Source organism: Phodopus roborovskii, unplaced genomic scaffold, assembly GCF_943737965.1.
Source record: "Phodopus roborovskii unplaced genomic scaffold, PHOROB, whole genome shotgun sequence".
Classification (NCBI taxonomy): domain Eukaryota; kingdom Metazoa; phylum Chordata; class Mammalia; order Rodentia; family Cricetidae; genus Phodopus; species Phodopus roborovskii.
The window spans coordinates 25,185-169,363 of NW_026125575.1; the positions used below are offsets into that span (position 1 = coordinate 25,185).

General features: G+C 36.8%; 2 protein-coding genes across 6 annotated transcripts; both read right to left on the reverse strand.

The window, feature by feature from the left end:
• Positions 1 to 32,592: 32,592 nt before the first annotated feature.
• On the reverse strand, positions 32,593 to 40,291 carry LOC127216959 (zinc finger protein 120-like). The gene is given in 4 exon segments (XM_051177839.1): positions 32,593 to 32,649; positions 33,796 to 33,851; positions 33,907 to 34,322; positions 40,032 to 40,291. Coding segments are annotated over 4 exon segments (789 nt in total).
• An 8,029-nt stretch (positions 40,292 to 48,320) lies between these two features.
• Tmem196 (transmembrane protein 196) lies at positions 48,321 to 93,961 on the reverse strand. 5 transcript variants are annotated; one of them, XM_051177818.1, is made up of 5 exons: positions 93,929 to 93,961; positions 56,761 to 56,817; positions 52,074 to 52,328; positions 50,868 to 50,941; positions 48,321 to 48,480 (listed from the first exon to the last, which is right to left on the reverse strand). In XM_051177818.1, the coding sequence occupies exons 3-5, from the start codon at positions 52,326 to 52,328 to the stop codon at positions 48,474 to 48,476; spliced, it is 336 nt and encodes a 111-aa protein (XP_051033775.1). In that variant the 5' UTR covers positions 56,761 to 56,817; positions 93,929 to 93,961; the 3' UTR covers positions 48,321 to 48,473. The 5 variants fall into 5 exon arrangements, with proteins under 5 accessions (XP_051033775.1, XP_051033771.1, XP_051033774.1 ...); XM_051177814.1 differs by lacking the exon at positions 93,929 to 93,961 and adding an exon at positions 93,164 to 93,673; XM_051177816.1 differs by lacking the exon at positions 93,929 to 93,961 and adding an exon at positions 93,182 to 93,673 and having other exon boundaries at positions 48,322 to 48,480.
• Positions 93,962 to 144,179: the final 50,218 nt, after the last annotated feature.

A 144,179-nucleotide genomic window follows, 5' to 3' on the forward strand; every position in this document is an offset into this window, starting at 1 on the left:
TGGCAGTTACTTTTAACATGAGGAGACCCGTAGAGCAGGATATGGCATAGTGTCAGATACCAGGGTGGTGGGGGCACAGGCACTCCCTGTCCATACTACTAACCAGCAGGCTGAATTAATAGCCCTCATCCGTGCCTTCCAATTATCACAGGGACAAACCCTCAATGTTTACACAAACTCCAAATATGCCTTTCATATCCTTCTGTCCCATGCTGCTATCTGGAAAGAGTGGGGGCTGCTTACTACAAAAGGAGAATCCATAACTAACTAAGGTCATATTATGGCCATGTTAAAAGCCTCCCACCTCCCCAAAGCTATAGGGATAATTCACTGCCGGTATCATCAGACCGACAGCTCCATTATCTCTAAGGAAAACAACCAGGCTGATGAAGCAGCTAAAGATGCAGCCCTCAGAAACCCACACTGACCACACCCACCACAGGGAGTTCATACACTACAACCCACATCCAAAAAGTCACCTCCTGACACTCGACAAATCCTGTCCTATTTACACCAGCTCTTACATCCTAACAGCAACGGTCTGTCTCATTTTATCAAGGCTCACCTCTAGACCTCTAGCCCACTCCTGAGAACTTACATTTCTTACAAAAATATCACTGCCTCTTGTAAAATCTGCCATAGGTCAGACCCTAACTCCAGGTATCATAGCTTCTCTTTTCCTACCCACCAGGACAGGGGCTCTCTCCCAGGGACTGATTGGCAACTTGACTTTACCCACATGCCCAGAGTCAGAAGGGTAAAATATCTGCTGGTATTGGTTGATACCTTCTCAGTCTGGGTAGAAGCTGTTCCAACTACTGACAAGAAAGCTCAGACAGTCTGACACCCTTCTCAGGGAAATCATTCCACGGTTTGAAATTCCAGCTTCTCTTCAGCCAGACAATGGTCCTGAGTTCAGCTCTCAGATCTCACAAATCTTATCTAAAGCTCTCAACATCCCTTGGTGTTTACATATGCCCTGTCACCCCCAGTCCTTGGGAAGGTAGAATGAAATAACTATTCTTTAAAAAAGGTTATGGTTAAAATATCACAGGAACTTCACCTTCACTGGGTAAAGCTCTAGCCTCTGGCTCTATTCAGGCTTAGGGCCCTCCACAAAAGACCCCTTCTCATCTCACCCTTTGAACTTATGAACAGGCAGTCAGCTCTAACACCCGGTCTCTCACCCGAACTGTCACCTCTCCCTCACCACCTGCTTACACCTTACTTCATCATCTCCATTCCCTCCTATGGAACTTTACTGAGTACTCCCTGCCTCAACCATGTGCCAACCCCTATACACCCACAATTAACATCAGGGACCAGGTCGGCTCCCGGTAAGAAGACCACATGGAAATACATAGATTAACACAAATGGGTTAATATTTAAGACAGAGCTAGCCGATAAGAAAGTAGTAACTGGCCAACAGTATAATACAGAGTCTCTGTGTGTTATTTGGGGCTGGCGCGGTGGCAGGACAAGACCAGGCAGCGGAGGAAAAACAGTACTGGTTACAGATGGTGCCCACATGGCTAATAAAACTTCCACTTAAAATTTAACAAAAGCTTAAAAAAGGGTTTTACAAACAAAACAACAAAGACAAGCAAGGTTTCTTGGTACCAGCATTTTTCTCGGTTGGAATCTGCTTTGCGAGAAACAAGCAGATATTTGCGTGGCTCCTTTAAGGGAAGGTTCTTGACTCAGTATAGGGGCAAAAAACCGCACTGCTTTAAAAAAAAAAAAAAAAAACACTGCTAACAATTTATTGGTGTGTATGAGAGATGGCGATGGCAGTGACCACATCTCCAAGCTGGCAGCATGCCTGCTGGACGGCGGCGTTGACCAGGGCAGTGACCACAGCTTTCATTGCTGGCGGTAAAAGTACCCGCCACCATCTTTGATAACCGCGGCAGAGACAAAGACTTTCATTTTAACAATGTTGTTGTTTAACAGATAAAGACTCATGGCCAGAAAAAGATAAATATTTACAGTAAAGACAGATTCACATTAAGAAAAGGTGCTAAAAGTTTACAGTGTGTTTTAAAAAAATACGTAGGGGCTTAGAATAAAAAGATGAAAAGCTCAGAGAGAATCTGGTTACTGTATGCTATTGTGTTGTCTCTACATTGTTTGACTGCTGAGAAAATAACAACTGATAAAGGAAATGATGCTGGATTAATTCAATTTATATATTTTAAAAATGCTTTGACTCCAACATTTAAGTTCAAGGACAAGTTACTGGGGAAAAGGATTTCTATTTTGTTTCCACAGAAAATAAAAAGCTATGGATTCCTTCCAGACTAATGTGGTTTGAGCAAGCCAGACCCCCTGAAACAGAGTTCCTGATGATCCAACATTCAAAACAGCTTGAACAAGGCAGACTTGCAGACTACAGCCAGGATTTCTGTATCTTCTTAGGATCCCCATGACAGCGCCCCCTATCAGCAGGAAGTAGTTTGGAAAATATGACGCCCAAATTCCCAAATATTGTTTATAAATGTTTGGTTTCATTTAAATGGACTTGGTTATAAATGGGTAATGATCGCAGCCAATTATTTTTAAAGGTAAAAAGGGAATTATGGTATTGATAAGATTACTTTGTTTTGGAATGGATTTTCATTTATTGATACAATTTTAAGGTCAATTTTGTGATGTGTATATTCTCCTTTTGTTTAGGTACTGTGTTTATATAGTTCATTCAGAAATGTATTGTATAATGTAGTACAGATTATAGATAATTACCTATGATAGTCAAAGCTTAGAGTTAAGTTAGCTAGGTTTTCAAGATACACAGAGATGTATTTGAGATAGATAGGCATTCTTCAAACCTTTCAAAGACCTACAGAATATGGCATTTAAAATGGTTTAGGGTTTTTCTTGACAGTGAGACATAACTGCTCCTGGCAACACCACCTATGTCAGAAAGGACAATGGACATCGAAGAAACACTTATGGAGTTTGCTTCCAGTATGACAAGACTAGCCATTTGGGCAAGTTACTGCTCGTCTTGACTGTTTGATGTTATGCTGTATAAACTGGACATGCAGCACCCACAGAAAAGTGACTGCTGATTCAAGATGGACATTGCTACAGAGTTCCTGCTTCATGGAAGAGTCTGCCAGACAGTCTGCAGGACACAGAGAAAAGTGACTGACAAACTGCCAATACAAGAAGACAGTTTAAAGTTTCCTGCTTTGCTGAAGGGTCTGCCAGACACACTATGGCCTATGGTCCATCGCAGTCCAAGCAGTTCAGATTCTGATAGCTCAGCCAACATGCTCTTTCTGATCTGGGGACTGCGGCCCCAAACTCAACATGGCATGGCTTATGGTCTTTCTTATAGCTTCCCAATGCAGCAAAGAGGAGAATCTGGAAAGAACCTGTAAGCTACCTCCCATTGGTGCTCCTGAAGGCTAACCCTTCACAAAGCTGTTCATTGGTTAAGATGTCCTTGCAATTACCCTACTGGGTGGGTGAGCAGAGATCAAATGACACAGCCCACACAGGCCCTCCCAGCTTTGTCCTTCTGCACTACAGTCAGATAGGGTCCTTATCTGGAAAATTTATACTTCAGAAAAATCCTCCAATCTCCCAGAGCATTTTCTGTTTCTCTCCCAAGGCACAGGGTCCTATGTGTGCACATTGAATTACACACTCAATGTACAGCACAGCCTTCCCTTTGATTCATAACTGGAAGGTCCTGTAACCAAACACAGGTCACATTCTAACAGTCTCTGTTGTTAAACAAAAAGAGGCCATGGATGAGAACACAAGGAAGGGGCTATGGGAGGCCTTAGGGCAGGAAAGAGACAGTGGAAATAATGTAATTATAATTACAAAAATTATGTTTAAAAGTTGAAACAGGCTTTATGGCCATGTGCTACACAGACTAGGAATTTGTATTAGAGCATAACAAATACTACTCACACTATTTCTCTCGGGGCTACCATCTTAAACCTGGAAAACACAGTCATGTTAGGCACAGCAACACCATTGTATCCAGTTCTCATATTAATGTAGAAATGGTGCAACTACAGTAATTTTGTTTCATGGTAAGTTCTGTTCTTTCTCTAGATTCTTGATTGCCTGATCAGCTCTACTAAGAAATGGCCAGTCAGGACATTTATGGAATATCTAAAGTTGATTACCTGACACCACATGATTAATGTGAAGTAGTGTCACAGCATGAAAAGGAAATCTTTCTTACCTTCTTGCCACTTACTTTCTTGCCGACTACCTCTGCTTTACATTTGGTGAATGAAATTCTTACACAAGTTCCCACTTCATTTGTAAATTCACAAAGAAATCTAGAGAACTTGGAGGACATTCATTTACTGGTTATTTTTCCTTCCCAGAGGAAAGTCAAGGCCCAGCCTGGACAGCAGAAGCAGAAGTACTTATTAAAAGAAATTCTCAATTACATAGTGTGAGGCAAGCCTGAGTGGTTCTCAACCTTCCGAATACTGTGGCTCTTTAATAAAGCTACTCATGACGTGGTGATCCCCAACTATAAAATTATTTTCAGGCTACTCCATAATATAACATAATATAATATAATATAATATAATATAATATACCTAAACATTGTGTTTTACAGTGGTCTTAGGCCATTCCTGTGATAGGGTCATTGATTCCCACAAAAGAAGCTGTGACCACACAGGTTAAGAGTTACTGCTCTAAACTGATACATATAAATCAATAAATAAATAAAATTAAGAAAAAAGGGACAGAAATTCTTAAACCAGGAAACAATGGAAAACAGACACAAAGGGATTACGCCAGTGATGCATTTAAAGAAAATGAAATTTAAAAGATGTTATCAATAGTTGATTTTTTAAAAGAGGTAAGAACTGAAAGATCCCTTAGCTATACTGACTTTGAAACAGAGTAGACACATCCTGGTAGGAAAAATACCATTAATAAAACACTGTATGACTTTGTCCCATGGGAAATGTTAGCTTCTGAGTGCTGTAAGCTGACACATGGAGTTACAGCCAATGGCCTGTGTCTCAAACCTCTGCGCTAACTTAACTGTGTAAACCAGGATTGCACATATCAGCATAGCAGAGTTGGCTAATTGGAAAATGAATATTTAGTAGTTCAAGCTATCCTCCCTAAACTCTCCACCCACCAGTTCTGTCTGGCTTCATAAACATGGAAGGAATTAATGAAGGAAAATTACAGTCACTCACCCTGCCCTATCAGGCATTTCTTTATGATGGAGACCCCTCCTGCAGCTCACTGCCTTAGACTTCAGTCTGTGCTATACCCACTGTCTACTGTTTTTCCCCTGCAGTGTACACAGGACCCTGTATTGTCTACTCTGTTTCCTCTGAAGTGTACCAAGCACACTGTTCCTCCTCTTCTTGTCTGAAGGAAGAAGCCATGCTCCACACACAAATCCTTTTCCTGTTACTGCACTAGACAGCCCACAATTTGACTCCAAACTGGAAGTTGTGGAACTCTGTGGTAATGCAGACCTGTAATGCAAGAATTTAGGGTGTTTAGTCAGGAGGAAAACAAGGGCAATGCACTGTGGGTATACAGACAGGGTTTAAGTCCACCTCAATTAATATAGGAGACTTTTCTTAAAACCACATTTAAAAAAGAAGGGAGAAGCCACTGTTGTAGAATATAACTTTATGGCACACTGGCATTTAATATTGGTTGTGACCCTGCAATGTCCCATTGAGCAGCATGTTAGAGGCCTTTGATGGGGAGGTGGACATTATGGGTGTTTTTAAGTCAGGGTTGTCTCTTTTGTTAAGAGAATGTAAAGGCTGATTAATCCTGGTGAACAAACATTTACATCTTATCACACTAATCTCTAGCAGGTGTGGTAACCATGCTTATCATTGGGTTATTTGAGATACAACCCTCTCACCTAAATTCTACTTTGTGTGACTTAAGGTCTCCTAAGAAGTGGTAAATCCTTACTTATACCATCAATTATACTCCTCTACATCACAAGTTACTATGGCACAATACTCTACACAGGAGATTGTTGTGCTAATTCTAATTGGTCTTAATAATAAAAACCTGGAGTAAGATATAGGAGCTAATGGTGAAAGATCAGAGAAGCTGAGCATCCAGCCCCTAGTTCTATCCTCTACTGAACCCTCAAATCAAAGAGGAGATCCTTTCCCTGTGAATCTTCAGAATGAACACAATGAGGTTCCATTTCATCCTGCCTCATATTTCTCTCTCCAACCAGAAATATTACTCCTGTCTCCACCTCCATAGCACTGGGATAAAGGTTTGAACCACCACCACCTGTCTCTGTTTCATAAAGGTGGCCTTGAACTCAAGAGATCCACCTGCTTCTGCCTCCCAAGGGTTGGGATTAAAGGTGTGCACCACCACAGCTTTATCTTCAGATAACTACTCCCTAGCTCCACACTCTGACATTCAGGCAACTTTGTTTTTGTTTTGTTTTGTTTTTGGTAGTTTGGTTTTTTGAGACAGGGTTTCTTTGTGTAGCTTTGCAGCCTGACCTAAAGCTGTATAGAAGTCAGATACCCACCTGCCTCTGCCTCTCAAGTGCTGTGATTAAAGACACGTGCAACCTTTAAAGCACAAAAAACCACCACACTTGAATATTTCTAAACACAGTCCAGGTCCCAACCGTCTGGGCAGATACTTCCCGGGGAACCATGCTGGACAAAGCAGGACCAGACAGGAATGTGGTGAGCGGTTCCCACCCAGCCAAGGGAGAACCAAACACACTGGCTTCTGAGCCTCAGCCGGACACTCCACCAATTCTGGGGACAGCGCCCCCACTCAGCATGAGCAGCCACTCACCCCCACATGTGGAGAGAAGCCCACGTCACTGTGACTGGACACACCGCCAAGCATGGAGACAGCAGTCCTCACTATAGCCAGCCACGCTCCCCACATGGGGGCAGCGGCCACTCTCACCTCAGCCCGCCGCTCACCTGTGAAGGGCAGTGGCCTGTCAGGAACCTCTGCCACCGCTCCTCCCGGTCTGTGAAGAGCAGCCCCTCACTCATTTAAGTGCAGCGCTCCTCCTCTGTGAAGGGCGGCCACTCGCTCAGCTTGGAGAGGCTGCAGAGCTGACCAGCACTCTTCACAGAAGCAAAGGAACAACTGACTTCCTCAGGTGAAGCTGAGGTGAAAGCCTGTCTCCCGGAAGAACCCTCCCATCTGACTGGCGGGTCAGATAGGGGCTCTGATTGGCTAATGAAGCCTGAGAGACAGGTCCAGGTGAGCAGGAGGGGCGGGCCCTCCCCTGGATTCGCCTCCACTTAGACTCCACCCTTAAAAGACCCGCCAATTGAGGCTCCGCCCCCAGGGGGCTAAAAGCCACCAATTCCAGATACACCTTCTGATTTCCTGTTCTCATTAGGTAACCAAGGAATGCTTTGCTCAGATTAAACATGGATTTATTAATTCAGTCTAATTAAATTGCCGCATCACCAAACATTGGTTTCCATTAACCTTCCCACTAATGGGATTTTTAAATATAATATGGAGGATTTGCTCTTGGTTTTCTACAGCCACTTTTGGTACCTGTTCATCATCTCCATACCTGTGGTACGGGGAGGACATGACAGCAGGGCCAGGACAATCCAAAGCAAACAGATCATGTGCAAGGAGCTAGGTAGGTGGGAAAGGGAAAAGGGAATGTGGCACCTCAAGGCTCTCAGGAGCGCGCACGTGCGCACACACTAGTGCGCACGCGCGCACGCACGCACGCACGCACACACAGTCACTCTCTCTCTCTCAGGAGAAACACACACACACATGCTATCTCCATGGCTGCGCAGATGTAGAAGGCAATGAAAATCCCAGCCCAGGACGTGCACACAGGGAGGCTCTGAACTACAGGTCCCAGCATTCACCCCTGTAGGAGCTGCAAGCCCCAGCCCAGGACATGCACACAGGAAGGGAGCTCTGAACTACAGGTCCCATCATTCACCCCTGTAAAGCTTTGTGGTACTGTAAGGTAGCCCGCCTAAAACACAGCTAGGATGGCTACAGGTGCTGGTGCTGTCCTGTGCTCACAAATATAGCCAATAATCTGACAATTTATCCCATGCCGAGAATTCAGCTGTGAGAACATCAGCCCACCTAAGGTTGCCATGCACAGCTGAAGATGAGTAGACATAGGCAATAGATCCCAAACATCTCCAGGTGCACCTGCCCACAAACAATGTTCTATTTTCCCTCACCTCTACCCAGAGCCATCTCTCCTGCTGGATGGAAATGAGATGAAGAAATGAGTGGGGATCCCCACACACACACACACACACACACACACACACACACACACCCAGCACATGATTCCTGTTGCTCCCTGAACTCAGTTAAGCATGAGTGAGTTTCGCTTTTAAAGCAAGCACTGCACAACCCCACTGGCTGTGTCTCTCTTGCATTTGGTTGGCCACCAGCTATACCCCTTTGTCTTCGCTCCACCAATAAACTCCACATGGGCGAAATGGTGTTTGTACTTCATTGGAGACAGCTGCAGCAAGAGAACAACATTTTGGTGCCACAGCAAGAGAACAACATTTTGGTGCCACAGAACTCAGTCAGGCACTCCTCTAGGACTCGGCGGCTGTCTGCTGGTGGATGGCCAGCCAGAAGGAGACTCTGATTCTGAACCAGTAGTCCACTTCCATCCACCTGTTTGCTGGAAAGACCATCTCACACTGGCTACAACACGTTTCCTTAGGATCTGGTGCATTTACACAGGTGAGTTAAAATATGGCCCTCTCTGGGAATTATTTCAGATACTTGATTCAAGCCTTCCAGCCTTCGGACTGCTGAGTCCTCAATTGCCTCAAATGGCCACTGCAATTTTTTTGAGCTGACAAGCATCGAATAACACTCTGCCATCCTCCCTTATTGTGCACATTGCTCTTGGCCACATGCTTGAGCTGACAAGTTACTAGACTGACTGACCGGCCAGTTTTGCTTAACCTATGGGAAATAAACCAACCAAGGAAATACTCCCATCCATACCACTGGGATGCCCACTAGAAAATTTAAAACCCTTTCACTTAATGTTACTTGTTAAGGCACCCAGAACCATTTAACTTTGTACTGAGAAATGGCCTAGATATCACCTAGAAAATAAGTCAAATTGGCTGCATAATGGCTATCATGAACAATCCTGATATCTTAAGAGATCTTTCACATTACTGCTAACAAAAAGATAGATGGAAGAAGTTAACATATATCCAGGCTTTCCTCTATCTAAATGCTAAACACTCTCTTTCCAAGTCTGGGACACCAAAAACATTTCTGTGGCTAGACATTGTGATTCAGTTATAGAACCCCTAGAGGTACATCAGTCAAACCCAGTACCCTCTCTCCCACCACAGAGCCTTAGAGGACTTAAGCCTATCATCTCTGACCTCCTGAGGAAAAAGTTACTCCACGCTACATCCTCTCAATTTAACACCCCTATACTGGGTGTTAAAAAAAACCTAATGGGACTTATCGTCTGGTTCAAGACCTCAGACTCATTAATTATGCAGTGGCACCCCTCCATCCTGTGGTACTTAATCCTTACATACTTCTTTCTACTATCCACTCAGGGGCTTCCCATTTCTCAGTTTGGGATCTTAAAGATGCCATTTTCTCTATCCCTCTTGATACTAAGTCTCAAAATATATTTGCTTTCACCTGGACTTACCCTCACAACTCACCTAGACTGTCTTACCTCAGGGATTCTGGGAAAGCCCACACCTATTTGGCCAAGCTCTGGCTTCTGACCTGCTCTCTCTGTCTCTCCCCAAATCTAAACTCATACAGTGTGTAAAAGATATCCTACTTTGCAATCCTTTAGAAGTTAGCCAGACTAACACCTCTGCTCTTCTAAATTTCCTGTCCAACAGGGATTATAGAGTCTCACCTTCCAAGGTCCAACTGTCTAATCCCCAGGTCACCTACTTGGGACTAAACATAACCAAAAATAACAAAGCTATTAACTTACAAAGAAAAAAAAAAAAACCTAATCCAGTCTCTTACAATTCCTTCTACTAAAGAGGAAATTTTTTTATCTTTTCTAGGAATCGCTGGTTTCTTACACTCCTGGATTCCCTATTATTCTCTCCTTACTCGCCCTCTGTCTGAGGCAGCTCTTGGCTCTCTTTATGAACCTCTCCTTAAGCCTGTTACTAAGCCCTTCCAGAAACTCAAACAGGCTCTTCTCCAGGCCCCAGTTCTTCATCTTCCAGACCTAACTTGACCTTTCTCCCTCTATGTAGCAAAAAAGGAGGGATATGCCCTTGGAGTTCTAGGCCACCACCTAGGACCTTCCTTTGCACCTGTAGCATATTTGTGAAAAAAACTAGACTTAACTGCCCAAGGATGGGCACCCTGCATACATGATTTAGCAGCTGCTGAGCTCCTCATTCATGAGTCAAAGAAACTAACCTTTCGATCACCCATCATTGTCTTCTCCCACCATAACCTGCCCCATCTCTTAACTTATAGAGGCTTACAAACTCTACCTTCTTCCCAAGTTCTTTCCCTCCAGGTGGAACTAATAGAAGATGCCACATGTACTTTCCAATCCTGACCACCTTTTAATATCTCAAATCTCCTACCTCAACCTAATGCTAACTATTCCCCATCTCATTCCTGCATTGAAGGCCTAGAGGAATTATTGCCCCATCTTTCACACATATGGGAGGGCACACTACCTCAGACCACCTATACCTGGTGCACAGATGGCAGTTACTTTTAACATGAGGAGACCGATAGAGCAGGATATGGCATAGTGTCAGATACCAGGATGGTGGGAGCACAGGCACTCCCTGTCCATACTACTAACCAGCAGGCTGAATTAATAGCCCTTACCCATGCCTTCCAACTAGCACAGGGACAAACCCTCAATGTTTACACAGACTCCAAATACGCCTTTCACATTCTTCTGTCCCATGCTGCTATCTGGAAAGAGTGGGGGCTGCTTACTACAAAAGGAGAATCCATAACTAACTAAGGTCATATTATGGCCATGTCAAAGGCCTCCCACCTCCCCAAAGCTATAGGGATTATTCACTGCCGGTCTCATCAGACCGACAGCTCCAATATCTCTACCAGGCTGAAGCAGCTAAAGATACAGCCCTCAGAAACCCACACTGACCACACCCACCACAGGGAGTTCATATACTACAACCCACATCCAAAAAGTCACCTCCTGACACTCGACAAATCCTGTCCTATTTACACCAGCTCTTACATCCTAACAGCAACGGTCTGTCTCATTTTATCCAGGCTCACCTCTAGACCTCTAGCCCACTCCTGAGAACTTACATTTCTTACAAAAATATCACTGCCTCTTGTAAAATCTGCCATAGGTCAGACCCTAACTCCAGGTATCGTAGCTTCCCTTTTCCTACCCACCAGGCCAGGGGCTCTCTCCCAGGGACTGACTTGCAACTTGACTTTACCCACATGCCCACGCACGCACGCACACACAGTCACTCTCTCTCAGGAGAAACACACACACACACATGCTATCTCCATGGCTGCGCAGATGTAGAAGGCACTGCAAGCCCCAGCCCAGGACATGCACACAGGGAGACTCTGAACTACACGTCCCAGCATTCACTCCTGTAGGAGCTGCAAGCCCCAGCCCAGGACATGCACACAGGGAGGATCTGAACTACAGGTCCCAGCATTCACCCCTGTAAAGCTTGGTGATACTGCAAGGTAGTCCACCTAAACCGCAGCTAGGATGGCTACTGGTGCTGTCCTTTGCCCACAAATATAGCCAAAAATCTGACAATTTATCCCATGCAGAGAATTCAGCTGTGAGAACATCAGCCCACCTAAGGTTGCCAAGCACAGCTGAAGATGAATAGACATAGGCAATAGATCCCAAACATCTCCAGGTGCACTTGCCCCAAAACAATGTTTTATTTCCCCTCACCTCTACCCAGAGCCATCTCTCCTGCTGGATTGAAATGAGATGATGAAATGAGTGGGGATCCCCACACACACACCCAGCACATGATTCCTGTTGCTCTTGACCTCTCCATTTCACTCAATTCAAAAGAGTCCAGCCCTTCAGATCCCGGAGAGGTATTCCCCTTGTGTTGTGTTTTCTGATGATTTTCTCACTTCCCTCTACCAGCCACCCTGAACCTGAACCCAAACCTGACCCTCTCCCAGAAACTGAACCTGAAACCTCAACCTGAACATGAACCCAACCCCGACCCTAACCCTGAACCTAACTTTAACCCAACCCTAAACCTAACCTAACCCTGAACCTTACCCTAACTCTAACCCCTTACCTAAATACTAGCCCTAATCATGAATCCTAAACTCTAACCATAAAAACTAAACCCTAACCCTTACCCAACTCTAAACACTAATCCTGAATAATGAACTCTAACCCTAACATCTAATCCTGACCCTGAACCCTAAACCCTTACCCCTACCCCTAATCCCTAACCCATAACCCCAACCCTAACTTTAACCCAGAGTCTAACCATGACCCTTAAAAACAAACAAACAAAAAAAAATGAGTCTAATTCTAACCCTAAGTGTTGGAAACCAGCATTCTGCTGCCCCTGCACCCCTAACAATGGGAGGGACACCCATGGCCATGTCAACGCTATGTCACTCATTAAGGGGATAAGTAGGGGACTCGGTTATGCATGAGTGAGTTTCGCTTTTAAAGCAAGCACTGCACAACCCCACTGGCTGTCTCTCTAGCATTCAGTTGGCCACCAGCTATACCCCTTTCTCTTTGCTCCTCCAATAAACTCCACGTGGGCATACTGGATCTCGTGTTTGTACTTCATTGGAGACAGCTGCAGCAAGAGAACAACATTTTGGTGCCACAGAACTCAGTCAGGCACTCCTCAAGGACTCGGCAGCCGTCTGCTGGTGGAGGCCAGTCAGAAGGGGACCCTGATTCTGAACCAGTAGTCCACTTCCATCCACCTGTTTGCTGGAAAGACCATCTCACACCGGCTACAACTCATTTCCTTAGGGTCTGGTGCATTTACACAGGTGAGTTAAAATATGGCCCTCTCTGGGAATTATTTCAGATACTTGATTCAAGCCTTCCAGCCTTCAGACTGCTGAGTCCTCAACTGCCTCAGATGGCCCCCACAATTTTTTTGAGGTGACAAGCATCGAATAACACTCTGCCATCCTCCCTTATCGGGCACATTGCTCTTGGCCACATTCTTGAGCTGACAAGTTCCAAGACTGACTAACCAGCCAGTTTTGCTTAACCTATGGGAAATAAACCAACCAAGGAAATACTCCCATCCACTCCACTGGGATGCCTACTAGAAAATTTAAAACCCTTTCACTTAATGTCACTTGTTAAGGCACCCAGACTCATTTACCTTTGTACTAAGAAATGGCCTAGATATCACCTAGAAAATCAGTCAAGTTGGCTGCATAATGGCTATCATGAACAATCCTGATATCTTAAGAGATCTTTCACATTATTGCCAACAAAAAGATAGATGGAAGAAGTTAACATATATCCAGACTTTCCTCTATCTAAATGCTAAACACTCTCTTTCCTCTCAACCTCTCAATATCATGTCCTTCTAGCCATGAACCTGAAGAAACCTCCACTAACTTAGACCCTGCTAACAAATCTCCATAGCTCCATCATCAACATCCAACTACCTCTTCTGCTTCTTCTCCCTCTTCAACTCCTTCCTCTCCAATGCCAGGCTGTTCTAAAGGCCTACTTACACACCCCTGTTACCCATTCTCGTGCACTCATGTTCTCAACCCCCCAAAGCCAACCCAGCTACAGTTCTCCCCTTCAGAGAAGTGGCCGGAGTGGATGGTCTGTTTAAAGTACATGTCCCCTTTTCGAAATCAGAACTTTCTCAAATATAACAGACTGGCTTCCTATACCTCTGACCCTACTGCCTTTATAAAAATTTTCAATATATCACACAATCCTATAGTCTCATTTCTCATTATATATATATATATAATCTTAACCAACAACCTACTACCTGAGGAATGCAGACGAGTTTGGGAGCAGGCCAAAGCCTACGCAAATGAAACTCAACAGAATCTTTCAGCTCACCATGCTGGGTCAGAGGCTGCTCCAGACCAGGAGCATAATTGGGACTTCAATACCAAGGGGGAATTCTAGCTGGAGACCAGTATACAACCTGCCTCATGGTGGGTCACCATAAGTCTGCCTTAAAGCCAATAAACTATCAAAAGTCTAGACGTAGTTCAGGACAAAACAGATAATCCCTCATTTCCTAGAACACCTTACATAGACATTCTTACAGTATTCTAACATAGACCCTGAGACATCAGAGGGGAGGCAACTCTTTAGGAGTTATTTTTTTTTTTTTTTTAATCATAGCTACCCTGACATTAGGGCTAAACTTAAAAGTTTGGAGCTGGGACCCATAACCTCACAGGCAGAAACTTTAAAAGTGGCCTATAAGGTACACCATGGGAGAGATGACAAAGCCCTTAAATCAATTACTAGATGATGGCCAAGGCATTCACACTGGCCTCAGAGCCAGGCCAGACCCCTTGCCCTCCGGGGCTCCAGGACCACAGTGTCCATGATTTAAGTGTGGTCAGAAAGTACATTGGGCTCGAACTTGCCCTAATCCCTGTGTGCATGTCCACATGCCAAGAAGAGGGTCACTAGTCAACAGACTGCCCACTGACACTTGTAGCAAGAAGAGATATAAGGACCGCCCTCTAGCTGACTTCCTAGCCGTGGCCATGGACGATGATGAGTGGAGGGGCTGGGCTCTCTTGGCCCGACCACTGTCCTCTCTGGCAGAGAGCTCAAGATGGAAATTAAAGTATCTGGGGGATCATTCTCCTTCCTTTTTGACACTGGTGCCACATACTCAGTCCTGAGGGAATTATGGGACCCACTTCTTCTCGTCTCACTATTGGCAGGGTATAGAGAGCCTTACCTACCTCATCAGATCCCACCACCACTCAGTTGCATTTTCTAGGGAATTCATCTCACTGTAATGTGTACAGTGTTTCTGCCCGCTGCCTGGTCTTGACCCGCTGCCTCACCAGCCACAAATAACGCACACCGAGAATCTGTATTTGATATAATCTGTTGGCCCATTACTAGTTTCTTATCGGCTAGCTCTGTCTTAATTATTAACCCATTTCTGCTGATCTATGTATTTCTCTTACCGTGGAGCCGGCCAGCATACTGCTTTCTCCAGACTCTCCATCTTGATTCTCCTTACTACTTCCTCTTTCCTCCTTGTCTCCTAGTCCCTCCTATCTTGCTTTCCTATTGGCCAACAGTGCGTCATTCATTAACCAGTATGAGAAACATTTACAGAATGACATCTCCCATCACCTCACTCATTCATTTCTGGTTATACCTACCTGTCCTGTGCCCTTACTGGAAAGGGATATTTTAGCCAAGGTAGGAGCTTCCATTTCTTTTGCCACACACCCTACTGGATTAATATGTCATTTCCTCTGCCAGCGTCTGAGGTAGACACCGAAGTCTGGGACACCAAAAACCCTTCTGTGGCTAGACATTGTGATTCAGTTACAGAACCCCTCAAGGTACATCACTCAAACCCAGTACCCATTCCGACTACAAAGCCTTAGGGGACTTAAGCCTATCATCTCTACCTCCTAAGGAAAAAGTTACTCCATGCTACATCCTCTGAATTTAACAACCCTATACTGGCAGTTAAAAAAAACCTAATGGGACTTATTGTCTGGTTCAAGACCTCAGAATCATTAATTATGCAGTGGTCCTTCTCCATCCTGTGGTACTTAATCCTTACATACTTCTTTCTACTATCCCCTCAGGGACTTCCCATTTGTCAGTTTGGGATCTTAAAGATGCCATTTTCTCTATCCCTCTTGATACTAAGCCTCAAAATATATTTGCTTTCACCTAGACTTACCCTGATAACTACACAGCTCACCTGGACTGTCCTACCTCAGTGATTCTGGGACAGCCCACACCTATTTGGCCAAGCTCTGGCTTCTGACCTGCTCTCTCTGTCTCTCCCCAAATCTAAACTCATACAATATGTAAAAGATATCCTACTTGGCAATCCTTTAGAAGTTAGCCAGACTAACACCTCTGCTCTTCTAAATTTCCTATATAACTGGGATTATAGAGTCTCACCTTCTAAGGTCCAAATGTCTAATCCCCATGTCACCTACTTGGGACTAAACATAACCCCAAATAACAAAGCTATTAACTTAAAAAGAAAAAAAAATAATCCAGTCTCTTACAATTCCTTCTACTAAAGAGGAAATTTTTTCATCTTTTCTAGGAATCTCACACACACACACACACCAGACATGTTTTTTAAAAAATAAATTTGTCTTCACATTACCTGACATCTCTAGATAATTCCTTTGGGAGGCAATGCTTCAAGGTGAGTACAAAATGGATAAAACTGTAACATTGAAAAAAAAGGATTGTTAATAACATATACATATCAATAATAAAACAAAGTATGTTATGAGATACACAGTTCATTAATGATTATTCTATTTTATTATATCTCTAACAGACAGATGTAAATGCTGTTTTGGATAAATACATGAAGTATTTAATGTGTCCTATATTCTCTTCTATTAAGCATTTTAATATTAACATTGTTAAAACAGGCTAACAAAGGAGCACACATCAGGGTACATCAACTATCCTTGGTCTTGAACTAAGAAGGCTGAAACTTGAGATTTATGAGTTCAAATGTATGCCTGAATTATTACTGACATCCAAGACAGGATGGATAACAAACAACATCATCTGAAGGGAATTTGTGACAATATGAAAACAAAACCAGGACCAAGAACCCACCACTGTTTCCCAGATACTTTTATGTGAAAAGTATGATAGCAATACCTAATATTTAAGTAAACAATGCACCGATTTCATAATGGGCAACCCAAAAAAACAAAACTGCCTATCACCAAGTGAAAGCAAACAAAAGATGAACAGAATTCAAAGAAGGAATGTAGCAGACAGCAAATGAACCTCAGTTAGTGATATCAACCATCATACTTGAATGAATATAGTAAACAATATACTTGCTTCAAGGCAATAATGAAAGAGATAAAACAGATATTTTTCACTGAAAATGAAGTAAACTGTAATATGTAAAATCTTTACCATATTGTATATATGAATAGGATTTTTTCTCATTCTCCTCTATTTCCTAATGTCAAGATGACATATAAAGGTTTACAACACTATAGGGCTGGAGATATAGACAAGCAGTTAAAACTTCATTCCCAAAACGAAGGTCAGTTTTTGACAACTTCTCACTACAAAGGATCCAACGGTCTAAAGTACTGAGAGGGATAAAGACGGGGCTGATCAGTTAAGACAAGCTCCTGCCCAGAATCCAGGCGAGGTTTTTGACAACATTCTGTAATTTCTGTTAGAAATAAATACATGGAGACTAAAGGGTTTACCGTTCTAAGCACATGCAGATCTCTAAAGACACACTGCTATAACAAAATAAAAATTAACAAAAATCATTCAAAATTTTCAATCATGACTATTTTTCTTTTGTAAGCATTCATTCCTGTAACCCAGGTGTTGAGGCATATAAAGGCTTACCTACATTTTTCCAGTATCATGAACTGCATCTTTTAACAGAAAGCAAGAGTGTAGGCTTGAAGTCAGAGAAATCAATACTTTATAGTTGGTGGTATCATCTAGGACATACACATTTCGTGTATGCATGGGGCAGGCTTTTATGAAGTGTGAATTGGTTGATATATTTCCAGTGAAGCTGGAAAAGCAATTACTTGTAAACTTGTTTCACATTCAACAAATCTATTCAAAGTGGGGGGCTGCTACATATCTTCTAATTGTTATAAGAGATAGAGGGGTATGTTTATTCTTTTGACATTCTTATGTTCATATGATATACCTAATAAAGGAAGAATAACAGATAAACATGGTTTAACTTTCTGTTCCTCATAGACATATGACATACAGAATAAGGTTTCCCGACAACAGTCACCCTTGGCTCTTGACTACCCCTCCTCTCACTAACCTTAGCAAAGTCACAAGTATATGAATGCCACAAGCTTTTCTATGAACTATTTGCTTAATAGAAAGTTTTGAATGTGTATTAATCACTTATTCAATGTGCATACCTTTTGTAATATAAGTAGTATAAACTAAATGGATTGCTGGTTCTATAGCAGAGCTATAATGGGGCTGTGATTGAAATGGTGATATTGTTAGGCATTGTTTACTTGTCTACTCTCTTAAAATAATGCCTTGTAAATGCAATTCACCTAATTGACACTGTGATATATGGTTTTGTGAGAATTTAATAATCATAAATGCACTTTAAACACTTTAATTGAATTGTTGCAGTCTTTAAAACTTACAAACACCTTAAAATGTCTTGAGGCATATTTGTATTACCTTGCACATCAAAATTACCCTCTGTGTAGCATAAAATATAGTAGCAGAAAATATCAGACATATTATTGGAAATTGTGCAAAATTTAAGTTATAACCTTCAGTAAACCTTAGAACCATGACTGATTTACTCACATCATCCCTCTTCAGTTTCAGTTTAATTACAGAGGATCATCAATAAACAAGAAACAGTTGCCCCCTTATTTTAAATTGTGATGAAAAATTCATAGTCTTACCTATAGCAGTGAGGTTCCTGTAGTTTCCAGCATCACATCTATATAGAGATTCTTCTGGGAAGGATCAAGCAGAACCTACTTTTTCCTAGTGAAGTCAACATGCACATCGTCATAGGTCAATGTATTCTAAAATATAACGTAAATGTATGAAAACTGATATTGACAACACTATAAATGTACACTTCTTTGAAAATTTAATTATCATGCTTCCCACACTTATCCCATGACACAGAAAATCTATAGTAAGCACCAAGTCACTTAAGAAGAAAACTGAATAGGAGGGTCACCTCTGTCATTTATGAAATGCCTAGTAACAAACATAAAGAGAAGCAAACAGATCAATAGTACTCTGTGCATATCAGAGACAACTACTAACTACAAGAAAGATGGCAAAAATGGGTATACTAGCTCATGCCTTTAACTAGTTCAGGAAACAGTGAAAACTCTGGTACCTGATGAATCAAGAATTTGCAGTTGGCATCATATTTTTGGAAGCATCATTCAAGTTGTTCTGAGCATATGTTAATCAACTCATTGAACTGTAAATATTGAGAAAAACAAAATGCCAAGGGCACAGAGAAAGCACTTCAGTCCACTGAAGCTGGAGACCACTTCAACAGTGAAAGGCTAAATTAATTATTAAAATGGTATCTGAGCCTTCTTTCCACAGACCCGTATGAACTCACACCCCAGCATAAACATCCACAAAAGACTACTATGACATCATATGGAATAAACCAACTATGCATGATTCTCAAAAACAAATCTGTGCAAACTGTGAAAGAAGGAACTTCTTCAGGAATTGTTTTGTCTCTATGATGACACATCAGGTCAGGAATATTGTATTCCTGATTCTTGGTTTGGGCCCATTTAATTACCATTTCAGCCATAACAGAGGGTATATATATATACTGGTCATAAAACAGAGATGGATGGCTCTAGAGATTCAACAGAGTCCCTGATGCTTTATATTTACCATTTGTCTGTTCATAATATAAACATAAAAAAAAAACCAGTAAGAAACAACATTGGAACATTGGATGCTAATTATAAAGATTACTATCAGCAGTTCTTTTCATTAATAAAAGAAGAAAAACCTCTCCCATGGCCAAGAACCACATTCTCCTATTTGATACTGACCAGGTTAGGATGATGCTATACAATGATTGTCTTACCTCAGAGTCCTACAGCTCCAAACCTACTATGATCCCCTTTACAACGTTTTAGTTTGAAAGTGTAGCATTTCCTTTTATTTCTAAATGTATTTTCAACTTGGTGTATAACAAACCTGGAGAAAATATAAATATCATGTGATCTATATTGTTACAACCATTTTGCTTAATAACTGGACGCTTTAGTGCCTGAGATTTATTTTCCTGCATTTATTTATTATTAATTTGAATATATTTTCTATGCTTTTTCCTTGTTGTTGAAAACTGCTATTTGTATGTAGGACTCATTGGCACTGTGTATCCCTCAAGGACTAGGGAACTGCCATCAACTTTTCCTCCATCTCCTTAAAGAAAAGGGCAGGCCTCTCCCATGGGAGTCAACAAAGCATGGCATCAAGTTGAGGCAGGTCCAAACTCCTCCTGCATAAAGGCTGGAGGAGGCAAACCAGCATGGTTCCTGATCCCAATGCATGAAGCCCCACAAACAGACCAAGCTACACAACTGTCTGTCACACACACGCACAGGGCATAGGTCTGTCCCATGCAGGCTCCCTAGCTCTCAGTACACAGTCCATGAGCTCCCATGAGCTCAGGTCAGCTGTCTCTATGGGTTAGCCTACTGCTTATGAATTAGAAGACTTACATATTATACATAGCATTTACTACATTGATTATATTCATAGGGCTTCTCTCTAGTATAGGTTCTTTTATGAAATTGGCATTCTTGTGAAAAGATTTTCCCACATTGATTATATTCACAGGGTTTCACTCAACTATGGGCTATTTTATGAATTAGGAGATCAGTCTGTTGTGAAATGGCTTTCTCACATTCATTACATTCATAAGGTTTCTCTCCAGTGTGGGTTATTTTATACCTTAGAAGATTACTATGATATACAAAGGCTTTACCACATTGATTACATTCATAGGGCTTCTCTCTAGTATGTGTTAGGAGACTACTGTCCTGTGAACAGGTTTTACAACATTGATTACATTTATAGGGTTTCTCTCTGGTGTGGGGTTTTTTTTTTTTTTAAATAAACATAGAGATGACTGTTGTGAAAACACTTTACCACACTAATTACATTCATAGAGTTTCTCTCCAGGACGAATTTGGACACTACTGCTCTGTATAAATTCTTTACCAAATTGATTACATTCATAGGGTTTCTCTCCAGTATAGATTCTTTCATGTCTGCAATGATAATTGGCATAGTTAAAAACATATCCATAACACCATTGAATATATCTGTGTGAATTAATTTTACAATTTTGTCTAAGTGTAAAGAAGAATCAGATCTTAAGATTTTATCACTGTTTACACTCATGTTGTCCCCTTCGTTAAGGGTGGTTTTGGATCTTTGAATACAGCTGTGATGGTTAACATTTATAGTATCTTCTTTCTGTATGACATTTTTCTCATATTTGAAGAGAACTAGAAAAACATAAATTTTACTATAGTCTCTGTCATAATATATTTGTAAAATGAACCAGGACAAACAGAAGTACATACACATTTCAGGTATACATGGGGCTTTTCTCAAGTGCGAGTTGGTTCATATATTTCCAGTAAAGCTGGAAAAGCAATTACATGTAAACTTGTATCTCATTCAACAAATATTCTAAGTGGGGGCTGCTACATATCTTCTAATTGTTCTGAGAGATAGAGGGGTAAGTTGCTTCTTTTGATAGCCTTATGTTCATATGGCTTGTATTAAGAGTGACATATGATAAAAGGTGTCCGTCCACATTGCATAACCATGATTTAACTTTCTGTTCCTTATAGACATATGGTATAGAGACTAAGGTTTCTTGACAACAGTCTCCCTTGCTTCTTGACTCTAACTACCCCTCCTCTCACTAAACTTAGCAAAGTCACAAGTATATGAATAACACAACTACCTGCTTATTAGAAAGTTTTCAATGTGTATTAATCACTTATTCAATGTGCATACCTTTTGTAATATAAGTGGTATAAACTGAATGGATTGCTGGCCCTACACCAGAACTATCATGGGGCTGTGAAATGGTGATGTCCTTGTCTATTCTCTTAAAATAATGCCTTGCAAACAAAATTCACAGAGAAAGCATTTTAGTCCACTGAGGCTGGAGACACCTGCAGCTGTGAAAGGCTAAATTATTAAAAGTGTATCTGAGTCTTCTTTCCACAGGTTCAAGTGAACTCACACCCAAGCATAAACATCCACAAAAGACTACAATGACACCATGTGAATAAAGCAACTATGCATGATCTTAAAGATACATCTGTGTAAACTGTGAAAGAAGAAACTTCTTCAGGAATTGTTTTGTCTCTATGATGACACCTCAGGTCAGGAATATTGTATTCCTGATCCTGGGTTTGGCCCCATTTGATTACCATTTCAACCATAACAGAGGGTGTATATATGCTGGTCATAAACCAGACATGGATGTCTCTAGAGATTCAACAGAGTCCCTGTTGCTTTTTATTTCTCATTTGTCTGTTCATAATATTAACATTTAAAAAAAAACTTAGAAAAAACATCTGATGCTAATTATTGAGATTACTGGACTCTCAGTTCTTTTCATTAGTAATAATAAAAAAAAAAATCAACACACACACACACACACAAAAAAAAAACAACCTCTACCATGGCCCAGAACATTCTCCTACTTGATGCTGACCAGGTTAGGATGATGCTATACAATGATTGTCCTAACTCAGAGTCCTACAGATACAAAACTACTATGACCCTCTTTACAACATTTTTATTTGAAAGTGATAACATTTCCTTTTATTTGTAAATGTATTTTCAACTCAGTAAATACAAAACCTGGAGAAAATATAAATATCCTGTGATCTATATTGTTACAACCATTTAGATTATTAATTATATGTTTCAGTGCCTGAGGTTTATTTTCCTGCTTTCTCCTTTTCTTGTTGTTGAAAATTGCTGCTAAATTATTAATAATTCTTATATGTGGTCCTCATTGGCACTATGTATGACTCAAGGACTAGGGGACCTTCCCCCAATAAAACTTCCCCTAAGCATTATCTGCATGGAGTGTTTGTCCCTCAGCTGCCATAGTTTGGGACCACTTGCCGAGGTACCTCTCACACAGTATTATAACTTAGGTGCATTTATAGTTTGTTCTTTAATTTTTATTAAATCAATTCATTTATTTTATATGCTGACCAGTTTCCCCTACCTCCTCTCCTCCTGTTCCCCCCCTTCACCTCCCATCTCCTTAAAGGGGCAGGGCTCCCATGGGAGTTAGCCAATCATGGCATCAAGTTGAGGCAGGCTGAAACTCCTCCCCCTGCATCAAAGCTGGAGGAGCCAAACCAGCATGGTTCCTGATCCCACTGCATGGAGCCCCCACAAACAGATCAAGCTACACAATTGTCACACACATGCAGGCTCCCTACCTCTCAGTCCGGAGTCCAGGAACTCCCATGAGCTCAGGGCAGCTGTCTCTATGGGTTCCCCAGTTGGGACCTTGATTCCTCTGACTCCTGCATGTCTTCAACTGGACTCACAGAGCTCAACCCAGTGCTTGGCTGTGTATCTCAGCATCTGCTTTAATCAGTTACTGAACAAAGGCTCTCTGATGACAACCAGGGTAGTCACCAATCTGATTATAGGAGATAGATGTCTTAGCTAGGGTAATCCTTGTGGACTCCTGGGAATTTTCCTGGCACCAGGTTCCTCCCTAACCCAAAAAATGGCCCCCATTAAGATATTTTAATTATTCTGCGCTTACTTCCATCTCCAACCAGATCTCCTTGTTCTAATCTTCCCCAACTAACCCCACATCCACCAATTAACCCAGAAAATCTCTTCTACTACACCCAGCAAAACTTTTGATAACCATAGAAAGAGAAAACAAGGTATTTCATGACAAAACCAGATTTAAACAATACCTATCCACAAATCCAGCCATACAGAAAGTACTAGAAGAACTTCCAAACCAAGGAAGTTAGCTGCACCCACAAAAACACAGGCAATATATAATCTCACACCAACAAAACACAAAGGAAACACACAAACACACACACTACCACCACACACACTATGTCACCTTCACCACCAAAACCAAAAACAGCAAGAATTAATAGTAGCTTATGATCAATCTCTTAATATCAATTCACCAATAAAAAGACAAAAGAGAGCAGAATGGATATGAAAACAAGATCCATCCTTCTGTAGCATACAAGAAACTCACATGAACTTGAAAGACAGACATTAACTCAAAATAAAGAGTCAGAAAAAGATTTTCCAAACAAATGGACCTGAGAAGCAAGCCAGTGTAGCCACCTTAATATCTAACAAAATATGCTTCAAACTAAAACTAAGCAAAAGAGATGGAGGACATTTCATATTCAAATGAAAAAATCAATATGAAGTCTCAATTCTTAACATTTATGCCCCAAATACAAGGGCACCCACATTTTTAAAAGAAAAATTAATAAAGATTAAATTACAAATCAAACCCCACACATTAATAGTGAGAAACTTCAACATCTAACTCTCACCAGTGGACGGGTCTGCTAGACAGAAAATTAACAGAGAAATAAGAGAAATAATGGATGCTATGACTCAGATTTAACAAATATCTACAGAACATTTCATCAAAAAATAAAAGAGCATACGTTCTTCTCAGGACATCATGGAACCTTCTTTAAACTGACCACATACTAGGTCACAAAGCAATTCTCAACAGATACAAAAAAATTAGAATTGCACCATTAACCTTACAATATCAACATGAGTAAAAGTTAGGGTTCAAAAACGACACAAACTACAGAAAACCTACAATCACATGGAAAATGGACAACTATCAACTAAATTACCACTGGGTTGAAGAAGAAATAAAGATAGAAATTAAAGAATTGCTAAAATTTAATGAAATGCAGCCATAGCATATCCAAACTTAAGGGACACTATGAAAGCAGTGCTAAGAGGAAAGTTCATAGCACTAAGTGCTTAGATAAAGAACTTGAAGAAATCTCACACTAGCAACCTAACAGCATAACAGAATACCTAAGAGCTCTAGGGAAAAAAAAGAAGCAAACTCACCCAGGAGTAGACAACAGGAAATAGTCAAGCTCAAGGCTGAAATCAGTAAAATAGAAACAAAGACCAGTAACAAGAATCAGTGATATCAACAAGCTATCCAAATTATCAAAATCAGAAATAAAAAGGGGGACCTAACAATAGACACTGTGGAAATTCAGCCAATCTTTAGGTCATACTTCAAAAGCCTGTACTCCACAAAATTGGAAAATCTAGAAGAAATGAAGAAATGGACAATTATCTTGGTAGGTAACTCATACCAAAATTAAATCAAGACAAGATTTTAAAAAAGAAAGAAAAATGGCAAACCAAATCCAAAAACACATGCATTAAAACAAAAAAAAAAAAAAAAAAAAAAAAAAGCATCCACAAAGTAGGCTTCATCCCAAAGACACAGGAATGGTCCAACATAGGAAAATCTGTTATTGTATAATTTTTGTCCCATGTGCAATGTTAGCTTCTGAGTGCTGTAAGCTGACACACGGAGTTACAGCCAATGGCCTGTGTCTCAAACCTCTGAGCTGACCTAACTATGTCAACCAAAATTGGACACATCAGCATAGGAGTGTTGGCTAATTGGAAAATGAGTATTTACTAGTTCAAGCTATCCTCCCTAAATTGTCCACCCACGAATTCTGTCTGTCTTCATAAACATGGAAGGAATTAATGAATGAAGGAAAATTATAGTCACTCACCCTGCCCTATCAGGCACTTCTTTATGATGAAGACCCCTAGCAGCTCACTGCCTTAGACTTCAGTCTGTAATCTACCCATTGTCTACTCTGTTTCCCTCTGCACTGTACACAGTATACTATATTGTCTACTCTGTTTCCCCTGCAGTGTACCAAGCACACTGTTCCTCCTCTTCTCGTCTGAAGGAAGAAGCCAGGCTCCACACGCAAATTTTTTTGCTGTTACTGCAATGGACAGCCCACTATGTGACTCAAACTGGAAGTTTTAGAACTCTGTGGTGCTCCAGACCTGTAATGCAAGAACTTAGGGTGTTTAGTCAGGAAGATAACAAGGGCAATGCACTGTGGGACTAAAGACAGGGTTCAAGTCCACCTCAATTAATATAGGAGACATTTTCTCAAAACCATGTTTCAAAAAGACTAGAGAAGCCACTGTGGTAGAATTAATATAACTTTATGGCACACCGGGACTTAATGTTGGTTGTGACCCTGCAATGTCCCATTGAGCAGCACCTTAGAGGCTTTTGATGGGGAGGTGGACCTTATGGGTGTTTTTAAGTCAGGGTTGTCTCTTGTTATGGGAATATAAAGGCTGATTAATCCTGGTGAACAAACATTTACATCTTATCACACTAATCTCTATCAGGTGTGGGGTGTGGTAACCATGCTTATCGTTGGGGTATTTGAGATACAACCCTCTCTTACCTAAATTCTACTTTCTGTGACTTAATGTCTCCTAAGAAGTGGTAAATCCTTACTTATACTATCAATTCTACTCATCTACATCATAGTTTAGCTATAAAACACTACTCTACACAGGAGATTTGTTGTGCTAATTCTAATTGGTCTTAATAATAAAAATCTGGAGTAAGATATGGGGTTAATGGTGAAAGATCAGAGAAGCTGAGCAGCCAGCCCCTAGTTCTATCCTCTACTGAACCCTCAACATCCTTTCCCTGTGAATCTTCAGAATGAACACAATGAGCTTCTCCTCACACCTTAAATTTTCTCTCCGCCCAGAAATTACTCCTTTCTCCACCTCCAAAGTATTGGGATAAAGGTTTGAGCCACCACCACCTGTCTCAGTCTCTCTTTTAGACTGGATCTGGTGTAGCTCAGGGTGGCCTTGAACTCACAGATATCCACCTGCTTCTGCCTCCCAAGAGTTGGGATTAAAGGTGTGCATCACCACAGCTTTATCTTCAGATAACTACTCCCTAGCTCCACACTCTGACCTTCAGGCAACATTTTGTTTGTTTTTGTTTTGTTTTGTTCTTTACCTGCCTCTGCCTCTCAAGTGAAGACATGTGCTACCTTTAAAGCACAAACAAAATGCCACCAGACTTGAATATTTCTAAAAACAGTTACGCTGCCAAACCTCTGTATACACACTGCCCCGGGGGGTGAAGTTACTCGGACGCTTCCATCCTGGCAACACTAAGCTACACAGAACCATGCTGGACAAGGCAGGACCAGGCCGGAATATGGTGAGCGGCTCCCACCCAGCCAAGGGAGAACCAAACACACTGGCTTCTGAGCCTCAGCCGGACACTCCACCTATTCTGGGGACAGCGCCCCCACTCACCATGAGCAGCCACTCGCCCCCACATGTGGAGAGAAGCCCACGGTCACTGTGACTGGACACGCCGCCAAGCATGGAGAAAGCAGTCCTCACTATAGCCAGCCACTCTCCCCACATGGGGGCAGCGGCCACTCTCACCTCAGGCCGCCGCTCACCTGTGAAGGGCAGCAGCACGGCTGCCACTGCTCCTCCCGGTCTGTGAAGAGCAGCCCCTCGCTCATTTAAGTACAGCGCTCCTCCTCTGTGAAGAGAATCCCCTCTCTCAGCTTGGTGAGGCTGCTGAGCTGACCAGAGTTCTCTAAAGAAGCAAAGGTACAACTTCACCTGACTTCCTCACGTGAAGCACTGAGGTGAAATCCTGGCTCCCAGAAGAGCCCTCCCTTTTGACTGGCAGGTCAGATAGGGGCTCTGATTGGCTAGTGAAGCCTGAGAGACAGCACCAGGTGAGCAGAAGCTACGGGCCCACCCCTGGATCCACCTCAATTCAGACTCCACCCTTAAAAAGCCCGCCATTTGAGGCTCCACCTCCAGGGGCTCTAAAAGCCCCCACTTCTGAATACACCTGATTCCTAGTTTCCTGTTCTCATTGGGTCACACAGGAATACTTTGCTCAGATTAAACATGGATTCATTAATTCAGTCTAATTAAATTGCTGCATCACAAACCATGGGTTTCCTACACTATTTCACTAACCGGGATTTTTAAACAAAATAGGGAAACTGCAGTCACTTTAGGTACCTGCAGCTGTGGTATGGGGAGGACAGGAAGGCAGCGCCAGGAAAAGCAAGGAGCTGGGCAGGCGGGAAAGGGGAAAGGGCTTGTGGTGCCTCACTGCACTCAGGATGCACCTCCCCCCACCCCCACTGGTCTCTGCTGCACAGGCGCAAAAGGCACTGCAAGCCGCAGCCCTGGTCGTGCACACAGGGAGGGAGGCTCTGAACTACAGGTCCCAGCATTCACCCCTGTAAAGCCTGGTTGCACTGCAAGGTGGTGCTGAGACTTCAGCTGTGAGAACATGAGTTCATTTAAGGTTCCCATGCGCAGCTGAAGATCAGTAGACATAGGCAATAGATCCCAAACGCCTCCAGTTGCACCTGCCCCCAAACCTCACCCCTACCCAGAGCCATCTCTCCTGCTGGATTGAAATGAGATGATGAAATGATTGGGGCTCCCCCCCCCACACACACACACACAGCACATAATAATACCTGTTGCTCCCTGGACTCCTTGACCTCTCCATTTCATTACATTCAAAAGAGACCAGCCCTTCAGCTCTGGGAAAGGTATTCCCCTTGTGTTGTGGTTTCTGATGATTTTCCCACTTCCCTCTACAGCCACCCAACCTCTCCTGCCCTAAAAAGCAAACCAATCCAGAGGTGCGTCCTCTCTCCAATTCTTTTCCACCAGTTCTTTCTGGAGCGCACTCCCAGCCACTGCTCTGATGCACTTTATCAAAGTCCTCCTTGATCTTGGAATGAGCAGCTGGATCCAATGATAGGTTTCAGTGCTCATATCTCTCAGTTAGCAATAGGAGACACAGCTGATTGCCTCTGGAGTGACACAGTGTATGCAGCCTCTTCTACCACAGTAGTTACTGCTGTCACCAATTTTGCATGCACTTTAGCCTTTGACTTGGGATTATTTACACCTCGGAAAGATTAATCCCTAATTTTCTTTATTATAGATGCAATAGCTTAGTAGCCAATAATTAACGGAGTAGACATCACTGAATTTAAGCATTGGAAGAAAGCTGTAAAATGGATTTATGAAGTTAGCATGTCTATAGTGCAACATATTTCTCTTATTTATCTGCGTCTGTCAAAATGCAATTGCGAGTAAAAGAAGGATGTGGGGGTTCAGCTCTTTGCCTGACTGACATCTAAACTGCTTACCAAAACTTTTAATTTTTTTTTTAGTTCTTGTGATGATACCATGGCTGGTCTGGAAACTCCTGTTTATAAGGTAGCATGTGGTAGCTGAAGTTGCTGGATCATGGTTACAGGTACCCCACTACCCAATTTTAAAGTGAACTTGTAAAGAAAGGATGATACTTGTTATATAATTATTAGGGTTAGGGATTGATTTTTTTCCAAACATTTTAGAGGTTTTCCCTGTGTACTAGTGTGTATGTATCTTATATCTGCTTTTGATGCTGTTTAAAGTTGCCTTTGCAACTTTTTTGACAGTCCAAAAATATTTCCAAAATTGAAATATTTTAAAATCTTTTAGGTTATTGCTTGCTAAGCTTTGTTGACTAAGTGTAGATATCAAAGATGATAAGGTTTTGATTTGTTATATTTTGGTGTGTAGTTTTTGTGTATGTCTGTTGGCTCCTTCCTTCCTTCCACAAGATTTCATTTCTGCTCTCACCAACATCTTGCCAGGCCTCAAAAAGATGCCAGAGTTCCTGATACAGTCAGGAGTGCGATGAAACAACCATCTACCAGGATGTGGCAGCACCCCAGCTTTCTCAGATCCCCCAAAGATGATCAACGCACCAAGTCAGCAGGAAGCAGTCTTGAGAATTCAACATCCTTATTCCCTATCCCTCCATAATCAATCCCCAATCTTTTTAATAACAATAAGAGGTGGGAATGTTGGAAACTGGCATTCTGCTGACCAAGCCCCCTAAGGATGGGTAGAACATGCATGGCCATGTCATCTCTAGATCAATGATTACAGGGCTTGCATAGAGGACTCAGTTATGCATGCACAAGTTTCTCTTTTAAAGCTAGCGCCAAACAACCCCACTCGCTCTCCTGCTTTCTGGTGGCCATCAGCAACCCCCCTTTCTCTTCTCTCCACCAATAAACTCCTCATGGGCACACTGAGTTTCATGTTTGTGTTTCATTGGCGATAGCTGCAGCAAAAGAACAAGGCTGAGTCTAAACCTGAATCTAACCCTGAGTCTAAACCTGAGGCTAACCCTGACCCTGAGGCTAACCCTGAATATAACCATGATTCAAGCCTTGATTCTAATCCTAACACTAGTTTCTCAAAGTGAAAATTCCATTTGTCTTACCTTGCCATTTTGTCATCATTTCTCCTCTTCAAGGCTGAGATCTTCAAAGGGATTACTGCAGAGGAAAGGTTCAGGGCACTGTCCTTGTCTTCCATCCAATGTTCCTTGTGTGGTCTTCTGGTTTAACACTCACAAGTCAGGTATTTCCCTCCTTCAGTGCCTTAGCATGTGTTCTACAAAGAAATGAAATTACAAAACTGAACAGAAATGATATGCACAGGCGGCAGGCCAAGCCCCTCTTTGACATCCTGAGCATGACTTTATTTAACGTATCAGGTAGAACAAGTTGTGTACTAGCTGCTGTTGCACTAGCATGCCCAGGTTTGGGAAGACAGCAGAGGTGAAAAACTGAGATCCATGTTCACTGATCAAATGCACCTGAGCAGAGGACTAGGAAGGGAAGAGCATGAGGAGGGGGAGGAGGCAGGCCATAGACAAGGGACCAGAGGGAAGAGAGGAGCCAGGGAAAGCCTAGGAGGAAAGCAGACAGACAGGAAAAGGGAGTTGGGGGAGAGAAGGCAGGAGGAGTAAAGAAAGAGTGCCTGGTAGGTAAAGGCAGAAAGTTGAGAATAGGATAAGGCAAATTATCCACAAAAGGGCATCAGTACATATTAGTCCTACATACGAACAATAAATGCCAGAAAGACAGCCAATTAAGAATTACCTGGCACAGACAACTTCATCTTTCAAATTAACTTAATGCTACAAACATACACCAAAAAGCGCTGCTGAACCTCTGAGGAACAAGATCAGCCTGGGGTGGCTGGAGAACCTCTCAGCCCCCTTTAACCCTGAGTACATATGGCCTTGGTTCAGCACAGAGTACTCACCATCCCAGGAAGGGCAAGGAACAAAAAGCTGACTCCTGTCCCTTCTGACCATGGGGACCGTGGATGGTCAGCCTCTGGGGAAATAAATGAAGTCAAAATCTTTTCCACACCCCAAGAGAGGTGGCAGGCACCAGCACATCTCCTCACTATAGCTGCTGAAGCCTTGGTTTCAATGAAGACCCTCTCTGTCACTCCATCAGCATTTCAGTGGGGAAAGGTGGAAATGTGACACCAAGCTCCTATCAAAAAGATTTCAGAGGTGAAGTGAGAGCTGGATCCTTAAAGATCCCCATATCCAACAACAGCGACCAAGGAAACAAGTAATCCTCTCAGGCACTCCCCACCTACAATGGAAACAGCAGATGTGGTGGCTCATTGCATCATGCCTTGACTTGGCATTTCATCTCCCTGGCTCCTGGTGTATCAGTGCTGGGATCACAAGTGTTCAGTCCTCAAGAATACACTAACAAAATGCCAAGAAGATGGCTGTATAACTATATATCGTGTTGCTCTTTTCTTCAATGATAACACACACACACCAGATATGTTTTTAAAAAATTAAATTTGTCTTTACCTGGTATCTCTAGATAATTCCTTTGGGAGGCAATACTTCAAGGTGAGTACCAAATGAATAAAACTGGAACATGGAAAAAAAGCAGGAATGTAAAAAAGTATATACATATCCATAATAAAAACAAACTAGGTTATGAAATACACAGTTGATTAATGATTATCCTATTTTATTATATCTCTAACAGACAGATATAAATGTTGTTTTGGATACACACATGAAGTATTTTATCTTTCTTATATTCTCTTCTATTAAGCATTTTTTAATACTAACATTATTAAAACAGGTGACAAAGGAGCACACATCAACTATCCTTAGTCTTAAACTCAGAAGGCTGAAACAGGAGTTCAAATGTAGCTATGAATAATCACTGACATCCAAGACAGGATGGATAACAAACACCATCGTCTGAAGGGAATTTCTGATAATATGAAAAACAAAACCAGGACCAAGAACCCACCACCCTCTCCCAGATACCTTTATGTGAAAAATATAACAATGCCTAATATTTAACTAAACAATAAACCAATCACCTAATGGGCAACCAATTCTATACATTTCAGCAGGAAAAAAAAGGGGGGGGCTATTACCAAGTGAAAGTTCAACAGAAGAGGAACAGAATTCAAAGAAGGAATGTATGAGCCAGCAAATACACTGATGGAATATATGAACTTCAGTAAGTGGATTTGCCACATATAGAGAACACTTCCAAATCAAACAACACTGATCTCAACTGTCATACTTGAATGGATATGGTAAACAATGTACTTGCTTCAAGACACTAATGAGAGAGATGAACATATTTTCCATTGAAACTGAAGTAAACTGTAATATGTAAAGTCTTTACCATATTGTATACATGGATAGGATTTTTCTCATTCTTCCCTATTTCCTAATGTCAAGTTGAAATATAAAGGTTTACAATACTATAGGGCTAGAGATATTGCCAAGCAGTTAAAACTTCATTCCCAAGACGAATGTCAGTTTTTGACAATTATTAAAGAGGATCCAATGGTATAAAATATTGAGAGGGATAAAGACAGGACTAATCAGTTAAGACAAGTCCCTGCCCAGAATCCAGTTGAGGATTTTGACAACATTCTGTAATTCCTGTTAGAAATAAATACAGGAAGACTAAAGGGTTTACCGTTCTAAGCACATGCAGATATCTAAAGACACAGACATAACAAAATAAATATTAAACAAAAATCATTAAACATTTTCAATAAAGACTATTTTTCTTTTGTAAGCATTTATTCCTGTAACCCAGATGTTGAGGCATATAAAGGCTTACCTATTTTTCAGTATCATGAACTACTTCGTATAACATAAAGCAAGCATGTAGGCAAGAAGTCAGAGAAATCAATACTTCACAGTTGGTGGTATCATTTGGGATGATTTAGGAAATGATGCCCTGCTAGAGAAAATGTGTCACTGGGAGTATGCTTTCATGATAAATCATGGCACACCATTTCCAGTTCCCGCACTCTGGTTCATGCTGCAGGTTTGAGGATGTGAGATCTTAGCATCCTGCTATAGCAGCCATGTCTGACACCTGTTGCCATGCCTCTTTCATGGTGATCCTGTATCCCTCTGGTACCCAGAGTCAAATTAAACTCTTTCATGAGTTGATGTAGACATTGTTTTATCACAACAGAAAAGACACAAATAAACATCCATCAGGTTTTATAACTGATTTATTTCATGTCATTGAAGAGGAAAATTAAAATGGTTACTTTATCATTAAATTTGTGGGGCTTTGTCTATGAGTTTGCAAATGCAAACAAAATAAAGACTGGCATTTGTTGACGACATCACAGGTTATTTTCTCTGGAATACTCTTGTATAACTAAAATGTGTTGACTAAAGATCTTATGAAATCCTTTATAGCCAGACTTTCTTCTGTATGAGGTCTTTTCAGGTCATCAAAAACTGTTATGATATGAGCATGCTTTAAAAAGATTGATCAAACACTAAAAGTTTTACTCTTGTATAAAGACTACCACAAAGTGAAAAACCTTACCACACTGACTACATTTATAGTTTCTCTGCAGCATGAGTTTTTTTCTCATAATTTGAGACTACAAATATGTCCAAATGCTAACCAGATTAGTTTCATATTTGTTCTCCAACATGTGTTCTTTTATGCATTAAAATATTACTGTGGCTTTACCACATTAACTACATTCATAGGGTTTCTTTCTCTCATGCATATATTCTTTTTTTGGAGACTGTCCTGTGAAATAACTTACCACATTGATTACATTCATAGGGCTTATCTCTAGTATGGGTTCTTTTATGAATTTGGAGGACTCTTGTGAAAATGTTTTCCCATATAGGTTTTATTTGTAGGATTATTTTATGCACTAGTATATGCATATACTTTACCACATTGATTACATTCATAGGGGTTCTTGTCAGTGTGGGTTATTTTATGCATTAGAAGACTTACATTATATACACAGGCTTTACTACATTGATTATGTTCATAAGGCTTCTCTCTAGTATGGGTTTTTTTATGAAATTGGAGTTCTTGTCAAAAGGCTTTACCACATTGATTATATTCATAGGGTTTCTCTCCAGTGTGGACTATTTTATGAATTTGGAGATCAGTCTGTTGTGAAATGGCTTTCTCACATTCATTACATTCATAAGGTTTCTCTCCAGTGTGGGTTATTTTATACCTTAGAAGATTACCATGATATACAAAGGCTTTACCACATTGATAACATTCATAGGGTTTCTCTCTAGTATGTGTCCTTTTATGTGTTAGGACTACTGTACTGTGAAAAGGTTTTACAACATTGATTACATTTATACAGTTTCTCTCTGGTGTGGGTTCTTTTATGAATTTGGAGATGACAGCTGTGAAAACTCTTTACCACACTAATTACAGTCATAGGGTTTGTCTCCAGAATGTGTTTGGACATTACTGCTCTGTATAAATTCTTTACCACATTGATTATATTCATAGGGTTTCTCTCCAGTATGCATTCTTTCATGTCTGCAATGATAATTGGCATAGTTAAAAATTTTAACACATTCATAACACCAGTGAATATATCTGTATGAATTAATTTTATAATTTTGTATAATTGTAAAGAAAAATCAGATCTTAAGATTTTATCACTGTTTACACTCATGTTGTTCCACTTCACTAAGGGTTGTTTTGGATCTTTGAATACAGCTGTGATGGTTAACATTTATAGCATCTTTTTTCTATATAAAATTTTTCTCATATTTGAAGAGAACTAGAAAATCTCATAAATTTTCCTATATTCTTTGTCATAATACATTGGTAAAATGAACCAGGACAAACAGAAGTACATACACATTTCGAGTACACATGGGGCTTTTCTGAGTGTGAATTGGTTGATATATTTCCAGTGAAGCTGGAAAAGCAATTACTTGTAAACTTGTATCTCATTCAACAAATATTTTCAAAGTGGGGGATGCTACATATCTTTTAATTGTTCTGAGAGATAGAGGGGTATGTTGCTTCTTTTGATATCCTCATCATATGGCTTGTATTAAAAGTGACATACGATAAAAAGTATCCACATTGCATAACCATGATTTAACTTTATGTTCCTCATAGATATATGATGTAGAGACTAAGGTTTCTCGACAACAGTCACCCTTGGTTCTTGACTCTAACTACACCTCCTCTCACTAAACTTAGCAAAGTCACAAGTATATGAATAACACAAGCTTTATTATGAACTACTTGCTTATTAGAAAGTGTTGAACATGTATTTATCACTTATTCAATGTGCATACCTTTTGTAATATAACTGGTATAAACTAAATAGATTGCTGGTTCTACAGCAGTGCTATCATGGGGCTATGATTGAAATGGTGATATCTGTTAAGGCATTGTTTCCTTGTCTACTCGCTTAAAATAATGTCTTGCAAAAAAAAAAATCACCTAATTGACACTGTGATATATGGTTTTCTAAGAATTTAATAATCATCAATGCACTTTAAGCACTTTAATTACATTGTTGCTGTCTTTAAAACTTACAGACACCTTAAAGTTTCTTGAGGCATATTTGTATTAGCTTGCACATCAAAATTACCTTCTGTGTAGCCTAAAATATAGTACCAGAAAATGCCTGATATATTATTGGAAATTGTGCAAAATTTAAGTTATTACCTTCATAAACCTTAGAACCATGCCTGATTTATTCACATCATTCTTGCTCAGTTTCAGTTGTAATTACAGAGGAGCATCAATAACCAAGAAACAGTTGCCGTCTTATTTTAAATTGTGAAGAAAAATTCATAGTCTTACCTATAGCAGTGAGGTTCCTGTAGTCTCCAGCATCACATCTTTACAGAGATTCTTCTGGGAAGGATCCAGCAGAGCCTACTCTTTCCTAGTGAAGTCAACATGCCCATTGTCATAGATCAATGCATTCTAAAATATAACATAAATGTATAAAAAGTGACACTAACAACACTGAAAATGTATACTTCTTTGAAAATTTAATTATCACGCTTCCCACACTTATTCCATGACACAGAAGTTCTAATGTAAGCACCAAGTCACTTAAGAAGAAAACTGAATAGAGGGTCACCTCTGTCATTTCTGAAATGCCTATTAACAAACAGAGAGAGAAGCAAACAGATCAATAGTACTCAGTGCACATCAGAGACATTGCATGAACAATTACTAACTGTAATAAAGATAGGCAAACTGGGTATACTAGCTCATGCCTCTAACTGGTTCAAGAAACAGTGAAAACTCTGGTATCTGATGAATGAAGAATTTGCAGTTGGCATCATATTTTCGGAAGCCTCATTCTTGTTCTGAGCATATGGTAATCAACTCATTAAACTGTAAATATTGAGAACAACAAAATGCCCTGGGCATAGAGAAAGCATTTCAGTCCACTGAGGCTGGAGACACCTGCAGCTGTGAAAAGCTAAATTCATTATTAAAAGTATATCTGCATCTTCTTTACACAGACCTGAGTGAACTCACACCCCAGCCTCAACATCCACAAAAGACTACTATGACACCATATGGAATAAATGCATGATTCTTAAAGACATATCTGTGCAAACTTTGAAAGAAGAAACTTCAGGAATTGTTTCATCTCCATGATGACACCTCAGGTCAGAAATATTGTATTCCTGATTCTTGGTGTGGCCCCATTTGATTACCATTTCAACCATAACAGAGGGTGTATATATGCTGGTCATAAACCAAACATAGATGGCTCTAGAGATTCAACAGAGTCCCTGTTGCTTTATATTTCTCATTTGTCTGTTCATAACTTTAACATACAAAAAAAAAAAAAAAAAAAAAAACCCTCTCCCATCGCCCAGAACCAGAACCACATTCTCCTACTTGATGCTGACCAGGTTAGGATGATGCTATACAATGATTATCCTAGCTCAGAGTCCTACAGTTACAAACCTACTATGACCCTCTTTACAACATTTTTATTTGAAAGTGATAGCATTTCCTTTTATTTCTAAATGTATTTTCAACTCAGTGCATACCAAACCTGGAGAAAATATAAATATCCTGTGATCTATATTACAACCATTTTGATTAATAATTATATGTGTTAGTTCCTGAGATTTATTTTTCTGCTTTCTGCTTTTCTTGTTGTTGAAAATTGCTGTTACATTGTTATTAATTCTTATATGTGGTCCTCATTGGCACTATGTATGACTCAAGGACTAGGGGACCTTCCCACAATAATACTTCCCCTAACCACTGTCTGCATGGAGTGTTTGTCCCTCACCTTCCATGGTTTGGAGACACTTGCCGAGGTACCTCTCTCACAGTATTATAACTTAGGTGCATTTGTGTTTTGTTCTTTAATTTTTATTAAATCGATTCATTTATTTTACATGCTGACCAGTTTCCCCTACCTCCTCTCCTCCTGTTCCCTCCCTTCACTTCCCATGTAGCCCCCATCCACTCTTCCTCCATCTCCTTAAAGAAAGAGACAGGTATCCCATGGGAGTCAACAAAGCATGACATCAAGTTGAGGCAGGTCCAAATTCCTCCTGGATCAAGGCTGGAGGAGGCAAACCAGCATGGTTCCTGATCCCAATGCATGGAACCCCCCACAAACAGACCAAGCTACACACCTGTCTATCACACACATGCAGAGGGCATAGGTCTGTGTCATGCAGGCTCCCTAGCTCTCAGACCATGGTCCAGGAGCTCCAATGAGCTCATGTCAGCTGTCTCTGTGGGTTCCACTGTTGGGACTTTGATTCTCCTGACTCTTCCATGTCTTCAACTGGACACACAGAGCTAAACCCAGTGCTTGGCTGTGGATCTCAGCATCTGCTTCCATCAGTTATTGAATAAAGGATCTCTGATAACAACTAGAGTAGTCACCAATTTGATTATAGGAGATGGCCAGTCTTAACTGGGGTAATCCTTGTGGATTCCTGTTTTGGTCTTAAGGAAGAAGCAATGATCCACATTTGAATCCTTTTACTGTAACTCCATTAGATAGTTGACTACATGACTCAATAGATGATTTTACAATTCTAAGGTGGTACGATCATTTAATTTAGGAAGCAAGGCCATTGAGAATACAAGACTGGAATCAAGGTCACCAGATCAACATAAGAGAACTTGTCTTAGAAACATTTTTCTAGAATGTTAGAAATGCAGCTGTTCCAGAATTAATATACCTTCACACACTTAGGATATTAACAAAGAATAATCTCTATAATGATAGTATACACAGATCTTTGGCTAATGCTCAAAGAGGAGACAGCCTATAGACATTTTGTATACCACATATACTGTCAATCTTAAGGTTCATGTTCCAGGTTACACTGAACAATTTAAATAGAGACAGACAACTTGCAAGTCTAGCCACTTAGAAAGATGGGATAGTTACACAGCAAAAATATTTTCACAATTATCTCTTAAGTACATTAGTGAGCTGAAATAGCAAGTTCTTATTCAATGACAGGATCAGGAAGTGAAAGTGCTAGAGAAATGAGAAAGATAGAAAGAGCAGAAGATAGAAAAGACAAAAGCTGGGTTGGGGAGAACTAGCACAAATTATTTCCCATGCCAAGTTATCTTAAGAAAAATAGCATTTTAGCCATGTGGTGATAGCACACACCCTTAATACCAGCACTCAGGAGGCAGAGGCAGTCAGATCACTGAATTTGAGGCCAGCATAGTCTACAGAGTGAGTTACAGGGCAGACTCTAAAGCTACATAGAGAAACCCTGTGTGGAAAAGGGGGGGGGGGGAAGGAAGGAAGGAAGGAAGGAAGGAAGGAAGGAAGGAAGGAAGGAAGAAAATAGTATCTTGTATACTACTTCAAGGGATAAAAGGAAGGAACTTCTATGAAGTTAGCAGAAAGTATCATGCAATGGTACAAACTCAGGGAAGAGGCTAATCAAAACAAGAACACAGTGTATCTCAAGATCATTACTGACTACACCCATAGCTCCATGTAGTGAAAAGAGTTGGATTCTCAGGATTTGAAGAAACCCTTCCACAAAGGCCCTGGCCCAAGGCAATGGTTTGAGAGAATTCCTGGTTTGAGAGAAGGAACTCTGTTTTATTGTCAATTCATCAGGTCCTTAGGGAAAGCTTCCAAGGCCTAGGCCCCAAGCTGTTAATAGTTCTCCCAAGAATGTTCCTCCTCCCTGCCTGAGGGCACAAATGATAGTCTTCCTTGATGGAGCAAGTCCTTAACAGAACAGGATTTTACTTTTCAAATAGTTATCACCTGGTGTCATATTGACCATCAGACAGAAATATGCTTTTCTCAAGAAGAAAACTGGAACTTTATGGCACACCAGGTCTTAAGGTTGGTTGTGACCCTCTAATGACTCCTTCAGCATCTTGTTACAGGCCTTTTCATTGATAAAGGTTTGGGACTAGAAGCTGGTTATAAATCAGGGGTGGCTCCTTTGTAATGGTTTGGAGCAAAATGTCTTAACAATCCTGGTGAACAAATGTAATCTTTAAAGGCCTAGTTAGCATATACTTACCTTTAGGTTGTCTTACAGGCAGCCCTCCCTCAGCTATTTCTACTTTATGAAACTATCTCCTAAGCATTGGTAAATCCTTTATATCACCAATTCTAATCTTCCACCATCACGGCATAGTAATGCCATGCTACACATACACAGCACATGAGATGCCTTTTACAACCTCCACGAAATTTACTATAAATGAATCTTGTGCTGATGATATAGAAGATACTGGAGAAAATAGGTCTCTCCAAGTTTGGCCACCAACCTGCTTTTCATGAGTGCACCAAAAGCATGTTGAAATTGACTACAGAGATCTTCCTACACACAGTTCCCTGTTTCCTGTGCAGATTTAGACCATAGACCAAAGTTATTCATAGACCTGCCACATGGGACCTCACAGGACAGAAAATCTGGCTGCAGGTTTCCACCCAGATTCGGGGAGGACACACCACACCAGCTCCCACACCTCAGCATCTGCTCCTCCCCATTAGGGATCAGCAGCCCTTGCTCACCATGTTGTGGTTTCCCAGCTCGCCCAAGCTCTCTGTTCAGCTCCCTGTAGCAGCAATGGCAGCACAGCACACAGAAATGCTGCCTCTAGCTTGTCTAGCTTGTCTAGACAGTCCTGAAGCTGAGAGCAGGAAGGGCCCTGCACCACCTCTGATTGGCAGGTAGTCTGGAGGGTCTGATTGGTTAATGAGGCATGAGTGAAAAAAGCACCTCCTTTAGGATACACTGTGCTTAAAGACACAGCACAATGTTTACTGGCCATACCTTCCCCCAGACACCTTTTCCAGATCTGCAGAGGTAGGCATTTCAATAACACTTGACCCTAGATCCAATAACAGACCCTGCTATCTTCATGCTCTCCATAGGCACTTCCCCTTCTTCTTCCTGGACACAGTGTGGCTAGCTTACAGAACCCATAGCTCAATGTAGAGTGGATGGATGACCAGAATATTAAAAATTAAAGAGAGCTTTTAGGACACAAATAATATTTGTTCTGTGACTTCATGGTGAGGTCATGTAAACCACATGTAAATTTTTTTTCTGAATATCACAAAAGTTTATTTAGCAAAACGTTTCTTTTGAAAATGTACACAACCCAGTTCTACTCCCCAGTCAAATAGTTCTTTGAAGGAAGGATGGGAAGTCCTTTGCTGAGCAGCTATTCTTTATACTCTTTCTAAGGGTTCTACATGATGATGCTGTTTCCTCGTATGACCACCATGCATTCTGTTGCTCATAGTTGCCATCTCCACACACTTCATAAAGGCATTAAAGCCCTGTAGTATTCCTTGTACATGTCTGCCACCATTTAACTTCAGTGATAACTTCTTGTCCATAAATTTCTTCCGTTTGGGAAGATGGACCTTGCTTATGGTGACCCTTCAGCAGACTCCACGGAAGGCTGAGCAAGGTATCCCAACATAAGGAATGGGCTCCACAAAGCCAGTTCATGCATCCAGGATGCATCCTGCTCCCACTGCCAGGGGCTTCCCCAACAGATCAAACTACATAACTGTCACTCACATTCAGAGGGCTTAGTTCAGTCCTATGCAGGTTACCCAATTGTCAGTCCATAGTCCACAAACTCCCACTAGCTGTCTGTGGTTTTCCAGATCATGATCTTGACACAACCCACCCTGTTCATATGATCCATCCTCCCTCTCTTCTACTGAACTTCAGGAGATCAGCCCAGTGCTTGGCTGTGTATCACTGCATCTGCGTCTATTAGGTATTGGACAATTAGGGTAGTCACTAATCTGATTACAGGGGAAAGCCAATCCAGTCATAATCTCTGCTACTGCTAGGAATCCTTGCAGATTCCTGGGAATTTCCCTAGCAGCAAGTTTCTCTCTAACCCCACAATAGCTCTCTCTATCAAGATATCTTTTTCATTGTTCTCTGTCTTTGTCCCTCCCCCAACTTGGCCTTCTTGATCCCTCATTTTCCAATCCTGCATCCCGTACATTCTACCCCCTCCCAGTTTACCAGGAGATATTAACTATGTCCCCTTCCTGGGGCCTTCGATGTGTGTCCCTTTTAAGGTCCTCTTTTAAACATAGCTTTTCTCAGATTGTAGATTGTAGCCTAGTTATCTTTTACTTTATGTCTAATATCCACTTATAAGTGAGAACATACTGTCTTTATCTTTCTGGGTCTGGGTAGCTCACTCAGGATATATAATTTTTTCATATATATATATAATTTTTCTTATTTTATATATCAATCCCAGTTCCATCTCCCTGCCTCCCTCCCATACCCCCCTCCCACCTCCCATCCCACCCCTCTACTCCACAGGGAGGGTAATGCCTCCCCTGAGGGATCATCAAAATCTGTCAAGCATTTGGAATAGGGACTAGACCCTCCCTCCTGCCTCTAGGCTAAGGGAGTATCCCTTCATAGGGGATGTGCTCCCAAAGTCCTTTTGTGTACCAGGGATACATCCTGGTTCCACTGTCAGAGGTCCCTTAGGCTGCCTAGACCCATGTTCAGGGGTTATGCGTAGGTACAATGCTGGTTTCCTAGCTACATATAATTTTTAACCGAATTGTCACAGGGACTTCAGAAAACCATAACAGAAAAGCAGGGAACAAATCACTAGTAGGATGATAGGTCTTTCTCACTCCATAAGGCTGGATGATGGTTCCATTACTTTAGGCATTTTATTCCTGAAACTGAGATAAATTTCTTGAATAATGAATAATAGTAAAAAGTATACTCTTAATGGTAAATTGAATAATTACAAGAAATGGAGCAAGGAAGAATGCAGGTAAAAAACTAAAGAAAAACCAACAAAAATATAGCAGTATTGGTAAAGATTCTCTACTGAACACAACTATAGAGTTAATCTATGTATGTAGATAGTTTATTACAATGTCTCACAGGCTGTCTCACAGCTCAAATAATGACTATTTAACATGGAAAGCTGAAGAATTTAGTATTTCTTCAGTCCAAGAGGCTGGTATCTCATCTGATATTCAGTATACACCAGAATTATGAAGAAGAGGCTTTAATGTATTAAGGAATGAACTTGGTAACCAGAGCTAGGGCAAGCAGACAAAGAGTGTGAGAGCTTCCTTCTTCAATATCCTTTTTTATATGGAGGCTGACAACAGAAGGTGTAATCCAGATTAAACACTGCTCTTTTTGTTTGCTTGACTGATTTTGGGTTTTGGGTTTTTCAAGACAGGGATTATCTGTGTGGGTTTATCTGTGTATTCTGTAGACTAAGTTGGCCTTAACTGTGAAACCTGTCGATCATGATGTATTATATAAAAAATAGTTTTATCAATACCAGGATTTTCACAAATACAAAGAACAGAGAACACAATTTAAGAAAACATCAAGGAAAAGTCACGTATCAGCACTGGGGTTGCTGCTCTAGTTGGATAGCTCTGCTGAGATATTATAACTCCAGAACAAGGCAGCTTTTACCTATGGCCACAGCTGCTTATATGCAAGACCAGAAGTTTATTTTAACTAACATGGTTGTCTGTTTCAGGTTTGTGACATCTCTGTAGAGCATTCTATTTTTTTTTCTTTTTTTAAACTGTTGTGGACTATTAGATGAATTGTTAGATTTGTTTATGCTGTGTAATATTTGTTTAAAGTTGCAAAGATGTGTTGCATTCTTTTATAATGTATTTATTTAACTGTCTGCCTAGTTTAATGGCTATTTATCTTTTTATTAAACCAATAAGAAGGCACGTTGGCAATAACACATCTTTACAGTATACCAAAAGATTATTTTACAACAGGACATGGAGCCTTGATTTTACTTGCTAAGGGATTTATATAAAAGGACTTACTAAAGTACTCTATAAGCAGAAAGGACTGGCTAATGGGCTCTGCCCATTCCCCCATGGAGAGGTGTTCTCTCAGCCTATGCCATGCCCCAAATGATGTGACAGACTTTGAGGATCCCCCATGGAAGGCCTCACCCTCCCTGGGGAGTGGATGGGGTGTGGACTGGAGGAGGGGGATGAGGGGTTGGGAGGATGGGAGAAGTAAGATTGTTTCTAATTTAAATTTAAACAAATAAAATAAGAATATTTAAAAAAACAAAAGAAATATGGGGTCTGGACATCTATACATCTTTCTAAACAGGGCTTATAGGCTATGTAATGTTATGGTCAGTGGAGTTGTGTGTGTGTGGGGGTGTATTGCTATGATAAAAACACTATAACTAAAATAAACATGGAAAATAAAGGGTTTTCTTTGTTTACAGGTTACAATCATTCATCAGGGGAAGTCCAGAAACCAGAGGAAGGCACCTGGGAGCAGCCACTGAAGCAGAAACTGTGGAAGAATGCTACTTTCTGGTTTGCTCCCAATGGATTGCTCAGCCTGCTTTAAGTTTTATATCACCCAAGACAACCTGTGAAGGGTTGGCAATATCCCGTATGAAGTGGGTACTTTTCCACTAATAATTAATTTAAAAATATGTCCTACAAGTTTGCCTGGAGGAAATCTAATGGAGGCATTTTCTCAATTACAATTGCTTTTCCCAGGTAACTCTAGGTTGTGCCAAACTGACAAAAATCTAAACTAGGGAAGATGTTTTCTCACGCTAAACTTATTTATAGTCCAGAATGAGGGTAAGTATAAGCCAGTAGAGCTATCCAAAATAAAAGGCAATCCAAAATAAAAGTCCTTCAGGCGATTCTTACTCAGGATGCTATGAACTGATGCTTGAAAACCAGTATTCTGGTATGCTGGAGGAACAAAGAGCAAGGAGTGGTCACACATGCTGATTTCTGATAGTTAACAAAATGTTTTTGATGGCATTTTAGACTTTTCTGTGAAATTCTAAAGATGTTTTGGAAATTCTCAGTAGCAAAACATGCCAAAATTTGGGTAAGGGCTTGCAATGCACTGGGTGAAGGGGAAGTGAATCCTTTAGCTACAAATGAAGTACAACTTTTAAATCAATATTATTTAGTTGACATAAAAAAAGAATAAAGATGGCCCTTCATCCTCTAAGAATTGCAATTGTACAAAGGTGTGATGCTTGAAATTAATTTGTCTACTTTTAGTATAATTGGATAATAAACATGATATTAAACTGCCATAATCTCAAGATAGTTTTCATCATTTTAACAACACATTGGAAAATAAATTTCTGGCAGAGACATATATCCAATGTATAGCATTCTCCTGGCAAGAGGAGTGGAAAAAGTCACTCTGTATACTGCTGTTAAGTATCCAATCTGATTGGCTTCCTCTGTAATGAATAACTGACAACTTGTGATTTATGGATTTAGAGTAATTGAATTTCTTGGCTGTTATGCACTTTGAGCGAGAAATATTACATATGTTTTGAGAAAGATTACTTAGAAAAGAAAAGAATGAAGTGATGCTATGTTCTGAAATTTTATTTGGAAACAGTGATCTAACCAAATGTAACTTAAGTTATTCTCCCTAAGTTTCTGAAACATGTTTTCTAAATAATCTTTGAAAATGTAGTTTGAGACATAAGGTTAAACTTCTCCAGGAGAAGGAGTGCCACAACAACTCATTTTGCCTGTCAAACATTGACAGTTACTGAGTTAGTGTAATCTTTCTGCAGGCAGATATTTAAAGGTAGAAAAAAAAATATTGATCTCTAAAGCCAGTTCTCAGCTTTACTGTAGGCAGCTCTACTGACACATTCACTAGCTTGTACTAGTTCTGACGAGTCTGTGGATGTGTTTGATCCATGTAGAATTTTTAGTGACTGTGGAAGAACTTGCAGAAGGACTGAGGAAGACATTGAACACTTAAATCATAATACTTTAGAATGGTGAATGTGTCATTTAACCATGTCAGTTATGCATTTGTGGACACCATTAAAATTGGCTGCACAAAATTGTGTTCAAGGGTTTTCTAAACATTTCTAAATTGGGTATTATTACCCCAACTAGAAAAGCATAAATATGTGTGAGATACTGTTTGGTTGTTAGAATAAGTGATTCATTTTTATGGCACTTAGAGCACACAAAATGAAAAATAATTGACTTGAAATAAATGACAGTCTTTGAAATAAGTCTTTGCCACACTAAATGCTGATGGCAACTGACAAACAAATGCAAGTAGGACATCAGATATCTCTTAAATATGAAATTGGTAAACTCAGTCTTGCTTATAGTTACTTTATTATAATAATTTTATTGTTTCCTCTATCTTCAATATCCTCAACCTCTCTGCATTAGGAGGTCTCATCTTTTCTATGTCAAATAATCACCTTTCTGAATTCCATTATTCTATGGCTCTGAATCCCTTCTTCCTCATTCACAGGAACCTGACAAGATAGTAGTTTATTTGCATATTTATTGGAAGAGACCATTTTTGTACTACAAAAAAAATGCATAGGCTCTTTAGTTTCAAAGCATACAGTTTTATTACATAAACATCTGGAGTCATCATACAATGTTTCACATCAAAACAGTGGTGTGTATATTGAACACATATACATATACAAATATATTTTTAAATTTCCAGTAAAGTACAACTTCTTCTTTTTGTATGTAAGGCATACTCCACACAAGTTTCACTTATGTTTTCTAATTTAGTATCACATTATATTTCCTCAAGGGTAGGTATGTACTAAAACTATAATTTTTATTTCTTGTCATTTTGGGGGGAGTGAGGATTAAAATTTCAATCACTATCACTTTCATGTTTTAACTTCCCCCACTTAACTCAAGAACCACCTAATAACCCAAGTAAATAACTCCAATTTGAGTAAAGAAAACCCAGGTTTGGAATCATTACAGATAATGATGTGTCTAGAATCAATCACACACGCAGTGGAATATTTAGGTAACTGAAGTGTTTGCATCTCTTTTTAATTGTGTTTCTAAGTAGTGATAGCCTACTTTAATCTTTTAATATGTGATTTTAAAAATAATGCCAAAGGCATTAAATATGGTGATGTATTTTGATGCTGTATTTTACAACATGTCTACAGAGAAATGCTACCAAAATTAGAGTCAATGATTCCGTCTTTAAAAATGAAGCTACCTCATGTATCTATTAGTTAGAACCATAATATACACAAGATTTTTACAGTTTACAGTTTAGATATTTAGTGACAAATATGCCCATGTGTGGCATAAAATGAATAGTGATATTACTCATTATTGAGATTGAATCTATGGACACTATTTGTAATATAACAGACAATAAAGTATCTAAACAAGTGAGGAAGAGTCAAAACTATACCAAAAACAAGTAGGGACCAGCTATTTCTGTTAAGCCATAATTTTCTAAGGAGTTTATCTCAAAAGGGTGAATGATGACTTTGTCAAAGGCTCATGGTACCCTTAGACCAAATTATTGCTGTTTTGTTAGCACAATGAAAACTCGTGTCTTGCTTAAGATTATAATTTATTATAATACTGAGCACTAAAGAAATTGAATAACTCATAAAAATGAGTTGAAATTTGTTTAATTTGGGGAAGTAATAAAAATATATAATGCATTGTTACTTATTTAAAAATATTACTTTATATGTTGTCACATTAATTTTCAGAATTATCTCAAAGTCCATGCTATTTACTCATTTATACACATTGCTAGTTGCTTTTTTAATATTCCATTGTGGAAGAGAAGGATTGAGTCTAGCTATATGAATGTCAGTTTATCTTTCGATTTTCTTATACTGAAACACCTTCAGATACTTTGAGTATGTGCTTCTCCAAACATGACCAGTCTGTATTATTTAATATTAATCATCAAAGGACACAAGACACTTAAATAAAATATAGCAAACCTAGTGGTAACTTCACTTAGAATGATAAATCATTTTTCCTTCTATATAGTTTAATCGGGCTGAAAATTATTTGAAAGAAACATATCAGAAATAATCCTAAGTAATAATTTTTGTTTATAAACAAAGTTATATGATTGATATATATATTTAAACATCAATATTAATAATTACTTTTACATAAACACCATAATCACTGTAAAATACCTAACAAAAAAGTAATTATATTTATGCTTCAATATTCAAGTCACTCAGCTCCATACATGTAAGCCACAATTCTATCTACCCACAATATATTTAAGAAAAAGAAGGAAATAGAGTAAAAATTATGTATGTAAACTTAGAAACCTTTGAGCATTGGGCTTCCTTTAACTGGTAGAATACCCTCATACCATCACAATTTCTTTCCTATTACCTTTTTACATTCATGTAGCTATAAACAGATGCTGTGTGTATTTTCTCTATTTACAGTATATATACACCTATTTATAAACACATGCTTTATTCTTAGCTTCTTTCATGAACATTCAGATCAATCTGCAAAGCATAATGAATTTATTTTCCTTATATTATATTTTCACTTGTTCAAAAGTGCAAAAATATCATACAGATTAATATTCCTTAACTAAAAAATTACATTTATGCTGTACTTTTTGTAATTTACAAGTAAACTATGAAATGTAATTCACTCACAAATTGAAATTAATTACAATGTTGTTACAACAAGGCATTATTGAGGTTCTGATTTTTAGTAAACTTGAAGTCATTTGTCTTTCAAAACAAAGACATCAGTTATTATTTTTAGTTCTTGATTAGAATATGCAATTACAATTTTAAAGCTCATGCTAGTCAAATGCTGCTTATATATGGCATTTATCAATGCTGTTCCACTTATTGTTCTGGAAGAATCTTCTTCAGAACAACTGGTCAGTCTGCTGAAAAGACTAAGCCACATTTCTGGGAAGTTTTCACCCTATAGAAAAGGCTGCAGGGTAAGTGAGGCAAACTTGAGAAGGAATAATTTTAGTAGATGCTCAAGAGAAATAACAGAAAATGCAAGAAATCTTTTAATTGCAGCTCCCAGGCCTTCAGACTCTCCTGATTCATGAACAACCTGAAAAATGTTCAGCTCTTTAAAACATTGATTGTACTCTTCCATTAAATATCAGTTGTGGTCCTCCATTGCTCATGTTGTCTGTCATTTCCTGTTAGCAAAATAATATGAGTGAATTAAAACTCAATTTCATAGTCAGATATTGATATGCTTAATAGAAAAACAGAGATTACAATCTACTGAAGAGCATTTTGGGTGGGGGAAGGACAATGATTGATACTGTTGCTGTGATTTAGGAAATGAAATTTCATAGCATCTTCAATCATATGAAAATGTTGAAGTGGCAGCCAAACTTATATACACAAATCAGTTCACTCTCTTTCCACATGCTCAAGTTTCTTCCCTTTTCAACTCATTTTGGAAGGGACTAACCTATAATGAAGATGCCTAAGTGATCAGATTTTGCCAATACACAGCTCCTGCCAACCACATCAACAAAATGCCAACATATCCTACAGGTGTTTGTACAAAAATGAAAATGTGGCTCCTTTTGTTTATGAGCTGAAATACATTCACAGTGAGAATGACATTTGTTTTTGAAAAGGATTTAGAAATGTAACCTGGACTGAAATAGAACTTCAGTGCACAGTTGCTTAGAACTTGCTATCCTTTTGCCTCAGTCTTCTGAGTATTAAGATTCTAGTTGTAAACCATCATTCCTATCCAGGAAAATTTTTTATAATGACACTATCATTTATACACTATAAAACAACTTGGGCAATGAAAACTTGGGACATGTTTTTAATGTAATAATTACTAAAAAAGTAACAGGGAATTATCCTTGTGAAGAAATGAATATATAGACATGAAAAATAAAGTAGCATAAAGAGTTTCATTTGCAATTATAGCAAATATTTAAATGAATTTTAGATTATTTGAACTCTTATAGTTTATAGATTTTGTTTGTTTGTTTGTTTGTTAGGTTGGTTGGCTGATTATTGAGACTAGATCTCATGCAGCACAGGCTTGATACACATTACTATGTACCTGGGGTTGGCCTTTAATTTACAATCATCTTGTTTTCACCTTAAACCCAGGCATGTATCACATTCCTGGTCTTCAAGATGCTAGAGATGCTAGGCAGCCACTCTACCAACTGGGCCACATTCCCAGGCTCTGTTTGTTAACTGGTAAGCCTTTCATTACAAGAAGTCATGAGATCAAAGCCCATTCACATTTATCATAATATATATATTATATATTATCTATATATATAATATATATAGATAATATATTAGCATACAATATAGATATTATGTATTAGCAAAATTCTCTATTATCCAAGACTGACAATTCTTATACTTCAAGTTGACTTTCCAAATAGCAGCAAAAACATTTCAAGTGAAAACTACTGTTTTCATATTATCCTGCTTGTTACCCATTTCTAATTTGTTTCTGTTGTTTCTAAGGATGAGCACAGTTAAAGCAGTTCTGGAAATGTAGGGGTCATTGGGCTGGTGTTAAGGTTATAGTAATAAAAACTGAGTAATAGCATGATTAACCAAACCCAATTCCCAAAATTATTATTATAAAATTTAATGAAGCAGATTTTCTCATTTATTCTACTAAAAAAGAAATAAAACTTCTTAGTAGGTGCATAGAAATAAAAATTTCAGCTGCCTTTTCCATTCCCTAAAAAGACTGCAACTGAAAAAAAATCAACAAAAATTGCCTAAATAACATAAAACTAGAGTATCAATCTTTTAGTGTAAGATTTTAAGAAAAATGTTTTCTAAAATCTTATAAAGTCAAAAATATTCTTAACTAAAGACACTCAAACTCAGACACAGTAAAATTACTGATAGAAAATAATAGTGAATGTTAATTTTAAATGGATGAATCTCATTTGAAAATTTATATTTCTGTAAGACCATATTCCTTATTTAGGCAAGAGCAGACTTAAATACTTATAAGTAAATATATTTCCTTCAAATGGGGTGCAAATGTAACTTCCTGTATTTCCAGTTAGGCTCTTTGGCCAAACAAGAGCCTTGACTATTGTTAACAACTGGAAATATGGGAAATGTTGTATATCAGATAGTTTTACAAATAGAAACATTACACACATTTTACTATATTAATGTTAAACTTTGGTTATCTGTTCATTCAATATTGTCATGACAGAAATACAGTTTGTCTTTATTCAGACTCATCTATAATTAAAAACAAAGGTGTCATCTGTGAATGAGTCAAAAATGTGATGCAGCAAAGAATAAAGGGAATTATGAATCATCCAAGCAAACTGTGCTTGGATGTTTAGGGGCAGGCTGAATATTTGAAATACTAAACCACCTTTGAAGTTGTTAGATTCTGCCATGTAGATAATGTCTGATCCTCAGAGTAGGCCTTCTAAAAGGGCTACTTTGAGGATCATACAGCATCAGTCCAGACTGATCCGCTGACGTCATGGCTTTCTAATACAGGCAGTGCTTCCTGTAGCAACATTACAACATGGTGACTCCCTAGAAGTCAGCGTACCTTGTAGGTAACTCTGGTGTCGGGGGCACCACCGGGCAGCTGGGCAAGTCGGTTATTTCAATAGCCCTCAATCTCTAATGTAAATATAACAATTATACAATAAATATTGAACAGATATATACAAGGAAAAACTAAATAATACTAGCATACAAATACAGCATAAAGGAGCCACTATCACAATATGCAATTATCTTCTAATTTAGTTACCTATTTTAAAAATAAGAGTTTTTTCTAATATAATCTCAATTTTTTTATTTTAAATGACATGTACAAAAATGTCCACAATTACTTTCTTGAGACAGTTAATGAAAATCTCTTCTCCTTATGTATATTTAGTATATGCAGATGAACTACAAAATAAATATTTGCTAACTTTAAAATAACATCATAAAGAAATATGCATAACTCGATACTATTTCTTTTAGCTATGACTGTAAAATTTTATTTTCAAGAAATAATTTGAAATATAATTATCTTAGTTGATTTTTACAGATGTTTATTTTTTCTTCAATAGATGAAGTAACAGGAAGTGAATTTAGAAATGTATAGCAAATGTAATTGAAACACACAGAGCTCTTCCTTTACTAAATATTTCTTAATGCAGCTAATACAACTTTCTGTTTGAATAGGCTTCATAAAACAATTATGCAAGCAACATTGTATAGAATACAGACAAAGCAATCCAAATATGCATGAAGTGTAGATGAGAATTCAATGAAGCTATATACGTGTTGTAATATCTGCACTGACAGACAATGATTTTGTCTCCTTACTAAAGACCCTCTTTTATGCTTGAGGACCCAATTTACATAATCAAGCACATTTACTTTATAAGCACAAAGGATGCATTGAAGAAGAGAATTCATGTGATTTCTAAAGATGGCATTATTAAGTGGAGGCTGTATTTAGTTTATGTTTTTTCTCAGAATAGTACATGAAATCCATATTTATAAGGTGCTTAATATTTTATGAAATGCAATTTCAGGAGCTACAGTTTTGAATAGACAGAGGCTACAAAATTTTGGTGCAAATGACTGTGCTTGTGAATTGCAGAGAGAAACTAATTTTAAAAAACTCTTCTTAATCTGATAGGGTCAAACTTACAAGATGTGATTCCCAAATTGCGATCTAAGATTGTACATTGATTCACCTAGATTGTAGTGTTCATCACATGGCAGCGGTGTGAGGCAAAATGACAAAACTCACTTTCTCAGCCATTTCATGAGAGTGATGCAGGGAATGTTCCCGTTCTGAGAACATTCTCCTTTGCTCATAGCTGGCTAGACGACAAGTGAGCCAGGAGGACAGAGTGCAGCCCCCAATCCCAATACACGCCAAAGACATGGAAGCAAGGTGAAGTGGGTACAGAGATGAGGTCTTCTTTGTGACTGCCCGAAGAAACTGAAAATTCAGGATGCCTCCAATGAGTCCACAGATACAGCAGGCTGAAAAGAGTATCATCTGAGAAGAAGAAGAAGAAAGAAGGTATTAACACATAGCCTCGTGATGCTGCAGGCCAGGGATGGTAAGCATACAAAGAAGAGGGTGTGTTATCTTTTATTATAAGGAGGTACAACAGGTGTGCTTGTCAGTGGCGACCCCATTCAGACTCACTGCAGAAGAAGTGCATCATAGAACTCCTAAAATGGAACCAGTGATATACATATATATGTGTGTGTGTGTGTGTGTGTGTGTGTGTGTGTGTGTGTGTGTGTATCTCGTATGAAACTCTGAAAGAAATACATTTAGCTTTTGGCTAGATCCCGATAAAAATAATACCCACCTCTGATATGCATGCTTTTTGTGGGAGGAACAGACATCACCTTCCTGATCCCTCCCAGAGGTCCTCTGCAAGAAGCACTAATATAATTTGGAAGAATGGATGATGATCAGGTCAGATTCTTGGACTTAAATTCAGTTTCATTCTGTCATCTTCTCTAAGTATCTAAGTATTCATAACTTTCTACCTAGGTGAACTTGGGAGATTTACCTCAGTCTTTTTTTTTCTCATTACTTTTGCGTATGTTTCCCAAGATGGGCATCTTAGGGACTTTCCATAACCTGGACCAGCATCAGTCAAATCTTTTGTTGCCCTGTGACACCGCAGTTAATATTATGCAGTAGCTGTTTTCAAAAGTGTTGTTTGATTGTTTTGAAGGAACAGAGTGTGGCTTTTATTGTTGACCTTACTACTGCCTTCATATGGGTCTCTATTCATAAGGATAAGATGTTAAATGAATCTGAAGAGGACCCTTGGCAATAGTAAGTAATATACTTTCTGTATATGAAATACTCTGTGAATACTTAATAAATATAGTTGACTCATAATAACATTATTTGCTTTAAGCAACTGGTCTATTTTACCCTATGGTACTTAATGAATATTTTGTAGGGTATTACTAACTAATTATCCATTCATATTTCCATTTTCTGGAGTACAGTAGCCAATTACACTCCTCTCCCCAGCTCTTAGGACCAAGCAAGACCACTCATACACTAGGCAAACACTCTACAACTGTGCTATACCATTAACAAAACTTTCTTGTCCATTGATATGACACACACACTTCATAACAAGGACATTTACAGTGTCTTGATAATAATTTTGCATTTTCCTTGGATACCTAGTAGGAAAAATAGTCATAACTTTTTCAAAAGACCTTCCTGGACATTATTGATCTCATCTGTTGTGTTAATTGTTTAGGACAAACAGCTTTATAACTTACTTAGCATTTTTTACAATATAATATGTTGTTTGCTGTCAACAGTTATCAGAATTCAACAAGTAATTTTTGAGTACTGGCCCTAAGTGAGATAGCTTTTGGCATTAGAAAGAATTGTGCTTTAATACCTTTGAGTGTATTAAGGTTTAACATATTAAGCATGGCAGGGCCAATATCAAATGAGGTTCAGAGAGAGAGAGAGAGAGAGAGAGAGAGAGAGAGAGAGAGAGAGAGAGAGAGAGAGAGAGAGAGAGAGAGAATAGGTTGATTTAGGAGTAGAGAGAGGAAAAATTTATCAAGTAGTATTGAAAGCAAATTCCTTGAAGAGGGCCAGGCCATGAATTTATGAAACAGAACTAAGAAAAGGTTGACAGGCAAAGATTTCTACTAGTCCAGTCATTTGCTTCATTTCTCCAACTTAAATCTGCCTTACTTATTGTGCTTATGTCAAGATACTTATCATCAGGACTGAAAACCTAATGATAAAACAATAAAATCTCTGTATATGTGATTGAATATAATGTTGAAAATTGACTACTAAATCACAAAATTGTTCCATTTAGTGGCAATGTATATTTTAAAACTTAAGTAGAATCAACAATCTGCATCCTATTTTAAATGATACTCACTTGCCTTGCAGTTTCTTCAGTATAGCATATATTTTGATGTTTACTCATCAAATACAGACAATATTAAATGATCATACATTCTAGCCTTCGACTAGTGAATGAATGCTAATTTTTAAAATAGATGAAATATTTATTTTTCTGGGAACACCTATGTGTCTGCTAACATTATTCTCATTGTCTTTAATAGTTAATAATACTGTATTGATATGCACTGCAAAAAAATGTTCCCTATGAATTAAAGTATTAGAATTAGTGCCTAGGTTCTTTTTTGTGATTTTTGTTTTACTATTTTCTTTTTATTACTCTTTTTCTTATTTTACATATGGATCCCAATTCCCTCACCCTCTCATCCTTCCATGCCCTCCCATCCCATTTCCCACCCACTACAGACGGAGAGAACTGCCCAGGCCTTGAGACCCATGTTCAGGGGATCTGAGTTGGTCCAATGCTGATTTCCCACTTATCAGTCTGGGGTCCATGAGCTCCCCCTTGTTCAGGTCAGCTGTCTCTGTGGGTTTCTGTAGCCCAGTCTTGACCCCTTTGCTCATCACTCCTCCCTCTATACAACTGGATTCAAGGAGTTCGGCTCAGTTTTTAGCTGTGGGTGTCTGCTTTTGTTTCCATCAGCTACTAGATGAAGGCTCTAGGATGGCATATAAGTTAGTTATCAATCTCATTATAAGGGAAGGGCATTTAAGGTAGCTTCTCCACTATTGCTCAGATTCTTAGTTGGGGTCATCTCTCAACATTTCTCTAGTGTCAGTTTTCTCTTCAAACCTATAGAGGCTCCCTCTATTATGGTATCTTTCTTGCTCTCATCTATTCATTCCCCGACTAGTGTCCAGGCTCTTAATAATATGATATTTAAAACCCCATTAGGCAAGGGATTCTATACTGAAGAGACATTAGTAAAGAAGACATGCTGTGAAACATTTACCATACAACTGGAAATCCTTGGGAATACCTGCCACTTATGGATTTCAGAAAATACAGGAAGATAATGCACTGTTTAATGGTAACATAGTTACATGGAAACTTTGCAAAAAAGTTACCTTTATAACTTATAAGAGAGCTGAGCAGTGGTGGTACATGTCTTTAGTCCCAGCACTCGGGAGGCAGAGGCAGGCAGGTCTCTGTGAGTTTGAGACCAGCCTGGTCTACAGAGCTAGTTCCAGGACAGGCTCCAAATAATACAGAGAAACCTTGTCTCAAAAAACAAACAAACAAATAAATAAATGAAAATAAATAACTTGTAAGAAAATTAGAAAGACAGTGAAGACAGCTCCTTAAAAATTAAATCATCCACTTTCCTCCTTCCATGCCTTTCATTCATTTTTGTCATCTTTTAATATTTTTGTCATCTTTTAATTTATTCTCCAAGCAAGTTGTTCCAATACAACCATAACAGAGATTGATAATAAAAAAAGTATATAAAGAATAAAGGCCACACCTAAAGAATGATGGAAGAATTATAGATGCCAACTAGAAATATAAACATATTTTCCTAAATGTTCTCATTACTTTCAAATATTTAACTCTTATTTTGCACATGACTGTCATAGTGACTGCTTTATCTGTCTTTCATAAATAGATACCATCACAAAGAAAGACATTAAAGAAAGATGGAAAATGAACAAGACTAGGAGGACCCTCACTTACTGCTCTGATCCCATACCTGAATTGTCATTGGAAAACATTTTTTGAGGTCAAAGAACATTCTCTGGTGTCCTTGTGTAATTAAAGTTACTAATTAGCAAAAGTGTATGTCTTTTTCTTCCTTTCCATTTCAAAATGTCACAAGGGCAGAAAGGAGTCCACACCTCAGTATATAGGGCCTCTTTACAGACAATATCAGAGTTAATAAGGAGCATGCTGCCTATCCCAGAATCCTTTGATAGTACAATAAAAAAATCTGAAAATGATTATATATGTATTCACAGTAATGAAAATGAATTAAATAAATCTTTAAAATGAATTGACTGCAACCATAGCACCACAGCTTTCTTTGTGCTTTGCAAAATTAGCTTTACAGAAAAAAAAAAGTAAGCAATCCTTAGGCTCAGAACTATATTTAAACAGTTCAATTTCCCACAGAATAATTTTTATGTTTATTAGTTGCCTGAAGGAGCCAGATGATAGCCTGGGAGTCTCTAAGTGGAAAAATGTAAAGAGTCTTTTGCATAGCAAATATTAAAGTTTGAATATTCAAGTATTTAAGGAGTGTGTAAAAGCTTTTTAGGGACTTTGATATATTTTATTATCTCTAATGTTATTGATAGTTTTCTTTGAAACAATAAGCTCAAAATTTGCTTCTTAGTTTCTCTCAGAAATGGCTCAGAGGTTAACACTGACTGCTCTTTCTGAGGTCCTGAGTTCAATTCCCAGCAATCACATGGTGGATACAACCATCTATAATGAGATTTGGTGCCCTCCTCTGGTGTGCAAGTGCACATACAGGCATAACACTGTATACATAATAAGTAAATAAATAAACAAAAAAATCTTTTAAAAATATAGGATACAACAAGGAAAAAAACTTACAACAAGTCCTGACTTTTTTTTGGCGCACAGTATTCCACATATGCCACAAAGAAGAAACTGCAAAAGAAAACAGAATTATAGTATTTACATAGAGAGGAGAAGATTAGTTTTTTTTTTTTTTTTAACTCGTTATAATCCATTCATGACACTTGCTCCCAGGAAGCTTACATGTTTCAGATTCCCATCAACCCTCCTCCCCCAATTACCTTGTTGTAGAATATCAAAGGCTAAAATTTATTTATTTATTCATTATTTATTGTAAAAGCTAAGTGTGAGACTTAAGCAAAACTTAAATCATTTTACCACCAGGAAGAAAAAGTGAAGTAAACAAACTAGAATTTTGTTACTATTGATTCATTTAACTGTTATTTCCTTATCTAATTTCTCAGAGACAATGTGTTATACTACATTCATTCATAGTAAGCACTTAGACCTCAATAAGTTATTATGTGGACAGGGAAAATAACCTAGATAAAAATATTAGACATCAAACAAGGAGACCATCCTCCATATAGACATTATTCATATTTCTCTTTTTGATACAATGACTACATCATTCTGACAGAAAGATTGTCTCCTTGGACATGTTCAAATAACCCAAACAGTAGAATCAATTAATGGCATACAATTTTACATACATAAGAAACTGGCTACAAAGATGTTTTGTAAAATCAATTACATTAAATCATTTACCCATGATAAAGATATTTTGTGTGATAAAATAATCAAGAGTTTAATTTATATAGAAATATTTAGGGCTGTTTGAATACAAATTTGTTCCTATTTGAGTTGGCCTAACCATGTAGTAAAATAATTAATAATTAATAAGAAAATTAATGTTTTTAAATTTTCTAAGAAACTCTCTTCCACTTGATTTTTATTTTTTTTTGTTGTTTTGTTTTTATACAGTGAGTAAGGTTCTTATAATCAAGCATAACAACCTGAGTTCAATTCCTGTGATTCACATAGTGGAAAGAAACAATTCCTTCAGGTTGTTTTCTGATGCTCATATGTGTAAATACACACACACACAAACACACAAACATACACACAAATTACATAAATAAATGTAATATAAATGTCAAAATTTCTCAAGTCATAGCTAATAATGTAAGTAGTTTCAAATAAGTATTTTGTATCTGGATATATTTTTACAAAATACATACCAAAATCTTCTAATTCTTCCCTGAAATAATATGCATATGAGAAATATATTGAAAAACAATGGGCATGGGAAAGGGACTCTCCCATATGAGAAAAAGGGTGTTATAAACCAGGTAGTATGTAGCAAGAGAAGTTAGTGAGCACAAGATACATAAAAACTGGATAAAGATCTTAGATATAACGAAGATTATAAGGATCATTAATTTCACCAAATAAGTTAAATAATCTTTCCAAATATCTTATAGAAAAATTAACATGGAGTACTTTTAATGTTTATATGTACATTTCTTTTTTTTTCAAATCATAAAGGAGAAAACAACTTAGTATAAATTCAGAGAACTAAGAAATATTTTCTGAGTACAAAACCAATGTCATGAACAAAAATATACCTTGGCCTTTTGTACTGTTTTTACCCCACAAGCTACAAGATTATGCTCAAGCAATTCTAGTTTAGACAAATTATTTTTACTTTAGTTCATCAAGCTTTAGCTCAAAGTCTAAGCTTATCCTTCTTTTCAAATTTCACTAACTAGTCTGTTAATCAACCTGGAATTCTTCAAATAATTTGGTAGCAGCACAGTTTTGTGTTCCTTGGTTTGTCTTGAAATCTATATATACTGCCATTATTTCTTTACAGCAAAGCTTAAAGGTCCAGAAAAGCATAAGCAGAACTTTCTATTCCAGGCACTTGGTTAGGACATCAAAATCTAAGGAAATTTCTCCTTCCTATCTTGCCACTTAACTTGGATGGAGTTAAGGACCTTCAGTTGAGTATTTAAAATACCTTCTGTAATAGCTATTTTAGTTATGGTATCTAAAATAATGGAAATTTGAAGTACAGTTGAAGAGCTCCTGTCTTAAACTTAGAGTGTGGTTCTCTTCTTTTCTAAACCCAAGCATGCTTGATAAAGCAAAATCCAAGATCTCTGTCTCATGTCAGCAGAGTCACCTAATACAAGACAGAAGAAAAGCCAATATTTAAGGACTATTTATTGCCACAAATCTCACAATCCTTTGGTTCATAATATTATCTCAAAAAATTAAGATATATATATATATATATATATATGTGTGTGTGTGTGTGTGTGTGTTTGTGTGTGTGTGTGTGTGTGTGTGTGTGTGTATTTTAAAGTTTTTGTCATGATATTAGTGGTCATGCAGAGTAGTAACCAATTCTAGAAAAAAGTTTGACTATCTACCAATTTTCTGCAGTGAACGATGATGACACCTAACAGTGACCTTTGAAATCTCCAAAAGGAAGATGGTGCCCCACAACAACAATTCCACCAGGACAATGGTAACACTATAAGCTGACAAACACCAACTAAAGATAAGCTTTGGACTATGCTCAAAACAATTTTGAGGTGGCTAGCTGAGATGGTCCAGCTTCACAGACTGCTCTAAGCAGGACTTGAGACAAGCCTTGCATTTTCCAACTACACAGGGACTAGACAACAAATTATATAGCTACCTCTTCAAGGACTTGACAATTAACCAGAATCTCCTAAAGATGTAATGCCCCAGACAGCAGGAAGTAACTTTAAGAACATGATATACATATTCCCAAGAGTTGGGGTGGGTAGCTTTTAGCCATTCAGTGGGTTATTAGATATTTGTCATTGTTTAGGCTGTTTAGGTTACAAGTTGTTATTAGTAAAGGTCATGAAAAAAAGTTAAACAAAAGATAAATCAGGCACTGGGGAAATGTTCAGAAATATACAAGGATGACCTCAACTAACAATCTAAGTAATAGTGGTGAGGCTACCTTAAATACCCTTCCCCATAGAGGAATACTTAGCCTAGAGACATGGAGAGGGCCTTGACAGATTTTGATGATCCCTCATGGAAGGCCTCTGGTAGTGTATCAGTATTTATCCCAAGTATACAAATGGACTTTGGGAGCCCATTCCACATAGAGGGATATTCTTTCATCCTAGACACATGGGGGATGGCCTAGGCCCTGATTCAAATGATATGACAGACTTTGAAGATTCCCCCATGGAAGGCCTCACCCTTCCTTTGGAGCACATAGGGCACAGGATGGAGTTTGGGAGGGGGATGGGGAGGAGGGAGGGTAAGGGAACTGGGATTTACATGTAAAACAAGCTTGTTGCAAATATAAATTTGAAAAGAAAAGAAAGTGCCTTGCTTGTAGTTTCCTAAAGGAAAAGACATATATAAAATAAATATATATATATATTTATATGCATAGAATATATATATATATTCTATGCATATAAAAGTTATTTCAAAGAACAACAAAGTGGGGTGAGAGTAAGCTTCTCAAATGGGAAAGGGGACATTTCAAAGAATACAATAGGGAATTACAAAACTGAAAAGAGATTAAAATTTCTTTTAAGAAATACAATTTTCTCACTGCTACAAAAGTTCTAAATAAAACAGGATCTTACAAAAACATGATCCAAGCTGTTCTAGTTAGCAGATTTTGGGAAAGAAATCTGGAGAGTGAGGTTTATGAACAGGATTCTGTAAGAAAATGGTTTAACTGAAGCAAAGTTAAGGATGCAGTAAGGATGCTAAATTTCTGAGCTGTTTCAGAATAGCTCTGAATGGTGGTTTCTGAGCCTCGTTGAACTATGTCATTAAGTGCTTGCTTTTAACTCCCTCTGGATGAAGAACATTGAAAAATCTGAACTTTTCTTACAGCCTTTCACTAGGGCCCTTCTTCATGACTCAGCAATTTTGTCATTCTAGTGAAGTTATAGAAGACTATACATTTGTCACTCAGCAGTATTATGAGAAGATACTTCAGTCAGTCAAAAATAGCTCACAGGGGAAACAAGCCAGATAATAGGTGCTGGCTCACAACCCCCAAAACGATTTAGCTTGACAGGTTTCCTATTTCCTGGAGTTGAGTTGTGCATTTACTGAAAAACCCACAAAGGTTGCAGGAAGAAATAATAATGTGGTAATCTATTTAAATTGGGTTGTAATAAAGAATGTGGCTATGGCTTTGGAAAGAAAACTAAACACTGCCTTCTATATCACTATCCTTTAGCTATTATTAGCTTTGCAGAAAGAAAATTTGCAAGATATCTCAGAAGATGGACCTTTACCCTCATCATCCAGTAATTTTGTTTTTCCTGTTAAAACATCCCAAAAGGTAATAGTTTTGATTCTATAAATAAATTCTCCATTTTCTATATTTTGGGTTTTCAAAGTTTGCAACACTAATTATCTGAGTTCTCCTGAAAACAACTATAGAAAAACTACATAAGCATATTTTACTATTTTTATGTTGTGGGTAGAGAAATGAAGATGTCAAAAATCACATAGCAACCCACTGTCAAACATATAATGAAGTTGAGATTCCCATATTATTACCCACTGTACTCTTTTTCTGTTTCATGTTACCTCTGAAAAATCCAAAGGTAACAATACAATGATCTTGTCAAAAGATATTCCTTGATAAAATACATAATGTTCATTTTCTTGAAAGCTTGAAGGGGCATTTGTTTTGTGGTAAGGGCTGATATAAGTATGCCTATCACCTTGGTGTTAACTATTTCCTGGAAAGTGTTTCTCTTCACCCCTTACATTCAAAATCATATTCTGGCTTCCTGCTGTATCTGTTGGCTATTTATGTATGAACTGAACATTAACTAAGCACCTTTCCATTGATTCCTTAATAATTTATTTTAAAAGGAATATTATTAGAAAAAAAGTGGAGTCAAAAAAATCAAATCTGTATAAAAAATCAGAATGGAATGCAAAAGAGTCATCCTTGTGCTTAAAAAAAAAAAGATGATACAAAATCAAAAATAAGAGATTGAAAGAGCTAACTCCTTCCGGATACACATTCATCTAATATTCAACTTCTGCTCCCACCCCACATCCTGCCAGAGGGACCCAGTGTGGAGGATCCCACATGACATGGAATCGAATACTATGAGATATACTGAAATTCTATTTGTTAGTAATTTGCTCCATGGATGGATGCTCAATTTTCAAAGAATTAGAGTTCAGAAAGCTACATGTGGTACTGTGTGTATGATTGTATAATTTATATCTACACATAGATTTTTATATTTTAAACTCTATCCCACAAATATTAATTGATGTACTTTATAATATTTCAAAAACAAAATGTAGGCTCAATTACCTTACTGGGAACTTATCAGAAAGAAGTCTTAGTCACCCAACATAGACTTAGAACCTAAATATTTAAGTTCTGTTTGCCCACTGTGCATTTATTTTTGGGACTATGAAAATCAAAAAATACCCTTCTTACTATGGTTTATATGAGAAATGTCCCTCAAAATCTCAAATATTTAAACATTTGGTCTCATGTTGGTGGGGCTTTCTAGAAGAGATAATGGGATATATTACTAGACGTGGACCTTGAAGTTTTATATCCTCAAGCCTACATCCACTTCTCATTCTCTGTTTTCTGTATTTGGTTGACATATGGTTTTGCAGATTTTCCCTGTGGTTGATTGCTGCCATAATGAACGTTTAGCCCTCTGGGACTTTAAGTCAAAATAGACTATCCCTTAAGTTGCTGTTGGTGAAGGCATTTTATCACAACAAAAGAAAAATAACTAATACACCTGTCATAACTGAGTTTATGTTATATAAGTTTTTAATCTCTTTTTAATTAGATGGATATATCAGCAATAATTATAATGAAAACAAGTTCTTAATTGAATGAAATAAATAGAAATACATTGAAATAAGCATCAAAATAATAAAAGACTAGGCTTACTTCTACTGAGAACCTCCAGGCTCTTGCTAACTCTTATACACATATTATCTAACTTCTCCAAATTTTAACTGAGGAGTGTAAGTCTCTGATATTTTTTGTTCACATTATCAAACAAGAATGTGACAGTGCTGCGTATTCACACCAGTCATTTGAAGTCTTTGGCTAAAGTAATTTAGAATTTTATGGTTTTGTCAATATTCAATGCATTGTACCCTTTACTTTTGTATTAGAGGACTCAACTGGGAAAGACATTGACAGCCTTATTTGTAGCAGAATTTGAAGGTTGTGTGGTTTTAGAAACCAGATACTTTAATATTTTGTGAAGACCATATCTTGGGTGTTTATGGTCCAATGGGATAGGAAAGACAAAACACAGCTCCATCCATTTTCTTCTAAAGCCTATTGGGTTCATCTCTGAAGAAGAATTTTGCTAACACTTGGTGGCAGTAGCTACCAACTAATTTATAACACTGAGTCTCAATTTAAAACCAAAATATTGGTCTTTTTCTCTAGCTGGGAATGACTTTTCAGTAAGTGGATTTGTTAAATTAATGATTGAGCACTATTTTCAGAAAATTCAGGTTTATGTGAATATAGATCATAATTACTTACAACCTATTATTGTCTGGAGCATCAATGTCTTCCTAGAAACCATCAGTGTCCTACCCTTCTCAATATACTTACATTTGCCTTTATAATTAAAACCTTACATGAAATTTATTTTATTAATCCTTCTATATTTGGAGATGTTCATCACACGAGTAAAGACAAAAGCAATGTAGTGATGTAGATTGGAAAGAATGAGAGTTTCTGAAACTAGACTTGGATGGCAACTTGTAATCAAACATGAAATTGTTACTGTGAGTTTACATCAATCAAAGAACAACAATGTCTTGAGTCCATGAAATTAGTCCATACGTTAGAGGAAGAAACAGGTACAAAAAAACTTAAGAAATTTTGGTTTGAAGTAAGTTGGAAAATTTGTTTAGATAATGCATGTCAGAATCAGGATTTGAATCAAGGACTATATATATGGCTTAAGGCCCTATAAGTACCCTATACTATCTCATGCTACCTGTATGAAAATGGTTATTACTTTGCTTGAAGAGTTATACTTCTAGGAAATAATTCTAATCTCCCTGTTTTATGGGGCTAAAAATGGTAAAGGTTGTTTACTGTATGGTATAGAAATAAGTAGAAAGAATGGATTTGTAAGGAATATGATATGTTTTGTTTAGCTTTTAAGACAAATGGATAGTTGGAGTTTTCTAAAACCAGCTAAGAAAAACATTTTTTTTAAATTTTTAAATGGGGTATAGATGATACTTATCTTAATTGGAACCATCTGAAAGCAGACTAAATAATTACTAAAATGAAGTATTAACAATTACATTTTCTAATGTTCAGCCACAGTGAAATGCTCATGAGACTATTTTCAAAAGCCGAAAATATTGGCAGGTGAGTGAGATTCCTTAGTAACCTTTATAACAGACAAGAACCCAGGTTATAGTCCATATCCATAGTGCCTAGTTTTAGTGTACTAGTTAGAAAAGATGCATTGACAAAGGCAGAAAGAAAAAGTTGTCCCATCATCCGTCCCTTATCAGACCAATCAATAAAAATGGAGAGAACCACCTCCTACTTGGCATAGACAAAATTTAACTCACAGCTTTAGATTTGAAACCCAGTGTCAGACCAACCATAGCAAAACCCAGAATTAAGTAGAGCCCCAAATATCTTGCCAACAGGCAGGTATCAAGCACCAAAACTTTATAAGTTCATTAGTCTTGCAGCTAAGTGACTGAATCTACACAGTCTGTCTCCCAACCTCAGGGAGCAGAAGAAGGAATGAGGTTCTTACTGCTGGGAACAGGTCACCAAAGCTACCATAGATTTTTGCCCTGAAGTTTGCTGTCAAGCTCACTACACTAACACTCAGCAACAAGAAAAAGTAGTAAAGAAACAAAACTATATACAGGCCTAGTTTCATAGGCAGAGTCTTTGGGCAATCTGTGGATATAGGCAAATGTCCTGGTAAGATGGATCTATGATTTTGCATATATCATCTCTAGTTCCTCTATGCTGCTCAGTACCTAACTGCACTGTGAAATTTCACTGGTTATAACATTGCAAATCTCAAATGTTGCCGAACTTAATTTAGTCTCAGTGGGCAAGGAGCTCCCTTCTCCACTAAACCATCCTTGGACAGCACAATATGTAGCAAGGTTCCATTTTTTAAGGGATCAGACAGGGTGATAAACATAGGTGTTGATATGAAACTCACTGCAGGGTTACTCTTGGAAACAGACAGATCCCAACAACTGGTAATTCCAGATCAATGTCCATGTACAGGGCCTCAAGGTCTGGAGGTATGCAGTCTCAAGAAATTGTACTTGTATTTTGTCAACATCATTTGTGGCTAGCTATACCAATTGTGGGCCTTAAGACACAAGTCCCACAATAGAGAAAACCCATGGCTGTGTGGGACTGCAGGTCTAGGATATTATAAAATATTTTAACACTGGTGTTAACAAGTGGAGCTTGGAACCTGATGATTATTCCTGTGGAATGATTCATCCCAGAGCTAGGGAAATTCTATAATTTACAACCAAAGAATGGTGTTTTGGATGTGATCTTTGGGCTATTCCCAGTTCCAGGGACAGTTGTGGGTATAAATACTATCTAAAATACTTCCCCAGAGAATGTTGAACAGCACACCAATGGTAGATTTGGGACAGACCTGAACTTGGTTGGCCTTCTAGTGTTGAAATATTAGCAGTTCACCAATAGGGACCTTGTGGCAAACATGGACTGATAATGCTATCTAGTGCTGATAATACAAGTGATTCCAGGTAGAGGAAGAATTGATAGGTTGTTTGTAATTTCTGAGAAGACAAAATTAAATTGAACTATGGCAACTGGAATTTGGATTTAGTTTTTTAGTGACATATCAAATTATTTACCAGTAATGTGGAGAAGTTTTAGAAACATGACATTATCTAACAGTCAAAATAAGTTAATAGACACTGAACATAAAGTAATATGGGAAAATCTTGGATGAAGAATTTAAGTTTTTAATTAATTTTTTTAGATTTATTTATTTTATTTTACGTGTAGGAATGTTCTGCCTGCATGTATATGTGCGCACCACATGTGAATCTAGAGCCTACAGAGGTTGGGAGAGTATCAGATCCCCTGGGGAATTGGAGTTACTGTTGGTTGTGAACTAACGTGTGTTGGAAACCAAATTTGGTTCTACAAAAAAACAACATAAGCTCTCAATAACTTAACCTTTTCTCCAGTCCCTTCAAATACTTATTTTAAGGAAACTCAATGACCTTCAGGAAAATACAGAGAAATTATTCAATATAATAGGGAAACTAAATGGAGAGGCAGAAGCTATTTAAAAGATAAAACAAAATTTCAAAATAAATATATAGTAGCTAAAATTGAAATATGATAGATGCCATCAATATAAGGACAGATCAAATAGAAGGGAAATTAGTGGGCTAGAAGACAGATTTTTGGAAAATACACATTTAGTAGATGTATTATCATCTTTCTTGTTGCCATGCAAAAACTCCTACAAAAACAGTCTTTGTTAGGAAGTAAAGGTTTATTTTGACTCAAAGTTCATGATGGTGGGCAGGCAAGTGACAGAAGTATGATAGCTGGTACACTGTGGCTGAGACCTGAAAGCAGAGAGGTGAATGCTGATGTTCATGTGTGGTGATATTTTGTTTATGATCTAACAAATAAAGCTTGCCTGAAGATCAGAGTGCAAAGCTAGCCATGCTAGCCAGGCAGTGGTGGCACACACCTTTAATCCTGACCACCACACCTTTAATCCCAGCACAAGAGAGAAATATAAGGTGGGTAAAGACAGGAATGCAATGCATTCAGTCTGCAGTCACACTGAGGACAGGATTGCCCTTTTTATTCTAAGCTTTGTTAGAAGTAAGAACTCTCTAGTGATGGCTGCTTTGCTTTTCTTATCCTCAGCTTGAGCCCCAATAACTGTCTCTAGGTTTTTATTATTTGTGCTACATTCAGGCTTGCCCCTCCCTGCTTTTACTCAGTCTCAAATCTAGTCCCTTGGATGACACTTTCCACAGCCAGGGTGTACAGTTCCCAATTTAGTTAAATCACTCTGGCAATAAGTTCACAAACACACTGTGAGACTTATCTAAGAGGGTTATTTAAATTCCATATATATGGGCAAGCAATGTGTTAAATACCACAAAGAAGAAAACAACAAAAATTGAACAGAAATGAAGCAAGCTATGAATCCTTTGAGATGGCATTAAAAAGAAAAGGAAATGTTTATGTTATTGAGGTTCATGGTGAATTTGAGTATGCTAAATGGGTAGAAAAGTTATTCAACTAGAACATAATAGATAACTTTCCAAACCTAGAAAAGACACAAATACATAACTATGGGGAGGACGCCAGCCCTAGTTAGGGTTCCAGGACCAAAGCTATTCAGTTCCAGTAAACTAAGTTTACCTCAAGCCCTCACAGTATATAATTCTCCAAGAAATAACAATCAAAAGAAGAATATTCATGTTGAAAGTGAAAATAAACTATATATATATATATATATATATATATATATATATAGAGAGAGAGAGAGAGAGAGAGAGAGGTGTTGTAATTAATATTATAGCAAACATCTCAGCAGAAACTTTAAATGACAGTAGAAAAAACACAGAATTTATATGAGCACCAAAGGAGACAAAGTAGATAAGCAACAACAAAGAATTCTCTCAACCAGGAATATATTCAGCAAAGCTATTTTGCAAGGGCAAAATGAAAGCAACATAATAACATTCACAAACAAAAGCTAAGAGAATGTCTTCATTATGTCTATCCTATAAGAAATCATACAGCAAGTCCTTCAGCCATTAAGAAGGAAACATAAATGAGTACAAAAAAATCATGGGAAGGTATAAAACATACCAATTAGATTAAAATCAAAATAATCTAGTATTGTATGCGGGGTATGTAAACCACTCACACTGCTAAAATGAAGAAAGAACAATTGTAACAATGATGGATATGTTGAGAGAGAGGGAGAGAGAGCACGTGAACATAAAAGATATAAAATGGGACATCGGAGATTCAAAATGAGAGAAGAAATGGAGTTCAAGTACTAATTTTTAACTATTAATATATTTTCTTTCCCCATCTCCTCTTCCTTTTTTTCCCCTTTGTTTTGTGTTTTTGAGACATGTAGCTCAGACTATGATCTTGAACCCCTGAATCATCCTGTTTCTACCCTTCCCAATGCTAGGATCCCATGCATGCACCATTCTATCCAGTTTTGGACTTTTTTTTTATTTTGTTTCTTGCCATTATGTATTGGGACCATAAAGATGGATTTGCTTTGCCTCAAGATCAGAGAGTTCAAAACTGTCTTTAGATCTACAGGTCTAAATGCTTGGCCATGGCTGGATGTTTCGACCTTGGTAGAGGATGTTTTATCTAAACAGCAACAGACTTGGGCTCAGGAGTGTTTACACTTGACTCTGAAGGCCAGAAAGCAGGTGTGACAATGAAATACCTGGAGGATTAAGGGATGATTACTAGTCTGTTTGTTCCTTATACATGATAATAGAAGTCTTCTGCCACATCCCCCCTTTTGGTTGGGTATTTGAGAAGGTTGAAGAATAAACTTGGGGCATTCAGTATTCTCTGGATTTGCCCTCCTGACTCTATCCTGTATCTTGTCTTTCTCTTAATATCTTTACCTACCCCTTCTCAATCCACACTCCCCCTCTCAAGTACAAATGGAGCAAGTCTTCTGGCTCTGACTGAAGCCCTGCAAACACAGCCTCCCACAATTATGACCATGATATGTTGTTATCATTTCTAAAATGCTTCTTATATTAAAATAACTGAGAACTTCATGGCATGCAAAGAAAACTCTTATAACAGAAAAACCAGAAATAATAACTGAGGAATGAAAATGTACTATTAAATTAAACCATTTAGTAGCTGACTGGTCCATCAGTCTCTTTTTGCTTAATATATAGCCACAGGAAATTAGTAAGTTAGAGAAACATCTGAATTCCCATGTTTATTCACAGAATCAAGAGATTAAAAAAATCTAAATATCAACTAATGGATGGTAAAGAAATAGTAGTATATTCAGAAAATGGAATGTGATTCAGCCATTGTAACAGAGTGAAATCTCATCATTTGAAAAAGCATGGATAGACTTGGATAAGGTTGCATTACATGAAATAGGACAGGCACAGAAAAACAAGCATTAAACAACCTCACCTCTATGTATAACATAAAATAGTCACATAGAAGTTGAAAGATTGTGGGTATCAGGGGCTGATCAAGAGCACTAAGTTACAGTTAAATGTAAGAAATTGTGTTACTGAACACCAAGAGACTCTACACAGGAATTGTATCCTATATATCAAACAGCTAGAGGAAATTATTTTATAATGTTTCCTCATCAAGAAATAACAAGTGTTTGAGTGGAGATATTTTGATCTAATTTAAACATTATATAACATATATATGTGCCTAAATGTCACCTGGTAACCAATTATTATGCATAATTTTTACAGTTTTATGTATCAGTTAAAATACATGCAAAAGAACTAATTTAACAAAATATCAGAATGTAAGAATTTATGCATTGTGTTCTTGCATTACAAAAGATTATTTTCATATTTATCAAGCTAAAATAAGCTAATGTTGCACAGCCTCCAACAAATCATTTACAATCTGACCTATAACTTGTGTGGGATTTATATGGAGAAAACTCCATTATGTTACTTTATATGCATGTCAGCAACTCTTGATGGAGGTCCAAAGCTGTGCCCAATGTACTGGAGAGCTCTCTTTTATTATTCCTTTCTATAAAAACATATTTAATTGTGCATATTTAACATACACAAAATGACATATAGAATACATAATGTCTTAGTTACATTTTTATTGTTGGGATAAAGTACCAGGACCAAGGCAACTTATAAAGCATTTCATTTGTGGTGTATGGTTTCATAAGTTGATAGTCCATGACCATCATGGCTAGGAGCATGGCAGCAGGCAGGCATACATGGAGCTAGAACAGTAGCTGAGAGCTTACATCTTGAGACAACCACAAGGCAGCAAGAGAGACCCAGAGTCATTTGAATCTTCAAAGTCTGCACCCAGTTATATACTCCTCCATAAAGGTCACAAATCTTAGACCTTTCCAAACTGTTCTACTAACTGGAGAAGAATTACTCAAATATATGGGTCTGTGGGGTTGTTTTAATTGAAATAATCTATAGTAAAATGATTACTATAATAAAACAAATTAACGTACTCCTCACTCCTTCCCATAGAAAGGAAGGTTAAGGATTTTTTGCATTAATATTCATTAACAATCCCTCTATATTTTGCTATTCTAACTTACCTCCTCTCTCTACTGTGCTCAAGTGTTATTCCAAGTAAGTGGAATTTGGAATAATAACTAACAATGAATTATGCTTACTTGAGCTAAGCTCAATCTGTTAGAGTGGGAACCAGGATGCTAATACATCATGGAAGCAATAGTACCTTAACACCATTGTTGTATTTGTGTGTCTTGCCTAACAAGAATATTTTTCCAGTTTACATTCAATAGCTTAGATTCACAGAAATGGACATTTTGATCTTTTAGCAAGTCTAATCATCAATGTCATTTATTTTGTGAAGTTTGAAGCATTTATCCCTGTTATATCTATTCATTGTCTACAAGTTAAGGCAAGCACATGAGTTATCCAATATTTTCTATAGATGAAATGTGGTCCAGTTTCCCAGACAGTCTCATGGCAATGATCTCCTGAATGCCTTATGGTTCTTTTTTTCCTTCTTTCATTTTAAGAAGCTTTTCCTTCTATCATTTAAAGAAGTTTGGCAATCTTTCTCCTTCTCTCTTTAAGTGTAAATCTCAAATATTTTCACCACAAAACAAATGTTAGGCATTTAATTTAGCTTAATTTAATCATCTTCCAAATGTGAGTGTATTAAAACGTTGCATTGTATCATATAAATATATACAATACTATTTTTCCACGAAACATAAACATTTACAGAGAGTTAATGGGAATGCTTGAAAATCACAAATGTTCTTACTTGAGCAGGAAAGGTCTTCTTTTCAGAAAATTTCTGGATATTTGAGGTCTCCAATAATATTTTTTTTCTTATTTACAGAACTCTGATACATGTTTGCATCTCAGAATAACTTGTTAACAAATATGTTTTCATGCAGTAGAAAATTGTTTTTCAGCTGTGGGTAGCTCAAATAGCTACTTTCTGGTGTTCTTTGTTTATTAAGAGCACTTGCATCAAACAAGAAATAGATCACAATAAATGATGTCTACAATTCTCATAAGTATATAGGTAGACACTGTCATGTATCAAATTCTGCAGTAAAATATCACTAACATCACAGTTAATGGTATACAATCTAAAGCAAAATATATATTTTCAGAATCTCAGAAGGCAAGACAATCATTTGTGTGCCTTTTCATTTTTTTCTTAAAGGTTTTAATTTATCAGTGCTCATTTGCTTCAACTGTGATAATTGAGTTAAAAGAAATGGTTAAAAATGGAATACAATTCAGCTCCTCATTTTCAGGAGAAGGATCAGTAGGAAGAACATCTATGTCATGAAACTATTTTATGATTATTTTTGATTTATTTCCAGGCATTTATGATGTACTTTCCTGTTGAAACAATGTTTTGTAAGCACTCTGATAAAGTATAAGTTGATGGGTGCTTTATGCCAACATCTAGGATAGAACCAACAGTGCTCTTTAGAACCAAAAGTTAGAAGAAATGGACAGAGTGTAGCACAATGAATACATTCTTCAACTCATTCAGGGATGGACATTACATTTGAATGTTTTACATATGAGTGGGACTAATAACTTCAGTTCTCTGGATCATATCTTTAAAATATATATTCTACTAAGGCATGCTAATATTTATTTCACAATTCTGTTTAAAATAAAATAAAATGTGTTTTGTTAAAATTTCTAATATCCAATAATCCACACATAAATGGAGCTGCCCAGTAATAATTATTAAAATTATGTGATATTTTGAACATGATGGCTACAGAAGAGTATCTGAATTCTTGACAGAATTATAAGAAATATTTGATCTATTCTTGGCTTCTTTTTCTCATTTACAGAATCTTGTCTATGCCAAATCCAAGAGTATCTTTATTTCTCTATTCTTTCATCCTCCAATAAGTTAGTTTTCTAAGCATGCATCTGGGAGTCAACCTATGACTCCAGTATTCTAAGCTATAGTGAGCAAGACTTCATGACTGAGTAAACTACCTTTAAGAAAATAATAAACTCTACAAATTTGTCTTTGAAGCATTGAAAGTGTCTAAATGTTGTCAATGATTCTTACCTCTGAATATAAATTTTCAAATCAAATGTCAAATTTAAAATATGTCTATGGTTCAAGAGACAGGGGAATAACAGAGAATGCTGGTAACTGTGACAGCTTCATCAATTTTTACTTTAGCCTACAATCATTTTGTAGTTCATTGTGTGCACAGCCAGATGTAAGGCAATCAATGAAACAGATCCAGCATGGATATTTTCAGATTTAAAATCTCTCAAAATGAGTCCCAATTATATTCCTACTCAATTCTTTCCTATGCTCATCACTCTAATGTTTTCTGTCAAAATTTGGAGACGATGTTTCCTCTTCTTCTCATATCATTTCCATTGAATTAGGTACCATGTGTCATTCATTCCACATATACAAATCCTCATTTTATTCAGTGGCTTATTGGCCCTTACCTAGATTGTCTAGGAACCCACAAAAGGGTTTCATTTTTTTTTACATTTGTCAAATAGCATTCTAATTTTATTTTAAGTATACGTTTCAGCATCTGGACCTTTCACTCTGCCTTTTTTTTTTTTTTTTTTTTTTTTTTTTTTTTTTTTGCAATGGCTTTCTTGACATCCTGGACTGCCAGTAGGACTCAGCTTTATCCCCTCTCAGTTTGCCAAAGGGTCCCCTGAAGCTTACCTTCTATTGTCAGACTGAATTTAAGTAATCCCATGCACACTGGAATGTATCATCTTTGCTCATTTGTTTTCTGTAATTGCAAAATTTTATTCACATTCTTACTTTGTTCTGGTTGGTTTTTGCCAATGTGACATAAACTTAGACAAATCTGGGAAGAGGAAAACAAGTCTTTGGAATATTTTCTTGATTAATTACTGATATGGTAGGGCACAGACCATTGTGGGCATTACTATCCATAAACAGGTGGTTCTAAGATGTAAGGAAAAGCAGGCTGGGCAAGTCTAAGAAGCCACCCAATAAGCTGTATTATTCCATGGACTCTGCTTCTATCCCTGTCTACAGGTTCTTACATTGAGTTCCTGCCCAGACTTCCCTCAGTAATGGAGTAAGATGAAATAAACCCTTTCCTCCCCAAGTTGGGGTCATGAGATTTTGTTACAGCAATATAAATCCTAACACATACCTATTCTTCAGGGTGCACTTCAAATTCTCTCATCAGATTTGATACCATCTATTTTTTTTTTCTTTATTCTCCAAGTACCTCTTTGAGGGTAGTATTATATTTGACTCATTCGTTTAGTATCCATATCAATAGAGCTGGAGTTTTTTAAGGAAAAAACATGATTAGTTTATCTTCACAATTACCATCATCCCAGTACTCCCTTTTGGAATATTCTGTTTTCACTAGTTTAGAGCAAGCACTTGCTAAAATTATGTATTGTAAAGGTAAGTCTTTGGTTATATTTCTTAGCTATTCTTAGCTCCTCAATGCTTATTTGCTAAGTGATAGTTTTAATTACCATTTTCACTAAAACTATACTTTTAAAGATGATTAATGACCTTTTTTTCCTTTCCTGCTTTCCTTGGTCTCCATTACCAGACTCTTCCCTCTGCTCACTCTTTTTGATTTTGTAGTCTGAGAACTCTTCTTCTTACTACAGCTTCACTTATTACTTCTCTCTCAATAACCTTTCACATCTATGTATCAAGCACTGTCCTTCTTTGAACACAGGCACAGAGTTCCATCTGTGTCTTCCAGTGCAAGGCATGTGCTTTAATTATACATTTAAAAAAATCTTTGCTATATACGTTAATGTGTATAGTGACAGAAAACTGCTATTTTGTTTTGCTCCCAATTTACTTATCAGTCCTTTGGTAATTATGATTTATTTTTGTGCTGAAGAAGTCATGTAGCCCTTACTATTGATTGTATGCTTTCCATCTCCCACAGCTATGTGAGCCAGGGCTAAATTCATTATGATAGTTTATCTTTGATCTTAGTAATTTCTTCAAGTACACAACAAAGTAAGATAAGAGGAAAAGAGAATGGATATTAGAAATTTTGTTTCCTTAGTAAGTTTTTGCTGGCCCGTGATATGATAGTGACATCAGACCAACTAGTGGACATGACAAGGAAAGTACGGATAAAATCAAGGCACTGAGCTGACTCAAAAACATTCTTTAGCAGTGACCCAACTGCTATCATTTTCCTACTGGAAATCTTCTCTTCTAGTGTTCCTTACTTGTGGGAATAACACAGAGATCTATTCTGTTCTCATTCCAATGCCTATATCCTTAGCAATATTTCCTTCATACTCTCATGTAATATATTCAGTGAAACTCATGGCATAGCTCCTATGATCTTTAGAAAACTCTTAGTTCCTATGATCTCCAGGAATTTTCCAAAATCTTTATACATGTCTCCACTTCATTGTTTCAGCATGAGTCCTATGAACCAGTATTTCTCACTAGTGTTACAGAGAAGGTTTAAAGCTAGTATTTCATTGTTTTTATTAAATCAATTTTCCTTTGTAAATTTTACTTCCTTTGTAAAATATATTTCAAAGATATCTTAAATATTTATATGGTTTACAATATACATCATAATATACCTTTTCTCTAGCCTTATCCTTACAGACTTTTCCTGTAGTTTTTTTCAAACTTACCAAATTTTTCCTCCTACACAGACCTTAAATAAATGTTTAATTTTCTTGAAATATTCTTATTCTTTTCTATTTGGATGATGATCATTCATGACTCAGCTTTCTGCTTGAATACTGGTTGTTGCTTCGTGGAAGTCCTCAGCAACTTTCTGAAGTGAGTCATGGTATCCTCACTTTTTTTAATGCATTGTAACTAAATGATTAATACTAATATACTTCCATAAAATAAACGTCTGGAAAAAGTAGAGGTGTTGCTTTATTGTGGCCTTGAGGTTTCTCAAAGGAGTCATTTTTTTTACTGCCATTCTTACTGGTATTTTCTCTATTCTGGTTGTTAATTTTACTATTAAATGTGTGGGTAACATCTTTGGTTTTAATTCTTCACATTTACTTGGTGGTTACTCATAGAACACATTAATCATGTCAATTTCATTCTCAGAAACTTTAAACTACTTTAATACCAATTTCTTACTGAAACATATATAATTCAAATATCATCATATGGATACAGTTATCAGGGTTGGAACAAGAATACTCTTGATTTTCTGTGTATTATATGCTACAGCACTAACTTCTCTTTGCTATTCTCAGATTTTTATGGGCTATGCCTTCACTAACCTGACATGACATACCTTCCTCATCTTTCTTGCAACATCTGGTGCTTGCTGGCAGAAGCACAGTCTTTCTTTTTCATATTATTTCATGTATCTGATTCGCATGCACTTCATTTATCACCAAACTTTACTTATTTGTGTTTAGTAGGAGGTAGTCTAATTTAGTGGTTAAAACTGATTTTGCTGGAGGTAGATTGGGAGGTTTGAATCATGTCCATGTAGCTTTGAAAAGTTATTTAAATTGTTTTCTCAATTTATCCCTTAATAAGATTCATGAGTGTATAACTTGTATAATTATTTAAAGAACTAAATAAAATATAAATCATCAATCATTTAGATGGGCCCCAGTGCTGAATACTCATCTTTTTTTTGCATGAATGTTTTCACCACCAGTCTATATGCAGAGTCCAGTATGCTATCTTCAAGTTTTCAACAAAGTACTTTGGTACTTGTCAAATTGATTTTTTCCTAGAGAATTACAATGCCCTGCATGTATTAAAGCTTCGTGTGTGTGTGTATGTGTGTGTGTGTGTGTGTGTGTGTGTGTGTGTGTGTTTCTTTTTCTCTGTGTAGCCTTGGCTGTCCTAGATCTAGCACTGTAGACCAGGTTTGCCTCAAACTCACAGAGATACACCTGCCTCTACCTCCTGAGTGCTAGTTAAAGGTATGTGCCACCCCATGGCTTTTAACACTTTGTTAAATGAAAAGCTACTTTTATAATATATGTCTTGTTAAAAAGAACAAGCAAGAAAGAAAAGAAAGGGGTGGTAAATGGTATGAATTTCAAAATGGGAGAAATTATCTGATTGGACTGAACCAACCCTCCTGAATGTGGATATCAGTTAGTAGGCCTGGGCAGTCTATGGGACCTCTGACAGTAGAACCACTATTAATACTTAGTGCACAAATGAACTTTGAGAGCTCATTCCTCTTGAAGGGCTACTCTCTCAGCCTAGATACACAGAGGAGGGCCTAGACCCTGTCCCAAATGATGTGACAGACTTTGATGATCTCCATGGAAGGCTTCACACTCCCTGGGGAGTGGATGGGGGTGATGGGGGGCAGTTGAGAGGCATGGGAGGATGGGAGGGAGGGAACTGGGATTGATATATAAAATAAGGTTGTTTCTAAATTTAATAAAAATGGGAAAACTATAACTGTACTTTCCATCTCTAATACAACAAAGGAATTTTGTACAAGTGAGATGAAATTTACTATAAAACAAGACTAGGTATTGAAGGGTTTTGTTATCAAAACAACAGTTTTTGATGGAATTGTTTTCAGTAGTCACAGGCTTGACAATAACTTTCTGTGGTTATGCACTACAGACAAATAATTCTACAATGGAGACAAGAATGCCTGAGCTTATAAAAAATTATGTATATATTTATATTATGCAAGACAATGGATTTTTTGAGTCTCATCTTTGGAAAAAGGAATGAGGGTTAAATGGAAATGTAAGTTTCTTCCAGTCTTGACAGTCTCTTATCATTAATTTATATGGTTTTATTTTTATCATTCATTTAAGCAGATATTTTTCCTCTATCTACTATGATAAAAGCTACAGCTTTCCAACACTAAGTATGTAATTTATAAATAAATTGCAATATCCTTTATCTTTATAAAAATAATATCACATTGTTATGGGTTAAAGGATAAACTCATGTGTGAAGTCCATAAATGTGATATTCAACTGTATGCACAATATATAAATATCATCTTTATTTGTTCTTTTTCTCTTTTTTTGAAAATTCCTTAAATACACAGTTGATATTTGAACTCACTTTAATCAGATATCATTTTGAATACCAAATAAAGAATTTAAGTGACTATTTGTTGAAATATGAGGAAGTGAATGCATTTCTGGTTAGGAAAAATTGGCAGAACTCCCTTCCCCCCATATCCCTGCCTCACCAACGTGCTACTTCCCAGATGCCACTTGAAATCACTCTGATAAAAATGTTACACAGAGACTTTGATTTTACCACAGTGTCTTCACCCTACTAAATGTAGAAAGGATTGTGTCAGGACAGCAGGACACTTAGATGTCCACTTGGGGGAATATGTTGTGACACATAGCTGTCCCTGGTCTCTTTCACTAAGTTTGTTATCTCCTTTGATAGAACTCAAGTTGTCTTAAAATAATTTTTAGTTAACATTGTCTTTTATCACTTATTGTTTACCTATTAGCAAAATAAAGTGGGAAGAGTTTGTTGACAAGCTATATACTTGGTAAAAACAGTAAATAAAAAACTATATGCAATAGCAATTTAATGTACCTGAAAGCAACCTAGATACCCCTCAACTGAAGAATGGATAAAGAAAATGTGACACATTTACACAATGGTGCAGCAGAAGAAAACAATGGAATCTTGAAATTCACAGGCAAATGGATAGAACTAGAAGAAAACATCTTGAGTGAGATAACCCAGTCTGAAAAAGACAAACATGGTATGTACTCGCTCATATATGGATTTCAGACATAGAGCAAAGGGTCACCAGCCTACATTCCAAACTGCCAGAGAACCTAGGAAACAAGGAGGACCCTAAGAGAGACATACACAGTTCCCTACAGAAAGGAAAAGGGACAAGATCTCCCAAACAAATTGGAAGCATGAGTGGATGGGAGATGGAGTTAGAGAAAGAGAAGGGGAGAAGAGGAGGGGAGAGGAGAAAATGAGGGGTAAGGAAGATTGAGTCAGGAGTAGAATAGAGGAGAACAAGAAAAGAGATACAATAATAGAGGAAACCATTATAGGTTTAAGGATAAATCTACCACTATGGAAATGTCCAGAGATCCACAAGGATGACGCCAACTAACAATCTAAGCAATAGTGAAGAGGCTACCTTAAATGACCTTCCTTGATAATGAGGTTGATGACTAACTTATATGCCATCCTAGAGCCTTCATTCAGTAGCTGATGGAAGCAGACACCCACAGCTAAACACTGAGCTGAACTCCTGGAATCCAGTTGCATAGAGGAAGAAGTGATGAGCAAAGGGGTCAAGAACAGGCTGGAGAAACCCACAGAGACAGTTGACCTGAACAAGGGGGAACTCATGGACCTCAGACTGATATTTGGGAAACCAGCATAAGACTCACCCAGACACCTCGAACGTGGGTCTCAGTTAGGAGGTCTGGGAAATGTATGGTGCCTCTAAAAATGGAACCAGGATGTATCCCTGGTTCATGAAAGGACCTTGGGAGCCCATTCCCCATAGAGGGATACTCCCTTAGCTTAGAGACATGGGGGAGGGCCTAGGATCTACCCCAAATAACTTGACAGATTTTGATGATTCCTCATGGAAGGTCTCATCTTCCCTGGGGAGTGGATGGGGGATGGAATGGATGTGTGTGGGGGGAGCATGGGAGAATGGGAGGGAGAGGGAATTGGATTTGATATATAAAATAAGAAAAAAATATATTAAATAAAAAAATTTAAAGAAAGAAATTGTAAGCCTTAACAGAGACCTTATATATAAAATACATCTTCTGGCAGTAAGGTTAAGAGGAAGATGAAAGTAGTTTCAATAGTAGAGTTTCATTGACCTAATGTATAAAAATACTATTTATTCATAAAATAAATTATAAAGGGATAGTTTACATCCCTTTCCATATTCAGGTATTGGAACCTAGTGGGCATAATAATAATATACTTTCAACACATTTCTACCCAGGTTATCCACATTTAAAGAGCTTATCAGCCTCATGGAACAAGTGGCTATCATATTCAACTATACATATCTCTTAGCCATCCACTTGAATTAACAATCAAAATTCAAGATGAAATGAGAAAATTTCCTTCCAAATGCCTTATAACCTCAGCAGTATATGCTTAAACTTATTAACTGTAGGTGTTTGTGAGAGATGCAGATGCAATTTTCTGTCTACCTGTCAAATTTCCTAAAGATCAACTGTATAATATCTTCCCAATACCTGCCTTTACATATATAAAATATTCTTTTGTTGCAACTGTCCTCTCTTTCTTCCTCTCCCCGCTCTGTGTGCTTGTGCGTGTGCATGTGTGTGTGTGTGTGTGTGTGTGTGTGTGCGCATGTGTGTGTATTCATGTATGTATATCTGTGTATGTGAAAGTTAGAGGCTGCTGTTTGCTGTTTTTTATTTATTGCTCCACACCTTACTGTTTTGAGACAGGATCTCTCACTAAACCTGAGCTTGTCAATTACACTAGGGTAATATTAGTTAGGTCCAAAGATCTGCCTGTCTCTGCCTCTGTAGAATGAGTTACATACACACATGGTTATGTTCTTCTATCACATGGATATTGAGGCATCTGAAATTATGACCTCATGCTTGTACAGCAAGTACTTTCCCCACTGAGCCATCTCTACCTAGCTCTTCTGTCTTGCAATTTTATCAACCCTACAGGTCTTTCTTGGTGCTCCAAATACTGTTGTAGGATTATATCGGTGTAAGATGGTTGATGAAGTACAGTAGCATAATCAACAATTATATCCCTTTTTTTTTTTTTTTTTTTTTACAAAATAACTATTCCTTTGAGAAAACCCTTTAATTGTATTTGGCATAAAAAGGTGATGAATAATTCTCTCTCATAATGATATTTTAATATTTTACCTATACAGTAGAAAACAAAGCCCACCCCTGAAATAAACAAGAACATAGCTATTACCATGACCAAAAATAAACTTTACCCACATCTTAATGTGGCTCTACTAAAAAGCATTTGCCCTAGGTCTAAAATCCATATATGAGTGAGTATACCATGTTCCTCTTTTTGTGACTAGGTTATTTCACCATGGAAAGTCTACCATAAATGCCCTTCCTGGATAGTGAGATCAACAACTAACTTATCCACCATCATGGAGCCCTCATCTAGTACCTTTTGGAAATGGAAGCAAACCCCCATAACTAAACACTGAGTCGAACTAGAATCCAGATGCAGAGGGAGAGGAAAAGACCAGGTTGAAGAAACACATAGAGACAGCTGACCTGAACAAGGAGGAGCTAACGGGCTACCAGACTGATAGCTGGGAATCCAGCATGGGACAGACTCTGACCCCCTGAATATGGTCTCAGCCAGAAGGACTGAGCAGTCTAAGGGACCTCAGACAGTGGAACCAGGATGTATTCCTGGTACACAAAAGGACCTTGTGGACATATCCCCCATGGAGGGATACTCCCTTAACTTAGAGACAGGAGAGAAGTCCTAGTCCCTACTTCAAATGACTTGACAGATTTACATGACCCCACCTGGATGGCATTGCCCTACATGTGGAATTGGGGTGGGGGAATGGGAGGGGAGGGTGGTCAGGGTACATGTGAGGGGGGAGAGAGGCGAGGAGGGAGGGAGATTGACATGTAAAAAAAAAGCATTTGCCTTCTAAAATAATTTCATAATTTTTAAAATTGTATGAGTGTAAACATAGCATTTTTCCCCTAAGCACCTAGGGCAAATCATGTAATAAACTTAGTTTTCATTGCTTCATTTTTGAGTTAAAAAGAGAGTACAGAGCAAATACTAATTTCAGTAGAACTTTAAAATTTCCAGTCCAATGTCTTTGAATGTTTTCAGCTTGACAAATGATATTTGGATTTCTAAAAGCCATTCATTTACTAGCTAAATTGATCAATAGTTCTAGTGGATTTCACAATAGTAGCTAACTATTAAAAATCAGCCTCCTTTTTCTACTTGGTTAAGAATGACACCCTTGAGGGCATGCCAAAATTTCTGTATAAAGTTGTTTCTGTAGAACTTCAGATAGCTGGAACCCCCTGAAATCTGTTGAAATATGTATTATATTACATCACAGTTTAACTGTGCCAGCAATTTGAGATCATTACCATTTGGTTTTGGGTAGGAGCCAGCAACTTGCTTGTGATTGAGAGACTATTTAAGGATGCTCTCTGTATGGAGATAACTGTGGAAATAGTGTTAGACTAAGTGTTACATGATTTGGACTTCTCTAGGTCAGTAGTTAGTTTTGCTAATTTTCTGAGCTTCATGTTATTTATCTAAAAAATGATGGATTCAAAAATATTTTATGATTGATTTAGAATAAGTTATTTTAAGTCTCTATCCAGGTTGTAATGTGACTTAATTGTAATTATTATCAATCAGGAAATTAAAGCATATATTCTGTGTAGGTCATACTAGAATCCTATTTCTTGACTCCTGGATACTAAGCACTATCTCTGACAGGATTTAAAACAAAACAAAACAACAAAAACAAAAAAAAAACCCAAAAAAACCAAACCAAAACAAAACAACAACAACAAAAAAAAACAGCTTTCATTTTGGCATCCAAAAGTATTTCCTTTTCTGTAAGCCTACACTGGAGGTCCCAGCCCTATGCTGTGTTCTCTCCATTTACTGACTTGGACTCTATCTGTCATACACTGATCTCCAGGATGTCCTTTATTTTATCCATTTCCAACTTTTCTGCATATTCATCAGTGTTCATCTTCAAGTGGAGTCACTTTTCTGTTTTCCTATTTATATTCACTACTTTTCTTAGTCCATGGAAAAACCTTGCTAATTATGCAGTGTTCTTTTTTACTCCAAAGCTTAAACTAATTTCTTATTTTCCATTACAGAAAGCTACACTGACAGCTCAGAACAGCATACTTCTTCCAGTCCAAAAATATTTCACAAAGAGTAGAACTGGAAAAGGGTCAATATATATATTTATCAATAGAGCCAAGATTTATCACAATTATAGTCAAACAAATGAAATATGTTCTGTAGATATAAGCTATCCTCCATTAGCACTGGGCCATGTTTTGGTTTAGCTGATTGGGTGAGATAATAGTACATAAGCAAAGATGGAAATTAACAACACATAGAAAACACAACAGCAACAAACCTATACAGAGAGAGAAAGAGAGAGAGGGAAAGAGGGAGAGAGAGAGAGAGAGAACATGCATTGTTAAATGAGAATTCACAGCAGATAAAATGCTTTTTGGACATGGTGTGGCAACTGAATGAAAGATGACCATACATACATACAAACTTAAAAATCACTAGCCATGGCATAGAGCCAAATACTTTAATAAAACCTCATCTAAAACCATTGCAGAAACTTCTCATTGTAGCAGATTCCAGATCTTTTTGTGCAGAGCTGAATTGATTCTTGATTCTTAGAATGACATTTCTTCACATCTCCTACTTCAATATCCATGTAATGTCACATTTTCTGTATCCATAAATGTGATATTTCTTGTTTTTAAGGTATTTAACATCCTATTCTGTTCTGATTTTGTTTTGTGTTCATTTTTCTTTAAAAAATAATCTAGTGAATATTTTGAGCATGCTATGTAAACAAGGCATTTTGGTGTGAAGGCTGTTGCTGTTCCAAAAGCGGTAAGGGAAATTATAACTAAACTTATGAATTTTTTATGAGAATGACTTTGAGTTTGTGACGCTTCTACATGTCAATTATTCAAATAAATCTCACAGTCACTTTCATATTAGTGTTCACAAAAACAAAACTAGTTTCCTAGCAGACACAAAATAGGAAATGTTTTGATTCTAAATTTTCATCATTTTAGCCAAACACCAAATATGTACTATTTTAAAATTAAATACTTTGAATATTTAAGATAATTATGACTTCCAGGAGGGAAGTGAGAGAGCATGTAGTCAGTACTGGTTGTCAGATATAGATATTGTAGCATTTAATTTATTACAATAGATGAAATTTTTTAAGTATTAAATAGAACTTCCCTATTATTTAAATATCAACAGAAATTTAAGAAGTATATTTGTAAGTTATCTAAGTATTAATTTAGATTATTATAATTTATTTGATTTTCATTTATATTTTATCTTTAAGAATCATTTGCCAGGTATCAGTAACATTAAGTTAGATACTGGAAAATTTTGAAAGATAGTCAATATAAGACCCACAATTTGATACATGAGGGAAGTCTAAAATATTTCAAACTTTAGCAGATGAACTTATTTATGGAGAAAGAAAATAATTATTCCCTTTTTTACATGCCAGCTTGGAGTCTGATTTGTGACTTGTTATGTTGGTATCGAAAACAGCCAGTGACCCATGGAAGAAGAAGGTGGAAATTATGAATAGCCAACACAACAGATGGATGCCTAGCTAACATGTGTGGCAGGTAGTTCCTGAAAAATGGTCAGTTATGGACATAGAGTGCAGCTGTAACAGAGGCCATATTGTGAACTTGTCTCCTGTCATGGCACAAGTAACCCAAATGAACATATAATCTATATAAGTGACAATTATCATCTTCTTCAAAGAATTAGTTGTCTATCGCTTGCCCCACATTTCCTTCTTCATGATATTTAGACTTTTATTTCCTCTCATTAGTTATTTCTTTAACTGCTCTTAAGTCACTGAATTCTGAAAATTTTGGATTATCCCATTGTCACCCCCTACTTGAAGAATTTTGTTTCATGAGATAAAGTATAGAATAAAAATACCAATTCTTAGGCAATGTAGAATATTACACATATAAATTTCCAATTATCTTAATATAAGTTTTATTATTTTTTATTTCACCAGAAAAGGCAATGTAGGAAAATAATTAATAAGATGCAAGTAGACAAAAGATCTAATATTTCTAATGGTCAAAGTAAAATGGAGGAGGAAAATCATACATATATCTATTTGGTATATCAAAAGTAAATTATACCTCTTTATCTCAATATTTATCTAAAATAAGTGTTCTGATATCCTGGGACATCCACATTAAATTACAACCATAACTGCTGGCCCAAAATTGGCCATCAAGTTAACACACTTTCTAAACAAGAATTACAACCTAAATGATAGCAAATCTAGATTCTATGTTCAATGCTACCAATAAGAGTACAGTAAAATCATCTCTAGAAATATCTATAGCATATACAAATCAAATGCAGAATATGGATTTAGTGGACAAAAGGTAAGCACACATAGCTAATGTTGTGAGTCAGACATGATTGTTTAATACCTAATAAATATACTGAATAGTTTTATATAAATATAGATTTAATTATAAAAGAAGATTAAAATGAGTAGTCTTGCTACTTTGTAGAGAAGTTAAGCAATTTTTCAATGAGATAATGTACCTTGTTTACATTTAGCAATTAGAAAATTATAACAACAGAATTTGAGACCAGAATTTAATAGCTCTCCAAGCTCCCCAGTCTGTAATACTTTCTTGGTTTTATATTGATAACTGTAATAAAATACACAAGTTCTTATTTTTTACATGTCAGAAATCTGTGAGGATAATTGGATACAAGAAATTTATGAGCTTATAAAATATACCATTAACATAATGGACAGTTATAGATGTGGTTAGATTTGTGGCATACATTTATACTTCCTTTAAATCTCATGATTTTCCTCAAGGCTATCTTCTAATCAAGATGTATAACTTAAGGTCAACCGCTGTGGACTGTCTGGAATTTGAACAGTAATGCCTGTGTCTACTGTCACTACCTCACCTTCATCCTGTTCTATCTTAACACAGCTCCCTAAGCCTAGCTAAGAGTTAGAGTACAGACTGATCTTGCCATTCTTATAGGACATTTTTAAAGCTGTTCTGTTTTATCTAGTGTGATGGTTTGGATGAGAGTGACTCCCATTGGCTCATATATTTTAATTATTAGTTCATAGTTGGTGGAACTATTTGTGGAGTAATTAGGAAGTGTGGCCTTTGCTGGAATAGGTTGGCCTTGTTGGAGGAGGTGTATCACTGGTGGGGAGGGACTATGAAGGGTCAAAAGCCCACAAAAGATCCAGACTCTTACTAATTTTCTCCTGTTTTGGGATTAAATTTAAGCAATTGCTACAGTGTCATGCCTTACTGCATGTCGCCATGCTCCCTTCCATAATGATCATGAAATCACCCTCTGAAGCTGTAATAAAGCCCTTGGTTAAGTAAATGTTCTCTTTTATCAATTGACTTGGTCATAGCATTTTTTCCACAGGGATAGACCGATAACTAAGACAAGTAGGTACTTTTTACTTACCATTTTCCATGTATGCTTGTGTCTGCCTTAATAAAGTCAGTCTCCAAACACTCCTTTATATCATTATTCTCACCCTGTATGACTTTATACATACCTTTGTTTTGCTATTCAATCCTCTTTCATCTGTTTGATGGAAGTCTGCCTGATCTCTGGGTCCAGATAAAGCTTCATGAAGAAGTTATCTTAGGCCTATCACCTGTCCTTATTTTGAGTACTGTTTAAACTTGTCATTTTCATCTTTATGACTTCTTATTATAATATTAAAAATCATGTTACATTCATAGTTCACTTTTTATTTTTAAAGCTAAGGCTTAACTTTTAAACACAATGAAAATGTATGTAGACTATATATTCTGTTAACTTGTGGTTTATGTTTGTTGATTGATTGGCTACCACAGTATCTTTGGGAAAAAGATAAATGTACAATTGGGTCCTGGCCTTATGCCATACTATCTGACTTCAGCTATGAAGAACAAATAATGAGGTAAAGCCTTAATGAATAATTTTTTTTATCTCCATGGAAATTTCCAAAATTCTATACATGCCATAGGAAAAAAATATAGACTTTAAAATAAAACTGGTAGGCTTTAGTGCTGACCCAGATTATTAATAAGGCAGGATCTTTTCCTGTATAAACTTTACAAAATATCAATGTTTTTATTATAAACTTCAGTGTCTATGATCATACCTGGATATGTGTAATTTCTAATAAGTAATGCCACCGCTATTTCTACTAACCAAATAAAACACAGTACTCTGCTTTTCAATGTAATGTATTTGACTATTAACACTTCTTATATTTTTATCATGTTATTTTGTTCAGTGTTTAACAATAGATCATAAACTAATGGAACATGGTTGCTTCCCAATTGTCCCAATAGTAACTAAAAAGTCATATCACTAATGAAAGTTGCAGTGCTCCTTGTAGAGATCTATACAGGTAAACAATACATCTATAAATGATAAAAGTTTGTTAACTACTTTGAGAGCTGCTTAGAGACTTAAGTAAAACTATACAAATTTCAAAAACACGAAATATCTTTGACAGAGACATTAGTATGTACTTTTGTTTTTATCTTCTGAGAATTGCTCATGTCTTTTTAAATGTTTCCAAGGGACTTTGTTTTGTTATACAACTATCAGTCACTATATCCCTACTGTTTGACTTGCCTTATTTACCTAATTGTATACTCTATCTGATTGCTGAGTATTTTTATTGTAGTTTTTACAACTTTCGCATGTTTAAAGAGAAAACCAAAGAGAGAGGTATATTATACCAATATCTACTTTTCTCATTTGTCTCTAGGTTTAACACTTACATAGCTATTTTCCTATAGATATTTTGGCATATTCTTGTAGTTGCCAGTGTACATATCTCAATTAAATCAAAACCTAACAACACACATTTCACACAATGAACACAAAGAGTAATCAGATTATGGTTGACTAAGAATGTTGGGGCCATGTTATGAGCCAAGGCACCACTTGTAAACTAAAAGACCTAACAGTCTCCACTGCAGAAGGGCAACAGAAGGACATTAGCAACTAACATGAATGGGGCTCATGCACTGTACAAGGATCTGGATAAACATTTGATAAATATTGTCTTCTTAGTATCCCATATCTAAAAGGATAGAGACTGGTATTTCCTTCCCTTTATAAATAAGACCCATCTTGGTAAAGAAACACAGCTTATCTAGAATTGTGGAGATGCTAGAATCCAGTCTGACTGTCACTCAATTTGAGTGAAGTATACACAGATTAAGTCAGCACTAAAGAGAAAGAATGCAAAGTTTTAGTCCTTGCAGAGGATGGAATCCACACAGCTCATCTTGCATTATCCTTGATAAAAATATCCTCACTGGGGTGCTCCACTTATAGTCATCTTGTTATCTGAGTATGGCCATCTTTTCATGCTGAAACTGTACACTAACTGTACACTGGTCATCAGATGATTTTATTGTTACTCAAGCGATAAAGTCATATGTTTTGATCAACTTTAGACCTGGTTATCTTGTTATAAAAACACTATTTGTAAACTCTGTGTGTGCGTGTGCGTGCGTGCGTGCGTGTGTGTGTGTGTGTATGTGTGTGTGTGATGTACCCATACACAGGATGTGCACTCTGACTCCAAACTATACCATAAGCCCCTTTATTTGAATTCAGTAATAAAATAAAATTCTAAAATCTAAACTTCTCTAAATATAAAATTGATTTCTAACACAACACTATAAATAGAAAATTAGAGTTGACCTTATATAATTCCTCAGAGCCAGAAGGTAAGTTCACCAACATATTGTGTAAAATATGACTGCATTCTATGTATATAAGGTATATATAAAGCAAAAGCAACTTTTATTTAAAAAATGGAGTCCCTTGCTCCAAATGATTAAAAAAAAAAAATATATATATATATATATATATATATTTCAGAATATGACACAATACAAAGTCTGAAATTTTTCTAGTACACTGTGTGTGTGAGAGAATGCATGCTTGATATTATTGTGTGTAAATGTGGTTTAAAGGTTGTAACTCATGGTCTTAAACATGCTAGGGAATCATTCTACAACTAAAGTATATCACAAGACTTCTGCTTTTTCAGTGAAGTAAAAAAAGTAACTTGATGGTTTCACAACTCAAAAGACATTTCTGACAAAATATTAATTGCTAATTGAACTGCCAATGTGTCTCTTCCTTCAGTTGTAATGTATGTATGCTATGTGTGCACTTGTGCAAGTGTATATGTACATACCCAAAGTCAATGTTAGCTGTTAATGAGGAGGAAGACAGACATTTACGAGCAGATGGTTGGGGTATACTTTCTATTTATGAATAGAATCGATTGTCTTACAAAGAGTAAGTAATTACACAAAAATATTTCTTGTAGTTGAAGTACATATTAGATGGACTAGATTATAACTGAGTCCCTATAAAAAAATCTACTTAACTATTTTAGTTAAAAACATCCAAATTAATAGATGTGCTTTTGCTTAGATCATGTTTTTATAAAGTGAATTACTAACAGATATTTCCATTCCCTACTGTTCCTAAACAAAGACTTCAGGCAAGTTACACATTTGAATGAATTACGACTAGATGGAAACTCTAACAGATGCCACTTACCCATGGACATTATTTAGATGCGAGGACATCTCATAAAACAATTGTCAAAACACCATTTTATTTCATCATCCTATTATCACTCAGTATTAAAGGGACACATACTTATGCTTTTTTTGATACATGATGTTCCTTGGAAAATAATCACATTCTTTAGAAGTTTAACACACTTGCCTTTTCAGATTTTCTAATACCATTAAATACTGTCAATTTTGAAAATGAGAATTTGAGCCACATAAAAGTTTCTGCCTGGACTTTAACAGAATTCATGAATAATATTCATTATATGTAGAAACTCTATCACAGCTGGGTTCTGCTACCAAAACATGGCTATTTATTTAAGGAGTAATGTCACTGAGGTCTTAATAAAATAGTGGTTACTAATATTGATGAGGAATAAGAAAAAGAACTTTGGTATTCTTTAAATTAACATCTTAAAGAAATCTTTCATGATAACTTATGTAATTAAAATTAATTTAAAAGCAGAACATAGATATACTTTTATAATTTTATTTGAGGATATGGAAGGGATTTACATTGCATGATAAGGAATTTTGTCACTGCAGAAAAATAATTCACATAAATAGAGACAGACTTAGTTTCAAAGTTGTATACATTTAAAGTCACTAAGCAGTTTAAACTGTTTTATTTTCATTAAATAACACTGACATATTTAAATATTAAAATTTATATTTTGATGCAATTATCACTTACATACTGCACATCACATCTTTGAAATAAAGTATAAAATGTTTTACAGTTGGCTGAAATAAAATGATAAAAAGCTTATAGTTTGCTGAGGTGCTGACATAATTACCTAAGAGTCTATAGAAATGATAACTGTGTTGACTATGCTACATATCTCATCCAGACAAAATATCATAATTATTAAGTAAAGTTAAATATAATGCCAAATATTTTTAAAAAAGACGTAAAATTACTCAAACTGAACGATTTACAAAATGGAAGTATTAAAAATTTCAAAAGAAATTATCTTATAATTTACACTTGGGAGAGCCAAGAATAAAAACTTTATGGAATTAAGCCTCACAAAATGAGTATCAGATAAAGATGGCTAGAATTGCAGTATGAGATCAATAATAATTACATTCATTATTAATAATAATTAATTGTATTAATGATACAATTCAGACTTAGACTATTCTGAATGCTATCATTTGAATCTCTAGACTTTTAAACACCAAGCTAGACAAACAACAGAGTAAGTGGTTCAGTGCCTGTATGCTACTGAATCCATCCCTATTGTCAAGGATGCTCTGTGGGCTAGGATTGGTGACACACACAGCAACTTGGATACAAACCATGTCAAGTAATTTCATTCAATAAATCTTTCAAATGGATTCTGCCTAGCATGGCTGACTTTTCCAAAGCAGCTTATTCAATGGTTTATTCACTGTCAACTCACAATTGTGCATTCTTGTTTTTTTGTTTAATTATGAATTTGTTAGTGTTAAGGAAGAAAAATGGTATGGAAATCTATACCTTTCTCTCCCTATGAAATTAAAGGATCATTTTCCTTCTAATCGCACTCATTTTTAGGACTGATCATAGAATATTATTTTTCTGATTGTGAAATAGTGCCTGAAAATATGTATATTACATCCTTAAAGCACTTTACATTTGTGTTACTTTAATTTAAGACATTAAAATTAGCATATTTGAGGCCAAATAATCATATAGTTTCCTAAAAGTCCATGTTCTAGTCCTACTTATAATTTCATTCTCTATAAAAATAATCCTCTGCACTACAACCTTTATTTCCACTGACTGTAAATTTAATTCAGAAATTTGTAATAATGATATTAATGTTTTGAGTAAAACTTCATGTACTAATCAAAACACAGTCTTATTTAGACTATATTCTGACAGGTTAATTATTGTGTGTCTCATTCATATTCATAAAAATGCATACTTTCCATTCAGGGAAAATTATTGATTTTTATATTGAACTTCCCTCTTTGTCTTCCTGGAGTCTCTTTAGGAAGTAAGAATTACTATTATGATGATGATTATTAGAAATGAGAGAAAATCTAGTACTTCAATCTGTCACACAGCATGTCATGGTCCCTTCCTGTCTTTATCTTCTTTTCATACACCTAAACTTTTTAAAAACAAAGGAGTTTTACATCCCATTTCATCCTATATCATTGTTTCCATCAATGCTGCCCCAGAGTTTCTTACTTCTTATACCCACCTCTGCAATCTTAGGTATCTAAGTCTAGTTGCTCACATTTACTTTTTGCTTATGAGATATCTTGCACTTTTCTAAAAGATTGTTCATTATTCATTAATTGGTACGTGTGCCAAGCCTCTTTTTTGTGTGAAGAAACTTGTTAGTCACCCAACTATGTAATGGTAGTTCTGGGATTTATATCCAGTTAGTTTGCCTTAAGGCTTTACTTCATGAAATATTAACAACTACAGAAAACCTTAAAGACTGTTAGTACTTCTCATTGTCCTTGCCAACTTTTCCCTTCCTCTTTTATTCCCTGTCTTTCTGAAGTCATACTTTAACTTCTTAACTCTGCCAGTGCTAGCAGTATACCCATTTTATTTCCTTTGCCAGGTGATACCCCTTTGAAGATTGTATTCTGACTCATCTTTTATAGCTTCTGTAGTGAGTAATAAAATGCCATTCACATATTGAGCTCTCTACAAATATTGATTATATGGATTTACCAGAGAAGGAATGGAAAGATAGTCCAAGATATATCACAAAATAATTTTAAACCATTTCAGCATTATGCTTAGCAAATCTATGACTTGAAAGCCATGATTATTCCAACTGGGAATTTATTTCTTTACAAGTTGAATTTTTTTGTGTGTGTTTTGGACTTAAACTGAGTAATTACTTGAACATTTCAGTTTCCAAATAACTCATTCAGTTGACTGAATCCTTTGATTTTTACCAAACCATATTACAGTATTCAAAACTATTCTCCAAGGAATTTTGGTGAATTGTGCTTATTGTAAAAAGAAAACAAATTAAAGTATAAATAATTGTTTATATTAATAACTATATCATTGTAAATGACTTGTTTTCTTTGAACTGAATAAAAAGTTTTTTTCATATGTGAATATATTAGCTCATTTATATAATATCTTGTTTGGAAGGGAGAAAAGGTTAATTATATTTTAAAAATAACAAGCTAATAGTTACTTAAAAGGTATTAAAGATAAAATGATTTTAAGATATCATTAGAGGCAGTTTAATTTACTCAATTTCTTATGTTTAAGAAATGGGGAGACATTTGCATATATGAGGCTTTTCTTTCTTGAACCATCAGGAGATCATATTTCTTCCTCTTTTTTTACATGTTGGCATTACATTCTATTTTGACAGCTTCCTAGTAGAAATTTTAATGATTACAACAAACACAACTCTTAAATATTTATAGCAACACATTAGATGCGAAATTTAAGATGTGCCTCTTATTTTTTCAAACTCCAATTTATTACCTACATCATCAATATTCCCATAATAAAGAACAAGGTAGTTAATGGGGGTTATCTACAAATTTATGGAATTAAGAAAAAGAATTCTTGGGAGACTTCAATTCTGGGATTGCATTTATTCTTTAAATCCTTTAAGTTCTGCAATTTATAAACATGTATCTCACCTGATGGGAGGTGGGGGAGTATAAAAGCTAATTATCCAACATACAATTTCACAGCACTGAGAGGACCAGAGTACCTGTTATGAATGGATTTGGAATGGATTTTCTTAAATTTCTAAATGATCTTTTTCTTAGTTGTTTAGAGATGAAATTATGATTGGTAAATACAGTATAGATTGTTAACAACAGAATAGCTTCCTAATGAATTATGCAAAAAAAAAAAAAATACAATCGAGCTAGAGACCTAGATGGGAATAGCAGCTCTGAAGAGGTAGGAGAGAGAGGGAAGAAAGGGTTACGACAGACAGACAGGCAGACACATGGGGGGGGGGGCGGACAGGGGACGGGGAGAGACAGAGAGACAGAGAGAGAGGCAAGCACAGGCTCACACATAGAGAAAAGGGTGCTTTTTTCATGACCCGGTAGTTATTTTATTGATTCTTGGTGGCAGCAAAGAATCTGTTTCCTTGCAATTCATCCTATGTAACTAAACAAAATGCTTTTAAATCCGCCCCTGACCTGAAGAAAACAACATTGTTTTCGGAACAGGTAGGCACTCTTTAAAGTGAGTTACTCTACAATTAGAATGACTTTATATTCCTTACCTTTGTTTAACTGGTGGTCTAGAACAACAGAATATTCAGAACTGAGTATCAGAAAGGCAGCAAGGCAAATTCAAAGTACCGCTTTCTGGAGTGATACTCACCCCCTTCTTAGACATTTCAAAGTCTCAGCTCACTTTCCCTTTGGTTTATCACTGTTGCATGGGTGCACTTTGATCATACTGCCAGCAGATAAACGAATAACCCCTGCTTGCTCTTGGTACAATAAAATGATGTAACATTTTCAGTAAAAGACATAATTGATAAGTGAGTTTGCCCTTGGCAAACTGTAATGATTAACACTGGTCAGTCCCCCTCCCCCCCCCCCCCCCAGAATCAGCCAGTGGAGACTGATCCTCTACTCAAGTTTAAAGCCTTTCAATTGGGTCTCAAGCCCAGGTAAGAGTAAAACCGCTTCCCCAGTACATAAAAAGACAATATAAATCAGCTGAGCTTGTCAATGCGAATCTACAGACAGAGGAGAATTAAAATTTCCTTTCCCCAGGAGACAGTGACTAAGGCAGGCACACTGACCATCCCGAAAAGAGGTAAAGAGAGAGTGAAATGGCTCAACGTACACACACCCCGCTCCATACCGGGGACGAGTCTCCAAGCTGCGGTGTGTGCTCTCGGAGGGCCAGGCTGAAGCTGACTGCCCCCACGGCCACGCTGGACACCCCCAGCCCTATCTCCAGCACAGAGAGCACCAAGAGGCTCCCAATGATCTGGCTGCTGGTGCACATTCTCCTTGAGTCATCATTCCTTCCAGCTCAGAGAAGGAAGACAATCATCCACCTTCTTTCTTCCAAAGTCCTCCTTAGCCCTTTCCACCCACTACCACGGTCCAGATCCTCAAACTTTTCTCTTTTCACCAGCAAAACGTTATCCACAAGGTCTGGATTTCGAAAACCGGAGAAGCATTTCCGTGGCCAGACCAGAGGAGAAAGAGCTGCTCCAGCCCCTGGCACGTTCACACAGGAACCGCCAGCAATGGGTGGGAGTCTAGAAGCCAGCACTGGGAGCCGGGCACTGGAGTGCAGACTCTGAATGTGAGCTCAGGCTGCTTGCAAGGCGCTGTCCAGAGTTCTGCCGCCCTGGGTTCTGCGCTCCCAGGAGCCTCCTGCACCTTTCAGGCTCCCTCCTCTTTCCCAGTGGAGGAACCGAGCTTGGCTTCCTAGAGAAGGGGGTGGGGGGGTGGGGGGAGACTGCTTACAACCCCTCTCCGCCAGTCCTTTTGCCTTCCCCTTCTTTGTTTTCCAGGCAGCGCAAAGTGCTTCTGTGAGTCCCTAGGTCTTCAGGCAGAGCAGGTGGATGGTATTCAGCACCACATTCCTCGCACTTACTGTGTCGCCAGAAAACACGACCTTGTCTGATGGCCACTTTCCATCTGGGTTTTTTTCTCCGTCGTCCTCTTCCTCCCCCTCTCTCTTGATCTGATTCTCTCTCATCGCTATGACCTCATTGGGGTTTAGGAGGCTGACAGAGGAGGACAAATCCTGATTTATTTGTGGGTCTTGGACCAATACTCTTGGCTGACCCCTTATTCGTCCCGCCTCTGGACCCAATCTGAGAATCCCAAACTCTACCTCTGTGCCTCATATTCCCTCCTGGGCTTCTACACAGCCAGGAGGGGTGGCTATGCCTGATACCTACGTCAGTGTAGGTTCATATTATATGCAAAACTTTCCTCCACATGTACTTTCCTCTGATTGGGGAACATAGAGCAAAGGAAGGCCAAGTTCACCAGAACGAAGAGACACCAGACCCCTGATATCACAAAAATATCAGGGGGCCCTTAATGAAAAACTCATCTGTCACACTGAGCCCAGGCTGGAGCCTGTTCACTAAGAGAGTCCACTCTGTACCATCACTTCCTGGCACCTTTCTATTCTAGGGAGGAAGAAGCAATCAGTTGGAGCCACACTTTCCTTGCTAGCCAAGTGCTCACATATCCTGAGAGGCATAGTCAGATCCAGCATGACAGAGACCCTATACTCTTATCTCGGAAAGATAACTGAAAAGATAAGACTGAATAGTTGAGATACATATACTTAAATACTACACCAAAAGAAGCAGTATTTATAAAAGAGAAAATGTTTGATTTAGTGCATACCTGGTTTTGACCATCTTCAATTTCTTTTCTGAACCATATGTCAGGGACTCAAGCATGACTCATGCTTTTGTTGTTTTCTCTGATGTGTGTTTGGAATCTAAACACAGGGAAATTGCAGTGCGTGGATCAGTTTTATACTCTATGATTTTGCCCCAGGAAACATCTCAAGGTGTTGCATCAAAGATATTCAGAATGTGGAGGGATTCTGAGGTATGGTTCCATCAACCATTTTTCTCAAGAACTAGTTCTTCAGTTAGAGATGACTTGAAGGAAAATGTAGACAAGGGGGTCCAGTTACAATCCATAATGAAGGAACCTTGGCCTCTGTCCAAACATTGCTCATATTTTTTTCTTTCTTTCTTTTTTTTTCAAGCTCCAATGTTGAGGAAACAGAAGCCCTAATTCTGCACCAGAAGTGTCAGTTTCTTTAAACATTTGATTCAGGGCTTGTTTCATAGCTTAACTACTACACTTTCTTTTATTTCTTTATGATATTAACTATTTTGTTTGTGCTAGAACTATAAACTCTGTCACAAGAAAGTTCTGGGTTCAATACATACCTTTGAGGGTATTTTACACAAATATGTTCAGATAGTGTGTATGTGTGTGTGTTTCTGTTAACTCTACTTCCTTTTTTTTTAACCTCTGGACATTTGCTATTCAAAGATTCAAAGTTGCTTCAAAAATCTCTTCTTATTGTTCTTCATTTCAAAGGGGCCACAAATCTGTGAATAGTGCCTCTGCCATGGCCCCATGTGTCACACAGCCTACACCTTGGCATAAGCTTAAAGCTACAGAGATAGAAACTTAGTGTGACTCCTTCCTTGTCTTTTTTAAATACACATGCAATAATTTCTGTGGCCTTCCAGCTTCTGTTCACCAAACCCTTATTAGATCAGTGTCTACATTTTATGGTTTCTTTCTTTTCTTTTGAAGTATGTTCAACTAAAAGGACATTAATATCACATCTCCTAGGAATGAACTCATATCTTTTTATCTGACTTTATATTTTCCTACCAGTGGCATGTACCTTAAGTCATTTTAAAAACAATCTTATTTTACATACCAATCCCAGTTCCCTCTTCTTTCTGTCCTCCCCCATTCCTGCTCCCCCCGCCTTCTTCCCATCTACTCCTCAGAGAGGGTGAGGCCTCTCAAGGAATCAACTAAGTCTGTTACATCATAATATGGAGCAGGACTGAGGCCCTCCCCCTGTATGTAGACTGAGAAAGGTATCTATCCATAGAGAATGGGCTTCAAAAGCCAGTTCATGCAAGAGGAATAAATACTGGTTCCACTGCTAGTGGCCCCACAAACTGACCAAGCCAGACCATTGTCACCCGCATTCATTCAGGGGGATAGTTTGGTCCTTAGCAGGTTCCCCAGCTGTCAGTGTGGAGTCAGTGAGCTTCCATTTGCTTGCATCAGCTGTTTCTGTGGGTTCCCCATCATAGTCTTGACCCCTTTGTTCATATTATTGATCCTTCCTCTCCAAGACTGGACTCCAGGAGTTTGGCCCAGGGCTTAGCTGTAGATCTCTATCTGCTTCCTCAGTTACTGGATGAAGGTTCTATGATGACAATTAAGGTAGTCATCAATCTGATTACAGGAGAAGGGCAGTTAATGTATCCTCTCCATTGTTGCTTAGATTCTTAGCTGGTATCATCCTTGTGGATTCCTGGGAATTCTCCTAGTGCCAGGTTTCTCACTAACCCTATAATGGCTCCTTCGATAAAGGTATCTCTTTCCTTGCTTTCCCTCTCCGTCTTTCCTCCAACTTAACCATCCCATGTCTCCTCATGTTATACTCTTCCCTGTCCTTCTCCATCCCCATTTGCCTATCACCCTCCTTCTTCCCCCCCCCCCCACCAGGCTCCCAATTTACTTGGAAGATCTTGTCTATTTTCCCTTCCCAGGGGATCCAAGTATTCTGGGGTTGTTATGTAGGAGGGCTATCTTTTCCTTTATGTCTAATATCCACTAATGAGTGACTACATAGTCTGTTTATTATTCTGTGTCTGAGTTACTTCACTCAGAATTTTTTTTCTAGTTCTACCCATTTGCCTAAAAATTTCAAGATGTCATTGTTCCTTAACACTGAGTAGTATTCCATTGTGTAAATGTACCACATTTTTCTTACCCATTCTTTGGTCATTGGGCATCTAGTTTTTTTCCAGGTTCTGGCTATTACAAATAATGCTGATATGAACATAGTTGAGAAAATGTCCTTATGGTATGAGTGTTGATCCTTTGGGTGTATGCTCAACCATGATAGTGTTGTGTCCTAAGGTAGATTTATTCCCAAATTTCTGAAAAACTGCCATACTGATTTCTAAAGTGGCTGTATAAGTTTGCACTCCCACCAGCAATGGAGAAGTGTTCCTCTTACTCCTACAGCTGATAAACACCTTTGGTAATATGGCAGAATACAAAAATTAACTCAAAAATTCAGTAGCCCTCCCTCCTATATACAGATGATAAATGGGCTGTGAAAGAAATCAGAGAAATGTTACCCTTCACAATAGTCACAAACAACATAAAATATCTTGTGGTAACTCTAACCAAACAAGTGAAAGGCTTGTAGAACAAGAGCTTTACGCTTTTAATGAAAGAAATTGAAGAAGATATCAGAAAATGGAAAGATCTCCCATGCTCCTGGAGAGGTAGGATCAACACAATAATTTTATTATTATCAGCATTTATATCAGTGACTTCTAATTATAGTAATCAGAACACCTGAGTAATTATTGTTATGGACAGAAGTTGATGGTTCCATCTTGTTATGGTTCTAATTGCTCTTCTTCTTTGTTCATTCTGTTTACCTTTTCTTTCCTTCTTTGAAGTCAGTAAATAAAGCTTAATATTAACCCCCCTTTGGCTTGTTTTTTATGTTGCCTTATATAATCATTGCTTAGTAGTTGCTTATGATCATACTTCTAAATTATTGAAAACTACTTTCATATATAATATCAGGACCCAATGCAATCTGGCTCATTCCAGTCTTATAATAGTTATTGTATACTTTGGTTTTCACATATTAACGCACATACCATAGACTCCAAATATATTTGTTTTTCTTTTAAAACACCATAACTGAGAAAACATATTTTTTCCACACTTATATAATGACTTCTATAACATTCAATAATTCCTTTAGAAAATCTGTTTACCTATTTTTTTATTGTATATTTCTGAATAAAGAATTCTGCACTTTTTTGGCTTATTTTTAAATTTAATCTATGTAGTGCATTCAATTTGCCCTCTTTCTGTTATAGTTTTAGTACTAGATGAAAAGTCTGGACTTCATGCCTTTATTCCCATGTTATCTCATTCTTTTAAAGTTTGAATACTTATCACTAGATTCTAACCTTTTGATTTATACAGTCCAGGACTACCTGCCCTGGAGTGGCACTGCCCCAGTGTTCAGGCCCAGTCAAGAAAATCTCCACACAAACTATGCCTACTGGCCAAACTCCTTAGTCCTGGATGTGCAATGATATTAATAACTGTATTAAATATATTAAAATGATGAAATAAACATTATAAATAGCAAGAAGAAATTATCAGAAAGAGTAAACAGGGGAAAAGAATCAACTATAGGTTTTGTGCAATATATGCACTTTAAATATAAATTTGACTATGTTAAAAGTTAATGGAAGGGAAACAATTGTAGTGTCATCAATAGATAAAATATAATTCAAAACCAAATTGTTACTAGAGACAGACACAGATAAAAAAAAAATAAAAGCTTAACTCATCAGGCAGATAGTATTTGCTTCCTCTTGACCAATCCCTGCATTATTCTGCTTCTCAGAATTACAATACTGTGTAGTTTCCTCCCAAAGAACAAAGGGTTGATTTTGCTAGCAATCACTTGATCAACATGGGAAACCGTTTTGTCAAGTTGAGGGTTGTGATGCTCATTGACCTATCAGACACACTGATTCCAAAGGAAGACTCACTTGTGCTGCTCCCATGTCCTGATAGTCATATTTGTGGAGAACAAATATTGTTTAACAACATTTTATCCTCTCCCATAGCAGTTTTCAGAACAGCAAACAAATTGTACAACATGAACACTCACAGGTGAACCTCAATACCCAGATGTCTAATGTGAACAATCCTAATAACAGAACTTCAAGTACGTGAGGGAAAAATTATAGAATTAAAAATAGATATGTAGGGCAGGCATGGTGGTGCATGCCTTAAACCCAGAATTCAGGCGATAGAGACAGCTGGATATCTGTGAGTTCAAGCCTAACCTGGCCTATAAAGTGAGTTCCAGGACAGCCAAGGCTGTTACATAGAGAAACCCTGTCTCAAAAAGCAGAAAACAAAACCCTAAACAAAACAAAATGCAAACAAACAAACAAACAAACAAAATTCCCCAAAACAGAATTATAAAACTGTATAGTTGCACTTGGTGATTTTTGACAGTCAATTGACTAGAAAATGGGAAAATAATCAAAGATATAGAAGATCTGAACTCACTATCAAGAAAACATTAGTACTCTGTTTAATAGGCACCATATTTCTGCATTTTCTATTTTAACAAGAATCAAACATCTGGCTATAGAGGCTCATTGAAATGCCTAGATTTGCAAGAATTTTGTAGCCAGAAGAAAAGATAGTTTTCATATTCTTTTAAGAGTTCTGATACACCCATGATCATTTTAAAATTAGTTTTCAAACATTTAACAATTGTTTACATTATATACTTTTTATAGCTTATCAATCATTTACATACTTATTTAAAAGTAAAAGAAATTGATGAGAATAAGCTATTAAGTTACACTAAACAAAGTGATAGAAAAAACACTCCATGCAAACAGTGAATAAACAGAGCACATGGTTATATCAAATGAAATAGTCAAGGTCAAATTGTAAGGGGAGACAAATACCTTTGCATAATGGTACAATGATAAGTAATCAATTTGACAGAAAAACACTGTGCGTGTGTGTGTAGTCAGTACTAAAATGACTAAATAAACAAAACAAACATTTCTAGAACTGAATGGAGAAATAGACGACAATATATTATTAGAGTATTTTAATAACATATTTAATTATAGATAGTTAATCAACACAAAATTAGAAAGTAAACATCAGACTGAAAATCAATAAAGGAACAAATGGAGCATTCTACTCATCAGCAAATAAGAGTTCACAGAATTTTCTCCAAGATTGATCACGTTTTGGGTTTTTTAAAAAAGTCTTATGTTCCATTTATTTAATTTACAAGAATGGAATCAAATCAATGATGGCAATAAATCAATAACAGTAAGAAAATGGAGGGGGGAGCTTAGCTACTAAACACACCCACACAGGAAGTCAAAAGATAATTTTGAAAATGTCAATTAGCCAGAGACCATAACACAAATCTGTAATCCCAGCACTTGGAGGCAGAACAATGATTATGTGGTTTATGTAGTAAATTCTAGGCCAATCTGTACAACACAGCAAGATCTTGCCTCAAATTTAACCCTGTAAAAAGTTACCTAGTTTAGCTTGGTAATAAACAATAAGTTTATTCAGCCACAAGGAAGGATGAATTTATTTTATTTAAGTGAAAATGGATCTGGAGATTATCATGTTAAGCAAATTATGGAAGACTCAGAAAGACAAATATTGCATTTCTGTGAAGGTGTGCTCTTACATGGATAGGAAAACAAGAGGACACTCACTTTAACTAATAAGTGACCTAATCCAACTTATAAGATCTCTTATAACAATTGCCTTTCAAAAGTGAAACATCTTAGTGCACTTGGAATTCAAATTCAGCATAAATTCTGAAGGAGACACCAGCCCTTAAAACATGAATCTTCCATCTAAGATTCAGTACAGTTTAAGAAACTTCACTACTTCTCCTCAATGTTGTTTTGTCAGAATTCTTAGCCAGAATAATTAAAGAGAAAAAAGAGAACATCTGAAGCATAGAGGAAGATGCAAAATATTTGTTTGTAGATGGTGTGTGTGTGTGTGTGTGTGTGTGTGTGTGTGTGTGCATGTAAGTGCAATCCTTACTTGTTCTCTATGTTTTCCGGTTCACAATGTGAACACACTGGTTTTGTGCCTGCCCTTTCAAGTGAAAGTGTTACTACACCCATAGCACATAAATGGACAATGGAAAACAAGTGAATGAAAATTCAGGTGATGTAACTGGAGGAAAAAGAAGTAGATGCAGAGTCTGGAAAAAAAAAAAGTGTCTTCTTCAATAGCCACTTGGAGGAAAGTGACTGTGTTTAACCACAAAGAGAAGGAAATCCCTTTATTTGGGACAACAAGGATGATTATAGAAGTCACGATGCTAAGTAAAATAAGCCAGACACAAAAAGATAAATAGCCTTGGTGTCACTAGTATGTGGAAACTAACATGGCTGAACACAAAGAAAATGGTAGCTTAGAGGGACTAGCAGATCGGTGAAATGAGAGAATGTTGATTAAGGATACTGAACAAAATTTAGCATATACTTTAATGTATATGCATAGGATGATGACTGTTGTTATTAATACTGTATCATTTATTTGAAGTTTCTTGAGTGTTTACCTTAAGTGTTCTTATTATAAACAAAACTGTGATGGATATGATAGTATCTTGATTGTGGGAATGAAATCACAATATAAATATTTACCAAATCATCACATTGTATACCTTAAATAAATATAATTTCTTTCAAACAAGTATTGATTTATTTTTTTTAAATTAATTTTTAAAATTTCAATTTATATTCAAACCCCAGTTACCCCTCCCACCCCCTTGCCCCCTCCCCCCAGCCTACCCCTCACCCACTCTTCCAAAAGCATAAATTATTTATTGATGAAGGTGTAAACATACAAATACAAATGTAAATAATAGAATGACTAACTATAAAAAAATTTAAAACTTCAGTTCTTATAATTTTTAACATATAATTGTTTTCAAGTAATTTGAAAAACTAATCATAGCAATGTTCTTATTGGAAATTAGGTATCCATTTCAAAGATATAAGCCGTATATAATTTTAGTTTTTTTAGAGATGTATTTAGACCTTTATATACACTTAAAATATTTTCTGTGCTTTGCATAGTTTGTAATCCCAGTGATACCATCGATCAGTTGTCTGAGGGTTCTTTTGCAGTATCCAGTTAAAATTTGTGAGTAGCAGCTTTTCTCAGTTCTTAGCAGCAGTAAGTAAGCTTCAGCTTTAGATGGCAGACATATGAGGAAGTGGCATCATTTAGTCTTAGAGACCTCATGGAGCTCCTGGGTGTTGTTATTATTAGCTCCTGCTGGTGAGTGTTATAGCTCTCAGCATGGGTCCGAGAACCTTAACCCTGAAGATTGTCAGCTTTGTGGAACTTTTCTGGAAGCCAGGACCTGCACATTGTCTTTTATTTTATCACATTTCAGTCTTGCCCCTCTGTTCATATTCCCTCTGCTCCTGTCTCTCTCCTCTTTTGCCATCTACCTTCTTCCTGCTCTGCCTGTTCTTGAATTGTTGAGATGCTTATGGGCTACCCGACCCATGCACAATTTGGTGCCTGGAACTACCTGGGATGCCTACCTCTACTGGGTATCTTCGGGGTATCCAATGGAACCAGTTACACCAATGACTCTAGTAGACCATGAAGGCTTGTTTTCTTTTCTAACAATGGTAGAAATGGTTGTTCAGTTGTATAGTGTTCATCAAGGGCTGTGGGAGCAAAATGTCTAATACAAACTCTTTCAAATAGCCCTAGTTAAAGTTGTACCTCCAGGAGCTGGGGCAGTCAGCTACTATTATGGCATGGTTAACAGATCTCAGACATAAGGTTTCTGAGTACACAAGTTCCCACATCTGGCCGTAGGTGCCAGGATAAAACTCACATCAACAGTGAGGGGCCATGTAATCACATATGGTTTATCAAGCTCTAGCTATCCCAGCTGCAGTTAAGAAAGATGAGAACTTTAAGCTTTCAATTCAGTCATTGTTCAAACTGTTTTTCTTTGAACAATTCTCATTTTTTCTAATACATATTTCTTTTTTCTTTTTTTAAATTTAATTTATTATTTTACATCCCAGTTCCCTCTCCTTCCCTCCTTCCCTTTTACCCTCTTGGTACCCTCACATGCACCCTGACCCTCCCATCCCCCCACCCCAATTCCATATGTAGGGCAATGCCATCCAGGTGGGGTCATGTAGATCTGTCAGGTCATTTGAAGTAGGGACTAGGACTTGTCTCCTGTCTCTAGGTTAAGGCAGAATCCCTCCATGGGGGATGTGTTTACAAGGTCATTTGTGCACCTGGTTCCACTGTCTGAGGTCCCTTAGACTGCTCAGTCCTTCTGGCTGAGACCCATATTCAGGGGGGCCTGAATCAGTTCCATGTTGGATTCCCAGCTATCAGTCTGGGGCCTGTTAGCTTCTCCTTGTTCAGGTCAGCTGTCTCTATGTGTTTCTTCAACCTGGTCTTTTCCTCTCCCTCTGCATCTGGATTCTAGTTCGACTCAGTGTTTAGGTATGGGTGTTTGCTTGTGGACAAGGCCAAACGGCAGCCCACAGACTGGGAAAAAATTTTTACCAATCCTATATCCAACAAAGGGCTGATATACAAAGAACTCAAGAAACTAGTCAACAAAACTCCAAACAACCCTATTAAAAAATGGGGTACAAAACTGAAGAAAGAATTCTCAATAGAAGAAATCAAAAAGGCTGAAAGACATTTAAAAAAGTTCTCAATATCCTTAGCTATCAGGGAAATGCAAATCAAAACAACTCTGAGATACCATCTTACTCCTGCCAGAATGGCTAAAATTAGAAACACCAATGACAACTCATGCTAGAGAGAATGTGGAGAAAGGGGAACACTACTCCACTGCTGGTTGGAGTGCAAACTCTCATAGCCATTTTGGAGATCAGTATGGCAGTTCCTCAGGAAAATGGGAATTTGTTTACTACAGGACCCGGCAATCCCCCTCTTAGGCATATACCCAAAAGATCCACATCCATGCAACAAAGACATCTGTTCAACTATGTTCATAGCAGCATTATTTGTAATAGCAAGAACCTAGAAGCAACCTAGATGCCCCTCAATTTAGGAATGGATAAAGAAGATGTGACATATCTATACAATGGAATATTACTCAGCAGAAAAAAAATAATAGAATCTTGAAATTTGCAGGGAAGTGATGGCACTTGAAGAAACCATCCTGAGTGAGGTAACCCAGTCACAAAAAGAGGAACATGGTATGTACTTACTCATATATGGATTTTAGACCTAGAGCAAAGGATCACCAGCCTATAATTCACACCACCAGAAGAACTAGGATACAAGGTGTATTCTAAGAGATTCATATAAAGTCCCTCACAGAAGGGGGAAGGGACAAGTCCCCCCCAGAGCACAGGGGAAGTGGGGGGCAGCAAATGGAGAGAGAAGTAGGAGAAAGAGAGGGGGAGGAGAGGAAAACACATGTGACTAGGAATATTGAGTCAGGGTAGGATAGAAGACAGAAGAGAGAGAGAGAGAGAGACAGAGAGAGAGATACAGAGAAAGAGAACATAAAAGAGGGAGCCATTATTGGTTTGAAGGGAAAACTGAACCTAAAGAAAGGTCTAGAGACCTACAAGACTGCTGCCAACTAACAATTTGAGCAACCGTGGAAAGGCTACCATAAATACCCTTCCCGGATAGTGAGATCAACAACTAACTTACCCATGGAGCCCTCATCTAACGCATATTTCTAATGCATACCATAATAACTTCCATGTAGCAGATTCCAATTGAGGCAATTTTTCCATGAGTTATTTTTTCATTTGTTTTTATGAGTTTAAGAATTAAATTGTATATGGTGGTAGGAATGAACAAAGGAATATATAGCATGTTGTAAATTATAAAATAGAAATATCTCCTCCACAATTGTTCTCCTCCAGAGAAAAAGTATGTGTGTGAAAGAAGAATGCAGAAACAGAGACCACAAATGGTATCCATGAGGTCTGTGATAATAAGTTCATTCTGTGTCAACTTAATTTGTAAAGGGATTCTGGAATATCTGCTCAAGTTGGGAAGATATTTCTGGAAGTTAGCATCAAAATGGGTAGAATTAATAAAGAAGACTGGTCTTACCAATACAGGCAGAAAGAACAATACTATGAGCCAATTCCATAATAAATTTCTTCATAACCATTTCAACCATCACTTCTGGAGAACTCTGGGCAACATCAGACCTCAATAGACATTCAGAAAAGTTGTTTGCATTTTTCCTGTATGAAAACTTGATTTTGTTTTAATTTCATACAATATATTTGGTCATATTCAGCCTCTTTCCCCTCAATTGCTCCTAGATCTACCTATACCTCAACCACCCAGTTAATTCTCTCTCTTTCTCTCTCTCCTCTCTCTTCTCTCTCTCTCAGCTAGTTTGTGTTGGCTATCTACTCTTGGGTGTGGGTTCAGACTTGGAACTTCTTTTTATTTTTGAATTATTTCTTTTATTTTTGAGATTATGATATGATTACATCATTTCCACATCCCTTCCCGGGGTCGCCAGAAGAAGAAGAAGCATGTTCAAGGATCCTGATTAAACTGCTAGAAGAAGATCTTCCCTGAGTCGCATTTTTCCTTGCTGGTCAAGGTTGGGCACAGGCTTAAATCCTCTTGTGATGACCAACTCCAATGAGCCACGTGGACCCTGCAGATAGGCTGCTTTTATAGGGAAGCAAACATGGTGAACAGGCTTAGCCAAATAAAACATGCCAAATTATACAGGGAAACTTATTTTTAAGTAATGGTACTGGCTTGTATCATGGTGTTTGTTTGCATTTGATATGAGGATAGCAGAGATAGCAGAGATAATAGAGCAGGGTCAGTACAATCTAAGTTTCTAAGGGGATTTCAATTTCCCTAAAATCTGAGTGGTATTGTTCTGTTCTGTCCTATTTGTTTTGTTCTGGATAAGGCAGTGAGTGAGGTATGGAAATGATCACACCAAGTCTTGAAAGGGAAAGAAATTCTGAGTAGATATGGTAAAAACCCTTCACATTTTATCTTCTTTCTTACAATTAAAATGTAAAGTCTTTGAAGGCACAGAGCAAACAGAATATTTTCTTTCACTTTGGGGGATAAGTCTAGGCCTCATCTATTTAAAGTATTATATAACTCTACAATATAGACCATCATCAACTACCTGATTTAATGGCTCTGATTGTCTCTGCAATCAGTTAATGATAATGGATATATATTTCTCCTATTAATTTAGGGACTCTCTGGATTGGCCTTATCTCTCTTATTTATTGAAAGCAGGAGATTAAAATTTGAGGCTTAAAGGAAAATAATATGCTACATATTGAAGGTTTTAATATGATGTACTTCTGACAAGATACAATGATTTTCACTACGATGAAATATAAGTAACTTCTATTGTCATCAGCAACAATCAAGTATGCCACAATTCTGAGTCAATGGGAAAAACTTTCTCTTCCTTCAGGGCCAACATATTCACAGCTTCATCACCTACTATGATTATCAGAATTTCCAGGAATTCCTCTTTACTTGGGTACTTGGTGGAATGATAACATTGTGGGAACACACAAAAGACCAGGAAGGAACAAAAAAGCTTCAATGTTAGTGTCTTTGCCCAGAATTATTTTTAGTTTTCTAATATTTTTGAGATTAATGCAATTATATTATCTCCCTTTTTTCCCTTTCTCTTTCTTTTCAAAACTTCCCAGGTACTCTCTTTAGCTCTTGTTCAAATTCATGGCTTCTTTTTCTTTAACTGTTTATAACACACACACACACACACACACACACACACACACACTCCTAAATATGTAACTACAATCTACTCAGTCTGTGTAATGTTATCTGTATATATTTTTATAGATGTCCAATTGGTACTGGATAACCAGTTTTTGTGCTCTTTCCTGGGGAAGACTTCTTTTTTCATTCTCTGCGTTTACCGCTTAACTCATAGTTTTTTGTGTATGCTTGAGACCTCATGAACTTTTCTCAATCCATATTAGCATTGTCTATTGGTATCATCTTTGTTCAAGTCATGCTTGGGAAGTCTTGCTGGTAAGACTTTATGAGTTTAGGAGTCACAATTTCACAGCAAACTTCTTGATCCTTTAGCTTTTACAGTCTTTCCATGTCTTCTTCACCAATGATTCCAGAGCCTCAGGTGCAAGAGTTGTGTTGTAATTGTTATCTGTTTGGCCTGGGATCCACAACTCTGCATTTTGATTGGTTGTGGTTTTCTCTAATGGTTTCTGTCAGATGCAAAAATTTTTGATGTTGAGGGGTTAAGATGACATTATATGTGGGTGTAAGGACAGATATTTACAATACAGTTAGGGTTGTAGGTTCTTATTTAAGAGCTATGACTATACTAGCAGCACTGGGTAGTTGGTAAGTTTCCAGCACCAAAACCTGTCAAGTCATTTGGAGTAGGGCCTAGGCCCTCCCTCCTGTCGCTAGGTTAAATGAGTATCCCTCCATTGGGAATGTGCTCCCAAACTCCTTTCATGCACCAGGGATACATCTTGGTTACACTATCAGAGGTCCCATAGACTGCCAGGTCTTCTAACTGAGACCCATGTTCAGGAGGGCTAGGTCTGTCTAATGCTGTATTCCTAGCTATCAGTCTGGGGTCCATGAGATTCCCCCTTGTTCAGCTGTCTCTGTGGGTTTCTGTAGCCTGGTCTTGACCACTTTGCTCATCACTCTTCCCTCTCTGCAACTGGATTCCAGGAATTTGGTTCTACGTTTAGTTGTGGGTGTCTGCTTCTGTTTCCATCAGCTACTGGATGAGGGCTCTGGGATGAACTTGATGGGAGATGTCATTCTGTATATGTTTCTCATACTGGTTAATAAATAAAGCACCGTTGGCCAATAGGAAAGGAAGATAGGAGGGACTAGGAGACAAGGAGGAACAGGAAATAGTAAGGAGAGTCAGGATGGAGAGTCAAGATGGAGAGTCTGGAGAGAGCAGTATGCGGCAGCCGGCTCCTGGTAAGAAGAACACGTGGACATACATAGATTAACACAAATGGGTTAATAACTAAGGCAGAGCTAGCCGATAAGAAACTAGTACCTGGCCAATAGTATAATATCTAATACAGAGCCTCTGTGCATTATTTGGGGCTGGTGAGGCAGCGGGACAAGACCGGGCGGCGGAAAAACCGTACTCGTTACATGAACTATGTGATTTCTTACATAAAATCACTGTGTTTTGGTGAAGTAAATTGTTTCCACTACAGTGTATTTGTTTTATTTGTTAACAAATTCTGAAAGAACTTAGAAATAACTAGTTTCCAAATACTTGAATCTCTACTATTCCTTAATTTCCCATTACACTCACATTTCTCCTACATAACACATAATACATACTAAACTAAATGCACTTCTCATTTGTTCATTGTTTCTCTTTATTACAATGTGAAATCTAGACTCAGTCATTTTGGTCCCAGATCATGGTAGTAGATACTCTATAATTTTGAGTAATTTGGTTCTAGTTGAACATGCTTTGTTAAATAGCAATATATAATCCACTGGAGACACTGATGGAAGAAAATATTTAATATAGAAACTTCAGAACCAACCAGTCCTACAATGATCCCAGTTCAATACAATTTAATTTATAATCTTAGGAAAATTATTTAAAATTCATCAAATGAAATCACCACAGTATTTTGTTAAAAGGCACAAAAATTTCTTACATTACCTTTCTTACTTCCCTAAATTACCTTTCTTCAGAATCCAAGAACTGATTTTACTTTTATTATTAGTTTTATTGATACTGAAGCCAATAATGACTCAGATAGGAAAAATCCATCACAGATTTTAAAACATGTATACTTCAAGACTATAAAAATCTGTTTAATACACAGAGACATAATTGAAGAGATTAAACATGTAATCTTTAACATTCATGGAAGTATTGCTTTAGTTGACTTTTCTATATCTGAGATCAGCTGTAGCAATTTGTCTGCAAAAGCAGAGAATATATCAGAATAGATAAAACAGATCTGTGTATTGAATACACTTCCAAATTGAAATTTTTGGTTTTGTAAATTAGCATACACAGTGAACACAAACAGTATTATGGAAGTAATGTGTTGTTCTCAAAATTGGGCTCATCTGGTTGTCATTATCATAGATTAGATGAATGAAATCAAATTCTAATTCTAATGAAGAAATTATTAGCATAAAACAATTTATTTTCTACTAACCACTAAATAGTGAAGATGAATGCCAAAGATTTTGTTTAATATTCTTAAAATATTCCTCTTAAAACCCTAAAATATGATCATGAGAAGGGCACAGATGCTATTGCAAAACCATAGGGAACTTTCTTTAAAGATTTTCTATGCATTTAAGTATGGCATCAGAGTAAGTACCAAGTTACTAAATTTGCCAAATTTAGAAATGAAATAAACAGTTTCTCAAACTAATATAATCTAAGCACAATTATAACATGGAAAAGAGTGAACCGATGAACAAGACTGTCTATATGTCCTCTGTGAAGAAAGATGAAAGAGAACTCTATCTAGTCTTCATTTCATAAGAAGGTTCTATCTTCCTGAAAAAGCAAGTCAGTGTTGGTGGCCATTACAGAGTGCCCTAGTGGTCTTTGTATCATTCTATCAGTGACGATTAGTTTTCTTTTGCCTTTCTAGGATCTTTGTTCTCTCTAGACATCCCAGTCACAAAAGTATCTTGTGGATAATTCATAAAGACATCTAACGCAGAATATTATACTCCTGAATTATTTTGCCTCCCATTAGGATGACTCATGATACTATAATTCTCAGATGTTTGTTGACTAACAGCATCCATGGAGGATCGGCATGACAGTCCAAAGTTCTCAAATATTTCTGAATGCCTCTTCTAACAATTCCCTGAACACTGAAACAGGAATCAGAGATACAAAATTGATTAAAATGCACTTGTGTATCTTTGGGCTGCCCATGATCTGTGATGGAAATAAGTATCTTTATAAATAATAATGACCTTATGTAATATACAATAGAATTGCATATATTATTGTTATAAAATGTGGAGTGTGTCTCAAAGATTAATCATTAAATTTTCAAGGAGAAACATTTTTATTAATTTTATTTAAATTAAAAACAATCTTATTTTACATATCAATCTCAGTTCCCTCTCCCTCCACTCCCATCTTTCCATTATCCCCCACTGAACTCCCGTCCCCTTTCCCCATCCACTCACCAGGGAGGGGGAGGCCATCCATGAGGGATGATCAAAGTCTGTTAAATCATTTGGGGCAGAGCCTAGGCCCTCCCCCCCTGTATCTAGGCTACGAGAGTATCCCTCCAAGGGGAATGGGCTCCCAAAGTCCTTTGGGCACTAGGGATAAATACTGGTTCCACTGCCAGAGGCCCTGTAGACTGCCCAGGCCTCCTAGCTGACATCCACATTCATGGGGTCTGCTTCGGTCCTATCTTGGTTCCCCAGCTGTCAGACTGGGGACTATGAGCTCCCATTTGCTCAGGTCAGCTGTTTCTGTGGGTTTCCCCAGCATGGTTTTGATCCCTTTGCTCATCACTCCTCCCTATCTACAACTGGATTCCAGGAATTCAGTTCAGTGCTCAGCTGTGGATCACTGCTTCTGCTTCTATCAGCTATTAGATGAAGGCTCTAGGATGGCATTATATTATATTAGAAGATCTTATCCCAACCCTTTATCCTGAGGCAATGTCTCTCTTTGAAGCTTAGATGTGTTTCTTGTATGCAGCAGAAGGATGACTTCTGTTTTTGTATCCATTCTGTTAGCTGTGTTTTTTTATAGGCAAGTTAAGACCATTAATATTGAGGGAAAGTAAGGAGCCTTGATTATTAATTCTTGTTTGTTTTAGATTTGCTGTTGGCAGTGGTATTGTGAATATATTTGCCCTGCTTTATCCTTTGGGTTCTGGTGAAGTGGGATTATCTATTGCCTATGTCTTTGTGAGCATAGTTAATTTCCTTGGGTTAGAGTTTTCCTTCCAGAATTTTATTCAGGGTTAGATTTGCAGATACATATTATGAAAATCTGGATTGTTTATGAAATATCTTGTTTTCTCCATCAATAATATTTGAGAAATTTGCTGGGTATAGTAGCCTGGGCTGGCATCCATGGACTATTGTACTTGTAGAACATCTATCCAGAACCTTCTGGCCTTGAGAGTTTCCATGGAGAAGTCAGGTGTAATTTTGATAGGTCTGCCTTTATATGTTAACTGGTGTTTTTTCTCACTACTCCTAATAATATTTCTTTTTTCTGCATGTTAGGTGTTTTAAGTATTTTCTTGAATATGTTTTCTGCACCTTTGAGCTGGGCTTCTTTGCCTTCTACTATGCCTATTATTATTACGTTTGGCCTTTTCACTGTGTCCCACATTTTCTGGATGTTTTGTGTTAAGGATTTGCTAGGTTTAAGATTTTATTTGGTCAATGAATCTATTTCCTCTAGTTTATCTTCAGTGTCTGAGATTCTCTCTTGGATCTCTGGTATTCTGTTGATTATGCTTGCATCTGTAGTTCCATATTGTTTGCCCAGTTTTTCTATTTCCAGCCTTACTTTGGTTTGTGCTTTCATCAAGCTGGGGCCTGGCAATGGGGGTCAAAGATCAGGCAGATGGGAACTCAGGGTGGTCCTCCTGCCAAGGCCCAGTGATGGAGTCGAAGATCAGACTGGAGGACACTCAGGATGGTCCAGGGTTAATAAGGGGGTCTAGTGTGCTCAGATAAGATCCAGGAAGTTTCCTGGAGGTGGAGGGTTTGTTGGATCTGCTCTCTGGCCCAGTGTTCAACCAGAGCAGTGGACAAGTAGGCTCAGTAGGGCACAGGGTGGGCAGAGGGCATGTTCTGGGTTGGGGTGGTTTGTGGATCAGACTATTAGACTGTTCTCTCTGGGTGACAGGATATGGGGGGGAGCAAGATTTGGGGCTAACCTAGGGAGTTCCCAGGGTAGGTTGTGGGGTGGGATTTGACCTGAACTGGTCCCAGACTCACCTCCAGCAGAGGCCAGGCAATGGGGTCCTAATTTTTTTCTTTTTTTAAATGACTCAATGTTATTGTCATATAGGTAGGTCTTTCACCTATTTGGTTTAAGTTACTGCAAGATATTTTTTGTTGTTTGTGGCTATTGTAAAGGATGACATTTCTCTGATTTCTTTCTTAGCCCATTTATTATTTATATATAGTAGGGCTTTTTTTTTTTTTTTTTTTTTTTTTTTTTTTTTTGTTAATCTTGTATCCTGCCACTTTGCTGAAGGTATTTATCAGCTGTAGGAATTTCCTGGTAGAATTAGAATTCCTTGGGTCACTTATGTAAACTATTATACCATCTACAAAAATGGAAAGTTTGATTTCCTCCTTTCCAATTTGTATCCCCTTGATTTCATTTTGTTGTCATATTGCTCTAGCTAGATCTTCAAGTACAATATTGAGAGATATGGTGAGAGTGGACAATCTTGTCTTGTTCTTTATTTTAAAGGAATCACATTGAGTTTCTCTCTATTTAGTTTGATGTTGGCTGTTGGCTTGATGTATACTGCCGTTATCATGTTTAGGTATGTTCCTGTTACCCATGATCTCTCCTAGACCTTTATCATGAAGAGGTTTTGAATTTTGTCAAAGAACTTTCCAGCTTTAGTGAGACTATCATGTGTTTTTTCTTTTTCAGTTTGTTTATGTGATGGATTTTCATATGTTGAATCATCCCTGCATCCTCGGGATGAAGCCTACTTGATTGGTGGATGATTTTTGTGATGTGTTCTTGGATTCAATTTGCCAGAATTTTATTGAGTATTTTTGCATCAATGCTAATGAGGCATATTGGTCTATAGTTTTCTTTCTTAGTTGTGTCATTTTGTGGTTTGGATACCAAGATAACTGTAGCTTCATAAAGAGTTTGGCAATCATCTATTGCTTCTACTGTGTAGAACAATTTGAGGAATATTGATATTATCTCTTCTTTGAAATTCTGATAGAATTCTACACTGAAGCCATCTGGCCCTGGGCATTTTTTTGGTTAGGAGATTTTGATGACTGCTTCTATTTTATTTGGGGGTTATAAGTCTATTTAAAATTCTTATCTGTTCTTGATCTAATTTTGGTAAGTGATATCTATCCAGAAAATTGTCCATTTCCTTTAAATTTTCCAATTTTGTGGAGTATTGGTTTAAAGTATGATTTGATGATTCTCTTAATTTTGTCAGTGTCTGTTATGTCTCCCTTTTCATTTCTTATATCATTAATTTTTATGTTCTCTCTGTTTCTTTTAGTTAATTAGGAGAAATATTTGTCTAACTTGTTGATTTTCTCAAAGAATCAACTCTTTTGTTTCATTGAATCATTGTATTGTTTTCTTTGTTAATACTTTATTAATTCCAGTTCTCAATTTGTTTATTTCCTGGCATTTACTACTCCTGGGTATGTTTGCTTCATTTGTTCTATAGCTTTCAGGTGTGCTGTTAATTCTCTAGCATGGCTATTCTCCAGTTTCTTTTTGTGGGCAGTTAGTGCTATGTACTTTCCTCTTACCACTGCTTTCAGAGTGTCCCATAAGTCTGAGTATGTTGTGCCGTCATTTTCACTGAATTCTAGAAAGTGTTTTCTTTCTTTCTTTCTTTCTTTTTTTCTTCCTTCCTTCCTTCCTTCCTTCCTTTCTTTCTTTCTTCTTTCCTCCCTCCCTCCCTCCCTCCCTCCCTCCCTCCCTCCCTCCCTTCCTTCCTTCCTTAACCCAGGAGTTATGCAATTGAACATTGTTAAATTTCCATGAGTTTATAGGGTTTCTGCAATTTATGTTGTTGAATTCAAACTTTGAAGTATAGTAGTCTGATAAGATACAGGTTTTATTCCATTATTTTTCTCTTCTTTCTTTTTCCTTTCTTTCTTTTTTGTTATGTTATGTTTTGTTTTATTTTATTTTATATTTTTTTTATCTTTTGAGGTTTGCCTAATATGTGGTCTATTTTAGAGAAGGTTCCATGTGATGCTGAGAAGAAGTTATATTCTTTTGTGTTTGGATGGGATGTTCTATTTATGTTTGTTAAACTCAATTGGGTCATACTTCTGTTTGTTCTTTTGTTTTTTTGTTAAGTTTCTGTCTGGTGGTCCTGAACAGTGGTGAGAGTGGTTGTCAAAGTCTCCCACTGTAAGTGTGTGGAGTTTTATGTGTGATTTGGGTTTTAGTAATGTTTCTTTTACAAATGTTGGTACCTTTATATTTGGGGCATAGAAGTTCAGAACTGAGACTTCATCTTGATGAAATCTTCCTTTGATGAATATGAAAAGCCTTTCTTCATCTCTTTTTATTAATTTTAGTTTGAAGTCTAATTTGTTAGATATTAGGATAGCTACACCAGCTTGTTTCTTAGGTCCATTTGATTGGAAAATCTTTTCTCAACCCTTTACTTTGAGGTAAGCCTGTCTTTGAAGTTAAGGTATGCTTCTTGTATGCAGCAGAAGGATGGATTCCGTATTCATATTCATTCTGTTAGCATGTGTCTTTTTTATAGGGGAGTTAAGACCATTGATATTGAGGGATATTAATGACCACTGATTGTTGATTCTTGCTTGTTTTTGAGTTGTTTTTGGAGATGGTATTATGTGTGGGTCCTCCCCCTCACCCGTTTTGTCATTCGGTAATATGGGATTTTCTATTGCCTATGTTTTTTGTGAGTGAAGTTAACTTTCTTGAGTTAGAGTTTTCCTTCTAGTACTTTCTGTAGGGCTAGATTTGTGGATATGTATTGTTTAAATCTGGTTTAAAAATTTTTTCTATGATTTTGTTAAATAAAATAAGACCACATGGAAACACTTAGATTAATAGAAATGGATTAATAATTATGACAGAGCTAGCCAGTAAGAAGCCCTAGCCATTAATGTAATTAATATATTAATATAATGTCTGTGTGTTTATTTGTGGGTGAAGGAGCCTTGGGACCTAGGCAGCACAAGAAAATGTTCAGTAACATTTAAGTTCTTATTTTTCCATCTGAAAAACAGAACACATAATCATTAATCAGTGATTGTAACTGAACTTGTGTGGAAAGAGAAAAGATTTTGACTGGATAATTGTTTCAAAGAGAATGCACTGATAGCAGGGTTGATGGCTTCACCAAGGAAAGTGAAATGATGGCTTTTTCTGTGATGGTGCAGTGAGAGATGACAATTGTTTGACCTAAAGCAATGGGAGTGGGCATAGAGAGATTTGAAAACAATTCAAGGATTTAAAGTGACAGAGCTTACTGATTACTTAGCTATTTGGGTAGGTTGCACAGAAAAGTCAGCCTAAACTCAAGAGAAACTCTGGCGAACTTATTTGTGCACAATATTACTAAGGAATTGCTTTACTGCTGGTAATAGGAGCCAGAAATAATCATGGTCACAGTCAGTAGCAGTTGATTTTCCCTTTGGTGATCTAGTTATGAGGGTGAATAACATGGATCTGGGTAATAGCAACACAGTGTTGAAGGACTCCTAGCTACCCTGCTCTATTTATGTTTTATAGTTTTAGAATTTTTATTTTCTAAGATCTCTGCAGCAATTCAACTATTATATTGGTATTTCATGGAGCTTCCTCTGACCTCTCCTACTTTCCTTTTTTTATTGAAGTTTTGAAAATTGAAATGTAGGGCCTTATGTGAGCAAGGGAAATGTTCTATTACTGACCTCAATCTCTAGGTCTTCTCTTCATGTAAAAGCACATTGAATTCCAGTTGAGTAGTTTTAATTGATTTTGATATATTGTAAACAGTACAAAGGACATTTTCAAATACCAGACAGCTGAGTTCAATAATATTAATACCTTAGAAAGATATTATGACTATAACCTAAGTGAGATAGGATGCCTTTCATTCATGTTTTTTTAAATTGTGTTTTTGCCCTTCATTAATAAAAACAAGGTACTATGTGTTTGCACACTAGTTCTTCTTTTGTATTCATTTTTCTTATTTTACATATTGATCCCAGTTCCCTCTCTGTCCCTCCCTCCTTCTCTCTTTTCCATCCTCCCATACTCCACCCCCACCCCACAGCCACCCTTCCATCCCATTGCCCCCACACACTCCACATGTAGGGTTATGCCTTGCTGGAGGGGTCATCTAAATCTGTCATTCATGCCTCTAGGTTAAGGGAGTATTCCGATACATCCTTGTTCTACTATCAGAGGTCCCTTAGACTGCCCAGCCCTTCTAACTGAGACCCATGTTTAGGGGGTCTGAGTCGGTCCAATGCTGTATTCCCAGCTATCAGTCTGAAGGCCCATTAGCTCCTCCTTGTTCAGGTCAGCTGTCTCTGAAACTAATTTTTTGTTTTGTTTTGTTTTGTTTTTTTGTTATTTTGAGACAAGGTTTCTCTTTATAATAGTCCTGGCTGCCTCCCAAGTCATGAGATTAAAGGTGTATGCCACTGCACACTAGTTTTATGTAAACAAATACTTTCAAGGGTTTTCTAGAAATTTGTAGATACTATACTGAATATAAGCTCAGACCAATTGATCATTTAGCATGGAAATGGAAACAAGCAGCATGTTTTCTGGTACCTGTGTTCCAGGTCAGCCTCTTTTGTTGTAGGCCTGTGACAAGCAGAAGTGTTTCTACATGTGTACGGAGTTCACTCCTATTTGGAATATTAGCAACCACTATTGCTTAAAGAGTGTTAAACTGTAATATTTGAAAATCTTAATTTTTTGTGTTATATAACTTGCTAAATTAGGCTAAATATATTTTTTAAAGTATACTATTTTTAACAGGTGTTACACTTTGGTTATCTTTTATAAACAAACTCACTAAATATCTCGTATAAAGATAAAACTTATTTAGATGGATACTAAACTTAAAATGTTTTAAAGGAGTATATTTTTCTTTAAGCTGAATTATTGTAGCACCAAAATTCTGAATTACTGGCCAAACAGACTTTGGACTAGGAGGAACCTTAATTAATTTCTCCTTCTGGAACTTACTTTTCTCCGTGCAAGGAAGAAAGTTCTCAAGTGCTAAGTGACTGACGTAAGAGCCAATATAGGTGAATATGTGTGGGTGTATACATGTGTCTAAGCTGTATAACTTTATAATTAAGACAATACTTTCCATATTAAAAATAAATGTGCACTTTGCTTGACTTCCATTCTATTTAACATTGATTTTAATAAAATTGAGTAGCTGAGCTAGCCTTTATAATAGCAATGCAATCTTCTGTACTGGTAACTGGGTTTTACCAATCTTTTAAATAATATAATCTCTTTGGTAACATCATACTCTACACTTTAATAATGCAGTATTAAGAGAATTAAATAGGCTTTTTTTGTAAAACCCTTGATATGATTGTAACAGTACTATGCCTTAATCACTATATAATTTCCCAATATAATCCTCAGGACTTTATTTTAAATCCCCAGGATGGTGATTTTTAGAAAGGATGCACTTTCTTCCTTATTAAATAGCATTTCAAGAGATATTTCTCAAATAGGTGACCAGGCTAGATAAAATAAGAAAAGATAACAAAATATGTTTCATTTCATTTAACCTCTATGAATGAATGGTTTTATGTTTTCAATTTTTTGGTTAGAAGTCTATTGACATTCTTAAAGACATGGTTGAATTCATGTAATTTAACAAAAATAATCATTGGTACCAAATAAGCTCCAAAGCCCAGCACCATTTTATTTCTAACTTGGTAGATTGCCTAGTTTAATTTTACCTATTAACATGATACTAACAATCTGAATTTAAATATTGAGATTAAAATTATATATGTATCACCTATTTTAATATACTGTTATCTTATATTTTTGGTTGTGAGCCTAGTCTTTAATGGCTGAGCCATCTCACTACCCCAAAATACTGTTATTTTTACAAGAAAAATAAACATTAGATATATTTCACTTATATTGTCTAATTAAAAGTATAGTAGTATCATTATACTCTAACTTTATGCAGTAACAGATTGTACAACACTGTGCATAGGTGCAAGACAGATGCTAGAAAGTTGTAATCCATTTGTATAAGTTTATATTCCAGATTTTCTTTTGTTTCTTTGATAGATAATAATTATATGTTTATGTATATATGGAGTACAATGTGATGATTTTTAAAAAATGATTGTGTGTACATGAATTTGTTTCTTCCATATGTGTCTATTTGACTTAATTTGAAAGCTAAACAAAATTGTAGCAAAATCCTTTGGTCATTGTGTCTTAGTACATTAGCTTCTGTGTCTACAACTAAATCACAGGTTTGATGAAAATCTAAAGTGCACAACCACTACATTTGGCTTAAAAGGAAAGCATACTTCATCTTCTTCATACTTTCATATAGAATGTTCTTTTGGTTTATGATAATGGAATATTAATGAGAATATAGGACCCATTTCTGCATTATTTTTACATGTATTAAAGGCTAACTAGCCATCTAATTTCCCTAATAATTTCAATATTTCCAGCTTGTTCTCAAGTTGTTATTGTGCACCAGAGGGATTTGCTTTTTTAATGTTTGCTGAGCTACTCAGTTGTATAATAGAGACTCAAGCAGAATTTTGATCATCACAAATAATAGCACATTTTGCTATGAATGAGGAAAAATACATTATACCATCCATGAGAGAATTTTACATGATTACACAGACCTTTGAGAAAACTCCTTATCTGAGAAAGGGAAACAAGGGAAGAAAAACTAACAGCAGAAAGGCAGTGCCTGAATTTCATGTAGCCTCAAAATATAAAATATCCTGGGGTTAGTCTAATCAGGAAAGTGAAAGACTTACGTGATAAAAACTTTAAGACACTGAAGAAAGAAATTGAAGCAGATATCAGAAGATTGAAAGATGTTTCATACTTGTAGATTATAAAATTAATATAATAAAAATGACCTTCTTTCCAAAAGCAATCTATAGATTCAATGTAATCCCCATAAAGCATCCAACTTGATTCTTCACAGATCTTGAACAAAAAATTTCAACTACATTTAGAAATAGACACAAAAAAGCCCTAAAGATTGCTGAAACAATCCTGAACAATAAAAGAACTGCTATCGGTATTACTATACCCTATTTCAAGTTGCACTACCAAAAAAAGTAGTAAAAACAGCATGGTATTGACAAAAAACAGACATATTGATCAATGGAATTGAATTGAAAACTCAGACATAAATACATACACCAATAGGCACCTAATTTTCAATAAGAAGCCAGAAATGCACACTGGGAAAAGGGTAGCATTTTTTAACAATGGTACTAGACAAATTAGATGGCTCCATGTCAATAATCCAAATATATACATACTTATCACCCTGCACAAAATTCAGTTCCAAGTAGATAAAAAACCTTAACAGAAGGCCAGGTATATTGATTCTGATAGGAGAGAAACTGGGGAATAGTTTGAACTCATTACACAGAAGACTTTATGAACAGAACACCATTAGCACAGGCACTGACATAACCCATCTTTGTGGGGCTTCAGTAAGATATAGCCGACTTCTATAATTAGTACCTGAAAGTGGGAGTGTGAATTGAGAAACAGCATGTAAAGATAGTAAGGAAAAGACAGACAGAAAAGAGTCAGGAGGGCAATCTTGTGAATACTGAATGCCCCAAGTTTATTCTTCAATATTCTAATATACCCAAACCAAAAAAGGGGAAAATGGAAAAAGACTTATTTATCATGATACAAGGAAAAAACAGACTTCTGTAATTCTCCAAACATTTAGTAACCACAGCTTAGATTAAATATCCTTTCTGGCCTTGAGGATTAAGAGTATCCACATCTTAGACTAAGTGTCTTGTTATTTAGATAATATATCCATATCTAACACCAAACATCCTATAGTAGGTACACCTTAGAACTTTAGGTCTTATGACTTTAATGTTGGAAGAATAAGGGTAGTTTTGAACTTTCTGACCTTAAGCCAAGATAAAGCAAAGCCATTTTTGTGGGTCCCAACAGGCACTAAGATCAATGATTAATAAATGGGATCTCTTATGGTGGGTGGTGGTGATGTATACCTTTCATTCCAGCACTTGGGAGACAGGTGGATCTCTGTTAGTTCAAGGCCAACCTGGTCTACAAAGCAAGTTCTAGGACAGCCAGGACTGTTACACAAAGAACCCCTGTCTGGGGGGAGGTGGAGGGAGGGGGACTAAACTAACTAACTAACTAACTAAATAATAAAAATTAGACTTCTTGAAACTGTAAACCTTCTGTATGTAAAGGATTTTATTTGAGCAAAGTGGAATCCTACACAATGAGGAAAGATTCTTACTACATGTAAGATAGAAGGCTGATATCCAAAATATATAATATGCATTTGTGGTATAGTGGTGACATAGGTGCCTTTCAAAATATATAAAGAACTCAAAAAACTAGAAATCAAGAAAACAAATGATCCTATCTAAAAATGGAGTGCAGATCTAAACAGAAATTTCAAAAGAGAAACCTCAAATGTCAAGCACTTAAAGAAATGTTTAGTCATTTGGGAAATAAAAAATTAAAACTACTCTGTAATTTCATCTTAAGCCAGTCAGACTGTCCAAGATAAATAAAAGAAATGACAGCTTCTGCTGGCAAGGATATGTTGTAATGGGAACACTTACACATTGATGCTATGAGTGCAAACTCATATAGCCACTATGGAAATCATTGTGAGAGTTCTCCCTGAAGATGGGAATAGTTTTATAACATAATTCAGCTATACAACTCTTGGGCATATATCCAAAAGATGATTCCTACTACCACAGAGACATTTGATCAACCACGTTAAATAGTATTTTTTAATATTTTAGGAATCCAACATTACCTATTGTGTTATTCAATAATTACTATTCATGATGTAATTAAAAATTTAATTTTTGTTTAGAATTTAAATAAGAATTTTTAACTTTAGTTCTATGATGGCTAATATGGAAGACACAATGAGGACTTGGAATATGTTTAACCCAATGTGAAATGTACTGCAGTATAAAAGTTCATGCTGGGTGGTAAAGACATTACAATAATCTGAATGTGAAATGCCTAATAATTTGTAACAGGAATTATAGGCTCAGATGATTAAATACTTGGTGTGCTGGCCTAAATAAATCATTCAAATTTTTTGGCCAGTTTCTTTTTACTTTTCAAACATTTCTATCATAAAATATTTTTATCAGGCAGTGTTGTTTGAGAAACTATTAACTTGCTTTGGGAATATTGGTTACTCTTAGTTACTTTCAAAACATTGTTGAACATTCCTTGATAAACCTGAAGAGAAAATCATTTTGAATGTGGACTGCATTCTGGAAAATAGTCAAGAATCATTTTGAGCTGAGCCTGTAGGGTGAGGTGATGTTAAAATTAGATAACACCCCAGAGGTCAAGAGAAGGTTAGAAAGCTAAATATTGAGTCTTCTAATTTTGGATGACTCACAAAATGGAATAGAGCACATGTCATCAGACCTCAATTTGCTTTTCTACAAAGTGAGAAGTTTGCACTAACCTACATTAAAATCTCCTTCACAATCTCATTGAATTTACCAATAATTTCATGTCACTACTATTGGCATCAGATTTAAATTGATTTTGGAATCCACCGAAAAGCCTAAATAATTATTTTAGCTGTTGTCCAGTCTCCTGATGACACTCCTGTTCACTGAGAACGGACCTTAACCTAAGACACATGAACCAATCCAAGCCTTTTCTCTTCTATTCCTTTTTCTTTTGTTTATACATCACTGGCTCCTTTCTTTGTGAATGAAATAACTGGATTTGTACGGGTTATACACATTGATTTCTATATTTACTCTTGCTTTTAAATTTCAGCAAAAAACTAAAACATTTCTGATTTGTTTCTTTTAGTTTATTAACTGTTCTGATTAAGGTAAAAGTTCCCTTCATATTTTAACAACTGAGCATATATAGTTATATCTCATATCAACTTGCAATTTATATGAACTTCTTTGATGACTTTAGCTAGAAGTGTTTCAATAAGAGGTAAGTATAAAGAAAATCTTCATTTGCCATTTAGAGAAATCTCAGTTAGGTGAATGGATTTATAAAGTAAATGCTTTGGCCTTCTTGTCACATTGTTTTGGCCAAAATTGCAAGAGAAAAATAAATAAAGTTATCTGACTGAAAAAATGTATTTGTTATGTCTCTGTGCAGGAATGTGTTTTTAATGAAACACTGATTGTACATGAGTCTCTCTAGTTCAAAAACCTTCAGGCAACATTACATCTTCAAAACAAAACCTAAACGGCCTCCAGTCAGTACTTGTCTATGCTAAGTGCAGTTTTCAACATAATGCTATTTAAGATATATAGCTCTTCTGTGGGATAGATATCACCACAGTCTGACAGATGAGGAAAGAAGGACCAGGGATGTTGGATAATTGGCTTGTACCCACACAGCTGTTAAATTTAATATTGAGATTTGGAACTAGGTCGAAAGTACTAGAGTGATAATGACATGAAGCCAGTTAACAATGTCCCTCTAATACCCAGAAGTTCTGAATCTGTGGTTACAGTTTATGAACCATCAACATAAGGTTTCACTGGTTGTAGGCTTCATTGAAGGCAGAATTGGGAGAAACAGAAAAGTAAACATGGCTGTCAGAATGGTGTAAGCTGAAAGTTGTGACTAAGAGTAAACTCAGTACTCCAGGCAGCCTGTTACAAATGTTAAAAACAATGAAACTGTTAACATGATTTAATATGTAGCCAATGTGAACAGAGAATCAGATAGTTGTTCATGTTGCATGTCTAAATTTAGTTTTTTTCTTTTGTTTATGATTTGAGATAAAATATTTGTTATATTATACACATGCATATATTTGATTCATACTTATAGACCAAAGTATTTATGCATACACAGAACTCTGTAAACATAAAAAGCAAAAAGAAAGGAGGAAGAGGATGAAGAAAGGATTGAAAGGTTCAGTCATACTCAGGTATCATGTCCTTGAGTCAGTCTTTCCATCATTGATGATTAACACCTCTTGGAAATACACAGAAGGCATTTTGCAATAAAGAAAGAGATACTTTTGGTTGTCACAAATGCTGCCTCTGCCACTAGCATCTAGAGGTTAGGGGCCAGGGATACTACTGAATGTCCCGCAGTGCCTATCTGCTTTTCCAAATATAGAACTATTGAATCTAGAATATCAATAGTGCCAAAACTGAGGATCATAATTTCTAGTTTATTTCAGGATTAGTCTGATCAAATTTTAATTTTTCTGCTGATGGATTTGGCTCTTTAACTTTTATCAAGTTATTATTGGAAGTTAACATCATATTTATTACTCAAGATACAGCAAACGTTTTTGAAATATATTGCTTAGTATAAAAACAATATTATAATAGTTGTTTGGCTGCTTGAGTACCAGATATAGTTTTTGCATCACAATAAAAGCATCTAAATAACAAATATTCATACCACATTTACTTGAATTCAGAGTTTGAGTACAAATCAAGAAAAATTCATGTGGGAAATAATGGGCAAGAAAACTTTTTAACTACTGTCTCACCCTGGATGTAAACATGTGGTAAAGTCAACAATCCAAGTTCCCAGAAGAGTAGGTCAGATCACAAGTTTGTATGCCATGGGGCTACTTTGTAAGGCACTGTCTCAGAAAGAAGTGCAGATCAATTTATGAACTATATGTGTTAAATGAAGTAAACAGAGAGCTGCTTACTCACAGATGACTTCATACATTGTGATATGAGGTAGTAGACAAAGTAGAACCCAATTTAGCAAGTTAACAAACAGCAGTATAATAAATAGCCAATACAAATAGATCTAGTTTGTCTACAGTGGCTTTTATTATATGAAAGATATAAACAGATATTTGGAATTCTTATTTACAGAAGATATATCTCTAGGTTTTAAGATTCAGACATTTGAGATACTGACTTTCCAGAGTACCTACTTCTAAATCCTAGGGGCTATGTAAAGTAGGTAGTAGCTATCCACAATGTGAAATATAATGAGTATTTATTGGGATATCTGCTTTTGAAAATAGGATGGAACAAGACTTCTGAAACAGACTTAGATGCTGGAAATGGTAACTCTATGGCCTACAGAAGGAAGCCAGACCTGATGATAGCATGGTTTTAGATTCAAAAGATCCATCTGTGCATTATAATATTCAGAGGTAGGAGGCAATGTTTTGTGTTGTTTTTTGTTAAGGACATTGCTTTTGACTCCTCTTCTTTCCAGCTTTATTATTTTGGCCATGTTGATTGGCTTCTTTGAGACAATTTCCTCACATAGAACATGGTCACAATAATTTTTAATTACAGAATAGATTTTAGGGCTCAGACATTTATTTAGCAGAGCACTTGACATAAATGCCTAACTGGGAGTTATTATTACTTAATTACCTTACTACTCACAGAGTCAGGGACACAGGATAATGACAAAGCCATTTTGGCATTAGCTTATGTCTTAGAAATATGAACAGGTAATTTATTAGATTAGTTACAGTTTGCTGTTCTATAAATAGCACAGTTAATGACTTAAAACAACACAAAAATACTGTTTTATTGTTTCATAGATTAGAAGTTCTTTGTATCTAGAGGGTGGAAGGGAGCCAAAATTTCTCAGATTGTGAAGTCTTTTTAAATCCCTTTAACCAGCAGCAGTGGTCATTGCTCCCAATTTATTTCCATTGTCACCTATCTTTTCCTGGCTCTTCTTTCTTTTCTTAATTTTTTTTCTCTATAAATTTTTATTTTATTTTACTTTTAGTTTCTTTTCAAAATGTATTAAAGAAAATAATTTTCAGTAAGAGAATAAAGACTTATATTGGTAACTGAAGCTACTTGAACTCCATTGAAATAAAAATTTAAACATAAAAAAGAGGGAATGTAGTATCTCTAGACATATATGCATTTATAACTTTGTTAGCAAGTATACAACACATATTATCTGATATTTTTATGTCCAATGAAAATTTTATATGAAAACATCCAAAATGGGAAATTAATTTCTCATTATAGTGAGTAACTGGGAATTATTGAAAAGATTCTATGGACCTTGTTCCTCTGTTCTCTAGATATGGGAGCAAACATATTGGAACTATAAAAGACAGGTGATGACAAACTGTGATAGAATAATTTAAAATGCTTTGAAGTGAATTTATGTGTCCATAATATCACTAAGACAGACTTTGAACCTAGAAGTATACAGAAAGGAGTATGACATTAAGAGATTAGACAGAATTTTATGAGTGATAGTAACTTATTACATATGTACAAATAAATAAAAAGTGTATAGATAGATGATAGATAGATAGATAGATAGATAGATAGATACCAACATTTGAAATTTAAATTTATCAGACAAGGTCTACACCACTGAGATACTTCTCTAACACTAAATTTATGATTATTTCCAGGCAGCTTAGAAAGAGTGCAACATTTAATCTTCCCAACACTTTCAATAAGAATTACCCAGGGTTAAAGTTTAACATGATTTTAAAAAGGCAAAATATTTTCTAAGATAGCAGCTTTACTAACAAAATAGTTTAAAAATCAGCATCATATTTAAACAACAAAATCAATATTAAAAGAACATTGTTAGAAAATTATATTTTACTTAGTATTTTAATAAGGATTTTTGTGCTATGCTTACCAGCAATATATGGAAAAATGCAAAACACAATTTAAGCAGTCAAAACTTTTTATCTTTTTTTTTTTAAAAAAAGAGTTAACATGTAAACCATTATTGGAAATGCTTGTATATACTATGCCTTATTAGTATGGACAAGGAATTGATTGTTTGTCTGAGTATTGACCTGTGAATTTAATCACTGCCTGTCCAGTTTAACCTTTACTTCATTGCTTCTTTCTCAAGTCCTTGTACTCTATTTAGGTTTTCATCTGATAGTATAATTGAAATATGACCTCTTTTTTTTCTGGCTTTCTCTCACTAATATACAACATAAACAAGTCTGGGAAAATCAAGTGCGTAACACTTCCATCACAAAAGAAGAATTTCACACTCTTACTAGTGATCACCATGCAAAAGGAACTCTTTATATTTTATATCTCTTTTAGATTCTGCTAATTTTTCTCTTTTATATATGGTGTTTAACTTGGCACCATATATAAAAGTTCCCTTCTTTCAAACATATAAAGAACAAAACAAAAACTGGACATCAAGGAAAACAACCCAATTAAGAAATCCTTTGCAATGTGGAAACATTTGAGCATGGTGTAGTCTACTTTGCTTTTCTTGTCTCTGCATTAGCACACACCTAAGAAATCATTACATGAGCCCATGGATGGAAGCATATTGCATATCCCTTTGTTGTCTAAGGGGCTTTTTTTCAAGTTTTATATTTATGTCCAATCCATTTTTAGTTTTTTTTTTGTTTTGTTTTGTTTTTTAGTGCGGCCAGTTGTAAGTATGGTGTTTACCTTTATTTATTTATTCATCTTACATTCTGTAAAATTGACCTATCACAGTCTTTGATGAGCCATATTTGCATGCTCGAGATAAATACTACATGGTCATAGGATATACAGTAAGTATGGCTTGTTTTCTATTTCTCAATTTGGTAATAAGAGAATATAACAATGAGTTACTAACATATACGTAAGAAATTAGATGTCATGCCTCCTCTTTCATTTGTGCTATTATTAATTGAAGGTATTAAAGGTTTGGTTTTGTGTGTGGGGGACAAGGTTTGGGTTTGTTATTGTTTTTAATCTCAAAAACCAAATATTAGTCAAATTTTAAAGATTTCATTGTTTTTTGTTTGTTTGTTTTTGTACTGAGTAATACTCCATTGTGTAAATATGCCACATTTCCCCCCATCCATTCTTCGGTTGAGGGGCATCTAGGTTGCTTCCAGGTTCTGGTTATTACAAACAAGGCTACTATGAACTATGAACATAGTTAACTAGTTTCTTCAGAGCTCCAGAGAAATTTTGCTTTCAGGATCTTCCTCAAACTAGGTTAGAACCAGGTTACCCAGACATTGCTTCATATTCAGTGCCTTCCCAATATGCCTTTCCTTAGTCCTTGACACCAACGGAAAATATTACCCTTTTCTTAGCTCCCCAGTTTCATTCTCACCAGGACATTTCTATGTGTGTGGTATTGCCACACTGGCATTTCTGAGGAAGCAGCAAGGCTGTGCTATTTTGCAGTGCCTCCACACTGAAAATGAACTGTCATTCCAGTATTTCTTTCAAATTGAGAGCATCATAATCTGTATGGACTTTCTTAATCACAGAATCTGTTTAAAGCATTTATCCTCATTCTGTTTATTTGAAAACTTTTTTTAAGTGTGTATTGAGATGGGGTTTCTCTGTGTAGCCCTAACTGTCCTAGAACTCTCTCTGTAGACCAAGCCCAAGCTGGTCTCAAACTCAGAGATTCTCCTGCCTCTTCCTCTGGAATACTGGAATTTGCATGGTTTAAATTTGAAAACTTAAATCTAAGCATGATGTACATATTTTGCATGAAATACTATTTAAGACAATAATTTCTATTTTATCTTACTCTAATGGGTTTTACAATCATATTTATCACCAGTTTTGTGCTTTTCTTTACCAAGAAGAACAAAAACAACCACAGTTCTGAGGCATAATTCAAGAAGACTGCTTTTAGCTAGACATTATCTATCCCTTCTGTCTGCATCTATACCATTTAGTGCTAAATAAGGTATGTGAAAGGAGCCAGGCAGAGGCAGGACCCTGGGTAATGTGTATTGAGAAACCACAGATGCACTTCCATATTTAGTCACTATTTCAGCCTTAAAAGCACCATAATGTGGCAAATATGTATGGCTTATGTTTTCCTACTTTAGGATACATGCAATACTCATTATTTTCATGCTTTAGAAGGATAAAAAATTAAAATCACTGTCAAAAATTGTAAAAAAAAAACACTTCTTTTATGTTGTCTCAAGATGTTGCTCTCATCTTGCCTAGGATTTCTATTTGTTGACTTTATTTACAAATCCTAATATTTATTCTAATTCAAGTTACATGCTAAAAATATCGTGACTTCCATTGCTGATGATACATATGTAAAAATGGGTCTTATGCTTTCCTGAGAGTATGTGGCAGAGCATTTTCAAGACTGATTGTGGCCATCTGCACTATTGTCCTCAGCATACTGGCCACTAGTAGCTAAGGATGTCAGGAAATGGAGACTGCTGTTGGTTAGAACTATGCTGCATAATGCAATTCCATGAAGAAAAAGAGGTGCAAGGTTGCTCATTATATAAATCTTACTATTCAGATTTTACTTTATTTTACATGAACAGTCTTCTGACACATAGAATGCCTGTGGGAGATAAGTTGTGTTTGGGGAGATCAAGTAAGGGCTAAACTATAAATTAGTCCTGACACACTACATACCTCTGCTTCCTTCTATTACAGAGGGTTTCTGTGACTGTGAACACACTGGCCTGTAGTTAGTTACTAAAGTGGTTTTTCTCAAGCCTCATAAAGAATGGCATGAATAATAGATTTTATCTTAAGTAGAAGACAAATCCAAGAAGTCTTTTGGCTGTATTTTAAACAACAAATTGTAATTTGAAGATATTTATTGTTTATATTTTTGTAATTCTTTATTTGTCCTAATTATCTACTAAATGGTTCTAATAGGAATCTTCTTTATTTTCAGAACATAAAAATCACAAAAAGAACTCTATAACTTATTTACTAATTTACTAAGATGAGGAATGAAAGATAACTAAAAATTTTGGGCTGGCTACATAATTGAAGGTAAGATGAATTTTAAATTTCAAAGTACAATCTAAAGTTTATGATGCCATTTTTGAACACATATTTGCAACAGAAGTGATTTTCTCAGAAACAGCATATTGTGCCTTGATGGGTGGCAAGCAATACGATAAGTGAGTTTTATTCTCTCTTAAAACCTGTTCTTTCCCAAAAGGGGAGAGAAATGTGAGAACATAACCTTGCATTTTCAATAAGATGGAATACATAACAAAGAATTACAGTAAAACACAGTTTGACTTTAACACTCTATATGTTATAAGATTTTGAACAGTCTGGGATCAGAACTGTCTGCAGGAAATCTAAAAAGCAGTTCCATGAATATGGCTCTAAATCTGGCCATCTTTCCTGTAGGGCATGTGAAATTAATTATGATGTTCAGATCTTCAAAAAAATGGGAATGATATTTCATACAATGAGTACTTTCAAATACCTGACAAAGAATCGGAAACCCATGGGAGAGGAAAGATTTTTCTAAGCCCATCCTGAGAAATTCTTGAATGAAGCCCTTCTGCTGGATCTCACATCTACTCAATTTTCCCACCCTGAAATACTCCCATCCCTGGTTATCTCTAAACTCTTGAAATGTCAGGAAGAAGCATGTTGGCTTTCTTAACCATATCAGTAGAAGAAGAGGGACTGAATGGATAGTAATGCATATAGATGACCACTCACTTGTCCTCAGTCCAAACTCATATATGCTATAGCAACTGTTTTCTGGACTACTTAACTTTCCCACGTGATTCATTGAAACAAAAATTTGATCAAGGACCAACAGTCAGAAATTTGGAAGTAGAAAATAGAAATTTCTGGACTTCCAAGGATAGCAATGCTGAATGTCAGGGTACAGAGTACTTGTAAAAGTCTTCATCCTCTCTCTGGCCAGTTTATAAAAAGATTGCAAGTATACCATGATTTCTATTCCAGGATTGTCTTTTGGGTCTTAATTAAAGGTTAATTGCTGGGTTACTTAAGCTTTCAGAAATTCATGTTGACATCTTCAAAATGGTGACAATTTAGTAACTCAAAGAACGTCTCTTCCTGAAAATTATTTTAAAAATATACATTATATTTTGACACATGATATATGTATAATTGCATGAAACAGAATGAATAATAAAAACATGTACCCTTGCACACAATTCTAAGTATGGAAGCCCTGGGTGTTCTTCAGTCTATGTATTCTACTTTCTCTTTCATCAGCTCATGACCCTCTACAAGTTTGCTTCACTAACACTCTCTTGGGAAGCTGGCAGTTTCAGAACCCATATTTGTTCTATTAGACAATATGTAGCTTTATTCTGGTTGATACTTTAAGTTTATATAAACTGAACCGAAACTTTGTATCCCATGAGATATCATTGATTCATCATTGTGTTTTACAGATCTGTCCATTTAGGGACATAAAGTGGACAGTCAACTGTCACAACTTCAGTTGAGTTAATAAACTACCTGGATACATCTTGATCTTGGTTAGATTTGGAGTTTTAAGGTTTTCCTTTTATTTTTCTGTGGTTTGTTTGTTTTGTTTTGTGTGAGATAGGTTCCCACTATGTATTCCTAGCTGGCCTCAAATGCTTCATTTTCTAAGGTACAGGAACTGACATCATTCCTGGCTCTAACTTAGATTGTCATCTAGTGGATGTGAAAAACAACCCTAGTCTGATAGCTGGCAAGCCAGCATAGGGCAAGCCAGATCCCCTGAAGGTGGGAGTCTATGGAGCCTCTGTTAGTGGATAAGTATAGGAATGGACTTTGGGAGCCCATTCCACACAGAGGGATACTAGACACATAAGGGAGGACCTAGGGCCTGCTCCAAATATTATGACAGACTTCAAGATCCAGCCTTCCTTCCCTGGAGAGTAGAAAAGGGATGAGATGGGGGTTGGGGGGGAGGGGCAAGGGAGGAGAGGAGGGCAAGAGAACTGGGATTGACATGTAAAACAAGCCTGTTACAAATTTAAGTAAAAAAGAATAATACTCTAATTTTTAAATAATATGTCTACTAATTCAGTTCACTGCTTACACATCACAGACTCTCATGAGTTAATAAACTAAAGCATGTTATCATATTGTCACACCTGCTTTGACTTGTTTTATAGTGATAAGGATAGACCTCAGAACTTTGCATATGTTTGGCAAATGTTTAGCATTGAGCTATGTCTACAGACTTATACGTGAGTTTTTATGATGTACAAACCATTGAAAATAGAGTCAACTACAGAATATCTAAAAGATTTATTTACTAAAATATGTAAAATAATAAAGGAGTTATTTATGATATACAGTATGTAGATGTATACTAATTTCCTTTTCTTTCAAATAATGAATTTAGTGAAAACTTGAATGAGAGAAACAAAGGAATAAAGGAGAGGGCAACTTCTTCATGCTGGCAATGCATCCTGGACCAGATGGAGCTGTCAACAGAAGGCATTTGAGGAGACTTGTTGCCAGGCATTGCCAACAAGTTGGTCCCTTGGGAACAACTATATTCATAAAAGCTTCTGTCATACAGTCTTGTACTGAGATATAAGACAATCTGCATGCTGAGATATAAGACAATCTGTAGGAGCTATTTTTGTGTTTCAAAATTCCCCCATACATAAGGCTCAGGCCATCTCCATATACAAGTACATGTTTCCTATGATCTTTGAATAATTTTTTTCTCTGCCAACTTATTTTATATTTTTCTCTATGATTTTTTTCTGCATTACTGGAACTCTTAAGAAAAACATAAGTGTATTTTCACCCTAAACTCATAACTATTATTTTGTCATTTGTTGAGCCTGTGAAAATTATTTTTATACATTTTAATCAAAATACCAATTTATTGACAATAACTAAAATATTATTTTAAACATTTAACAAGACAAATAATTTTAAGTTTTACTAGTGAATTATTTTTTGTTTTATTTTTGAGACTATAATTTAATTACTTTTCTCACCTCCATTTCATCCCTCCACATACTCTTCCCAATCTCCCTTAAATTCATGGCCTCTATTTGCATTAATTGTTATTATCTGTCTACCATCTGTCATCTATCTATCTATTTATCTATCTCTAACAATTAATACAATAACAATTATATTTATACTCCTAAATTTAACCTGTTCAGCCCATATAACATTACTTGTATGTAGGTTTTCATTGGCACTGTTGGCACTGTGCAATCATTTGGTGTAATCTTCCCTGGGGAAGAGTACCGCAAACATTTCCAGCCTTCTTCAGTTGACTATAGTTCTTTGTGTATGGGCGAGGCCTCATAGGCTTTTCTTCACCCAGTTTGGCATATTCATGGCCATTGTCCTGTTCAACAATTAACAAGACAAAAATCAATCTTCTTAAATTTATTAGTGATTTTTAAAAACAGGGTATCTAGCCCAGGCTAACCTCAAGCTCCCTATATAGTTCAGGATACATCTGTACTTCAGATAGAACAGAGTTCTCAAGCTCCACGGTAGCCTATGATGACAACTTTGAACATCTCATCTTTCTGTCTTCACCTCCTAGTACTGGGATTAAATGTATGCACCACCACTCTGTGTTTATATGGTGCCACAGATTGAACTCAAGACCTTCAGCATGTTGTGCAAGCTCAATATTCACTGAACTAAATTCATAGCCTTATGATCACTAATTATTGCCTGTTACTGATATGTATTGATCTGTTCTTTCACTTCCCCATTCTAGTACATGAATACAAAGCAAATAATTTAAAAAACAAGAATAAAGATGAGCTAAATGCTTAAGCACTATAAGCATCTGTAGTAGCATCGTGCATACATTTGACACGATTCCTACTTTCTATCACCTCCTTCCTGTGTTCCCCATAAATACAGGTATCATAGCTGCCATGTTTTTGTAACAACCCTTTATCAATTAATAATGAACCCTTATTCAACAAAGTATAAGACACATTAAGAAATGTGTGGGAGATACAAGAAACACAAATTAGAACTTCTAGTCTGACTCACTTTACTTAAAAAGAAAGATATATTTACCTTTGAAAACTATCATCCAGATAGTGGTGGTGCATGACTTTCATTCCAGCATTTGGGAGTTATAAACATGTAGATCGCTGTGTGTTTGAGGCCAGTCTGATCTACAGAAAAAGTTCCAGGGCAGTCAGGGTGGTCACACAGAGAAACCCTGTCTCAAAATAAATAATAATAGTAATAGTAAAAATAGTAATAATGACAATAACAACAACAATAATAACAATGACAAAAGCTCTTCTTGGATACTGGTGTACAGGAATTTTTATCACCTGCTTGTAATACCATACCCCTTTTACTCTCTAGCTTTCCTTTTCCTGTTTTCAGAGTTCTGTTCCAATTCTAACTGAACCTGCATTGCTTACAGTGGTTTTTCCTCATCTTATTTCATTATCTCAAATCTCAACAACCACTTTGCAACACTCAGCATTATTTTAGTTTCATACTTTATAGCAATTAGTTGACTGTATGCAGACAGGGAGCTTATCTGCTTGGTTCATTACCACAACTACTGAATTTAGAAGAAACTCAACAAATATGTACTGAATAAATGAATATGAATATCGTAAGCCTAGGAAAGCTTATATAAATATAAAAAGGTGACTATCATTGTTGTTTTAAGACAGCAATTGGGATGCCAGCTGATGAGGGAAAAGGGCTCATGCTGTCAAGTTGTGTCTATAAATATTTTTAGTAACACAACCTTAGGTGGAAATGGAATTTATGAATGGTAATAAAAACTGACTGAAAGCATGGCTTCACATTTATGAGAAAATAAAAATTGTCATTCATCTCTGGTATATGATTCATTCCTAAGCCATTCTCAACCTTGTTACGGATTACAGTTTCCATTATCTTAACAGTTTGGATGGGTTGGAGTGCAAGGTATCAAATGAGTGGGCATCATTCCACAACAGTGAAATAGCTTTTTTCAAAGGTAAAATATAATGGGAGAGACAATTTTCAATATTATACTCTTAAATGGCTAATTATGGAAACAGTAGGTACCAAAAGATTAAAGGGTTATGAGAAAATCCATTTCTGAAGTTCTTAGATAGATATTACATAGTAATACACTTGATGGGATCTGTTTTTATGGTATTTTCAACTAATTTCATAAAGCTTTCTTGCTAAGAACTGTTAAGAATCCAGGAAATTTTTTAAAAATTCAACCAGGTACAGTAGACATGCTTTTCTTTGTACTTTGGAGGTTGAGGCAGGAGGTTCAGGAAATTCAAAGTTGCTCAGTTGTATAGTGATTCCAACACTAGTCTGAGCTACAACAGATCCTGTCACACATATACATACATACAACACACACACACACGCACACACACACGCACACACACACAGATAAAATGCAAAGATATAATTTGGTTCTTTTGAGCCTAATGCGGCCTTATTTTGTTAATCTTTCCCATTTAGTGAGATGTAGCCTTTCTATAACAGCTTCTTTCAGTGGCAAGTTTTATTTTATTGTTTTCATCTATGAAAGGAGGAACTGCTGTCAATATCCATTCCAGCACAATCTAGGTGAACACTTGCATGCAGTTTCTTGTTTGTATAGTCCTTTATGATCAGAGTGGGCTGTGGTGTCATGTCATGTCATCTTAGGCAGATTATGTATGTATGTATGTATATATATATATATATATATACATATATATATATATATAATTTAAATTTGAAACAAGCTTGTTTTACATATCAATCCCAGTTCTCACATTCCCCTGTCCTTCCCCATTTCCTCCACCAATCCCCATCCCATCTCCTTTCTGCTCCCCAGGGAGGGTGAGGCCTTCTGTAGGAAGTCTTCATTGCCTGTCATATCATTTGGAGCAGGGGGCAGGCTCCCCCCCCCCATGTGTCTAGGCTGAGGGAGTATTCCTCTATGTGGAGTGAGCTCCCAATGTCCATTTATATACCAGGGGCAAATACTGATTCACTACCAGAGACCCCATAGACTGCCCAGTCCTCCCAACTAACACCAAATTAGGGAAACTGGTCGGTCCTATGCTGGTTACCCAAAGAATAGAGGAGAGCAAGCAAAGAGATGCCATAATAGAGGGAGCTATTATAGGTTTTAAGAGGAAATATCCAGAGATCTACAAGGATGTCCCCAACTAACAATCTAAGCAATAGTGGAGGTGCTACCTTAAATGCCCTTCCCTGATGACTAAGGTAGATTGATGACTACCTTATATGCCATCCAAGAGCCTTCATCCAGTAGCTGATGGAAGCAGAATAAAACAGCCACAGCTAAACCCTTAGAATCGTAGAATCTAAACCCTTAGAACTCTTAGAATCTAGTTGCATAGAGGAAGAAGTGATGAGCAAAAGGGACAAGACCAGGCTGAAGAAACTGCTGGTCTGAACAAGGGAGAGCTCATGGGCTCCAGTCTGATAGCTGGGAAACCAGTTGTTCTTAATTGATTTTTCTAATTGCTATTCATGTGTCATCTGTTACTGTGGGCAATGGAGACAAGAGTGTTTTCTAGCAAACAGTACTGACAATTACTTTACTCTTAAAGCTGTGATTAAAACTATGAGACACAAGAAAAAGAAGAGTACTTGAAGAACACTCATTCTTAAGTAATGAGAATTGATGGGAGATGTCATTCTGTATATGTTTCTCATACTGGTTAATGAATAAAGCACTGTTGGCTAATAGGAAAGTAAGATAGGTGGGACTAGGAGACAAGGAGGAAAGAGGAAGTAGTAAACAGGGTCAAGATGGAGAGCCTGGGGAGACGAGACGCTGGCCCCTTTCCCTGGTAAGAAAACCACATGGAAATATTAGATTAAAAGAAATGGGTTAAGAGCTAGCCAATATGAAACAAGTAACGCACAAACAGAATTATATCAAATACAGAGTCTCAGTGTGTTAATTGGGGCTGCCGTGGCGCTGGGACCAGACCAGTGGCGGGAGGAAAAAACCATACTCCTTACAGAGAATTTTTGTGAATATCTACATGTAACAGGCACTGACCATCTAATCATTACCACTTATTGTTCACATCTGAATTGGGGGACCCATGATTGTTTTGTGTAAGGATAGGATAAAAAGACTCTTGAGCAGCAGTTCTCAACCTGTGGGTTGGGAATCCTTTGGGGGTCAAGTGACCCTTTCACTGGAGTCACCTAAAACCATCAGAAAACACAGATATTTATATTATGATTTATAAGAGTAGCAATATTACAGTAATGACAAATTACAGGTATGAATTAACAACAAAAATAACTTTATGGTTGGGATCACTATAACATGTGGAAAATTATTAAAGGGTCACATAACAGCATTAGGAAGGTTGAAACCACTACTCTAGTGTCCAGTAATAATTCAGGTATAACCATTCATTTTTTTCCAACTTCCTATGGTATTTCTCTCCTAGAAACAGATTCATTTTTAAATCAAATATATTTAATTTTGTGTCTATTACCTCCAAATATTAATGGAAGCTTTTTAGTTGGATAAAAACTGAAAAGTTGTCATTGCAATCATACCTGCTAATGTTCCTATCTGAAATCTCTTTCATCATGACCATATAATTTATTAAAATAGCTGCTAACATCTTTCCCTCATTAATAGGTAAATATCTTAGAAAAGTACACCTCAGAGGTGAGCAGATGGCTGGGATATAAAATTCTTACTGTACAAACATAAGGACTGGAGGTTGGATCCCCAGAACCCATGCAAAAGCCATGCAGGTATGGCTGCCACCTGGAGTCCCAGCAGAAATGGGGATCTCAGAGAAACAGAAACAGCAGGTTCTAAGAGCAAGCCAAATAGCTAGACTGGCCAATTGACAAGCACTTGTTTTAATTGAAAGACCAAGCCTCAATAGTAAAGAGTAAAACAATTGAGGCAGACACCCAATATCAACTTTGGGTTTCCACATACATTAGGGCACATATGCACATATACCTGCAATTGTAAGTGCAACCATACTAGAACCATATACATTTTACCCTTCCGTGTTGTGGGCATTCTTCCTACAAGCCTGGTCCTGGAGCTTCATCAGCCCCAAATGAACACTCAAACACTATATTAAGTCATGAAACTATTGCCCATTGATTAGGAGTTCTATTTGGCTAGCTCTGTATTAATTATTAACCATCTCTATCAATCTAAGTATTTCAATGTAGTCTTATCTTACCGGAGAGAGGGTCTGGACCTCTTACTCCTCTCATATTCTACATCTTGACTCCTGTGCCTATGTTTTCCAGAATCATCCTCATCTTCTAGACCTGCCTATCTTGCTTCCCTATTGGCCAAAAGTGTTTTATTCATCAACAAATAAGAGAAAAATATTTACAGAATGATATTTCCCATCATCTCCTCTTTTTTATCTAGTAAAAAGAAATGTTTTAACTTTAACATAGTCAAATTATATATAACAAAAAAGTTATTAAGCAGGAACTATACTTACAATATTTAGTTCAATAACACTTAGCAAGATTTAAAGGAAATACTTTAGCTATCCTATCTTTGTGAGTCTAAAGTCTTATATATAACTCATCTTTAATCCTAACTATGAAAAACTATAACCATAACTATCTGTCTTCAACTCCATTAAGACCACAGAAGGATAAACTCTAGAAATGACAGAGGCATCTTGATACCTGGACAGTTATCCAAAGTTTTTCTGTAAATTGGCGCATCTATCTTCGGCCAATAGGCCACAGATTTTTAGTAAAGTAGGAACTTTCAAACTGTCCCACCTGTATTGGCAGTCTGTCAGTCATTGTGTGTATATGTGTGTGTGTGTGTGTGTGTGTGTGTGTTTGTGTTCTATAGAATACATGGCAGACTTTTCCATGAAGCTGGAACCCTATAGCACTGTCCATCTTGTTTCAGCAGTTATTTTCCTGTGGGTCTTGCATGTCCACTTTATACAGCATACAAACAGTCCAAGAAAGAACAGTTTCTTTCCCAAATTGCTATTTCTGCCATGTCAAAGGCAAACTCCATAATAAGATTCTTTGATGTCCAACTTCCTCTCTGAAGGAATTGGTGTTTCCAGGAGCAGTTGTGTCTCACTGTCATGAAAAACCCTAAACCATTTTAAATGCCATATTTTGTAGTTCTTTGAAAGGTTGAAGACTATCTATCCATTTCAAATATATCTCTGTATATCTAGAAAACCTAACTAACCTAACTAGAAGTTTTGAATTTTACAGGTAACTATCTATAATCTGAACTTAATTATACATTACATTTTTAAAAGAGCTGTATAAACACAATACCTAAACAAAAGGAGAAATATACATATTGATCTTAAATTTGTATCAATAAATCAAAATCCATCAATAGAAATTATTCATTTCTGTATTCTACTCTCCCTTTTATCTTTAGAATATTAGTTGTGATCCTTAATTATTTATTCCCAACCCTATTAAAATGAAAACAAACATTTATAAACAATATTTGGAAATTTGGGCATCGTTTTCTGCAAATTTCTTTCTACTGGTTGGGGGCACTGTTTGTACCATGGGGATCATGACAAAACACAGAAACCTGGTCAAGTCCTTGTTTTTGTAGTCTGTAAGGCTGCATCGTCTCATCTGTTTTAGGTGCTGCATCACCTGGGACATTGCTTTAGGGGGTGTTGCTTCATCAAACCATATTAGTCTGGAAGGAATCCACAGCTTTACTTTTGCGTGTGTGTGGAAACAAAAGCAGAGATTCTTTTCCTAAGTACCTGTCCTTATACTCAAATTTAGAACTCAAAGCATTTTTAAAATATAAAAGTTGGATTAATCCAATAACATTTCTTTTAGTAGTTTTTGCTATTTCCTCAGAAGTTAAACAATTTAAAGACAGTATAGTACACAATATCCAGATTCTCTGTGTATTTTTTATTATTACATGGCTTTCTTAGTACCCTATTTCTTTTTTCATTTTCTGAGACAGGGTTTTTCTGTGAATTTTTGCTTGAAATTATAGAAATTCACCTGCCTCTGCCTCTGCCTCTGGAGTGCTGGGATTAAATGGCATCTCCTATCACTTCCATTTCCCTAAAATAATTATTTTTACTGTTAATTACCATAACCTGTCATGTGAAAATTAACTATATGCCAGGTGCTCCTAAATTTGTGCTTTCACGGGAGATTTCTCATCTGAGATTGTGCAAACGCCTCAAGAACTATTATTTGTATTCCTACAGAAACTTCAGCCCCATAAGTCCAAAACTAAGTACATTTAATAGTTACATTTTTTTAAAAAATTTTATTTCTAAAACTGATCTGGTAAAATTTTCAATCTATAGCCGGTATAGTGAAAATGTTTTAAGACAACACTATCTCCCATAGATAAACACTCAATGATGCTAAGGATCATTAGTGATACAAACATAGTTGTTCTAGTTTCTTTTTCAATTCCAACTTGTTATAGTTTGCTTTTATGTTGACAAAACACTGGTCAACAACAACTTTGGGGAGGAAAAAGTTTGTTTGGCTTACAGTTCCACATCACAGTTCATAGTCAAGACAAACCAGGGTAGGTACTCAAGGCAGAACCTGGAGGTAGGATTTGAAATAGAGACCATGGAGGGGATGCTGTTTACTGGCTTGTTCTTGAGGTCACAGTCAGCATCCTTCATTATATTTTTCAAGATCACCTGCTGTGGAGTGACATTGCCCAGAGTAGTTAATAAAGAAAATACACTCAGGTTTGCCTAAAAGCCAGTCCAATAGAAGTATTTTATCAGTTGACAGTCCCTCATCCTAGTTGACCCCAGCTTGTATCAAGTTGGAAAAGTCTAATAAGCACACATTTTTTTTTTACCTAATCATTTGAACTTATGATTTTTCTGTGATTACTATCCATTCTCCTTGCTCTGATTCCTATATTCTAAGCAGTACCTTCCCATCTGAAATTTTAAAGTCTTATTCTAGGTAACCAACTAGCTAAACAAAGAACACTTATCTCAAGTGTGATAGAAAATCAAGATGTAAATTATTTTAGAGCTGTCAACAACAAGGTAAAGGTAAGCATGTGTTAGTAGAAAACATGAGAAATGGCCACAAAAGTGTCCTTCATTGTCAAGGTGAATAGTATACAAGAACCTTTGTTTCAAAACATGTTTTGTGTATTTTATCTCTTTAAAATACAAATTCTATTCTTAGTAAGCTATTCAAACTATTCCTTATTTCCAATAAATACATTAGTGAAGCAGTAGATATCTTATTTCTTTATTCTTTTACTCAATTCCTGATTCTATTATTTTTCTCTTCTCCTCTGTATCACATGATAATTTGGAGTTGCTGCTTCTCAAATTTATTTAATAATTGTTTGTGACTGGCTCACAACACTTTATTCCTTTGAATTCACTAATATTCAAATAAGCAGGTGAGGATGTAGCAAATTAGACGTGCAGAAACAGACTTCCAAACATAGAACTACAGCTTAACATTATCTTTAGAGAGGAAAAAAGAGGTTCTGAGAAAGACTTTAGTAATTTAAAACTTCCACCCATGGTTCTCCTTGAAACAGTTATAGTCTTCTGGGAAAACACCAGAATTCCCTCTGAAATGCCTTTATTAAAGCTCTCAGACTCCTTGTTTCTATTAACCCTGCCCACTGGTTATCACAGATATGCAATTTCTCCAAACAGTGCTGTTGTTCCTTAAAATTACTCTTACATGTGATGTTCTTTGGCTCAGTTACAAGCAAAATAAATTCATTTATTTCTTCAGTTCAAATGCTCCAATATAGAAGTATTGTTTTAGGACATTATGTTCATATACAATCATCTAGTCATAAATATACAGTTTTTAAATTCCCTACTCCATTGGAAAAATTGTGGTTCTATAGCTATACTAAATTTTAAAATAATGCAAGAGGGGCAAAATATTTGTGGGAACATTCTTTTAAAAGAAAAACAAAAGGATGGGTGTGATAATTCATACCTTCCCTTAAGTAAATCATTAGAGACTGATTCATTTTCTTTTATTCTTTTAAAAACTCAGAATGTAAATAACACTGAAATTCTGGACAAATCAACTGTTGTTGAAATTTATAAAACAGATTTGCAGTTCTGAATTTAAACTTCATAGTTGGATGAGAATCCAGCTGTGTCAGCTCAGTAAGAATGTAATAGAAGGTTAAATTTGTGCCATCATCTGATACCATCCAAGAAGGGATATAGGCTCCAGGGAAATGTAGAAAGAAATAGGATAATTATATTTTACACACACACACACACACAGATTCTCACAAGTAAGTCTCAATAAACAATGAGAGTTTCTCCCCTCTGAAAGAATCTGTTAATTAGCACAAAAGGAAGAGGGGTTTGCTTTCATTGTAAAAATAGCCGACTTGATATCTAATTTGTTGGTATAAAGCATTTAGCAGAATGTCAACCCTCATGTCCAGAGGATAGAAGAACTGTCTGCTCTGCACAGTGTGTCAAATAGCTAATTAGAGTGAATGTGTACAGGACTTGCGCCAAATGAAAACTCACTTGCAGTTATGGCTAGTGTTCACTGTTTACAGTGTCTTTTGACCTATTTCCCTTTGCTTGGTATCTTAAACATTCACATTCTGAAGGAAGACACATTGGGATACTATGCAAATATGTTCCTCACTCTCAAGTTGGATAAAAGAATGCAGGGTTCCTACAACAAAAAAAAGCCCAGGGCCACATGGCTTCAGTGCCAAATTCTAACAGAAATTCAAAGAACTAATACCAATACTCCTCAAATTGTTCCACACAATAGAAACAGAAGGTTCATTACCAAACTCTTTCTATGAGGCCACAATAACCTTGGTACCCAAGCCTCACAAAAACAGACCAATATCCCTGATGGACAGCGATGCAAAAGTACTCAATAAAATACTGGCAAACCGAACCCAAGAATACATCAGAGAAATTATCCACCATGACCAAGTAGGCTTCATCCCTGGATTGCAGGGATGGTTTAACATATGAAAATCTATCAACGTGATCCACCATATAAACAAACTGAAAAAGAAAAATCATATGATCATCTCCCTAGATGCTAAAAAAGCCTTCGACAAAATTCAACAGCCTTTCATGATAAAGGTCTTGGAGAGATCAGGGATAGCAGGAACATACCTAAACATAAGGGCAATATATAGCAAACCAACCCCCAGCATCAAACTGAATGGAGAGAAGCTTAAGGCAATTCCTCTAAAATCAGGAACAAGACAAAGCTGCCCTCTCTCTACATATCTCTTCAATATTGTACTTGAAGTTCTAGCTAAAACTATAAGACAACAAAAGGAGATCAAGGGGATCCAAATTGGAAAGGAAGAAGTCAAACTGTCTCTATTTGCAGAAGATATGATAGTTTACATAAGCAACCCAATAGACTCTACCAGAGAACTCCTACAGCTGATAAAACCTTCAGCCAACTATGAGGATACAAGATAAACTCAAAAGAATCAGTAGTCCTACTTTATTCAGATTACAAAGAGGCTAAGAAAGAAATCAGAGAAACATCATCCTTTACAATAGCCACAAACAACATAAAGTATCTTGAGGTAATGTTTACAAAACAAGAGAAAGACCTATATAACAAGAACTTTGTGTCTTTAAAGAAAGAAATGAAAGAAGATACCAGAAAATGGAAAGAACTCCCATGTTCTAGGATAGGTAGGATAAACATAGTAAAAATGGCAATCTTACCAAAATCAATCTACAGATTCAATGCAATCCCCATTAAAATCCCTCCACAATTCTTCACTGACCTTGAAAGGAGAATAATCAATGTTATATGGAAAAACAAAAGACCCAGGATAGCCAAAACAACCCTGTACAATAAAGGAAGCTACAGTTCTGAAAACAGCCTGGTATTGACACAAAAATGGACAGGTAGACCAATGGAATCAAATCGAAAATCCTGATATAAACCCACACACCTATGAACACCTGATTTTCTACAAAACAGCTAAAAGAATACAATGAGGGGAGGAAAGCATCTTCAACAAGTGGTGCTGGCCCAATTGGATGATGATGTGTAGAAGACTGCAGATAGACCCATGTCTATCGCCATGCACAAAACTCAAGTCCAAATGGATCAAAGATCTCAACATAAACCCAGCCAAACTGAACCTCTTAGAAGAGAAAGTAGGAGGTACCCTTGAACAAATTGGTAGAGGAGACCGCTTCCTGAACATAACTCCAGGAGCACAGACACTGAGATCAAAAATTAATACATGGAACCTCCTCAAACTTAGAAGTTCTTAAGGCAAAGGATACAGTGGACAAGACCAAACAGCACCCCACAGACTGGGAAAAGATTTTTACCATCTTTACCATTTTACATCTGACAAAGGGCTGATTTCCAAAATATACAAAGAACTCAAGAAACTAATCAACAAAACACCAAATAACCCTGTTGATCTTTTGATGCGCAGCTAATGCCTAAGAAACACAAACACGAGACTCAGCGCCCACATGGAGTTTATTGAGAGAGGGGAGAGAAAGAGGGGGTAGCTGGTGGCCAGCAGGAGAGAGGAAAGAGAGAGGGACCAGAAAACCAGAGAGAGAGCGCGCAGAGAGAGCAGAGAGCAGAGGCAGAGAGAGGCAGAGAAAGAGCAGAGAGAGCAGAGAAAGAGAGAGAGAGAGAGCAAAGAGAGGCAGAGAGAGAGCAGAGAGATCAGAGAGAGAGCAAAGAGAGGCAGAGAGAGAGCAGAGAAAGAGCAAAGAGAGCCAAGAGAGAGAAACACTTGGCACACTTGCTTTAAAAGAGGCTTGCACATGCCTAACTGAGTCCTCTGGCCGCCAGGTAAAGCTGATGTAGAGATGACAAGGCCATGAACGTCCTGCCCATCCTTGGGGCAGGGGTCAGCTGGCTGCTAGTTCCTAACAAACCCTATTAAAAAATGAGGTACAGAACTGAAGAAAGAATTCTCAATAGAGGAAATCAAAAAGGCTGAAAGACACTTAAGTGTTCAACATCCTTAGCTATCAGGGAAATGCAAATCAAAACAACTCTGAGATACCATCTTACTCCTGCCAGAATGGCTAAAATTAGAAACACCAAAGACAACTTATACTGGAGAGGATGTGGAGAAAGGGGAACACTCCTCCACTTCTGGTATGAATTAGTTTACCACAGGACCCTGCAATCCCATTCTTAGGCATATACCCAAAAGATCCACATCTATGCAACAAGGACATGTGCTCAACTATGTTCAAAGCAGCATTATTTGTAATAGCAAGAACCTGGAAGCAACCTAGATGCCCCTCAACTGAAGAATGGATAAAGAAGATGTGGCACTTCTACACGATAGAATACTACTCAGCAGAAACAAATAATAGAATCTTGAAATTCGCAGGAAATTGGATGGTACTTGAAGAAACCATCCTGAATGAGGTAACCCAGTCACAACGAGAGGAAGATGGTATGTAGTCGCTTATATATGGATTTTAGACCTAGAGCAAAGGATCACCAGCCTATAATTCACACCACCAGAGGAATTAGTATACTAGGTGTATTCTAAGAAATTCATATAAAGTCCCTCATAGAAGGGGGAAGGGACAAATCCTCCAGAACAGATGGGAAGTGGGGGGGGCAGTGAATGGGGAGAGAAGTAGGAGAAAGAGAAGGGAGGAGAGGAAAGCTCATGTGACTAGGAAGATTGAGTCAGGCTAGGAATAGAAGACAGACGAGAGAGAGAGAGAGGAGAGAGAGAGAGAACATAAAAGAGGGAGCCATTATTGGTTTGAAGAGAAAACTGAACCTAAAGAAAGGTCTAGAGACCTACAAGACTGCCACCAACTAACAATTTGAGTAAAGATGGGAAGGCTACCATAAATGCCCTT

What these genes read in the sequence shown, in the direction of transcription:
- Tmem196 (XM_051177814.1), bottom strand. Translation starts at nt 93,328, where the DNA reads ATGTGCACCAGCAGCCAGATCATTGGGAGCCTCTTGGTGCTCTCTGTG. An exon ending in CGGTATGGAGCGGGGTGTGT is followed by an intron (nt 56,818 to 93,163) that starts GTACGTTGAGCC and finishes TTTCTTTTGCAG; the next exon opens with TTTCTTCTTTGTGGCATATG. An exon ending in AAAAAAAGTCAGGACTTGTT is followed by an intron (nt 52,329 to 56,760) that starts GTAAGTTTTTTT and finishes TCTTCTTCTCAG; the next exon opens with ATGATACTCTTTTCAGCCTG.